This window comes from Centroberyx affinis, unplaced genomic scaffold (assembly GCF_046629955.1).
Source record: "Centroberyx affinis isolate AG114_WGS23_722 - 3 ecotype Tasmania unplaced genomic scaffold, CSIRO-AGI_Caff_v1 ptg001856l_1, whole genome shotgun sequence".
Lineage (NCBI taxonomy): Eukaryota > Metazoa > Chordata > Actinopteri > Beryciformes > Berycidae > Centroberyx > Centroberyx affinis.
In genome coordinates this window covers 2,501-109,405 of record NW_027280234.1, presented here as the reverse complement: position 1 = coordinate 109,405, position 106,905 = coordinate 2,501, and the positions used below count along the sequence as shown (strand labels likewise).

The window sequence follows — 106,905 nt, the reverse complement described above, 5'->3', positions numbered from 1 at the left end:
TTCTGAGTGGGGACAAGAGTTGTTTGCATCTGTAGTAGATTTTGAACTATGTTCAGGTTAAGAAAGTTCCAAAATCTTATCTTTCATCTGCAAATCAAACTCTTAAAGAATTATATGAATCTGCCCAAAATGTAGATGGTCAAATTTGGTATTGTATCGTTGTATGTATGGTTAGGGTTAGGGTTAGGGTTAAAGTAAAGTGAAATAAAGTAAAGTGAAATTCCCCCACTTCTGTTTTTTGTTTGGCTTTCTTTGACTAACTGTTTGACTATGGGGAAAATGGCACAAAGTTCATGTTATCCCATGAGGAATGCAGCTAGAAGGCTGCCAATGCTTTTGATTTGAATTTTACTATGAAATGGCGCAGACCTCTGTCAACAACACAAATATTTATTTCAGTTTCTTTTAAACTACTCTAAGGGCAAGGTGCTTTAACGGCCATGTCAGCCAGTTGTAAATCACAATTACATCCATTTCGTTTTTTAAACTGTCCAGCACTCTTTGTATTGTTCTATGTGGCAAAACCCATCCATCAGGAACTCAAAGCAGTGTGAAGCAACCATTAATGTTGCTGAAATACTATTTGACCGAAATGTGGAACGGATTGATGGTAAGAGGAATACAGTTATTTCAAATGTGGATAATTGAAGATTGGAATACCTGATGTGAAAGCAGTACTGAAAGTTGCACTTTGTTTTGAAGAAAGTAGTGTGAGCCAGAGAGAGAGAGAGAGAGAGAGGGAGGGAGAGAGAGAGAGAGAGAGAGAGGGAGAGAGAGGGAGGGAGAGAGAGAGAGAGAGAGAGAGAGAGAGAGAGAGAGGGACCCAGTGTATCTTGGTCAATTTCCATTTCGCTTTCCTTTTCTTGGTTTCGTGCTCCATGGGGCAACCCCGACCGAACAGCCTCTGTTCTCCTGGACAACATAAATGTCAGACACTTTCTCCCACATCGTCCCCCTCTCCCTCGCTTTTTCTCTCTTTCACACAGACACACACACACATTCACACGTACGCACACATAAACGAGTGAGGGGGACAGAGAGACTGTGGATGTGGGTGTTGTGGCTTGGGTGCTGTCCCCACTCAAAACAACAAGGGAACAAACAAGATCTTTCGCTGTTTTTCCCTCTGCAGCTTATCTACAATATGGGAGTATAAGCAAACTGTTTAGTGTAGGTTCGCCTTGTACCACAGTTCGTCACACAGTTTCCTACGAGGAGCAGCAGCTCGATCAATACTGATAGATAACAGAAATTGAACCAAGCTGTAATGGTATCAGCGGCAAGCAGCAGCTGAGAGGAATCTATATCTATGAATATTATATTACACTGAGATTGTGCATAGTAAGCACAGATGGAATACATAAGGTAGCATGCTTATTGTGGTCTGAAATAAACAAGTGTATGCCTTACTACTCCGCTACATGATGCCAGGAGATGCCTTAAGTTTGGAGTCATCAGATATCCTGTCAAAGTTTAACTTTGCCCAGTGAGAAAATGTGTACAAAATGTGGCCCCGAATATACTACAAATGGCATTTTTCAGTGTATTGGCCCACTTGCCCACTATGTCAAAACTAACGCTAGGAATCTTGGTGTTATATTTGACCCTAAATTGAAATTCGAACACCATGTCAACAAATTGGTTCAATCCTGTTTTTTTCAACTCAGAAACATTGCAAAAATCAGACCATTACTCTCGGCCTCTGACTTAGAACGTATCATTCATGCCTTCATTTTTTCCCGTCTCGACTACTGCAATGCCCTTTTCACCTGCCTTAGTCAAGCTGCCCTGGCACGTCTTCAGCTCGTAGAAAATGCAGCAGCTAGGCTATTAACTAGGACTGGCCCTAGATCTCGAATCACTCCGATTTTGGCCTCACTGCATTGGCTGCCAGTGAAGTTCAGGATCGATTTTAAGATTCTTTTAATCACTTATAAGGCACTGCACTAGCTCCTGCTTACATTTCTGAGCTACTAAGCCCTTACACTACTGAGCGGTCACTTAAGTCATCCAACCAAAACCTGTTGGCCAGACCGCATACCAAACTAAAAACCAAAGGCGACTGCGCTTTTGCTGCCCTGGCACCCAGACTTTGGAACACTCTCCCCCATCACATTAGATCAGCTGAGTCTGTTGACTGTTTTAAACAACATTTAAAAACCCACTTTTTTAGGATGGCCTTTCTATAACTTTCGATATCTTATGTGCGTTATGTCTGTATGTACTTTTGAATGTTTTTTCTTGTATGTGCTTTGTGTTTGTGTTCTCTTTTTCTCTCTTTTCTGTGCCGATGTTGATGTAAAGCACCTGTGTTAAAAAAGGTGCTATATAAATAAAGTTTTACTTACTCACTTACTTACTTACTTACAAATTAACAGTTTATTTGAACATGAGCTCAGCTTTCTGGTTCCAGTTGATCGGCTTGCTGGCTAACTTTTGCAACTGAACCGTTAGCAAACTTACCTTATATATAAGCACTGCTTATACAACAACGTGTTTGTTACAAAATTCTCCAGAATGTCATCTCATGATCATCAAAAGATCTTGTTTCTATATAAACAAGAAGATGATGATTTGCAGCTGAGGTGTGAAGATTTAGAGTTAAGGTGAACATTTTTACAGTAATTCAACTTGCACTTCATTTTAACTTGACATTGCTCAATAAAGAACAGACATGATTTGTGGAAAATTATTTTCTGTAAACCGTGAGAAAGTTTCAAGACACCCAGGTACAGATACTGACAGGTTTCACCACAGAATGATCTGAAATAGGCTCTTGATGGAACCATAGCAAATACAGTGGCAAGAAAAGGCTTGAGTTTCTACCAATCTATTTTTGTCTATTTTGAATCAAAATAATATTCATCCTCATGTTACTCCCACATCATTGCTTCAGTTGAGAGTTCTATATGCAGTCTTTATTTTGTATATTTGTTTTAATCAACAGTATCAAAGGCCTTGGAAAGATCTTAGGGAGGTAGGAATATATGATTAATACTACAAATGTTGCAACCTTTTCCTTATTTACGCTTTAAGAATAATTTACCAGTTAAACACCCCTTGCAGAAAAAACACCCTTTTCAGTATCAAGTCAGCTCTCTTTCAACAGCTGTAACTTGTGAAGCGACAGTTTCTACTGTGATCTACTGTATGTAAAGCTTATGTTAGATCAGTGATTCTCAACCTTTTTCATATCAAGGACCCTAATTTAGTCCACATTAGGGCCACGGACCCCCGTTTGATGAGATTTTGTCTCTCGGACCCAAATGTGAGAATATTTTTATTGTTAGATATGATTTTGTCCAGAATTCCGTGACTATCTGTATTGTAGGTAGAGAGATAACAGTGAAACTATGATCAAAATAGCCATTCTTCTACATTCTCTACTTGTGTTAGCTTCTTGTAAATGAAATAATGGTGAAGTTTAACAGTTGGGTAACCCTAACCCTACTGGGGACCCCCTGGAACCCACTCAAGGACCCCTGGTGGTCCTGGGACCCCACGTTGAGAACCACTGTGTTAGATCCTAGTAGGCTAATTTGCCTTGACTGTTTTTGGCTGTGGTCAGGTTCAGCAGTTCAGTTCATGCCTGGGATGATGTTGCCCGGAAAAGTGTAAAAGGCGTCACCTTGCTCTGATGATAATTGTGTTATTATTTGTGATGATTATTTACTCATATTACTTCCACCAAGGAGATAAAGTTTTCACCTGCGTCTGTGTGTTTCCATCCGACCGTCCATCCGTCCGTCCTTCAGTTAGAAAACTTTTACCCATTACTGAACTTATTTTCTGCAACATGTACTAAATTTTTGACCATTTTTAGGTAGGACAGTAGACATTTTTTTTATTTTATTTTTTTTATTTGCTATATCATTTTTCATACCACTCTTTATCTCAGATGACCCTGGCTATGTAAGAAGTTATATGATGTCGAAGTGTCATTTAACTCAAAACAAAAATAACAATTCAGATTTGTAAGGTTAGACACATTCCAATGCCACTGCAAATCAAAAGAGACATTTTGTAAATAGGAACAGGAGAAAAAGAAATGGCACGATAATGTCATTTAACCAAGTGAATGCCAAGAGAGGAAACTAGCCTGAGAGTTAAGCGGGGGAATTCAGCTTCTCTTTTCTGTACTTTTATTTATTTATTTTCATGTGTTACTGTTTATAGTTGTTCCTGTGTTTAATGTTTCAGTCTCTCTGAATATATTTTTCTTTACCCCGCCTCTTCCCCGTCAAGAATTACATTTTCTCTATCCTTGCCAATCTTGTAAACAAAGATGTGTTCCTAAGTGACCATGCTTTGTTTAATAAATAAAGGTCTAATAAAATGCCATCTACTGTAACGATATCCTATTTGCCTTTGTGTGTTAGGTTCAGATGTGTGTAAGTAGTGTTGATGAGACAAAGAGGAACATGGATTCCACAATCATGCTGAAATGCCGGTTCTGCTGGGTATTATTGTGTTTGGCCCAAGGCAAAGGTGAAGTACGAACAGGTTGACACATTGTCAGATAGGCCAATTTGATGTTGCATGTCTCCCATGTTGCCACGCTCATAACAACCATATAAACAAACCTATCACTGCTCACGCTAACTCCTGCAGTTCTTCTGTTTATTCCAAACAAACCCGTGTTGCTGCCTCTGGAAACGTAGAACGCATCACTTCTTGTGTGCCAGAGGATTTTTCTGAGAAAAACCTACCAGACGTGTTTAGAACAACAAATGTTAAAGCTTTCATGAATTGGGTATAGGCTGAATCACTATTGTGTTCCATTAATTGGCGATAGAGAGTAGCAAAACGGACATTTATTTATTGGAAAATGTCCTGGATTATGACTTTAATGGGATTTTGTTTGATCTGGATGTCTTATTTAACCAACATTGTTTTTGCCAGAATCCGCATCATCATGTTACTTCCTCTTAAATCCCTGCTGCCCTTTACAACCTTCAGCAAACCTTTAGCAAAGTCAAACAAACTGCTAGTAAATCTGAATATAATCAGTGCAAAGCAAGTAGAGAACTGTGCTGTCTTCATGTACGTTATATGAACAGGTGCTTCTCTGTCAGCAGTGGCATCATGGGAATTTCCCCTGGCTGACGCTGGGCTGATGTGGGTGGATGCTAACAGGTATTTTTTTCTACTAAAGGTATTGTACCTTGGTCCCTTGGAATGAAAGAGATAGGGATTTTGGGTTAGGATAATGATGTAATCAAAACAAAGTCGTTTTAACTCAGCTCTTATCAGAACAGCGTTAAACCTCATGACAGTACAAATCAACAATATTACTAGAAATTGAGGATGATTTTAATTTTGGCGATATTTGTAAAAACCCTGAAAATGAATCTCAGTGTATTGTTCCGTGTGTGAAATAATGCAAAATAATGACTTACAAGTGAAGGTACATAAAATAATACACATGGGAACAGCTTTGATAAATATTTTAGAATGCATTTGACTGAATATTTTCCCTTTATTTGTTTCACTATTACACAGGACGAACATGAAACAAACGTTTTTGAGGAACTGCACCAGATTTGGGGTAAACCCTTACAGACGGCCTCCTGCCAAGGAGTTTACTGACTCGATCAGGCTTCTGGTCATCCAGGACAGTTTCCATGGCCACAGCAACATCCTGTAATAAATTGTGGAGAAGAGTGAGACTATATTGTAATTTCATTCAACATGGACAGGCTAAGTTGAGGATGGAAATTGCATCAAAGTGACAATGGAAGTAACATTTAATAATTGTGCCTACCTCAGTGTTAATATCTAGGTGCAAAGCTCTGTAAATACAAATATAATTGTTAAATGGTGCATAAAGAAAAACATTTTGAGATTCAGAAGCACATGTCCATAGTTCATCTAATGCTCTGCGTTTTTCTTTATATAAAAGACAAACCTTTTTCTTGAGGTAGCTTGACAATTGCATCCATTCCATTACAAGTCGATGCTGCCTGAAACGCTTTCACCACTTCAGTGGCCACATCACTCTGACGAGCTATGGTGAAAAGCAATTGAGAGAAAAGTTGTTTTACGTGTATCATCAAGATACAGTATATATGATTGTCCTCAAAGAATTACAACAATCACTTCATTGGTTAAAATTAACTGCTTCAAATCTTGCTAGGAGAAGATATTTAAAGGATTAGTTCACCCCAAAATGAAAACTCAGTCATTATCTACTCACACCCTTGTCAGTCAAACTCCACTTAAGTTGATAGGACCACCAACCTATTAAAATCAAGGGGGGCATCTTTTTACAGCTCCAAAACATCCTATCTCCAAAAAAAAACTTTAAACATAATCTAAGTGTTTTGTAGCCAAACAATTGCACTATGGGTACAAAAGTCCAATATTTATCTCATTATCTCCTATATCCTCGTGCACACCCTACAGCGCTGTGGTGAAAGGCTTGCCACTGTAGAGCAGCTAACAAGCTGGAGGAGATAATGAGGTAAATCTTGGACTTTTGGACCCACAGTGCAATCGTTTGGCTACAAAACACTTGGATTATGCTGCAAGAGCTGGTTGGAGAAATTTGATGGACATTTTATGCTGTTTTGGAGCTGCAAAAAGATGGACCAGTCAACTTTAATAGTTTGGGTTAAAGCTAAGATGGAACTACAGGGCTAACTCGCTGTGTGTTTGGTGGTTCTAGTAGATAATGACTGAATTTTCATTTTGGGCTGAACTATTCCTTTCAGACGGCTGACCATAGAGCATGTGTCTGCTGAGGGCGTCCTCTTCCTCTGTCTCATTTAGCGGAGGCTCTATTTCCTGGAGGATGATGCACTGGGGGCAGTTGATCGACGTGCCGCTCCAGGCCAGCGTCCGTCGCACCGGCCGTCCTGCGTCCAAACAACAAGACACCAGGGGAGCAGCAACATTGATCAGTGAGTGATAACTGAGTAGGTGTACATGGTATATTCCAGGGTTGGGGACAGTCTTTAATTGAATTGAGAATGCATGGTAAATTCCAATTGAATTCCTGGACTTGGAATTGGATTTGGAATGTCAGCCAGCTCCATGAAATTCCACTTCTAAGAGAGTTTGTCTTGATTTGCTAAACATTATGAATCAAACATTATGAATCAAATAAAAGACAGTTCAACAAGTCAAATACATTTAATCATAATACATGTGTTCAGATTACATTATCCATCAAATACCGCCGGAAAGGTTCCTTTAAAATGGATACAGACAACTTTTCAACTTTCCCCCCGTTGTCCCCCCTAGTGTTTCCAAGTGGTATTGTTGTTTGCGCCGCTGTCGCAAAGACAACTGGATTGCTTTCCATTAGAGCCTAGCTCCGTGCAACAGAACAAACCATCTGTCTGCTTATCAACTCCTTGATCATAACACAATATAGTAACTTTCACCACTGCTCATTTTAGAAAGGTTACTGCAAGAAAACATGTTCTTTGTTTAGATTATTAAACGGACAATGGATCATTTGTTTGTTTCTGGCTGCTAGCGTTAGCGTTAGCTAGCGTAGCTAGCGTTAGCAACATGGCTAACGTTGCTTGTGCTAGCTACGCTAGCTAACGCTAGCAGCCAGAAACAAACATAGTTAGATGTTTGTTTCTTTTGTTGACCAGCCAGAAACAAACATCTATGTTTGTTTCTGGCTGGTCCTGGCTTCCTTGTAGCTCCTGGTTCGTTTTCTGGCTGCTAGCAGTAGCGTTAGCAACATGGCTAATGCTACATGGCTAGCGTTAGCAACATGGCTAACGCTACCGCTACCAATAGCTACCGGGGAAAACTATCCTATTCCTCTTTTGGTTGCGCAATGGATGACGCACTTCCTTTGTGCCGTAAATCGAGCCTTCATTCTCCCGGGAGATCGTACCCGGTGGCAGACAGAATTGCATAGTGAAAGCGAGGCTTATAGGGGACCAATCTAAACACCGATGGTGTCATTATTCTGTAGCCATTACACTGTGCAATCAACTTTTACTTCATAATGATAAGTTAATGCAAAAAAGTTGTCTATAGGGTCTTTAATATTTTATGATATTCAATATTGATAATGTATAACAATTTCACAGAATTGAATTAAAATACATTTCTTGAAATTCCAATTCAATTCCAATTCTGTTTCCTTTGGCTTTTTTCAAATTCCAATTCCAACTCCTCAGGTGAACTGGAATTCTCCCAAAAGCTATAAGACTGATCATTATAGTGTGATGATCATTATAGATCATTATGTGTGATGACTGTTTGTCTTTGTGTGTGTGTGTGCCAGTGTCGTCCACGTCCGATATGATGGAGGCTCCTTCCTGACCACAGCTATATAAAAACAACATGTAAAACCTCCAATGAAATTATTTTATTGATTAATTCATGGTTTAATGATGTTTGTAAATCAATTTTTCATTAAAAGGCAGCCGTGTATCCCAGAGTTTCCCCTACCATTGAATTGCTGCGGTCTGTCTCCATGTTTTAAAGGAGAGTTTTAGTGTCACATGATGGTCTGAATGTTGTTTCAGAGGTTTTTCCACCCTGCTATGAATACAGTTTTGGGGGAAACACTGAATACTTGTAATTTTTCTGCATTAAAATCAGTGACTTCAGTCTAACAGTATCGGTATTTGCCTTCAAAAGCCCATATCGGTTTAACCCTGTGTGTCTGTGTGTGTGTGTGTGTGTGTGTGTGTGTGTGTGTGTGTGTGTGTTGTCTGTTAATGTACAGTAGAAATGCTATGATATTTACCTTCCTGTTCCATATAATCGCTGTCAGGACGTATATAATAGATCCATGTCTGTTTTAAGCACTTATCTCCACTAAAAAACAAACAAAACAAACAAAAAACATTGAACATCAAACAGTTTTATTTTTTAAATGAATAACTTTTTTTGTAGCCATACACTTATATATACAGTATATAAATTTATACATGTTGATTTTCTTGTTTCTGTTACTGGCTTTCTTTTTCATGACCCTGAACTATTTTCAACCATGTTTGTAAAGCACTTAAAGGTTACACTATTGTATGAAATGCGCTATATAAATACAATTCAATTTGATTTGATTGGTATCGAGTCAATACTGGCCTAAAATACTGGCTCTGATATTGTAAAAAGTGAAGTTATTACGCAGTCAGATCCATTAGAGTAAGTTGATCAAGGCTAAAACATGCCATTAATGTGATTTCAAATATTTATATGGAGCTAAAACGTAATTGATAGTTAAGTTTAACTTAAGTTTAATAACAGTTATTAATTAAAGCAAACTACTTCTGAAAAGAGAGTGCATTAGAGTTTCTAAGCATTTGCACTTTAGTGGTTTTAGGTAGAGAGCCATACAAATGACTTACTATAAACAGCTATAGTTATTAACCAGAAAAGTGAGTCTGTGTCAGATCAGTACTCAGCATCACCAGGTCCTCAAGCTCATGTGGTCAGAATATGTATCAGCAATGAGAAACTCAGACCCCTTGCCGGAAATAATGTGATGGTATACTGTAATGTTTTTGCTATACATACTGGTGTTTGTGAGAAAGGAGAAAGGTCCTGTGACTAAAACATCACCCACATAATGAAAGATGCAGAGGTAATTTGTGTGTCAGGTTTTTTGTTTTTGTTTTTCCCTTTTCTCTCATTTCTTTTTATACAGATTCATAAATGTTGTTTTTTCCTCCTGTGTGTCTGTGTGTGTGTGTGTGTGTGTGTGTGTGTGTGGGTGTGTGCTTGTGTGGGTATATTTGCTGTCTCACATGCGTGCGGCTCCAGTCATCAGCAGTGTGCCGTTGACTGAGGTTTTGTCCACGGTAAACGTAGAGCTGTCCATCGCTCTGAACATTTGGATGTCAGCCTCTCTGTGACTGACAGCTGCTATAAAGTACCATTTCCCCAGATACTGAAAACACAGAGACACACAGATAGAGGCAGAGATGGAATAACAGAGAGGGGGTGACAGAGTTACAGGAAGGGAAACTAATTTATTTTAAGATGTAAAAAGCCCACAACCTGCGGCATCGACCACTAATACGGAAAGAACAGAAGGAGGGGAAAGTGTGTGGTATTGCAGCGTGTAATAATTAGCTGTGATAGCGCGGTAGCTGCAGCAAGCCTGAATGCCATATGATTTGGAAAATAGGTGGTCTTACAACAACAAGTGTCTTACAGCAAGTTCAACAGCCTTAAATAGCCTTAACTTCATGTATGACCATGTTACAATCATGCAATAATAAGGATTGCACAGTTCAAAACAACAACACCCACACAGTAGAATTGGTTAAAACAATTATGTGTCCCTGGAATAATCATTAATAAAAAGGTATTAGTTATAGAAAGAAGAAAATGTTTTCAGTCAGTCAAAATAAAGTGCAAAAGCTATAGTGGCAAACTGAAAGCTTGGCTCCATTTTCATTCACAGCTCTGATTTGAGTGAGATACATAAGATTAAATTGACAGCCATTGAGCAACAGATTTGTCCCAGCATTCTCGTATTTGGGTTAGGGTTAGTAGTCTTATTTGTACCTTTTTGCACATTCAAGATACCAATACAAAAGCTAAATGTCATCTTGAATCTCACCTGTTCAGTGTTGAGACTGTTGGCAGGCAACAGGTCAGGAACGGGGCAAGGAATGAAGACCTCGTACAACAAGCCATACAAATAGAGAAGGAACGACCACAGTCTGTTCAACATGACTGCAGCCTGAGCGCCGATACTCGGAAATGAACCCGACTGAAACGTCTGTCAATCCTCCGGAAGACTTTCTGGATTTGTGTGATGATCTAGCATGTCACTTTTAAACAGTATGTAAATCAGGTAAATCATTAGGTAAGGTAAATAGGTAATGTGGGTAAATCATCAACCGGCATGGCAGACACAAGGCCCTTGATCTGTGTGGGTATGTGACAATAATAAGGGGTCCCTCTGTCCTTTACTGTAAGGACACAGTTATTAGATAAACAGGTTTCAAAATGACTGAATCAGCCTGTTTGTTCTGTGCAGGAACTGAGCAAAACTCATGAGTATGCTTCATAAGGTTAGAATCGCTTATATATAAGGCGGTTATAAGGTGTTTTATAATCACTGTGCTCTGCTCCCCATGTATTTACCTACTAGATTCACACTGTAACCCATACAGAATATTGCAGATCACATTTACAAGATACAAACTCAAAACTAAACTTTTGACTTTTCTAACACTACATTGACTGATTGTGAAATATCTATCTGTTGTATCTGGATGTGTTTACCAGAAGGGCAGACACTATCTAGAGTTTGTGGTTCAAATGAACAAGACGACAACTTCAATGATAATTATTTCTAAAGGTGGGAATAGGCTAGTGCTGTAATATTTTACTCAGGGAGAAGTACTCAAATTCAGTTTTACTCAAGCCATGTTAGTACTTGTCTAGAAAACTGTTCTCAAGTAAAAGAGAACCTCACTAAAAAAAACACAAATTTATTTTCAGCACCGTACAGAGTCATCATCAGCTCAAAGTTTGGGGATCGTATTTTTATTTCACATCAGCAAAGCTAAATTTAATTTTGGGAAGTCTCATTGTACTCACTATTCTTACATTTAAAAACTGAAACTACACCAAGTAAAAGTAGCCTAATAGTGAAAGTACCCTTTTATAGGTACTAAAAATGAGTATTACTAACTTATTACATCTGTTCACTTTAAAAAATAATAATGTTTTATTGATTGAGGTGGTCCCATATGGTCTGTGTCAACATATGCCAACTAGGAATCATTAACTATTTGTTTGAACTTATTTTTCAGCATCCCACGCTGGTGTTTGTTCTTCAAGTTTGGGGAACTGATGAACACACAAAACTCAATTACTGGACTCAAGATTTTGTTACAATATGTAGGTTATCTTAGGGGTAATTATACAACATACACAGTATTTAGATCAGATATTTTTGCCCTGGATGTGTTTTCTTACAACCACAAGGTGGTGTCAAACAACCAGCTTGTCTACACACCTCACATTAAGATAGACTTCACCAGAAGTTCCCAAAATGTTTTATTTCAAGGACCCCCTATAAAACCATTGGACCACAGAACCCAATCGTTAAGGATTTATCCCAATAAATCCCATCTGTGAAGATGTTTGTTGCTGATTTGGTGCAAATTTATATAACAGACACAGATAATTCCTTTGTGGTAAATAATGCAGAGTCATATGAAGATGTCAGCTGCATAGCAATAGGTTTCTCCATGTAGGAATACCTTCATATCCTGCACACTGGAGTATGATGATGTAATATACTCGAAAGAGGCGATGAGGAAGAAGAGGAGGGGGAAGAGGGGGTATCTAACCTCCATCTAACTGGATGGAGGAAAAGGAAATTAGATTTTACAGAGCCATGACATTTAACATCTTGCATTAGGCCATTTAAATTGAATACCATTAGGTGAAGACTTGCAGAGCGCATCTGAAGCACATCTCACACGCCACATTCGCCGTGCCAAAACTTAAAAGGCCTCTACTTTGATTAGAAAAAGCAAAAAGATCATTCAATTCCCCCAACAGAGATGAGAGCATCCCTTCACCTCCAGTGCTGATTTATAAAGTGCAGACTGACGTGCAATATTAATCACGTTTCTGGAGGTTTGTATGCATATGACTAATAGAGTTGTTTTTTTTTTATAATTTGGGACACTTATTTGGGACACACACACCCCAACATATCTTTAACATTGTCACTGCTGTGAGTCCTACCTTTCTTATATCAACTTTTCATATCTCTCAAGTGTCCGCATTGGATGTGTTTGAGGAAAGTTACATGGCAGCAATAAATATGACAGTAGAAAGAATTGATGTTGCTTGTAGCCTTGTCTCTATGAGAAGGGCTCAAATCACATCTTCAGTCAATAACCAGAGTACAAGAGGACTACCGAGTGTATGTACGTAGTACATAGTACATACATACATGTACATATTGTCACCTAAACAAGGTTGAAGGCTCATGGTAAACTTTATTGAATCCAAAGGTCAATTTGTCTTGCAGTCGCGTAATTCAGACAACTACTTTGTAAAAAAAAATATATATCTGTATCTGCATATAATGCATAATAACATTCTGTGTGTCTATAATGTCCACACTCCACCAGAAACTATCTTGAAAAGAAAGTAGAAAAAATGCAAGTCCTTTCTTTTCTTTTATAGACAAAAATATTTGGTAGTTGCAGCAGTTATACGCCTCAAAATGACAAAAACTGCTACTCAAGCACTACCCAAGTTCAAATTTAGTTGAACTACCACCAAGCTACTGCAAAATGTAGTGAAACTTCTTCCCCACACTGCCAACAACTAACAAACTGTATCAACTGAGCTCTGTGAATTCAAAGGGAAAAACTTTTTGAAGTTAACACACACCTCAGTTGTACTGGACTTTAATCAGTATATTGGAAAACTGCTGCTCAGAAGACTGTTTCAAAATACCAGATTGAAAGTGATTTAAAAGTGAAAACAAGATCATTGTGCTAGTCACATCAGTGTGGGTTGAATGTAGTGAAATTACCGTGCAGCAGTTTATTTTTCACGCTGTATGCAGCACGATTAGCAGGTGCAGTACTAAGGAGAACTGTCTATGTACGACACTACAAATGACTCTTTTCGGTATTAAGCAAAGTCAAAGCAATTTTGACAACTTTTCTTCTTTCCACCATAGATTAAGGGACTTGTATTTTTATATTGGATGTGGAATTTTTAGCTGCCCATGGAATCTACAAACTAATATTTCACTCTTATTAGCTAGTTAATTCAATTAAAAGTAACACCAAAGACAACACACCCAAATCTGAAGATACTTTTTATTGTTTAATCTCTTATGGATGAGCAAAGTATATCAATAAGTGCCGCACAGCGTTAGTTCCAAGTACTTAACCCAGATAAATTATTGAATATGGAAAGAGACACCGCTGTTTTATCTTCTAGATGAGGGAAGTGTGGACAGGAGCAGGACAGGGTGAAGATGAAGAGTCAGCTGACGGATCAGTTGGCACTAGAACAAAACCCGCTGGTCGGTGGATGGTTCTGAACACTTTGTGTGAAGCAGAGATGACGAGAGACGATATTAACCACAGTCAGCTATTCTTGAATGTTTTCCCAGAGACAGACAGCAAGGAGGAAGTGATGTCACCGATGTGAAGAGTGTTTGGACAGGTGAGGCTTCACCGTTTGTAGGAATCTGGACAGTTCATGGACAGTTTAATGGACACGGTTTAAACATTTCTGAATGTATTTTCAAGAATTAAAAAGAAAAAAAAAAAGTGCCAAAATACCTCTACTATTCAGTACTTTAACTGAAAATAAATGTCCATTTCCATTGCTCAATTGCAGTTTCATTTTAGTTGTTTGAGTTTACATTGAAAGTGAATCTATCCAAATGCGTGAGTGGATGGGCATTAAGTGAACAGTTTGCTCATTACATATTCTTTGTTTTCATAACTGATTCTTCCACTTCCTGGTCCTTGCACAGTGTTACATCAGTGAAGGAAGGCCGGTCTGGGCCTTTTGATCCCTGTCTGGTTGGCATGGTGAGTGCATCTAAGATTCCCCCCTCAGCACCGACGCCAGGTCTCCACTCTCCTTCAGCTCCTTGACTATGTCCAAACCTCCAATCAGTTCCCCCTTCACGTACAGCTGAGGGTAGGTTGGCCAGTTTGAGTAAGTCTTCAGACCCTGTCGCACCTCTTCGTCCTGCAGAATATCAAACGTGTCATACTCCACCCCTGTGCCGTTCAAAACCTCCAGTATCTGCCTGCTGAAGCCACATTTCGCTGCCTCCTTGTTGCCCTTCATGAACAGCATGACTGGACTCTGGTTGATGATGCTCTTCAGCCGGTGCTCCAAGGTGACAGTCTTGGGACAGGTGTTCTCCAGCTCTCCCGACTCAGCCAGCTCCTTCACTATGTCCAGCCCCCCAGCAGCTCCCCATTAGCGTACAGCTGAGGGTAGGTGGGCCAGTTGGAGTAGGTCTTCAGCCCCTGCCGGACCCCATCGTCGGACAGGATGTCGAAACTACTGAACTGGATGCTGTGCTCCTTCAGCAGCGCCACGATCTGCCGGCTGAACCCGCATCGCGGCTCCTGCGGGGATCCCTTCATGAAGAGCATGCAGGGCGCCGCGTTGATCAGCTTCTTCAGCCGCTGGTTCAGGTCCTGCGTGGGGCTGCTCTCCCCGCCGACCGGACCCCCCGCTACCGCCAGGCGCTGCACCTTCTTGGTCAGCTCCGGAGCGTGGGCCCCGTCCAGCCGGTCCACCTTCTGCCCGCCCTTAAAGAAGAGGAAAGTGGGGACCGAGGCGATTTCATACTTCTCTGAGACCTCCGGTACCGCCTCTGCCTCCAACTTGACGAAGGTGGTGTGCGTGTGCTCCTTGGCCAACTCCGCCATCACGTCGTTCATCTGGCCGCACTGAGGAGCCCACGCTGCCTGGAAGTGAACCACAGTCAGGCATTTTCCAGCTTTGGCTAAAAAGTCTTCAAACTGCTGCTGAGATGTCGCTTCCACGAGATTCGCCATTTTGCTCTGCGCAGCTACGAGATCACGCAACAGATCATCGAATGCTTCCTGTTTTCGTCCAGACGTCACATCCGCTCTGTCACATCCCCACAGAGCCTGGTAGCTTCTGGCAAGTACCAGAGCTTGTTAGTACTAGGAAGTCATTTGCATGTCATTTGATAAGAAACAGCTGCATACACTGGATAAGTTGAAAGGATCGTTTGACTTTTAAGGTAACTCTTAACCAACACAGTACGATTTTAGTGCCAAAAAAAATGCATCAACCGTGTCTGTCTGGTTGACTCTGATAATACGAGCTGGTTGTAACGTTTAGCTTAGCTTCCTAGCTATCTAAGTTAGCGTCGTTACAAAGGTTTCCAAGTACTTGGAGGTCCTGCTAGCCAGACACTGGTGGCTAACGGTAACGTAGCTGACCATTCATCTCTCAAGTATCATTGTTCAAAACATGAAATTAAATTGTCGTTTTCAATGGCGTTGTCTTTCCCAGTAGGCCAAAACTAGTTTACTTTAATTAATGTTGCTAGCTAACTTAACGTTAACCGGCTAACGTTAGTTTACATCAGCTAACCGATCAGCCTCTGTCACCTTAATTCTTTCTTATCCGATTTTTATACAAGCAGCGTGACGCAACTATTTTTCACAATTTTCAGCACCTACTATTACCAGTTTACTGACATGTATTTACTTTGCTTTTTTTTTTATGATACAGGCACACGATGGAGGAACAAACTGCAGACATAGAGGTGACAGTCAAAACATTAGACTCCCAGAGCAGAAGTTACACTGTTCGGGGTCAGGTAATTTCTCCAATTCCTATTGCAGCTAGTTGAGTGAATTATCAGTCAGTCTTTGTCAGAGGCTAGCTCGTCACGCCTTGTCTTGTCTTGTCTGCTTTTCCCCTAGTTGACAGTGAAAGAGTTCAAGGACCACATCGCCCCTTCAGTGGGGATCCCTGTGGACAAACAGAGGCTTATCTACCAGGGTAGAGTCCTGCAGGATGAAAGGACTCTGGCAGACTACAGTAAGTAATGAAGTGGCAATTAAAGCGATGCAGAACTGTTTTCTTCCCTGTTTTGTTTCCAGGTATGATACTAGTGCAGGTTGTGTTTCTAAAACGTGTTTTCTTTGATATTCTATCATTATGTACACACACCGATTCTTAACTTAATTTAAAACTTAATTAGGACTACACTTGTTGGTGAGTTTTAGGGAATTGTTTTTGAGTTATGCTGTTATTTTAATTTAACATTTCCTATAGCAGTGGTGTTAATTTTCTTGCTGTGCTTTTTGATATAGTACTGCCCACACTAGTAATTGGACATTATTTGACTCATATAGAACATGTAGCATGGCATCCATTGGTAGAGCTATTTCACAATAATGCAGTAACTGCAGATCTACTGATGGAAACACAGATTTATGTATTTCTCTATTGTTGTCCTAGATGTGGATGGTAAGGTGATCCACCTTGTGGAGCGGGCACCCCCTCCGCCCTCCCAGCCTGGCTCAGGGTCAGGAGGCGCCTCAGCCGACAGCGGGGCCTCCTCCTCCACCTCCCAGGGAACCTCCCAAGTGCCTCCACACGACCGCAATGCCAACAGCTACGTCATGCTGGGCACCTTCAACCTGCCCGTCAACATCATGGACCCCCAGCAGATACAGGTAGAGCTATTGTGTGTCGTGTTTCATTTCATGTTCACATGGATGACCTACAGAAGGTTTGTTTTTGTGTGATGACCACTGTTGGCAAAGGCACATTAAAGATGTTTTTTTTTTAAAATTCCCATTCAGATGTCAGTTCAGCAGATGATGTCAGGCTTGGGAGAGAATGCCAGGAATGCCAGAGTCACAACCAGCACTGGGGTAAGACACCGTGCCTGCTGACTGCATACAACCACACATAACATTAGCCTGCGCCTTGCTAATCCTCACTGTCTTCTTACTTTTTCAGAGCAATGGGTCCATGAATGTACACATCGATATGGACCAATCAGTGCAGAGCGAGCCCAGACTGAGGCTGCTGCTGGCTGAGAACCTGCTGAGGGACACCAATGATCTCATCCAGAGAATGGAGGTGAGAGCTCAAACTTGAACAGCACGACTTCACCAGCAAAGCGCCCGAGGAATCGCTGCCTCATCATTCACACAGTTTTAGAGTAACAAACTTGTCTGCTACCTTGTCTCTTGTGTCTGCCTCCAGGGCCAACCAAGTGACGCATCTGCCCAGCCAGAGTCGACTCCAGCTGCTGCTCCCCCTCCTCCCTCCTCTTCTTCCACCAGCTCCACTCCCTCCCCCTCTGCCCAGCCCATGGACACCTCCCCACCGCCATCCACTCCCCCACCTCCCCCCACCTCTTCTGCCCAATCTGAGGGACCAACAACCCAAGCTGGACCCAAGTAAGACAACATTTGCATCTCACTGGATGCAGCATATAGCTGAGGATTTGCACAAGCAACTTTGATTTTTTTTCTATTCCAAATTATATCAAGAAATTTTAATTATGTAACATTTTCCGTAAATGTATTATTGTCCCATAGATTGTGTTCACTGCTTTAGCCCTGTGAGTCATTGTTATATTAACATCTTTAATTATTTCCTGTCCCCGATATTTTTTTTTTGATGGTTAACTTGCCACTCTAGCTTAAGGATTTTTGTAGTTTTTGTAGAGAATCGAGCAAGATCATTCCAAGACTGGGCAAAATTAAAACATAAAGCAGATCATTGGGGCTGCTGTTTGTATCGACAGCAGTCAGTTCCTTTTTGTTTTTATCAGAACGAATGTGTAAAGTGATATGCGTAGTCTGCTGCCCACAGCACATCTTGCTCTGTATAGGATGTCTCGCTGTCCTTGTACAATGTGTTTCAGTATACTGTGAACTGTGGGCATTATTTTTGGCAATATGTTTCTGCACCACTGTCATCTAGGCAAATTGTTGAACATTTGTTGTATTTGATTCTGATCAACTTTTTTCTTTTTTCCCCTCTTCCAGTCATCCCAGCCCAGCTGAGCTGGTGGAGATGTTGTCTGAGCTGAGGAGGGTGGAGGAGAGGCTGCAGCCCTTCATCCAGAGAGCTCACACCATCCTGGAGACTGCCACCACTGCAGAATACAATAATACTGTAAGTTTTATCCTGAATAATACACATGTACTGTTGACCTTTAGTATATCTCAAAAATGGAGGCTTTCAGTCAGGTAGCCATATATCCATTGTGGGGGAAAAAAAGTTCATTGTTCAATATTTTGAAAATTCAGATGATTACATCGTCAATTATTTTAGTAGTGCTCAAGACAGCAATAACTTCAATATTAATCAGTCGTAAGTTTTACTATCATAGCAAAAATTTTGTCAGAATAGGACTTCCATCTTTTTTTTCTTTTTTTGTTCAAAGTAAAACTGGGTGTTAAAGTAGATAATACAGTTATTACTCAGAAAGTTGCTGAAGCAGGTTTCCATTTCCACAATAGGAGAGAGAAGAGGACCAGCGCATTCTCAACCTGGTGGGGGAGTCCCTCCGTCTCCTAGGTAACGCCCTGGTGGCACTCAGTGACCTGCGATGCAACCTGCTGAGCCCCGCCCCCCGCCACCTGCATGTAGTCCGGCCCATGTCCCACTATACCTCCCCAGTGACTCTGCCTGGAGCTGTGCACCACCACATCCCACTGCATGTAAGTGAATACAAGCCCATTCTAGTTGATAATTAATATTTTCCTATCATTATTATTACGAACATGACAGTAGTAGCTCCTGACTGTAGAAAATATATTGATGGGTTTAGACATTTCATGGGCAATAATGCAAATAGTAAAAATTACAGCATTGTTATCCTCTAATAGCCTATAATAGTGAAGAATCAGTTTTGTATTTTTATGTATTAATTTGTAATTGTTCTTTCTGTGAAATTTGATTTAACTGAACCAAACTGACTGACTGTACTTGCATCTTCACCCACAGATGAACCTGGGTGCCACTGTGAATATGGCGGCTAACAGCAGCGAGGGACAAGCCCCGCCCACCCAGGCGGCCAGCCAGCCGGAGCAGGCAGGTCAGGGACAGACCTCCCCCCCACAGACTCCCCCGTCCAATCAGCAGGCTGGACAGGGACAGACTGGCCCCCGGGTCATCAGGATCAGCCACCAGGCAGTTCCGGTGGTCATGATGCAGATGAACACGGACGGTGTGTTGTCCCCTACCCGCCACTGATTGAATGCTCCACTACACCAAAGCTGTTTGTGCGTCAGATTGCCGCGCGGCAGCACATCAGAGTTAAATGATTGCTCTTACTACAACGCTACATCCGTTATGCACTGCTGCCAAAAGCTTTTTTGCAGTGATTCGAAGAGTGAAACAGGCTTGGAACTTGTCTGATTTATAATCCGATAACCCGATTTTGTTTTCATGCTCGTTGAATTATGACTCTGTTATTGCACATGGAATTCTATGGAGAGTAATACACCGCCAAATGCTGTTTAGGATTGTTTAGGGGAGTTCAAATTGTTTTTGTGTGTTTGTTTTGTTTGCAGGCCCTGGTGCTAACCCTCAAACAGCCGGACAGCAGGTTCCTGGACAGCCAGGTCAGTTGTTTTGTTACAGTCTACCACTACACCACTGTCTACCACTCACAGTTAATATTGCATTGCACTTGTCATACTACATTTTACATGGCACTCTCATAACTCCAAATTTGCAAATTTGTTTTATTATTTAATTTAGAAAATATGTGGGCATGGATGAGAAACCAACTATCCTTTTCTTAACTCCTGAAAAACTTAAAACTGAAAAAACTTGTTTTCCACTGACAACAGCAGTAGATTAAGTAAATCATGCTGTTGTAAGTCACTGCTATCTGTTTCCCCTTCAGGCACCCTCCCCCCAGACTTTATGCGGAATCTCATGCAGCAGATCAGCCAATACGCTGCTGCCGTGGCCACAAGCGCCGCCACCGCTGCTGCCACCGGCCAACCAGTCCCACCCCAGCCCACCCCCCCTGGCTACACCTCCACAGCCACCTCCTCTACTGCCACCACAGGTCCTAACACACCCACTACCACCCCTACTGCCCCACCTCCACCTCCCCATACTGGCCCCCAGCCCCAGGCCCGGGTGGTGTTCACCCGCCCGGCCTTTGCACCCGGCATGCCCCCTCCAGCCTTCGGCACCCGGGGAGCCACCATCAACGTGAGGGCAGCCATGCCAGGCCAGCAGCCAGGACAGGTGCGAATAGCGTCTGTGGGGATGGAAATTATGTTTTTTGATTTGGTGCCTTGTTGGTTAAGCTTTTTTCAGGCTGATGATCTGTATAATCAACATTTAAGACTAATCTTCTGAATCTTTACTCCACAGCCTTTCAACCCTGCCGCCCTCAACCAGATGATTAGTGGACTGGTTGGACAGCTTCTGCTGCCAGGACAGATGGGTAAGCTGGTCCGTCCTTGGACTTGGTTTTGGGCTCCATTAGCAACAGTTCACTGTAATTATAGTAGCTTTTTAAAGCTTGCATTGGAAACAAAGTCATGTCTTGTGAGACAGTAGAGGTTTGAATCCAAAAAATTTAATCATAAGAAAAAACTTAGCCAAATTAGCTTAAATTAGCCAAGGATGAAACTCTTGAGTTTTTCACCTCTATTATGTCAAGCCCTTTTCTTTATTTTCACAGCTGGTCAAACAGCCACCTCCTCCTCTTCTCACACCACCTCCACCTCCACCTCCACCTCCTCCTCCTCCTCATCCTCCTCTTCTTCCTCCTCCTTTTCCTTCTCCACCTCGGGCCCATCACCCCCGCCTGCTGCAGACACTGCTGCTCCACCAGGCCAACCTGAGTCTGCCCCCAGCCAGCCCCAAGCCCAGGGGATGCCCCCCGACCTCAGCCAGCTCCTGGGCTCTCTCCTGGGGGGGGCCGGGGTGGGGGGCATGGCCGGTGTGGGGCCTATTGGGGCTCCGTCCATCACTGTCACCACATCTGGTGTCCCAGCCTTCATCCAGGGAGTGACCGACTTCATGCAGCAGGTCAGTTGCTCAACGTCAAACTTAACTTCTGAATGAGCAAACTTGCTTGAGTTTGCATACAAGTTGTATATGAGTTTGCATACAGTTTGTGCATTTTTTGCATATGATTTCTTTATTTACTAAGAAGGTAGACCTGTACTCAGACCATGTGTGATGATTTTGTCAGTGGAAAGATGTCAATTTTTGTTTGCAAAATGTAGATGGTAACTTTGATTCTTTTGAAACAATCAAACAACAAGTAAAGTGTTAACACATTTTTTTGTAGAAAACAGTACTTGGTGCAACCCTCAAACACTTAATAGAAACTCTCGCAAGACAGCCAATGGGCTCCCATAGCGACTCTCTATGATCAGAGTAACACCAACTTTTCTACTCTTTCTGTTTTCATTCTGGTTGTTGTTTTTGTTGTCATTAACTGTCAGCTGCTTACGTACTTTGAAACCCTACCTCTTCCTTGTGGCTTTCCAAAGCGTCTGCTGTCTGGCCGCCTTGTAAATTCTCCCCATTGCCTTTTAATGTTTAGAAAAATGCTGCTGACATTTTGAAAAAAGCAGAATATTATGAACACATCCTGATTGTTTGTACCCATTTCATTTCTAGGCCTCCCAGCCCGTCTTCCCCCCGCCCCCTCCTCCCTCTGGCACCACTCCTGCTCCCCCCGCAGGGACCACCCCCACTCCCAACGCCCCCACGGCAGCCGAGGCCCTCAACCCAGAGCTGTTCACAGGCATCGTTCGGGGCGTCCTAACCACCATGATGGGCTCACTTGGCCAGGCCCAGAACGACACGGAGAGCATCGCCCAGTTCATGCAGAGGCTCTCCCAGACCACCAACATCTTCATCAGCCCCGAGGATCCTACTGGTAAATAACATACATCCGTTAATTTCAGCACAGCAGCCACGGGTAGCAGTCTATTTTGTATGTCAGTCGAGGAGCGTATCATAAAACTATTGTTCTTTATTTTGTCCCATTTCCCTCTTCTGTTTTTAGTTATCGATAGTTGCTACTTTTTATTTCATTTTCATATTCTCCTCTTTCTTTGCTTTTCAATCTCGATTGAGCTTTCAGATATCTGTTGTTCTCCTGGTATCTGAAAGCTACCAGTTCAGTTCCTCATTCTTTCTCCTATCTCTCTGAAACTGTCGGTCCCTGTCTGAAACTCTGTCATGATACCACTTGGTTTTGGTAAAGAAAAAAACTGTACCTATTGTACTATAAAAGCTTTAAAAGACAAACAATATTTACAAATAATTTGCATTTGTAATGCTTAGAAACTAGATAGTTGGTGTTTACTGGAAAACCCACCCATCTGCTATTCCAAGCAGATTAAAACAACGGCAAAGAAGGATTTGCAAATGATACTTGGCTCGGGTTTAAATTCTGGACATTATTTTGACCATTTTGTTTCCTCTCTTTTGCTGTCTTGATTACCCATCTATCAATGTAGTGTAGTAGTCCATTGTATTGTAGTTATACTGTACTGTCCCCTCCTTCCCAGGGTTTTTTGGAGAGTTACTGACACTGGTGTGTCAGACATTCACCATGTCAGACCTGGTGTTGCTCCTCCACGGCCAGCACCAGCCCCTGGGCCGCATCCAGCCCCAGCTGGCCCAGTTCTTCACCCAGAACTACCTCAACGGCAGAGAGCCCACTGACCAGAACATCACTGTCAGTACCACTCAGCTTCTGGAGTAGAAATGGCTGCTCCTTTACATGTTGTTGGTTACTGTGAATGAAAAATTAACCCTAAGACACTAACATTGTTTAAAAGCAGCTCTTGATGTGATGTACCTTGCAGTTTTGAGCCCATGTTGTTGTTTGGTGGTGTATTTTTCTTATTCTCATGGATAACTGGCCAAACATAGTTGACATGATGTCACACTGATGTTTCCAGCGCAGCTACAATAGAGTTTGGTAGGTATGATTAATCTAAAACATCAACTGTAAACACCAGGTTTTGTTGCAAGTCCCTCAGAATCAATTTCTTTCTAGACTCACCATTTTGCACCGATGGTCAACCATCATACACAGAGAAATCCATTGTAGAAGAAGCAGAGATACAAATTTCTCCACCGACAGCAGCCTCAATAGACCAGAATGCAATGCAGCCATAAGATGTGTTGCATTTTGAGTAAGGGGTGTGACTCACTTTTTTTTTTCCAACCGGAAAACCCCACAAGTGAATGTAACAAGTTCACGCCGATTCTCTGAGGTTTGTAGAAAGTCATTCTGGGAAATGTAGGAAATAGCTAACTGAAGTAGAAGTAGATGAGGCAGGTTGAGGGAAAATTGGTACACCAAAAAATAAATAACATTTAAACTCAAAATAATAATAAATAATACAAAAATATCCTGGAATGCATCGAACATCATCACAACAGTGTGAGAGTATCCATGGGTGGATTTGTCCTTTTAATATCAGGTCTGACTAACTGTTGCATTTTCTTCTTTCCTCTTCCTGTATCTGTTTCTTTCTTTCTGTTTTCTCTCTCCATCATGTCTGCTGTTTTCTGGCCCCAGGCTGCTGCTGAGAGTCTCGTCAACGAACTGGAGGTGTACATCACTGAGAGCTTTGTGAGTCCTTAAAGTCTGCCCATCCTCCTTTGATAATGCAACAGTGTGAACAGTGTGATTACATGCCACCACAACATGTTCAGTTCAAAAATATTTGACATAGATAAGAAGATCATTCTTAGTTAGCTTTTATGCAAAACACATAACCAATGCATCTCAGCTTAGATTAAACACAAGCAAACACATATACACACATTCCCTCAGCGTGTGGCGGGCAGCTACTGTACATATTTTGCAGCAAGTTTAGATATTGCCCGATAATTCACCTATTAGATATTGTAATTCAGCGCTACCTGTGAAACTTTTAAATCACTCCCTACTTCATCTCCCACAGAGAGAGTCCTCAGTCACGGTGTTGGAGGGGGTTGACGTCACCCAGACAAACATGTCCTTCTTCAGACAGCAGCTGACATGCATCGCCACACACATTCTGCGCTGCACTGGTAAACAAAAGAAACACAGTTTGAATCAATTGCATCATGTGGTCTTGGTCTAAAAGTATAACCATTCGTAGCTGTGGGGATTGGCGTTATGTTTTAGTTCCACGTCTGCCCTCGTTTGTGTTCAAGTGCAGGTTGCAGCACTAGAAGTAATCCTATTTGAATTATTTATTAGAATAAAAAGTACTATTCCTGAACACTGCCACTGCTGCATATGTGCTTTGTGAGGTGAATTGGCTACATTTAAATTTGTTAGGAGTTGTGTAGCAATTGTGATACTTTTCTTTAATGTAAAGGAATGAATGAATGTAGTTATTTATTTTGTATCGATGTTTGTCCTACCCAGATGAATCATTCGGGCCCCGGTTGCTACAGATGTGCAACCAAGCGCTGTTTGAGTGTCTGGCCCTCAACCTGCACTGCCTGAGAGGAGACCAAGGCGCCCTCACCGCAGTCATCAACCACCGCATAGTCAGTACACACAGTCTCTCAGTGATTCACTCAGTTTCATTCTGCTTGTATTCCCCTCTCTCTCTTAGTCACTCTCTTCTGTCACTGTTCATTCTTTCTATGCCCGCTCTTCATTCACCTGCTTACTCTGTAGCCCTCTTTTTCATGCAGTATCAATTTAAAATCACATTATATTCAAATTTAACATTGCATAGCTGAAGTGACAAGTTGGGGCAGAAACAAATCGCTAATCTGTTTGGTTTACAGCCAGTTAGTCAGAGGTGGGTTTCTCTGGATTAGACATCAGCTAAGTGTCTAAAGTACAAATGGCTTGGAGATGAGATCTACACCCATGCCACTGAACTTGATTTACAACATTTGTTGACAAACATTTCACCACATTACAAGCCATGGTCAGAAACATTGTGTCATGACAATGTTTTTTGTGATCCTAGAATGATCATGTAAGAGAGACGAAAAGAAATGAGAGCTACATAGAAGGGTATATTTTGAGAATTAAGAGAGGGATGTTGCCGCTAAAATGACAAAGCTATAAAGGAATAAAAATGTAAAAACAAAATTTTCCCTCTCTTTTGTGGTTTCAGCGGAGGATGTCGAGCGACATGAGCCCCAGCCTGGTCAACTGGATGACCAGCATGATGACGATGAGGCTGCAGGTCATTCTGGAGCACATCCCCGTCACACAGGAGCAGATCCAGACCTACATAGTCCACACACAGGTAATGGACACACACTAGCATATACATTTACACAGGGTTCCCATGGGCCTCGAACATCCTTGAAAGTTTGTGGATTGGAAAAAAATAAAATGAGGCCTTGAAAGTTTTAAAAAAAGGAATGGATGTACTTGATTTTTGTCAAATTAAAATATAGCATCAATCATCATCAATATGCTTCAGCTCTCTGGATTGCTCTCTGTCCTAGCATCAACATTTCACATCCTGAGGAAAACCCTGTGATGGGGATTTTTGGATTTGGATTTCACCAGGATTTCTTGACTTGACTAAATCATGAGTAAAAAATGTCATGCCAATTTTGAGTCCTTAAATTTCACCAAACAAGATCTTGAAAGTAATTGAAAAGTCCTTGAATTTGATGTCCAAGTGAGTGTGGGAGCCCTGTTTACATTTTAGGCATTTAGCTATGAGCAGTCACACTCATAGTTTTTCAAATCCTTTGTTTTTCCCCAATTTTTTTCCTCCAATATTCATATTTTGGTTTTATTTCCTGAATTTGATTTGAGTTTTTGCATTTTATCGGTTTTCTGTAGAACCGAACACACGCACTCATCACAGGTTACAAACAGAGAAAGCAGGCCCTCTTATCATAAGTGTCTGATGGCTGTTGCATATCTTGTTACATTGGACAACTCGTCTGAAATGGCTAATAAATATTGGATGACATTCTTTCACAGAGAGAGCAGTCTTCTGCAAGTGGCACACAAGAGCCTGAACGGGCACAAAGTGTAACGGTAAGTATGGTGCATCTTTAATGTCCTTTTAAGATGAACTTAGTTTGATATATTTGCCCTAGGTGCTACTTTTTGTTTTTAGTTCCCTCATTTCGCTCTCCTCCACTTCCAAGATTGAGGACACCCACTCACCAGCTGCCGCCACCACAGCCGAGGAGGCCATGTCGGCGTCACGGGAGACGAGGGCGTCGTCACGGGAAACAAGGGTGTTGCCGGGAGAAATGGGAGCTTCAGGAGGAGCCGCACCATTAGGTGGCGCCATGGCAGCGGCGGGAGCTGAGGGAGGAAGTGAGGAGTCTGCTGGAGAATCAGAGGCCTGGGCAGCTGCTGTTCCTCCTGTAAGAGCCCCCGCAGCTTCTTTACTGTCTTAATTTAAACCTTTATCTTTTATTTATGTATCCAGGGAAGGGTATTGTTCACCACACATGCTTTTTTTTATTTTTTAGCACAACCCTGCTTCACATTTCATACATTTACACACATTCACACCTGGGAGCTGCCCAGTCTTTCACCGGAGTCTTCTGTTGTTGGTGACTAAGCAGCTACACTAAAATAATTTGGGTTAAATGCCTTGCTCATGAATGCCTCATCAGTAGTTGTTGAAGGGGGCGAGTTTCTCATTTCTCACCCACCCATTTTCCCCACCCACATGAGTTAATTTCATGTGGGTGGGGAAAGTGGGTGGGTTCTTATTCATTGTTCACCCTATATGCTCTTTGTCTTCCTCCTGCAAAGTAAAGTAATAACGCGTGATATTCTATTCTCTATCACTGATACAACACAGTAGCAATTGAACACAGTTCACAAAACCTTTTATATTTTCTATTCTAAACACCTGTTGTCAGGAAGCCATTTCCCAGTGTTGTGTCAAAACTAATTCTCCATAAAAATGAGTGTGAAAAAAAATTTAAGTAATTGATTTCACGCCAGGGAAGAAAATAAAGTTTCAATTTTTGTGGGCTATTAGACATTGCTGGCTTTTCAAACACTAAAACAATGTTTGACAAACATTTCATGGGATTACAAAGAATGAAAGTAGCCCACCGAAAGTAACCTACTTTGTTGCTTCACAATACCTGGAAATCACACTTGTTTTCTCATCTTATCTCAAACCACAAGCGTCCATTGATTCTACAAGGAAGCATCACTCTACACATGATTTCTATACTGGTAATTTTTTCAAGCACCTGCCACATCAATGGGAAAAATCCTCCAGCGCACACAGGAAGTGCTGCATATTACATTACCGGAAGCAGCAACAGCAATTTGTTTGGAATAAACAGAAGAACTGGGTAGTTGGCATTGGCAGTGATAGCCGCCATGGCTGAACAGACAAAGAAATAGCGCCACCTACAGAAACTCATACTTCATCAACAGAAAATCCAAGGGAAGAGACGTCACAGTACTGGACACACTGTTTGATTGACAGGTGATCTGTGAGAAGTGCAGTGCAGAAACACCACAGCAATGAGCGCTGAGCACCAAAGATGTCACCAGAATAAAAAACAGCTTGCAAATTATCACCTTAAACAGAAGGGACTAGGAACTTCAACTTCGAGATCTTTATAAGCCTGACTATTTCCACCTCACTAGCACTGTGTAATGGTACTAAAAATGAATGTAAAGCCTTACCCAAGGTGACCCATGATCCTTATCTTCCCTGTTTGTCTCTATGTGGTAGGAATGGGTGCCCATCATCAGGTGTGATCTGATCACCCAGAGGAAGATGAAGGCTCAGCCTCCAATGTCTGACGCCTATTTGCATGGGATGCCTGCCAAACGCAGGAAGGTAATTGGATCTGGTGGAAACTTCCTTACTCATTGGCTTTGAGTGTCATCTGTCCTTATCCGTCTTACTTGCTTCAAAATGTGTGTGTGTGTGTGTGTGTTTCAGACAGGACAGGGGGGTGGAACCCTCCTCTCACTCTCTGATGCAGTGAGCCAGGCAGCCAGGACGGCAGGAGTGAAGCCCATCACCACTGCAGACCGGTTGCAGGAGGAGCTGGAGAACCAGGAGCTCCAGGAGGCCTACGCAGAACAGGTAGCTGGATCTGAAATGTGCTTCAGCCCAAGACTGGGGACGCACTATACAACAATCAGGCCAATTGTTGCCATGATTTGGCCATCACAACTGATTTTCAAGATCGGGCCGAGTTTGAGGCAGTCGCAATAGATGGTCTTGTAGTGTATGAGGGTGCAGGATTTAAATGTCTTGCCTTCCAATCCAGTCAAGACCATCTGACTTGGATCTGGGCAAGTCTTGACATATTCCTGTAGTGTGAGCTAATCAATGACTCAAACTGAAAGGGAGACCGCCAATAAGAGTTGAATGCAAGAGAAGGGAAAAATGAATACATAAGTGTGGAAAGAAAAATGCTCCACTTCCATGATTGTTTTGGTTCTGTGCTGTGTTTGTTTGGAATAAGTAGAAGAAGAACTGGGTAGTTAGCATGAGCAGCGATTGCCACCATGGCTGGACAGACAGCGCCACCTACAGAAACTCAAACTTCATCAACAACTTTGTTACAGCAGTGTGAGCGCTCTTGTTTTCAAGAATGCAGCATTTCTTGTGGTGCTCTATGCATCTTCAAATTCAAATTCATCTTTTCACCTGCCTCCACTCTATAGTAGGGGTCCAAAGGGACCTGGTAAGGATTCAGTGTCTTGATCAAGGACATTTAAGCAGAATGGACATTTGTGGTCATGGTAATCAAACTTGGGATCACAAGATGGTCCCTCGAACCACTAGGCTGCCCTCTGACATAGCAGCTGTATAATCCTGTGATAATGATCCCGCGTTTTTCCTCCTTCAGGTTAAAGCAGACATCAAGAAACGAGTGAGGGAAGACCCAGACTTCAGCTCCCAGCAGTTCCCCAACGCACACAGAGCCTTCTCGTCAGACTCGTAACCTGATCAAGTACAACTCATAACTAACCTGCAAGCACTCGAGCCCTTGTCACCCTCATATTCATTTCTTTGGATCTTGTTTGACTACCACTCAATGCAGCTTCACCCCCAAAACTGTCTCTACACCGTTTTGAACAATTAGCACCTCTCTTGACTAATTGCCTCTGGCTACTATGTGACTACTTTTCCTAGTGCCTATTTATTGCTTTGTGTTTATTTTGGTCCAACCTTTGCTGAGAGAATGTTCCTTAATAAAAGGTATTAAATCAGATTTAAGTTTCACTAAATCTGGTCACCTTATTTCTTTATGGATACATTCGTACAACGTCCATTTACAGTCCTTGTTTCTTTCGCCTTCTTATCCTTGTGTTGCCATGTTAATATTGAACCTGGATTATCATCATTTAGTGGATTTTTGCCTTCCTCTCTTGATACTTTCAAGTTCAAGAGTATACTTTCATGTGATGAAAATGCTGTTTGGTACATGAATGTACAGTAAGCTTAATAAAAATCTTGATACACAAGAGAGTACTCCTTTATCATGTACATGTGGGGTAAATGTTGCTCTCTGGGTGAATTTGGAAGGGTTGGTTTGGAAACCCATGAAAAATGTATCTGGTCATTTCTTTCCCAGCTTTCTTGAAGTTTAAGAATTGCACATAATGTCAGTAAAAATATGGAAAAACATGACTATATTTTATGTAATTGTGAAGCCTCTGCCATTTCACATATTGCAGGATTTGGGAAGAATCATCTTCAGCTATAAAGTGATATGTGTCATATTGCATGTGAGCATAAATCATACTGAACACCAACCAAATCTCTTCAAATTTAACCTTAGTAACTTCAGGCATTTACAGCACTGCCATGTATTTTAAGGAGAAAAATTGTAAACACTGAAATGGAGTAAATGGTTCATGTTATAGATTTAGTATTGAATAAATCTGGTCCCAAGAGTACAATTATCTTCCAGGAATGCTGTTTGAAGCTAGACATTAGTCATTTTGCCAACCCTAACCCTTGCTAATAAAATTTGTTATTAATTCTAAGCATTTGTCAATTTATGTTCTGGGTAATTCTGAGTAATTTTTCAGTGCAGTGAAAATGTATTTTTAAAACTGATCAAGCTCTCAAAACGCCCTCCTGTATAACACCCAATTGTAATAACAGAGATTCAAGTAAATCTGTTTCTTTGCCACTATCTTCTCATTTTCTCTCATTTAATTTGTTCTTAGATTGTCTATCATGTCCCAGTGGGACTAGCCTGATTAAATACGTTAAATATAATATTTACTCAACTTAAACTTAGTTAAAATCCCACTCTGGAATCAGTACAGTATCCCTGTAGAAAGTACAGTCCAGTACAGTATCCCTGTTTTTTAACACAATTGAATTGATTCAATTGTGTTGTTTTAATTTCAAGAAAAAGTTTTACACATTTCATAGTATTTGACATTGATATTTCACTTCTAGAGCTAGAAGCTAACCTCCCAAAGTCAGCCTTTGTCTGGTACACACAGTCTGTTTAGTACAAACATGTAGGGCATGCAGGCGTATAGGAGAGGCTTGACTGGTAAAGACATTTAACAGATAGATTCAGAGATTCAAGAACTTTATTGTCATTGTGCAAGCACAACAAAATTGCAATTGCGTCAACCTGAAATGGTGCATTGAATTAAACATTCGCATATATACAAAGACTTCCCATTTACAAACAATAAATAAGAAATATAAAATATCAGCATAAAAAGTACAGAATCTAAGTTATATACAAGCTATAAGCAATAAAATACAATTAGCAATAAAATACAACTACAACTAACAAGGGTGCAAAAACAGCAGCAGCAATGATCAGTGGCTTAAAGTGACATGTGAGTAAATATTGCACGTGCTCCAATGATGGCAGCACATCAGTCTTGTCCGACTGAGGAGATGTCTGAGTTCAGTAGTGCCACAGCTTTTGGGAAGAAGCTGTTTTTCAGTCTGTTTGTGCGTGTGTGGATTAATCTGAAGCGCTTGCCTGATGGGAGGAGCTTAAACAGATGGTGTCCCGGGTGTGTAATGTCTTTTATGATTTTCTTAGCCCTCCTCACACAGCAAGTGCTGTGAAGACGTTCTAGTGCTTGTGTCCTTTATTTGGGCAGGGTGATATGGTCAAAAAAACTTTTGTGGTAAGGCAAGTCAGCTTTTTTATATAGTGCATTTCATACACAGAAAATTCAGTAGGTTTTACCCATGCTTGGCATGGTTTTTAGGCCGCAGAGAGGAGTAAAGGTGGCCCTAACTTTTAGTCTCTCATTTTTATTGGTTTTGTCCTTGTCCTTTTATTGGTTTTAGTTTTGGAACATCCAAAACCATTAAGACAAACAAAATGATTTTGTGTATATATATCTATATCTATTAGGGCTGTCAAATTTAATGCATTAATTTAGATTAATTTTAAAAAATAACATGTTAAAAAACATAAATTAATGCATATAAATTAATGATCTGTTATGGCCACATTTTAGTCTGATAGGCGTTATGTTAAATTATTTAAAAAAGAACTGTTCTGGCCACATTTTAGGCTAAGTGATGGGCTTATGTTCAATGAAAAAAGACATGTATTAGGAAAAATGTCTGAAGATTTGGAAATAAAACTATTTATTTATTTCTAATGCCACTTTTAGATATTTCTATTCAATGCTTTACTCATGTGCCACAATAATGTAATGTTTTTGAGTTAAAATATCTTCATTTGGAGGCTTTTCCAAGAAAATATTGATGATTGTTTGCGATTAAATCAGCATATATATATTTCTGCCACCCCTTAAAATCTCCATGCCACCCTCTTGCCACCCCATGAATATTTCTCTAGATCCGCCCCTGCAGCCTGGTACAGCAGCTGCACCAAAGCTGACAAAAAAGCCCTCCAGCCTGCTGTGAAAACAGCACAGGACATTGTTGGCACTGAGCTGCCATCATTAATTCAGCCCAAACTGAGCGGAGCGGAGCGGAGGGCTTGAGCGAGCGCAGTGACGAGTGACGCACGTCAGGCAGGGTCGTCTGCGCTCGCTCACCTCTGCCTCTGGGCTGGGTTGCCAGGTACCACGACACATATCCCCCACAGAAACTGAGAAACACCCATTTGATTTGTATCACTATGAAATCGGGAGATTAACGGGAGAAATTACCAATCGGGAGCACAGCGGGAGAAAAGGTTAAATATAGGGAGACTCCCGCGAAAATCGGGAGTGTTGGCAGGTATGAGCGTCTGGTTACCATGGAGACGAGTAAAACCTTTCGCCGAAGCATAAATTACAAACGTTGCGCGGCTCTTTATTTTCTGTCGAGCGACACTTATCAAAGGTGTCGAGCGCCGTACCATAAATCAGCCCTATATACCACCACTGCTGAGGTGTTGTCAGCCCAGGAGAGGTCCTCTGTGATGGTGACTCCCAGGAACCTGAGGCTGGGGACTCTCTCCACATCCTCTGTGTTGATGTGGACAGGACTGTGTGAGATCTTCTTGGTAGCCCTAAAATCCACAATAATCTCCTTGGTCTTTTTGGTGTTTAAGACCAGGTTGTTGTTGGCACACCACATTGTCAGGTTTTGAACCGCCTCCCTGTATGCGGCTTCGTTGTCGTCTGATATGAGCCCAATGACTTGTATCGTATCATCTGCAAACTTGACAATAGTGTTTGAGTTGTGGATGGGTTGGCAGTCGTGCGTGAAGAGTGCATAAAAGAAGGAGCTCAGCACACAGCCCTGGGGGACGCCGGTGCTCAGGGTGAGGGTGGAGGGTGTGTGCTTGCCCAGTCTGACAGACTGGGGGCAGTTGATGAGGAAATCCAGTATCCAGTTGCATATGGAGGGAGTTAGTCCTAATGCGTGGAGTTTGTGGACGAGCTTGTTCGGTATGATGGTATTAAACACCAAGCTGTATAGTCAACAAAGAGCATCCTGACGTAGGTGTTGGGTCTTTCCAGGTGAGAGAGGGCTGTATTAAGAGCCACGCAGATGGCGTCCACAGTTGATGTGTTTGCCCGATAGGCAAACTGGTGTTGATCTATAGATAAGATAAGGATATCCATCAGTTGTGCTCTGATAACAATGAGACATTTAAGTGATCTCCCCAAGTCAAACCCTTGTTTTGCACGCGATATGAAAAGTCTAGGGCATTCATGCAAATTAGCTGAAAACGATACAACTATATAACAAGAATGAACTGCCTTGGATAGCATCGCATGACACCAGCCTCAACTCTACAGGTAAGGTACCTTATTTGTGAACTACTGCCTTGTAAGACTGGTAATATAACCAGAGTATTAAGATTTGGTAAACAGAATTGAAGAGTCCTATTCCAAAATGCTACATATCATTACCTGAACTTTATCATAAAATATTTCTAAAATATTAATTCTGTAAAAATGGTAATTTTGTCAACAACATAAGATACAATCCTATATAAAATACCTGTCATAAAAACATTTTTTGCTATCATTTTGTAAGAGTAAGTGTCAATTTTTTCAAGTGGTATTTCTTATTTTAGAACAAAATTCTTCAACTGATTTAAAATTAATCTCTGCCCTGCTTTTTCTGCTGCATCTTATACTTGGGAAGCAGCATCTTGTCTAGTCAGAAGACTCTGTCCTTCTCATCACTTGTTGCCAATGACCAACAGTGAAAAGCAGAAACTCTGGATCTGTCCACTGTGTATGAAATGGGAAGTGAAGGAAGAACTGTGATCATATTATCATGGAATGTAAATGGCTTTCGAAGGAAAAAGACTGCAGTGTTGAATCACCTCAACGTCCTGCAAGCTGATATCGTGTTTCTTCAGGAGACCCATGTCGGTCCGAGCAAAGACAATCCCACGGCTACTTTGACCAATGACCACGAGCTGAGTAAAGACTACAGCTGGGCTATCTTCACTGTGTACAGAGCCAACTGCCGTGGGGTTGCAGTGCTGATCAGAAGGGATCTGGGTGTGGAGGGGATCACGATTTCTGGGGACACCAAAGGACGATACATGGTCCTATCTTGCACAATCTCAGGGGAGGAGTTTGTTTTTGTTAATGTCTACTGCTCAAAAGATGAGAAGATCGACTTCGCTGCGGATGCTGATTTCTCTCTCAGGCTCCCAAAGTCTGGCAACTTGATCATAGCAGGAGACTTCAACACTGTTCTTGCCCAGTTTGACAAGACGTCAAGTATTAAAAACCGCTCTCACAATCACATGCTAAAAGCACTGAGAGGCTTTTTAGAAGTCTTTGACCTAGTTGATGTGTGGCGATGTCTCTACCCAGAGGAAAAATGCTTTACTTTCTTTGATGACTCAAGAAAGGGAAAATCAAGACTGGACTATTTCTTTGTCCCACGAGAAGTCTTGAATAGGGTGAGAGGGTGCAAGATTCACGCAAGACCTCAACATGCTGACAAACAAAGCTATATTTCTGACCATGCCCCCATTTCGATAAAGATCCGGACGGACAATACCAGGTGGCAGTTTGATAAGAGCTTGCTAGATCACAACCACATAGTTGGACATCTTTCAGACACAATCCAAAACTTCTCAGGAGGGGGAATCAAGAGAAAAGCAGATCTATGGCCTTGCCTAAAGATAAGATTGGGCTTTGAAGCTATCAGCTGTAAACGGAGAAGAGAGGAGCAAGAAGAATTTGAGGCATCCAGACAAGATACTGCATTCTTAGCAACCATGACAAAACACAAGTTAGATGGAACAGAAAAAAGTTTCATCTTGCAGAAGAAGCAGACTGAAGACACAGGTAGCCAAACTACTGTTCTTGAGACTTTGTGTTACAGCAAATTAGTGCATAAAAGTTCTGAAGCTGGCAGTGTGTATACAGTGAAATACAATAGTAGGATGAGTTCAATCCTTTTTCTTCTTTCATGGTATACGTCAAAGAGCAACTCTGTTGAAATTCTGACCATGCTTTTCTTTGTTAAGGTTCGACCTCAGTGAAGAATGCGGTGTCTCTTCCTGCACTATGGCCGAGTAAAGAGTCAGACATCATGGACTACTTGGACCAACTGCACAACACAATGAAATTTGAGGAACTGCAATCCACTCTAAGAGCAGTTCTAGTTGAGAAAATCACAAAGAAAGAAATCCTTTCGGCCATCTTGTCCCTCAGCGATTCAGGCGGACCACACCCAGATGGCTTGCCTGTCAGATTCTACCAACATTTCACATGCCTACTCCTTGACTGCCTTCAAACGTTTTTTAACCATCTCCTCAGTATCAAGGCGATCAGTGCTAATTTCAATGAATCCTTAGCTGTTGATCCCACTGCATCAAGTGACCACATCTACTGCAAGAGTCAGCCACAGCAGGTGCAAGTGCAAAACTACAGCCCCCAATGCGTGTTTAACACTGACTACAAGATTTTGACCACGATTCTTGCAGAGAGATTGTGCAATGTCATGGAACATGTTCTCAATCCAGGCCAACACAGACCAGGGAATCATGTTCAAGTGTGCATTGACGCTTTTAAGAATGCTAGAGACAACAAAACACCAACTCTAGTAGTTGGACTGAAAGTAGATCCAGGGGCGCTGAAGTGGACGTATTTGTTCCAGAGGCTGAGGTGTTACAAGTTGCCAAAAGAGTTTCAAGCACTTATCAAGCGTCTGCTGAAAAAAGGGAAGAGTTTGAACGGGCTTAGCTCTGAATTAAACACACAGGATCGAGGTTTAATTGTGGGATGCCCACTCACTCCACTGTTAGTTAGGCTCTGTCTGCACCCTCTCATTCAGACCGTTAACAAGGAGACGCTTCAGAGGCCGAACGTTAAGGAGAGTGAGAGGACGAGGGCATTGATGGACTCAGACAAAGCTGTGTTTTTCATTCCAAATCAGGGCGAAACTGTTCAGGTTTTTGAGGAAGCGCTCACAGGTTTTATGTCCAATTCTGGTCTCATGGTTGATTACAGATATTCGGAAATTCTCACCGTTGGGTTTCCTGGACCCTTGTGCTCAGAGAGGCTGAAGCAGTTTAAAAGGGTCACTGGTGGACTGTGGTGCTACGGTCACTATATTGGCTGAATGGAACTTTTATTTTGTTATTGCCGTTGTCAACTGAAAACTCCACTCTTGGTGATTTTCATGTTTTAACTTCAGTTGAAGGATGTCATGCTCCTCTATGGGTTGAGAACATTCTATTACTGTTGGCAATGGCGCCGCCAAGGGGAGGCCAGGGGAGGCCACGGCCACCCTGATACAATCGCTGGCCCCCCCACTGGCCCCCCCTCGCTAGTCGCATATGCATAATATGCTTCTGAGTATGCATAATATGCTTCTATCTGATATTTTACATTAGGTACTATTCATTTAAATTAATAATGTATATTTTTCATAATAGTTCATGTGAAAGAAAATAACAAATGCATAGCCAGCCAGCCGCTTCTGACCGTCCGTCACTGCATCACAATTTTCCCCGTAAATCTCCCGTATTTTCCCTTTTTTTATTTTTACAGTTATACAGAGGGAGAGAGAGAGCGAGAGAGAGGTGGGGGAGCGAGAGAGAGCGGTGAGTGAGCGAGAGAGAGAGTGAGAGAGAGAGACAGGTGAGTGAGCGAGAGAGAGGAGAGAGAGAGAGAGAGCAGTGAGTGAGCAAGAGCGAGTGGAACGGCATCAAGAGGCTCAGTTCCTCTCTCCCCTTTACTCCACCTTTTAATTGTTTATAGTTTGTTATTAGACAACGTTATAGTTTATTAGAATTTATTGTTATCTGGTGTTGGTTAATTTAAATATTTATTGTTGAAAGTTACCAAATTAAAGTGCTAAAAATGGCAATGGCAGTCCCTGACTGATTTAATCTGTATTGATATAGATTATATCGCCTTTTCAAATATAACCCTTTATCATGATGCACTAAATGCTCAATGTTGTGGTCTCCTCACAGTGGTGGTCTGCTGGCGACAAACCGTATGTAGTACTAATTATTATACTAATACTAATACTATGCACTGATGTGCATAGTATTAGTCTATGCACATCAGATAATTAGTAACATTAACTGTAAAATAAGAAACCAAAGTATATCAGTATGCGATTCCTTAACTGTCATATTGACATAGTTTTCAACTAGCCTATACACTACAACAGCATAATTGAACTCCTGAAATTCAGTAATGGCTTTTGGTTTTGTTGTGCCACCCCTAGATTTTCAGTGGCCCCATTTGGCCACCCCTATGAAAAATTTCTGGGGGCGCCACTGACTGTTGGTCTTAATAAAAACCTTTCAAAACTCATTGGATAAACTCAAAAATGCATGACAGTCAAGCTGAAAACTTGAAATCTGTTTTTCTTAATTCCTGAAAACAGGCAAAACAAGTAATTTTGGACATTTAAGGTTTCACTGGACAGCAGCAAAGACGCCAAAAGATGTGGTGTTTTATGTATTTATCTATTGATTTATTCAATTGTTAATTGATTTATATTGTATCTAAAACCTTATTGTATGATGTTTCTAAATTTCCAGGATGCATTTTTGTAAACTTCCAGGATGCATTTTTGGAAACAAAGTCACAGTGTCTCAAACCACTTCTTTTTCAATTCAAAATAAATAATTTTAGCTACATAATTTATCTTCATTAATATCACATTTCCTTAGCCACAGTGACATGTTAGGATATTCCATGTCTTTATGGCAAATAAACTATTGCATTTGTGAAATATGAAGAGGGTTTACTCACCATGTGCTTCCTATCTGCCTCTCCTCAAATGACCTTTGACCCTGGAGGTACTTCATGGGATCACTGTGGCTTTTTTTTTTCTGAATTATGGCTTTTGAGAGCATTGAGTAATATTTAAAATGAATTGAATACGTGTACTTGTGAGTGCTAATTGAGGTTGAAAATGGGTAAATAACTTTTTACGTTAATGTCACAAATATGGCTTGTCATAAAAAACTGTGGCATCTACTGTATATATAACATTTTTCCCCATAAGTTTAAAATGTGAGGACTAGAATTTCACTTTGTTTGTTAGTCTTGTGTCTGTCTTTCAACCAGAAACTTTAAAACAAATTTTTGTATATCTTATATCAGTATCTAAATGTAGATGGACTGTTGTCTGTTATCAACCATACAGGGAGAACACAAGGAAATTAAAATAAGTTGGCAGTGTCGAGGCTAAACTATTTGAGTTAATCTGATGCCTTGGTGAACAGGTCGGACCGTCTGTGGAGTCATCAGCTAGTCAGAGGAATCTAAACACTGTGTAGTTCCTGCTTGGCATCCTGTTTGGGTTAGAGGAATGTGAGTGACTCAAGAGTGTGCCAACAAATGACCTATTCCTGAGTGAAACACTGCTCACTGTCAATATTGGATCTGAGAGGCAAGGAATAGCTGGTTTACCAGTCAAGCACGAGTCCACACCACGTTCTGCAACTCTCCATGTTTATTCAGGACAAGGAAAATGATCAGAAACATGCTGCATTAATATGACTTCAATGTGTTCAGGTGTTTTGCATTTTAAAATATCAAAGTAATCAATGCAAATGGTTTGTACAAATAAAAAAATAAACCTGGTTTTATACGATGCTTGTTTTAACTTTAAATCAGCTGCAACAGGTGTGAGTGACCTTAAGTGGAGTTTAACCTGCCTGAAATCCTTGTGACATCCAATACCCAAATCCACCGTCTGCAACAAAGAGGCCAATGTGTGATCACCCATGAATAGTCTGGGAATGGGCACAGTCCTACTCTGCACTTTCTTTGCATAAGGTGTGTATGTTTAGCACACAGAGTTGCTCTTAACTTTTATCACTGTGAGACAGATTACAATTTAAAAGGGACAGTTCTCAGATTCTACTTAGAGAGGCAGTTCATGGTCACAGCCAAGCCAAAAGCTTTCATCGATACAAATAGCAAAAAAAAAAAAATGCATTATTTCTATGAAGATAATTCAGTAACAATCTTACAAATGTGCAGATAAGTGTGATTTACAAAGTAAAACAAAAAAAGGAAAGATTCTTCAGCAGTGCAATGTTTGATTTATTAAAATCTCAGCGGTTATAGAAAGGCTCCAGGATTTGAACGAGGATCCTTGAGATTTCTGTATCTGTGGGCTAGCCAAACCCCCAGGATCTGAAACAAACAGAATAATAACATAAGTAAACAGCAGATGTGGGTTCTGTAGAGGGTGCTCTTTGGTCTATGGGCAAAAAACTGATAAAAAAACTTGAACTAAAAGACCAAGGCAACTCTTCTTTAAAGTATCAAATCTTACATATTTAAGATGATTGATTGGCAGCTGTGGCTTTGACACCCTAGAAGGCCCTATGGCTGAAACATGTTGGTGTTTTTTAATGCTTCCGTGATGCATTAAAGTATTTAGCCTCGTGATACTCAAAAGAAAAGACCAAAGCAACTCCTCTTTGAAGTTTTTTGTATCATAGAAGAATAGCAACTGAGCAAGTGTCAGTATAGATCCCCATGTTCAGAAAGTAGTAAAACTGAAATATCTCCGCCACCAACACTGTTTCACACCAAATTCCACATTTTCAAAACATGTTAGCTTTGTTGCCATGCTACTTTACTGACCTCTGTAAAGCTGAAGAAGAGTCCGATGCCACCCACAAACTGCAGCACCTCCCCAGCATACTGCTGGATGGTTGCTGAGCAAGTCTTACACGGCTGTGAAGACTGATGCTGAAAGCAGCTCTAGAGGACAAGGAAATACAGGAGAAAATTCGATAACTGTAAGTATCCAGAGTGCTACTTCAGGTCAAGTTGCTGCTGAGGGGAAAAAAAAGAAAAGTAAGATTTACTTACAGCAGCACATGTGCCATTGTTGTTGACATGAGAGAAGCCGCAACAGTTCAGCGTCTTCTCGACATCCTTCTGAGTCGCTTCTGATTTGTTCCATCCGATCTCCAGCAGGTGGTCCTACAGATGAAAATCAAATAGGGAAATTATTTTAAAAACACCTTGTCTCTTTTTTTGTATCGCTTGAAGTGTAACAACATTGCATGTACTCATTTCAGTAGGATGAGACAGCCAACCTAGTATATAATCACACATGTAACCATGAATAACCCTGGTTGCAAATTAAGAATTGAGTAAGATTTGCTTTGCTTAAGTAAGATTTGTTATTACTGAAATCATATGTAATTATGATTATGTAGAAGTCAAGAATACATACCTGTTGGTCTTTATTCAGAGTCAGACAAGCGCAGGACACAGAGAATTGCACGACGAACACCAGGAACAGGATTATCATGTACTGGACCCAGTTAAGGAAGTTGATTTTGGATTAATCATCCTGAAAACATCCTGGAGCCCGACGCTGTCCCTGCTACGCTACAAGAGCTACAAGCTACATGTCGACTAGGGATGGGACAGTAACCGGTATTACTATATATATTGCGGTGAAAAACAATAACAGTTATTACAACGCTCCTAAGTCACTATTGTACATAAATATTTTACATGTTCTACAGTCTTGCATTAAAACAATATTTAACTCGAAATAACCGCCTCGTGGTTGTATGCCTCCACCAATAAACTTTGTTTTATCATTGCAAGGACAGTCTTTATTTATTGAACATATATAATTAATGTGATTATTAGGTCAACTTCAAGGATTTTAGTGTCTGCAAAAGTAAGTGACAGCACTTCCACCATTTTTGTAGAATGACCCAAGATCGTTTTCTCAGCTACAGTGGTAAGCAAAACATTATGATGTCACAGTGAAGTTGACCTTTGAACTTTTGGATATAAAATGTCATCACTTCATCATTTTATCCTATTAGACATTTGTGTGAAATTCTGTCATAATTAGCGTATGAATTCTTGAGCTATGGCCAAAAACGTTTTTTGTGAGGTCACAGTGACCTTGACCGGACGGACAAGGTCACTGTGACGGACGGCCGGACAACCCGAAAACATAATGCCTCCGGCCACGGCTGTCACTGGTGAGGAGGCATAAAAAAAGAGAAATGTCTTGCAATTGATATGATAGATTAGTTTTTAAGTAACTGAAGCATATTACAGTATTGTTTTTAAAGACCCCATGAAACGGCATCTTTACTTCCTTGATGCGATGTATTTCCTGTTGAAACAGGATGTTGGGGCAGGATATAAGACAGTGAGGGATCATTCAAAAGTGTAAACCAATGGGATGTCTGTTAGGGAAAGAAAGAAGGGCAGTTTTATTTGATGGAAGGGCGGAGGGGCAGGATTGCTCATAAATCTATGATGCTTTTATTGGATGGAATTTTTATTTACTCCTACTGGTGCAGCATGAGGTCACCATTAAAGATGCTCCCTCTTCCAGGAAGTAAACGTAATCTGAGTTAAATTCCTAATGTTGACAAGAAGAATAAGTGGTCCGAGTACTGCAAGTTATTAGAGTCTGAACAGTGGCTTTCCTCTTGATCCTGCTTTAGCCAACAAACGAAACTCACAAAAATGACAGACTGTTCCCTGTGTTCCCGCAAACAAACCACAGAAGCACACAGAAGGATACGAAGAAGAGCAGGACCTGGTGGTGCCTCAGGGCGCCGCAGAGCCCCACGAAGGCGACCAGGAACAGGAAGATGCCAACGCCGATGACCCCGGCCACCACCCTGATGCTGGACACCATGCCAAACCATTTACCCCAGGCCGCCACTCCAATCAGCAGCAGACTCACCATCTGAGGGGCAACAACAAACGTCAGCCTGATGAGAGAGAAGTGTACCCAGGAAGGAAGCACTCTCAATGGGCCCTTTCATGCCAAGAAAGTCTCTGTTCCAGGAAAACACAACCATGTGTCATGGCGGACCAAGAGCCTGAAGGTTTTATTTCCAACCTGAACACTACGGCGGTTGATTTCTGGTTGAACGTGTGCTAAGAGAAATCAGAAATCAGCTGGTGTTTGGTTGGAATTAAAACCTGCAGACTCTTGGCCCTCCATGGCATATGTTGCCTCCCTGAAAGTCATTTAGCATGCCTGGTTTATGGGGAAACTACAGAATAATACATAAACAAATGAGTCATTGTGGATTCATGCACAGCAAAATCCCCAGTGTTAAAAAAAAAAAGAGTCAGAGTTAGAAACTTTATTGTCCATGGATTTACAAACAAAACAAAGACATAGAAACATAAAGACATGCACAAAAACACAAAAGAACATATAATTCTAAAATGCCATGCTGGGTTACAAAAAAGTGATTTTTCAGTGACAAAAATACTGGGAGTTGACAAACTTGATTTCAGAGCTGATATCGAAACTACAAAGTGTAAAATCAACTCTGACTCTGCTGCGTATTAATCAAGATAGAGGGAAACTATAGGAAACCAGGAAACATTTGTCACCTTTACACCTGCGTGTTGCATTTCCGCAGCAACTAAACTGCTCAGAAAACATCCCAGATAGCAGAGTGAAACCGGCATTATAACGCTTTTCCTTTATTAATAATTTGTATAGCGCTGTTCAATAATGAAGGAGTAACAGCTGTTGCCATTTTACAGCAGGTGTTAGACAAATGCCCTCTGAGTTACATAGGGAAGCAGCAGGTACTTACAACATAAAGTACATTGAGAGCGGAGAGGGAGTTCTTGGTGCAAACGAACCCGCCGCAAACCATTGCTGCTCGCCGAATATATTCCTCAGTAACACACGGTATATTTCTGTAGTGGGAAATGTCTGTTTCCCACTGTTTCTAATGGGAGGTTAAACTTATTTTGTCGGTTGCCTGGTAGCTGCTGCTGCGCAACAGGTAGAAACCAATCCAGGAGGCGTTTCCTCGGGAGAGTTGGCACGCTGATTGGTCAATTGCTTCAAAGTCCTACCACAAAATTAGGAATAATTTTCTTCTCCGTGCAAATGATTCCTTTTGTATTTTGAACTAAGCTAACCATTCAGTCGGGCAGCTAATTCTGAAATAATTCCTTAAATTGAATCACACACACTTAAGTTTCTATGTGAGGATATCGTAAGTTCCAATTGGATCTACATACTGTATGCTTTCAGTCATATAGGCATTATTGCATTATCCTGCAAATCATGCAATCCACTCACAATATATATGTATGCGCTACAATGTATCCAAAAAACGATCAACATTTCCGTGGAACATTGTTGAAAGACTGGGGGGAGACTGTGGTTCATTTTTTTTTTTTTTTTATTGTGAAAGGGTGTTTTAAATAGTTGTTTTTATCATCATATCTTCAGTGCGTACTTGTGATAATATGTTATAAAGTTGAAGATAAAGATCAATTCGAGCAGATTTCTTAAGTTTTGAAGTCATTGGGATACAACTCAGCTGTTCATGGTGGTATCGTCTGAGTGACAGCTTGGACTGTGAGATATTTAGCAGATTTTCCCAGAAAGGCTGAGGCAGCTTCGGGTTCAATCTCAGTGAAGTGACTCAGGTTTGGGTCAAAATATCTCTTGGAAAAACGTGTTGTCAACACTTCAGGAATTTGTTGGTTTTGATTTTATCATTGGGGGAAATGTTCTGGCAGTACTTTCTGGCTGTTTGTGTTTTGTGTCTCTCCATAACTATCAGAAACTTGACAGCTGTAAAGTAAGTAATCTGGCTCTTTACTGTAATTCCCATTTTTTCCAATCAAAAGAATTTAGTTTGAACTCTGTCCTCATCCTTTTGGAATTGCATGAGAAAGATCACAGCTAACACTTCTACTTAAGTAAAATATTAGTACAGTAACAATGCTTCTACTTGAGTAGGACATTCTAGCACTTAATGCCAAAAAGCAATATACCTTGGGCTTTTTGGGTCCAAAAAACTGGGCCCAGGAGATTCCCTGCCTCCTCAACTGGTTGTGGTCGCAGTTTTTCAAAACTTTAAACCTGGATCAGAATTACAGATTTTCCAATCCACTTTTTCTCCAGGATTAGAGTAATATCAGATCTGGATCATTTTGATGTAGATACCAGAAAAATTGAGACTGAATCCATATTTGAGCTGTAAATAGACCTCTGTCTCGCCCTCTGTTGGACAAATGATGTTACAGCATGTTGTTAGTGAGAAAGACACAAGTGAACTAGATGAAAATGTGTAAAAGACAGTTTTTATGTTACTTTTATTCAACTGCCTGCACAAGTATACAGTGCATTGGACCTTAAGGGCTAAAACCAAAGTTTAAAGGCAAAAATTATTCAAAACAAATTTTCCCATTTCTCTGCAACTGTTTTGATTCATTACTTCAAGGACACTTTTAAAAAATAAAGGCTCACAAGAGCATCTCTCCCTGACTGTCCAGCTGGTCCTGCAGCTGTAATGAGACTTTGTTTTGTTCATTAATGTAAACATTAAATACTATTTTTAATCTATATTCATGATGTATAAACTGACTCACCCCATCTTTACCAGTTACATCACAATGTTGGGAAAGTTGGGATTGGATTATCAAATCCAAAACCCAGTCTGAATGATCAGAATCTCATTCATCTGTTAACCATATCCGATCACTGTAATGTGAAAAACTGGGCCCAGGAAGCATCAGAAGCTGTTTTATCACATCATGTGTCAGCAGGGGGCAGAAGAGAACAACTGACTGGTGTAAAAGTGAAGGCTGCAGAAGAGGGTTTTTACTCTCTGGCCAAGTTGCAAAGTCAAAAATCATCAGTGGTCACAAATTTTCAGTTTTTTTTCCCACTATTTAAGGGTGGGGATAGTCACAAGGTCTCTAGATAGGTCAAGGTTGGGATTAAGTTAAGGGTTTGGGTTTATGATTAACTTTTTAGGTTAAAAATGAGACAAATTCCAGCTTTGCAGATTGGCAGGCAAGTTACAACCCTGTAGCAGCTGTCAGGAGGAGGGGAGCGAGGGAAGACTCACCAGATCTCTCACACTTATTCTTTTTTGTTTGTTCATTCTCTCATTCACTCATTCTCTCTCTCCTTCTCTTTTGCCCTTTACACTCACTTTCTGTTTCCATTTTCTATTTCCCTTTACACTTGTGCAAGTTTAATGAATGAAGATTTCGTAGGCTAATGTATAGTTAGTGCGTATACACACACACATAAAATATTCTTTTGTTACTCAAACTGATGCATTTTCTCTCAGATTAGATGCAATGATCAGATACGACACAACAGGATAATCTGTGTTGAGTCTTTTTAAAGTCACTGACGCTTTATTGAAGTGACAGCACAGCTACGAGAGAGAGAGATTGTGACAAAGGCCAATAGTTCATGGTACTCCCGTTTAGCTTGGTGAGTCACACCATACTACTTTAAAGAGTACTGTACTATTCCTATAAAACACACAGGATGATAGACAGGTTGTCCATCGAGTCATATCAATACAGAGGATACAGATGATTTTAATATTCTTATTTCATATCAATGATAATAATAAGACCTGTGATGAACTGGTGACCTGTGCAGAGTATAATAATAATAAACTTTATAGTATATGTTGGGTAAAGGCTCCAATTAATGAATAATAACACAAACACCCTTATACCAATTCAATAGGCTTTATTGGCATGAAAGTTAAAAACAATATTGCCAAAGCATTAAGATGCAGATCTGTGTCAGTGTGTGTGTGTGTGTGTGTGTGTGTGTGTGTGTGGGTATGACTTAAGTCACTTTCAGGGATACACATAAGACAGACTTAAGACCAGTTGATTGGGGACGGCTTGTGCAATTGGGGACAAAAGCCGTGTCCCCAATTGGTAAAAAGCTGATTTTTGGGTCAGTGGTTAAGGTTAGGGTTAGGGTTAGGTTTAGACAAGTAGTGGTTATGGTTAGGGTTAGCGTAAGTCTCCAGGAAATGAATGTAAGTCTATGTAAATACCCCAAAAGTGATTTAAGTATAACTGTGTGTGTGTGTGTGTGTGTGTGTGTGTGTGTGTGTGTGTGTGTGCTGGGTTGACACTCCACCATATAATAACTATCAATAGTCACAACAGTTCAACAATAAATAATACATTTCAAACACCATCTGTCTGTGTTGCAATGCATTCGGTCAAAAAGCAGAAGCACAAGTCACACAGGAACAGGACGCTCTTAAAAATTTCCCTCTGTCTCTTGCATGTGGTTTTAGCCACTGAAACCGAATCCCGACCGAAGCAGGTGATCCTGAACTGAAAATAGCTTTACAGCCGCTGTTGTATAAGTTAATGTCCCTGTGTCTGCTGAGAGAAAGTGAATATTGTCAGTGATAAACGTGAAGAATGGATGAAGAACTACATTACGCAACAGTGATGTTCAAGTCGAATGGTGTTTCTACTCAGGGTGAGTACTCGGCAGTGGTGGAAGAAGTACTGAGATCTTTTACTTAAGTAAAAGTAACAATACAGCAATGTAAAAATACTCCATTACAAGTAAAAGTCCTGCATTCAAAATCTTATTTAAGTAAAAGTACATAAGTATTGGCAGCAAAATGTACTTAGAGTATCAAAGTAAATATACTCATTATGCAAACTGTCCCCATTTAGAGAGTTGTATTTTTCATAAATTATTGGAATATTAATACTGATTTATTGACATACATGTACATGTAAGCAGCATTTTAAAGTTGTCAACGTGAAGCTAATCTTAGCAATTTAGCTATACTTTAATTTAGCTATGCTAAACCAATTCCACAAACCACACCTAGTCGAATGGAGCTGCTCAGTGGCCCACAGCAGCTCACTGTGGTTGTACTGGGCAGCTGACAGATGTAGATGTTTGTAAGTATGAATGTGTACCATTCAAGGGAGAAAGTAACTAATTACATTTACTCACATTGTTGTAATTGAGCAGCTTTTTTGTGTACTTGTACTTTTTTTTTGAAAGTCGGCAATTTTACTTTTACTTAAGTACATTTTCACTGAAGAATTTTACTTTGCTACTTTTTAAATCACATTACAGATTTTGTGGCTCTCCATAAGCAACAGAAACTGGACAATCATAAATTGGCCAAGTGTGGAGCCATCCACAGTGAATGGTCAGTCAGCAAAGAGAAGAGTCATCTGGCTTTACTTTGTGCACTTATGTAATTTGCAAATGTCCCTTTTTTTTTTTTAAATAATCTAGTTTGAACTCTATACCCTAATGCTTTTAGAGTTGCATGAGAAAGATCACATCTAAGATGGCTCTAAAAAGACACATTAAAACACACTAAAACACATTTTAAATGAGCTACTTCTACTTCTACTTGAGTAGGACATTTTAGTACTCATTTTAGTACTCTTTCCATCACTGGTAGGCTACTCTTACACATTGTAGCAGCACATTGATAAAAGGAGCATGAGTTCAGCAAAACCCCTAATTAAGTAATTAAGCTTTTAAAAAAAATAATTACATATGAGCTTAAAGGAAAAGTCCACCCTAAAACACTTTTTAAAAAACAGCTGTTGGTGATGCACCTTGCATTTCTGGGCCCATTTTGTTGTTTGATGGTGTATTTTTCTATCCTGTGGATAACCGGCCAAATGTAGACGATGTGACGTCACAGTGAAATATTTCCAGTGAGGTTACAATGCAGTTTGATGGTGTTTTTCAACGATTCAAAACATCAACAGCAATCGTCAGGTTTTGGTGTCAGTCCCTCAGAATCAAAGAGCGAGGGCTTCTTTCTAGACTCAGTCTAGAAAGACACAGTCATACAGGGAGAAAACCAATGTAGAGTTTGAAAGTACTCGGTCAAGTAATCGTTGAGTCACTGGTATTGATCAACAACCGTATCAACCCCCTGCAGATATATTATGATCATTTTGTGCTATGTGCTTTATTTCTGATCACCTCCTTTCCTTTTTTCCAGAGATATATGTAAATAATGTGGAAAACGCAATCTATGATGAGGTGAAGACTGAGGAACAGACATGTGATGAAAGTCATCCTGTCATATCAGGTTATCTGAAGTTTCATAATGATGACTAAGACGAATTATGATTTCTATGTGCCAAAAGCTAGTGTAATAGGAATTTAATTGGTTGCTATTTTTGGTAGAAAATGGAAAGACGGCTCCATCTTCTACTGCTCTTCGGGTGGTGGCAGCAGGTTTGGGGATCCTGTGTGTCATCTTGGTGTCAGTCATCATCGTACTCAGGATCTACTGTAAGTCTGCCTGTATGTCTTTCTATCTATGTTATGATATGCAGTTTGACAATAATAAGTTAGTGCAAAATTGATGGTTTCTTCCCCGGACCATAGTAAATGCCGTCATCTCTGAGTACCACACAAATTACAACAACTTGACAACACAAAACCTGCAGCTGCGGACAGAGAAGACCCACTTAGAGAGACAGACAGACGAGCTGAGCAGAGAGAGAGACGCTCTCAACTGGACTGTTGGGGTCATCCTTGAATTTGACAACTTTCCAGTAAATGCCCACTGCTCACAAAAAGGTGAAAACATGAAAAAAGATTGACTTTTGAGCTCTCAAATTGTGAATTTTGTCTTTGCAGTTACCTTTTATGTCATTTCGAGTGTATTTTTTATGATGTACATTGTTGTATGTTGTTTGTCATGATTCAGCTTTGCTGACTAGGTCTATATACAGTATGTATACATGTCTATATACGTATGTGACCCATAGTAGTATGACTGGTTGTTATTTTACACACAGTGTGTAAACCTTGTCTGGCGGGCTGGCTGCTGTTTCGGTCCAGCTGTTACCTGTTTATGGGGAATCAGTATTATTCTTCTTGGAGAACCTGGGATGCAAGTCGAGAGCACTGCAGAGAAATGAAGGCAGATTTGGTGATGGTTGGAAGTCAAGAGGAACAGGCAAGACAGATAAGAACATTTCCATATTCAAATGAAGCTAAATATTTTAAACAAAAAGTCTTCATGCTGTAGGAGATGCATGGTCTGCGATGTTTTTATGATGATTCAGCACTGCTGAAGAAAATGTGAAATTAAAACAACAGTTAGAGTTAATGCTTTTATAATGATCTAAATACAATTTTAGCAACCTGTACTGAAACCATAACATAGGGACACATGTGAAACCAAAACTAAAATGACCACCAAGCACCACTGCTACTTAAAATCACAGAGGAAATGCTGCGATTAAACATTGTCAAGTATTTTAAACATGTATCAGGCCTTTTTACAACAGAAAAAGATTTGTTTTTCTTGATCACTAACAGCTATGTTTTACATTTAGGAATTCATCAGTAACCATACTGAACGCTATAATGACGATGCCCATGGTTATTGGATTGGGTTGACTGAAAAGGCTAAAGCTGGACAGTGGCTGTGGGCTGATGGAAGCATCCCCACTGTGAAGTAAGCACCGCATCCTACAGTAACACACACATGCACACGCACACGCACACACACCACACACACACACACACACACACACACACCATTTAATGGGAAATCTGCTGGATTGCTTTACAGCACAAAGCAGGAAGAGGGTGCTGCTCTTCCAGTACAAACAAATCTAAAGCTTTCATTTTCTCCCAATGGCAGATGGTGAAACAAGTGAAAGGCAGATGGGAAAATCACTTTCAACATGTTTAGCAAAAGCAGGCAAAGAGGGAGATTGATACATTTCCCACAGGAAGCAACAGAGTTTAGGGAAAATGTTTTAATTTTGAGAAACACTATAGCAGCAGGAGCAAAACCACTGATGTGAGATAGAGGCTACCAATGGTCTCCACCATGGTCTCATTTGTTTACGGTAATTTTACCAAGGTATTCTAATTAATTTGACAATGGCAATGTTACATGCAACACCTCAAATCGGCAAGTACAACAAATGTACAGGATTTTGTCTAGGTGACAGAGATATTGACACCTTATAGTGTTACACAGTAGACTATAGTAGATACAGATCACACCACACACACAAAGTTAGAATAGATGGACTTCCATGTCAGTTGTTATTTTTCCTCACCAGGTATTGGATGGCTCAGCAGGTTTTGTACTGGAATTACTGTACTCTGATTCTGCCACTGAAAGATCCTCTGGCCAACTGGAGCAAAGCCAGCTGTGACATGAGGAACCACTGGATCTGTGAAACTAAAGCCTTGATAAAGTCTGATTAGGAAGCAGTTACATTACCAAATTAAGTTATTTAAAGTTTAAAAGATGTGACGCCCACAAAATGCTGAAGGTAAAACTCATTATTGAGTAGTAGTTATGTTGTTAGCTATCTTGAGCTCTCTAAATGGTCAATCTCTTTAGTATCATTTGAGAGGACATTATGTGTTTTGATGAAGAAATGGATTTCATGTCATTACATTTTTAATTTTTAATTTTATCAAAATGGACAGTATTTTGGGATGAACCCCCTTCACCTGTGTGTTGTTCATATTCAGCTGGTTTTATTACACTTTTGTAAACAATCTGTAAACATTGAATATTTTTTATATAGTGTCTTTTTTAAAGTCTTGTTTTCATTTATTGTAAGTATCCTTGTCTTAAGCTAAATTCTACAGATGTAGCAAAGTATACAGTTACCTAAGTCACACAAGCCCAAATCATCTAATTTGGCTGGGTAATGTTTGAATGTGATATGTTAAAGGAAACAAAAAGCAAATTAAACTATTTACAAAAGCATACATTATCTCTTCTTCTTTTTCTTATCATTATTATTACTATTATAATTAGTAGTGGTCGTAGTTGTAGCAGCATTAGTAGTAGTAGTAGTAGAAGTGGTGGTGGTGGTTGAAATAGTACAATTAGTATTAGTAGTATTAGTAGCAGTAGTAGCAGTACTAGCAGTTGTAGTTCTAGTGCTGAGTAAACGTTATAATCTACTCTCTAAATCTCTCTAAAAATCTCTAAAATTAGAGATTTTTGGATTGGGAGATGTTGTGAGAGTTGCGCTGGATGAAGTTCATAGCATAGAACTGATAACAACTCAACCTTTTCTTTATAGATGTTCTCAATGATGCACTACACCGAAAATAGTATATTACAAGGAGATTGGTCGTCACTGTGAGATCCAAATGGGAGTTAACCTACCAGCTGAACATGGCAGGTTAAAGAGTTAGAGGGTAAGAGTTAGGTGCTGGGACATTTTGTATGTAATTCCTGACTAACACAAAGTCACGTTGGCCCTCTTGCATCACTGTCTGAGGTTGTGCAGTCAAAACGTTTCAACAGTGTCATATAACTGTGGTACAGAGTCAATAGCTGCACTTCACAGAGGAGCAGAGGAAGAGGAACCACTTGTTCTCCATAAGATAATTTTGTTTTGTTTAGTCTCACCTGTGGAACATACCAGTCTCTGTTAAAATCTGCTCTTGTTTGCTGCATTAAACTACATACTGTGATTTATACATTTTAAGGATGGAGGAAGAACTCCATTATTCTACAGTAGTTTTCAAAAACGGCGGTCCAGCTCCAAAAGGTAAGTGCCTGCATCTTTATTGAAATCAAGCGATTGTGGTGTCGCTGGAATTCAAAATGTCTGTGCAAGGTTGATTCTGTTAATCAATTTTTCATTTTTTTGATCAGATTCTTTTACAGTATTTAATCTTTTTAAGTAATCTGTTGGAATGGAAGCAAGTTGGCCCTTAAAGTCACAATGTAATGAAACATTACTTTTTTTTTTTTTTTTGTACTAATTTTACATGCCATAATGTGCACCTATGAATGCCAATATCAAATGCCAAAACAATTACAACATTTGTATTTTCTTGGATTTTTAATTGATTTTTAATTTTTATTGATCACAGATTTTTGTGGCAATCCCGCTCCTCCGCCCCTCCCATAAAAAAACAAATAAAATAAAATGAACTGATCTCCAACTGGTTTACAGTTTTGAATGATCCCTCCCTGCGTTATGTTCCGCCCCAACATCTTGTTTCAACGCGAAATGCATTATTATCAAAGCAAGATACTCTCAAAATCCTGTTTCATTGTGACTTTAAATCAATTTCATAATTAATTTCAGTTATCATATTTTAATTGTATCTCATCTAGCCATTCCCCATTCTGTGTTACCCAGAGATAAACAAGGAGGAGACAGTCTATGCTGACGTAAAACCTAAAGAGCATGCTGCTGATAAAAGCGCTACTGTACCAAGTAAGTCACCCTGCAGTTTGGTTGATGTACAACATTATAATACACATCACTTCTGCTATACTTCAGTCATGGAAACCCAGAGCAAAATCACACTTCAGAGGAGTGAATAAAACAAAACAAAGGCTGAAATCAAAATTAAAAAGCAGTTTAAGCAAACGAAGAAACATAAAAGTAACAGGTAAAAGGGGAGGTCAAGCATAATTAATAAAAAAGTTAATCTGTTGTAAAGTCGTTCGATGTGTTTCTGTGTTGCACCAAAGCTGCTGCCATACCATATCTTACTGACAATAAAAGTACTTTAAAGCAATAACAATATATATAAATATATGTCTGTATATATAAGCCCTTTACTGATAATAGCAGTCCGTATGTCAGAATGTAAATTGGTCAAGAGTGCATCACAATACAAAAAAAAAAAAAAAAATGTACATGCAACTGTAATAATGTTTATTAGGAATGAGTTGATCATGAGTCCTAATCATGATTTGAATATGAGATTTATCATCACTAGCAGATGGTGAAGCAGCTGCACACACTCAGCACTTCCATCTGTTGGCTGCATGTTTGGGGATAATTTGTGTCCTTCTGGTGGCAGCCATCATTTCCACCATCGTCTACTGTAAGTTTGACTTCAACACTGTACTATTGTGAACTATTGCAATTATTCAAAGCTGCAATAGTATTCAAAGCTGCACTATTTTTCTTATAGCCTTTCCAAGCAAAGGCTATAAGAAAAATAAAGATGTGAGTATTATTGTCAATAGAGTCTTACAGTGTGTTGTTGGATAATTTCTTTATACGGACTATCTATCTATCTATCTATCTATCTATGGTATGATATACTGTTTGACAATAGTGAGTGAGTACTAAAATGTTTGCCTCTCTGACCACAGCAAATGCATCTGCCAATTGACTCACTTATTGATTTATTGATATTAATGTGCTGTTTCTCCCTCTCACCATAGTCAATATGGAAATTTCTGAACAGAAGGCAAACCTCAACAACCTCACAACACAAAATCTGCAGCTGAGGATAGAGAGGACCAGTTTAGAGAGACAGACAGAAGAGCTGAGCAGAGAGAGAGACAGTCTCAACTGGACGCTGGGGGTCATCTTTGAGTTTGACAACTTTCCAGTGAACGAATACTGCTCACAGAAAGGTGAATGGTTAACACTCGGATGCATGATGCTGTGTTTGGGTTTCAGACGGATAATCTGTGGTGTGTCAGCAGCAAATAAGAAATTGAATGAAACTAAACTGGACCCAATGTGACGTCTCACTCACTGCACTTCCCTCTACAGCTGTAATCAAGCTGTATGTCTCACTGCTGCAACACACACAGCCATAGATTGTTTAAAGATGCTATTTGTAGCAATTTCAAACATCATTATAACATTATCAAATTAATTGTGATACCTTGGTATAACTAATGTAAACAAATGGTTTACATTAGACCATGGTTGAGACAATTTGTAGCCTCTATGTCACTCCAGTTGTTTGTTAGAGCTAGTGTTTCGCAAAATTAAGACCACATTTCCCATAAAGCCTGTTGTTTCTTGTTGCAAAGAGGATGCTGCTACTTGTCCCGCCCTGTCTCTTTCAGGTGCTGCTCCGCGAGTATTTGTTTTCTCTTTTGTTTTACTGAAGAGGATAAACATATCAGAAGTGATTTCACTCGGTCCACTATCTGTTATTCTCCGAAAGCTTTAGTTCCGTTGGTGCTGGAAGAACTCTACCACTCAGCTTTATCGCGTTATCTCTAACCTCAGTCCATTAACTCATCACTGTGTCCTGTATCAGAAATTACACTGGAACTCACTAGCCACCAGACGATTGATAAACTGGTACATTTTTATTTATAAGTCCATTATCGGTAAACTGCCCTCTTACTTGGCCACACTCTAATTTGCCAGCAATGCCTACAGTCTAAGATCACAGTCCTGCATTTTTCTTAAAATTCCCAGAATCAGAACTGTCTTTGCTGAAAAGGCATTTGATTATTTTGCCCCCTGGTCCTGGAACAATCTCCAGTCAAAGCTCCAGCTCAACCATTTTATTCCCCTAAATCAGTTCAAACAAATTATCCACAGTCTTATACAAGATGTGTGCTCGAATTTGTGACCTTTTTTTATTGTACATATTTTAGTATTTTTTAGTAGTTTTATTGTGTAACCCCTGCTGCCATTTCTTGGCCAGGTCTGCCTTGGAAAAGTGTATGTAGAGTGATATGTATAGCGATATGTACTGTACATACTGCTATCTATCGTGTTCCTTTGTGCTGTATGTGAGTCCCTGTTCAGTGTTCACCGTCAGTTTATGTTGAAAACTAAGTTTACTGTATGTCTCTATGCCACTTTCACCAAAATCAATTCCTGAACATACAGCAATTAAAGTAACTCTTATTCTAATCTGATCTTGTTCCATTTCTCTGCTCATTTTATGTCACAGCAGAGTGTAAACCTTGTAGGGATGGCTGGATTATGTTCCAGCAAAGCTGCTACTTCTTTTTCCAAGGTAATAGTAGAGAATGGAAGACGTGGGAAAGTAGCCAACAGTCCTGCCAAGAGATGGCAGCAGATTTGGTTGTTGTTAGAAGCCTGCAGGAACAGGTGAGTTCTTCAAAATCATCTGAAACCACCATAACTCCAAGATTTTCTTTGTGTGTTTGTTTATTTTAAATTCAGAGTTAATTAAGAATAAATTAAGGTTAAATTCAGAGATTAGGAAACATGGTGCTTCATGTGCCGAGTAAGTTCAGTTACTCAAGGAATCATAAAACCAATCACAACATTACAATCTTTATTTTCTAAAATGCATGGACATCAAATGGAAAACAAGTTTTTCTCAAGTCATGGAAATTAAACTTTTGCGAGGTATGATGTTTTCATGTTTGCTCGCTACCTACAACCGTAGAAGTGTTCATGTTCTTGATTGTCTGCCACGCTATTGTATGATTTCCAGGAATTCATCAGTAATCACACTGAGTTCTACTATGATAAATTTCATGGCTACTGGATCGGCTTGACAGAAACTGACAACAACTGGCTCTGGGTTGATGGAAGTAATCAAACTCTGGGGTAAGAAAGGCTCCATATTCTGCAACATTAAGCAAACAAGCAATGGCTCAATAAAAAAATAAACATACTCATCACAACAGTGTGATCCTGAGGGCCTTGCAATTTTGAGGTCAAGGTTTTTTAGGACCTTGGAATAGTCACACTATTCTGCAACCAATGTGCTCCCATCACAGTAACTACCGCCACTTCCTCCATTTTCATTTTCATGGTTGTTGTTGTAAACTGCCAGCTGCCTATGGAACCCCACTTCTTCACAAAAAAAGCAGTCCATGCCATGTGTGTGTGACTAAAAAGTAGGGATGGACGATTCCACATTTTTTTGTAGTCGATTCTGACTCCTTGTAATGGAATTGACTCTAAACAGATTGTGATTCCAGATGAAAATCAACACAAAAAAATTACTTTTACCCCCACAAATTACTTTTAGCACTTTTATAGAATTTGTTCTTAACTATTTTATTCTCATATTTTCCTGTTTTATTCTTCTGTACCATGTTTGTCATTTTTTTATTTATCATAATGGATTTGATACGTTTTGTTTTATTGTCTGTATAGCACTTTCTATCTTCCTTGACAAGGGCAGTTCCTGTTATTATTATCACTGGTAGTAGTAGGAGTTGTAGTAGTGTACATTACTGCTGTGACATTTCCCCTGGGGGATCAATAAAGTGCAATCTCAATCTTGATCATAATTTTAGGAAGACACTGATATTCATGCCTGCCATTGTTTTGTGTTTCAAGGTACTGGGTGACAGAGCCTCTGGGTCAGTCTGGTCATTGTACGCTAACTATCCCACAGAGGACTCCTATGGCCAGCTGGGATGACACAGGGTGTATCATGAGAAACAGATGGATCTGTGAGGCTAAAGTCCTGTTCAAGTCCGATTAGCTAGCACCATGTTTGTTCTCTGGATTTATTTTTGCCCTACGCTTGAAATATATGTTGAGCGTGAATGTATACATTTCATTTCCAAAACAATATCTACTCATGTTGGAAAAAAGTTTCTAAAATGTTTCTACAATACCCTATAGATGATCCAGTCTGTAAAAGTCATTCATCATTTTGTCAGCCTTTGTCAAATCATAATTGGTTTGCCATCAGCCATTTTGTTAGATGCCACTTTTTCAAATAGTGGGTACATCTATCTAGATCTCCACCACTAAATCTGTGTGGGAATAACACTTCTGATGTTTGACTCAAGAAGTGAAATGTATAATCTTAAAAAAAATGCAGGCAGTAAAGGCAATAAAATCTAAAGCTGTATGTATTCACATTCAGGAGAGTTACAGGTATATACACACTTCTTTCTCTGGGCATAATAGACTATACCCACCTATCACAGTAAATACCACTGACTGCTGTTGGAGGAAGGGTTTCACAATAGTAATTACCATCGACTTTTACAGCAATATAAGTAAATGTATGCGTGCGCAGCGGGTACATTTCCTCAAATTCAGTATCCTAAAAGCAAGTAACTGTTACATCAAAAGTCTGTAAAGTGATTTATCTCCACTGATGAAGCTAGATCTGTTAATGTATACATTTGTCTTATAGTGCAGAAATATCTGCTTTGGTACAGTGTTGGCTCACATGGGTTTCCAGTATTACATCACAGGAGAATGTGGCAAGGTGTTTTCTGAATAGAAAGATTTCATAAGATTTCCTTTTGTTTTTTTAAGCTCCTTCTTTTGTTAATTTCACCTGTCATTTATTATCTGCTGGTTTTTATCATTGTATATGTTGTTAGTGTTACTTCTATTTGCATTGTGTCAATAACTAAACTATGATCTGTGGAGTTTTTTTATTGGGTTTTTTGGGGGTTGAGCAGTCAGTCTGTCCTCATTAGGCAATGGAGGGAGGCAAGGAAGTCAATTACCTTACTTAAGGGTCTTCATCCATTGTTCTATCTCACTCTGGATATGAACATTATCTAAATTCCTAAAATGTAAATGTTTCAAGACGGGTGTGATAACATTAAGGATTTGCACCTCTGCTGTTATGTGTACATGGCACAAGCTATACCTGACCCACTAGTACCAGTCAAACGTTTGGACACACCTGATCGAATGTACTATGTTTTTCATTATCTTAAAGCCATTTTGATCGAAAGGCTTGTGCTTAAATGCTTGAAATTTGTTTTTTAGATAAATATAAATAGTGAAGTTGGTGCCTATGTATGAATTTCTTTCCAAAGCCTTTGCCTTTCCATCAAGGCAAAGGGCGGCTACTTTAAATAATCTAAAACACAAGATAGTTTTGATTTTTTTTTTTAAATGTGAAAAATAGTAAAAATAAAGAAAAATGTGTGTCCATACTTTTGACTGGTAGTGTATATACTTCAGCTCTTTCACTTAAGTTTGGAAGAAATGTAGTGTGTGCAGACTGTCAGCTAAAACCTAGAATGGAAAATGTAATAATAATAAAGGTCATTTCACATGCAACAGCAGCATCGAGTCAATTGCATTGCATTTACTGTCAATGAATGTGTACATTCTGTTGTAACCAAGAGGGGAAGGAGTGTTGAGAGAAACATGTCATTGTTGTCACACAGTTCATTAGTTCACCCGACTTAAAGCAAGTCCTCAAAGGTCACATTACCAAATCTTACAGAAACATAACGCCTTTTACCAAAGTTGCTAATGATTAACAACCATTAAAAACAGCAAAATATGAATCATAATAATCATGATGGTTTCACTCCCAACAACAAGCTAATAAACTGTAAAGTAGACTCAGCACACTCATTCAGAAACTCTCACTAACGTTTGAGACCAAGATGGTTATGTAAGATTGTTTACTCTGTTGGGACATATCTGAGATCATGTATACCATGCGGTATATTACCTGTATTTTGTGCCCCTTTAAGGATTTCCGTATTTCTTTCACCACCTCCAACTGGAACAAAACAGGTTGTCCAATAAGAAACCTGCAGATCTGTGAGAGTCACACTGTAAACGGAGACAGCTTGATGTGTCAAGTCATTTAATTTGCATGTAAAGTTTACAAATTCTTGTAATAGTCTGGCCATCCTATCTGTACTTCAAGGTCTCGTGCCCTTATAATAGAAACACGGTACAGTGGTCAACGATTAAGCATTCACCTTCCTTGCAATCACTATTGATTGAGCACAAATTAAAATGCCCTTGAAGAAAGGTTGTTCATGATGCAAAGGCTACACTGAATTCTTGGCATTTTATGTTGATTTTTAAGTTGCATTGTAAAATAAACATGAATTAAGCACTTCTTGAAATGTATTATAAAAAGAGAGCGATAAAGGCAACTTGCTATCAAGTGTGTTTCAATGCAGCTTTCATGGCTTGACGTCATTTCTCATCCTACAGTGCAAAGCATTAAGATGTCAACATTGACTGCTAGATCTTTAGAGTCAGTTCAGAAATACTCGGTGTGGGTTGCAGTGTGAGGAACCAGGGAGCCGCTGTATTGAACCACATGGTCTGACTGACTGACCCCGTCCAACACATTTCATGCTGTGTACAAACAACAATCTTTATAAACGATTACGTCGCTACCATAGCCTGTGCCTGCAACAAATCACCAAACTTTCCTGATTTCCTCAGTCACTTAGAAGTTTGCAACAGGCTATGATAAATACTCTAGCTTAGTATTCAATATTATTGAAAAAAAAAACTATTTGACTCCATACAGTAGGTTGTTCAATAAGTAAGACAGGAGAGCTGCTGTTCATTCTTGATCTGGCTGCTGATCCACACTGTCATTAAAGATATTCTACAACCAATGGGAAAGCAATGTCAACAATTCATCCAGAGGCCTGCTGTTAGAGCAGAGCCTCCAAATAGTTCATCTGTGTGGCACATGCTTGGCACAGCTGATTCAAGAGACTGCCAACTTCCTATCATGTCCACAGTGATATTTTCTGATGTACTACTCTTTGGACTTCTTCTTCTTTTTCTTCTTTGGAGGAACTGCCTCCTCGTTTACATTGCCATGTGCTGTCTGTTTGTCCTTTTTACACCTTTTCCTTATCTGCTTTACTGTAGATTCCTCCTCCACAACTTCTGCTTCCTCCATAATTACTGCATCTTTTTTCTTTTTTGGCACACAGTCCTGGACTGGTTCTGATTGGCTGGATTCTGTATCATTACTTTCTTCCACCTCTGCAGGAGCGGCACACTCTCTGTGCTGTTTGGATTTCTTCTTCTTCTTCTTCTTCTTTGTTTTAGTGTCCGTGTCAGTCTCTGAGGAAACCTCTGCAGTCCCTTGTGGTCTCTTGCTCTCGTCATTAGGTGTTGTGGTCTCACTCAGTTCTCCATTCTCCTCTGCGTTCTTTTTCCTCTTTTTATGTTTCCTCTTTGTTGTTTGAGAATGATCTGCCACGCCATTTTCTATGGGGATTAATTCTTCCTCGCTATCCTCATTTGAATTTTCCTTCTTTCTCTTTTTCTTCTTTTTGGGTCTAGTGTCCATTTCAGGGCTTTCAGAGACTGCTTCACCATTTAACTCTCCAGCAGATTTCTTCCTCTTCGTCTTTTTGCTCTGGGAAGCCTCGGTCATCTCCTCCTGCCTCTCGGGGCTCTGGGCAGCTGACTGGGTGGTTGGTGTAATACAAACTGGTGAAGAACTTGCTGATTGGCTCTTCTTGCCATATTTAGCCATGAACTCCGCCTCCTGCTGCTCCAGCCTGGCTAACTTGGCGCTCATGGTCAAGCCGTGCCTGGCTCCTCTGCAGAAACATAAAGCAGCATCCAAAGTGAAATTACATAGTAAAATGTATTTTCTTTAAACATATGATGTCATATGGTGTCTCATCATTATTTGTTTTGTGACTTTTACATATACAAATATATAAACTAAATAAAAGTGCAAATATTAAACTACAAGGAACAAATCCTTTCAAGTCAGCTTACTTGTGAGCAGTGCGTCCTCCACAAGCCTTCATTAGATCAGCATCGGAAAGCCTGATGAATAATGATTACATTTATTTGATTAGCACTCAAAGCAGAGTTAAAAAGTGCTTTAGAGACAATAAAACAATAAATATAAGCCAATGGGATGAATAAAAATGTCAGACATTAATTAAAAACAGGTATGAAAATAAATAAATGGACAAAGTTCAGAATGAGAGGAGAGGACGGTAAGAAAAGAAGCGCTCTGTAGTTGTCCTGATGTTGACAGTGATTCTGATAACACTTCTGAGTAAAAAGACATAGTTCTGAAAATAAGTTGCATGTGAGGAGGGTCTTACTTGGTGGTGCTGGAGAGGTCCAGTTGCTGGTCTTCATCATCATCTGAGCTACTACTACTGTCATCTGAGTCATCAGACTTTGGCTCTGGCTGCTCCTGACCAGACAGCAGCGTGGCTGACTGAAAGGGGAACATGGGAAAACTGTCAGTTCAGAATCACAGACATTTCCAAGTACAATAAATGTACAGGAATTTGTCTGGGTGACATTGGTTCAGAAACATTCTGATAACCTAATGTCAAAGAATACCTTCTGAACCTTCATCAAGTAACGGCATCAACACGCCTGAAAATGTTTGAAAAGCCTAGCTTCCAAAATGAACCGAGGAAGTCAAGCCACAACCTTGTGACTTTTGTTTACAAGCCAGTTCACTTGTAATTGGGCAGTAAGCCTAAACCAAGCAAATACAAAAATGCTAAGATGCTAAATACTAAAGAATACTAAATACTACTAAGATGCTAAATACCAAATACTAAAATGCTAAAAATGCTTTTCCACTACGGTTCAGACCAAAGAAAACAAACTGCAGGTGTGATCGCAACCTTGAAGTTTCACAGTACATTTCAACATACATGGTACAAGGACAACAAGATCTCACATACAGTGCACATACTATGGACAGTAGACTATGGACAGTAGACTATACTGTACTTATTGCTTGATTACAACTTTAAGTGCAAGGTTGGCATATATGTCCTTTAGGTCAGTTATGTAGTGGGTAAGGCAAGAACTTAATTTTTCACAACAAATAAGTTTACCTTGACGAAGCATCCATACAGCTTGGCTTTAGCCAGCGTGGCTTTAGTTGGTTTTTTGTTGGAGATCATCCCCTCGTCATCTTCCTCCACCGTCTTCTTCACCTGAACACCACTCTGAACCAGGCAGACGAAGAAGAAAGAGGCATTATAGCAAGGAGGTCCGGGGGCTTGCTTTCCCAGAGAGAAATTTGTGTTCAACTTGCTATTTCTAGTAATATTTTAATGATTTGACAGTGATGAATGATTTTTCACGTTAAGTTAATGGCACTACAAAAGGCAAAGGGCAATTTTGGTTCAAAAAATTTGCAGTTAAAGGGAATGAGCAGAGGAGTGTTAAAACATGTATTACAGTAAGTGCATCACTTTCATGATCTTTGAGCCATCAAGTCGCTCCAACAAATATTCTCATGTGACCGCAGCACAAACTTCATAAAGGGAGGGGGCCTAATTCATAGTAGAGTGTGACATGAAGGGAGAAAGACAATTCAGTACTCTACATCTTGAACGTCGAACTGAGTTTCCCTGGTCATGAGACAGCCGACGCCATTTGTCACGTTTATGAGTAAACAAGTTAAATATAACAAGTGATTAATCCTCATTATGAAACAGACCCCCCCCCCCTTCAGAAAAACAAAACAAATGATCAGAGTTTGCGTCCCTAGCTTAAGATAAGTGCATCAAGTCCACTGATTGTGTTGTGTTGTGTACAGGTAATTGTGTGTGTGAGTGTGTGTGTGTGTTAGGGCTGCAACTAACGATTATTTTCACTGTCGATTAATCTGTCGATTATTTTCTCGATTAATCGATTAGTTGTTTGGTTTATAAAATGTCGATCAGTGTTTCCCAAAGCCCAAGATGACATCCTCAAACGTCTTGTTTTGTCCACAATCCAAAGATATTCAGTTTACTGTCATAGAGGAGTAAAGAAACCAGAAAATATTCACATTTAAAAAAAATACTCAAACCGATTAATCGATTATCAAAATAGTTGGCGATTAATTTAATAGTTGACAACTAATCGAATAATCGTTGCAGCTCTTGTGTGTGTGTGTGTGTGTGTGTGTGTGTGTGTGTGTTGTCGTGATAAGGTAGGACCTACCTGGTCAGATTCCACCTGCAGACTGGAAGAAGCCTTGTTGAAGACATGGTCCCACCAATGGAAGGTGAACTGCTCTCCTTGCTTATGGCCGACCTGATATGGGAGAGCAACGTCTGAGCAAAACAGTAAGGGATGTGGCACTAAATCTACAATTACCTCTACGCATCACTAACCTATTAAAGTTAGAAGAAACACTGACTAAAACCAAACCATAAAATCAGCGCTCTGATTTACAGACCAGCTGACAGCAGAGATACTCACCCCTCCCTTGTCACATTTCACTTTGACTTTGATAGCTTCTGAAATCCCATTCTCGTCTCGCCCCAGTCCTTTACCTGAGGGCAGAGTGGTTTGAGTAAGATACACACATGCTGTCACAGTCAGTCACAGTGCGGTGGCGAGATTGCTGCACTAACCAGGTCATGTGTCTTACCGTGTTCCCAACCGTGACGCAGGAGCTGCTGCTCTGCAAATTTCAAGCCACGACTCTTCTCTTGTACAGTTTCTGCCATCTGTACAAAAAGAGAGTTTGCAGACATTTAGGTTGGCCAGTTTTTTAAAACATAGAATCCTGACGACTGAAATATTCTCTTTTCTATTTACTTCTGGATAAAAAGGGAGCGTTCAAAGGTTCAAAAATGCATTGATTCTTTACAAAACAATACAACCATGGTGTTTTTAGGAAAAGGGTGAACTGGACACACAATAATGCACCGCTGTACCGTGCTGCCACTCATGTCAATTTGAAATTTGTGAAGTTGCAGGTTTTATATGATGGGGCGGAGGCAGGGGGGATTGTTCAAAAATATGTGATTGTATTATTAGTTGGAATTTTTATGTACGGCTATTGGTACACCATTAGGTAATGCTAAAGTTTGATGTGATGGTAAAGTTTTCCAGGATGTAAAAGTAATGGGACTTTGATACAAACTATGAGGGAAAAAAAAACCTAAACAAGGTGGAAAACATCATTTCATTGTGACTTTCAGGTGGGAAATGACCACCAGACACCAACTTCATCTTAGCGGTGGCTGCCTAGGAAATGTGTCTACTCTATCAGGCAGTTTGGCAGGTAACCCAACCGCTGTCCACAGATCCTTTGTTCGACAGTGTTGTTTACAGGTAAAATAGTGACAGTGGCTGGTGAAAAGTTAGCCTCCTTAGACCGAGACATGCGTTTTTAAAGGCAGCTATGGGCTAGGACAGTGATTCTCAACCTTTTTCATATCAAGGATACCCCCATTTGATGAGATTTTGTCTCTCTGACCCAAGTCTGTGAATATTTTTATTGTTAAATATGATTTTGTCCAGAATTCCATGACTGTCTGTATTGTAGTTAGAGAGATAAGAGTGAAGCTATGATCAAACCAGTCATTTGTCTACATTCTCTAATTGTGTTCACTTCTTGTACCTGAAATAATTAAGTTAAATAATTCATCAATTTGCTAGGGACCCCCTGGAACCCCCTCAAGGACCCCTGGTAGTCCCCGGACCCCACGTTGAGAACCACTGGGCTAGGACACACTGCTTTCCCTATTTCTGACTGTAGCAAGTTGAATCTCAAACACTTCTTGGTCTAAACACCATGTTTGTCTACAACATGTCGCCTCAACGTCAAGCCAAGCGTCTCTGGCAGGTAAACAGTGAAGTCAATGGTAGATTTGCAATCCTTACTTCTTTTTCAACCCAAGTTAAAGTAGTAAAATGTGCATTATCAGAAGAGAAATTATCCACAGGGTGTATATTGAGGTTGACAGGCCTGTACTGATGTTAGATTACGTAAAAGCAGACCGGTTCTTGCTAGTCTCCATAGCCTTCTATTGGCTGATGTTTTACGACACTACACGCTAAGACAATAGCGATAACAAACAGCTTTACCTCTTGACGTCTTGTTTCATTAGAAGTGCATCACTAAAACCGTCGGATTGGACAAACAAAGTTATTCGGCAACAGTCTCAAGCCATGCGGTTTCCACCGAGCGCTGACATGACACCGGACGTACGTCACTGCGGGTACTTCTTCGTTTTCTTACCGGCAGGCTTGGTGCTGTCAGCGCTTGCCAAGTACCTCCGGTTGGGCGGCGCTGTTAGACCAATGACTTTGCTCACTTTTCCCGACCACCGTTTTTAAAGAATAGTTGTTGGTTTTTTTTGCACCAATTCCTGTCAGCTCTACAGATCTTCCCTTTCTCTACCATATCTTTGGCAGTGTGGCATGTATTGCTCAGCCTCAGCCTCAGTCTTGTCAGCTTCACCTCATCCAAATCATTGAAACAAACACAAGACTTAAGAAATCTTTTCAAGTCATCAAAGCACAAGTCAAAGTCAAGTCCCAAGTCACCAGAACCCAAGTCAAGTCTCAAGTCTTCTCTTCATGCTTCGACTCCAAGTCTCTAGTAATTAAAAGTAGGCTACTCTTCTAGGCTACTTTCAGGATCTCATGTGTAAACCCCTGCAGATGCGACATGCTTCAAGTGTCTATTAACCACGCATACTGGATCCAATGATAGGGTTCTATTATCCAAGGCTGAAGGAATATCAAAGTCAGTTTATGTATCTTCATCACTTGACATGCCTCATAGAACATATCAGACACTTTTCAATTTCATATGGAAAGACAAACTTCATTACTTAAAAGATATTTTATGAAACACCAGATCAATTGGTGGTATGAGACATTACAGTTTTTCTTAGAATCGCTTAGATGCATTTTCCCAAACGTTAACCTCATCCTCAAAACTCTACTGCAATTCCTGAAACAGTAAAAGTGTTTCTCACAACACTATAGCCTACCGCCTGTGCAAAAGAACCTAAAACACTCAAAACATTAACCACATAGGCCTAATGCCATCTTTGATGATTGCGTAAACACATTGACACAAAAAATGTTATTTGTATTTGCATCAAAACTGGACCAACTGTGTGGCCTATATACAGTGCAAGTAACAGGACCATCCAGAAGCTATAGAATATACAATTTAGAGTTGTAAAGCAGCTGCAGGCTAAAAAATATCAAATATTGCATGTATTCTACATAGTAAACAAAGGAAAACCTAATGAACAAACATAGACTGTTTCTGCACAGGTGTAGTCTGTATATGTCCTTCCCCTCTCTGGAAGATAATGTATTTTTTGGATATTATTTAGTTATTTCCAGTCATTACTGCGTAATTAAACTGGCATCACAGAGTGACAGTAAAATGAGTCAGGAATACAAACGGCTTTAATCAAAATAAAGGTTTACAGTAACAGTTAGTTTACATGTTTTGAACCACTTTGAAGTGTAGAGGAGTGGCATGAAAAGCTTATCGTCCAAGTCTCAATGTTTAAGAATACAATATCCACAGATATCAGTTAGTGGTACAATAACCAGAGAAAAAATACTAGGAATAATAATGAGGTACTTACTAACCTAATCTATTTCTGTATCAAAATGAGCCAAAGTTAGCCTTTATCCTTTAACATTAGAATAATACTGTATACTGTAGGTCTGTTGGTAGGATATACCTACCAGTAATGTGCTAAAGCTGAAAAAAGTGGTTTTGATTCACTTTACATTTCATCTGCACCTCATGAATTTATTTAGAAAATGAGAATGAATGAAAACCAACTCAGCTATATTGAGAAACAATGTGATAACTATGTTTGCAAGTACTCTCTTCCAGTTGGCTGTATGAAGAAGAAGAAGAAGAAGAAGAACAATAAGAAGAAGAAGAAGAAGAAGAAGAAGAAGAAGAAGAAGAAGAAGAAGAAGAAGAAGAAGAACAACAACAACAACAACAACAACAACAACAACAACAACAACAACAACAGGAGGGGCAGATAAAGGTTACTTAACTTCACTCAGTGGTCATAAACAGCTGCTATACTGCATTAACTATTTGAGCTTCTGTTTTCTGTTTTCTATGTTTTAAATGGCATTGGAAAGACTAGTGCCAATATTGTAATTCCCATGTATTGCCTACTGCAGCCTATTGTGTGTACAGTAAGAGTTGCTTCAATACAGAGGGCCGGAAGGCTTGAAATACAAACTCCTGGAAGTCACTAGGTGGCGATATTTCACAATAGACAAGTAACAAAATGTATGGGACAATCAAGTGACTCTACAATCTAGGCCTAATGAAAGATGTCCCAGGTACAAGCAGATTATGTTACAGCATGAAATACATGAAAGGATCGTTTTCTTAAAATTGGCCACATCAAACATCATTGGCAGGGGAGTTGTAGGGGTTGTTATGGGTTAATTATGCTACTGAATAATTATTCTACAAATGGCATCAGCAGCTCTTAAGATTCCCCTTTATGAGATTCCTGATCAAAGGCCAGCTCACTTCTTGAAGACCTCTGACATTATCTCGCCTGACTGAAAACAGGTTCAGAGTCTCAGCGTCCCAACAGTGCTGTAGGAACACCAGACAACTATAGATCCAAAAGGAGGCAGTTTTTAAAGATTATATTTTGGGGCATTTTTGCCTTTATTTGATAGTTGGCAGCACAGATAGACCGGAAAGATCGGGAGAAAGAGAGGAGGATGACATATGATAAAGGTCCCAGCCAGGCTAGATTCAAACTCGAGGTGCACATTAGGACGCCCAAAAGCAGGCATTTTTGTATTTTTTTTAAAATTTATTTCATATTACTTCTTTCCTTCAAATGGCCCCAGAACACTCAATTTTTATCTCTGCCACGGAGGTTATGTTTTTGGCCCGTTTGTTTGTCTGTCAGCGGGATATCTCCAAAATATACAAATGGATTTCCATGAAATTTGGTGCACAGATACACCTTGAATCAAGGAACAATAGATTTTGTTGGTAATCTTAATCAGGGACTTTCACATTTAGACCACTAGCATTTTTTTTTTAGCCTTAGCTCTAAAACTAACAGAGATAGAGACTTGATTCCAAACTCTATGGGTATGTTTGCAGGGTCAAGAAATCAATTTAACTTAAAATGTGAGTGACAGGAATGATGTGTTTGGGTGTGACTGTTCAGCATTATTGGAGGTTTGCGCTCTCCAAGTGCCTTCTAGCAACTTCTTCTTGAACTTACCAGCTCAACTAAAAGCCATGCCAAAATGAATCCACCCCACTCAAAGTGTCGTGGACATGGGGCTGCTGGTTGGCCCACAGGAAACAATTTTATTTTCCCCTGCTCTCAGCTTCCGTTCAGGCCACCATCCTTGTGCTGTTTATCTGTGTCAACACTCGGCAGGGGGGAAAACACCCGTCCTGAAGCAGGCAGCTATCAGGCTGGCCTAGTGTTGGGCAGGAAGCTGGCTGCAAAGACTGACTGACAGTTATCTCAGTAAGGAGGTTATTTACACTGTGGTCAATAAAGTGTGTGTGTGAGAGTGTGTGTGTGTGTGTGTGTGTGTGTGTGTGTGTGTGTGTGTGTGTGTGTGTGTGTGTGTGCGTGTGTCCACAACCTGGTTGACAGAGAAAGGAGACAGACGAAAATGAGATAAATAAAAGAAAATAAAAGTATCAACATTCCAATTTTAAAAACCAGAGGTGGGGACTCAAGTCAAATGACTGGGACTCGAGTCAAATGACTGGGACTCGAGTCAGATGACTGGGACTCGAGTCAGACTCCAGTCACATTTTTAATTGCTTGAGACTTGACTTGGGTCTCTGACTTGTGCTTTAATGACTTGAAAAGGTTTCTAAAGTCTTGACGAAAGATCTTGTGTTTGTGTAAATGACTTAGATTGAAAGTGATGAGATTTGTTCCACCAGGCGACTGAATTCAAATTCTGTTTTCTGAATTTGTATGGAATGATTGAATTTATTGAAGTTGAAATTGACTTGAGACTTGACATTAATGACATGGACTTGACTTGGACCTGACTTGGTAATCTACATTTAGACTTAGGACTTGACTTGAGACTTGAGCCTCAAGACTTGAGACTGACTTGGGACCAAAGTTGACTTGGTCACACCTTTGTTAAAAAGTAACAAATAACGGATGGCAAGAGAAAAATGAACCTGTCAAGTTACCACAAAGTACACTAACATGATCATAGATCTATCTATCTATCTATCTATCTATCTATCTATTTATCTATCTATCTATCTATCTATCTATCTACACACAGAAAAATAAAGGTGCCAAAAATGGTTCTTGGGAGTGATGCCATAGAAGAACCATTTCTGGTTCCACAAAGAACCTTTCAGACCAAGGTTCTTTAAAGAACCATTTCTGCACTAGACTCCTGCATTGTGTTTTTATCTGTCCTTCTATAGCCTCATTTGCAATTGCACAATATAGAGGGGTTTGGTTATTTTCCACATTTACACCATCATCCACCATCCAATAGCCTAACTAAGAATTAAGAACTTTTTAATAGCCTATCCCAAAGAACCTGGTTCTTTGAAACCATATATTTCTTAAAAGGTTCTTGAAATTTTCTTTGTGGAACCAGAAATGGTTCTTCTGTGGCATCACTCCGAAGAACTTTTTCGGTTCCAGTTTGCACTTTTATTTTTCTGTGTGTATCTATCTATCTATCTATCTATCTATCTATCTATCTATCTATCTATGAACACAGAGTACTCAGATTACTTTTTTGTGGTAACTTGATGTGTCAGTTTTTCCAATTCTTGTTATTATCTGTTATTCGTTACTTTTAAAAATTAGAACGTTGGTACTGTTATTTTATTTTATTTCATATCATTTCATTTGTTAACGCAAAACAAAAATATTAAAAAGTAGAAAAAAGTGACATCTATATATCTATCATGGTTGCATAGAGATAAAATGAGCCACATCGTTCCACCTGCATGAATCAGACACAAGTTCCTCTGTTTTCCATCAAGTAGGCTGCTATCCCACTGGACCCTTCATATATATCCTCTGAAAATTCCTACACACACACACACACACACACACACACACACACACACCAAGGTCTACTGAAGACAAAAACAACTCTCTCTCTCTCTCTCTCTCTCGCTCTCTCTCTCTCTCTCTCTCTCTCTCTGTCTCCTCCTAACACCCCCCCTTCCTCCTCCTCCTCCCCCTCCTCCTCCTCCAGTCCCCTAGCTGTCACAGTTTTTCCAGTTTCTTTGGCTCCACTTCTGGACCCTCCCCCGTTGGATGCGACTGGTCTCTCTCTCTCTCTCTCTCTCTCTCTTTACTCTCTAAATGTTTACACCGCTTGAAGATCTTTTCCAAGTTTGTGAGCTTTTAAAGAAACGCCTTTTTCTCTTCGATTTTGTCCTTGGAAGTCGGTTACTACTGAAATATTGAAGCGACAAAATAATCTGGGGATTCTTGGCCGGCAAGGTGAGTGAAATGCTGTAATTGAAATAAAACTGCAGGACTGTAAACTTTAGCCTAAACGTTTTGGAAAGCCAATTTATTATGAATGAGAAGAGTTTTTGGCTAAACAGTCAGGCTACATCAGTCGGTTCATACATTTGTAATATTCTGTGTGCTTTCTAAGTTTAATGCGTTTGTTTGGGAATGGGCTGTTATGGAAAACTGTGTAGCATCGCACAGTCTCCAAAATGGAGAAACGTGCAACTTCAGTCCAGTACATCAACAGACCCTGACGAAAACTCACTGAAGTATCCCTATAATATTCCTATAGGGACTTATAGTGTGTATATTGGCTCTGAGTTTATAGTGACTTTATTATACTTTATGGGTTTTTTTTTAATCTCTTAGGACTTGCTATGGTTTATTTTGTGACATGGCTGCATGGTATTTCAAATATATATTCTATAGTATTCTTCAGAAATCTATAGAAGATACTATAGAAGACACTAGTCAGTCACTATAGCAGTGATTGACTGACTACTTGACTTGGTGTGTATAGCAGACATGTTTGGAAGTGTGTGGATGAAGCCAACATGAAAACTCCTTCAGTACTAGTCTTAATAGATTTTCTTTCCACAGTCTGCTGCTTTGCTTCTTTGTTCTCCTGTATATGCCCCTTGTTATGTGAATGGACACATCTTCTTATGTGAATGGACACACACACACAATGAAATCTGTCCATATCCTTTTGCATCAACAGTTTAACAGCTTATTATTGTCAGTTTACAAGGGATTGACACTTGGCACATATCAGCGAGTGAATATAAGCCACTTGTTCCAGTTAATTCCTGGCAGTCGTTTACCACATTATGCACTTGCTCTACTTTTCCTGATTGAGTTTTTGGCATCTTCGGCTCTCCTGTGTAAACTTATTCAGTCACTATCAGTGAGTGTGACTCAGAAAAGCTGTGGTCCTCTGGCAGGCCTCCACTGGAGACTCTGCAGAGGAAGTCAATGGGAGTAGGTCTGTTGTTTCCTCAGTCCTCCTCTTCCTCCTCCTCCTCCTCCGGTGTGTTTGTGTTTCATTAAGCAGTTGAGACTTAATCCAAGACCTGGATCGACCCTGCGGTCCGTGTCCTGGTCACGGAGGAGCTCTGATTCATGGCAGTGAAACGTGGCGGCGAGGTGGCTGCGGCTCGTCCAACTGTGTGACATATTGTGTGTGATGGTGTGAGTCAACTTCCAGGTCCAGCCTGTCAGATTTATCAAATGAAACAGAGGGAGGTGCAGTGTTGTTTCTCTCCAGCTCTGATGGGCTCTTGTGGATTGGCTGTATGCTTTTGTGCTTATGTTGTGGATGTATGGCTGAGCACAATGTGTGACCTTGATAACGTGGTTGTTTACAGTCCTGTGATAAGAAAGGGTCCATTGATTAAAGCAGCACATGAGCTTATCTGTCTCCTCTATACACTGGTTATCTTTTAATTTTGATTGGTTGACTGTCATTCGTGAGAAGAATTCTTTCATCCGGGCCTTTTTGCCCCCATTTTAAAACACAGGGTCCCAGATGATTTGAAGAGTTCTGTTACAAAAAGAGATACCCATCATTTCAATAAAAATCTACTCGTACAAAATTAGCACAAAATTAAAAACAAACTAAGACACTTTTTACTGTAACATAAAAGTTTGGTCAAGTCATTGGTTGACAAATAAATGTATAGTTAATGTATTTCCCCCCCCACAATGGATATATACCCTTTTGGAAACAAACTCCTCACTTCTTTCCCTCAGCGGAGATGTAGTAAAGCCAGTCTGTACGTTCAGCAGTTTTGTACTTTGGCTTATTGTCTATAATTTATGATTGAAGGCTTTTGGATTAAGGAGGCCCTGGCACCATATAACACATAAAAACAACTGCGAGGAAGGAGAGATACGATTAACTTCCACGGTAAATCTGCCACCTGGTCTGACCTCCATCTGCTCCAGCAACCCAAAAATCTCCAGGAAACCTCTCTGTCTGCAGACTGAACTTTTCCTTTGTCTTTCTCCACAGATTGAGCCATTTTCAAAACAACTGTCTAGATTGGGACAACACACTTTTGTTTTACCTTTCCTTTCATCAGAACATATGCCAATAAAAACAGAAGTTCTGTCAATATGTGTCATTATTGACATACTGTATATTGGGTTGACAAGTAACACACATGTCTGTCCTAAACTAGGCATGTCAGTTCGTTGAAAATGACACACAGAAGTTGAGACTCATCAGAGCTTTTTTTTCAGTCTATTCATATGAGATCTGCATTAGTGGAAAATAACATATCCCACTTGAAAATCTGTCTGCCCTCCTCCAGCCTGTTTCAGCTATCAGTGGTATAATGGTGACCCATTTCTTTGTCTGGTCTCGCACCAAACTCTTTCTGACAGCTGGAGATCTGGCCGACTTACCATCTGTTTGTCCAGGAGAGCACTCGGGCTCAGGCGAGCTATTGGATATGTTTTGGTTGGAGATGACACTGGCCAGAGGCACAAGAGCGGGGGTAGAAATAGAATGAGTAGAAGTGAGGTAAGAGTAGTTAAGAGTCGTTAACGCTAATTTGATCCCCCATGTGCCGGGACGTTTCTGTTGGATGAAATTTATCGTAACACCATACAGAGCACCAGGAGAGTCTGCACCTTGTCTTTCGAATGCCACAGCTATTCCTGACAAGTTTATACCCGAAGGCCACACACCATCCGTGTGTTATTGAAGTGAGATCACAGCTTTACGTCCTTGTTTGTGTTACCCGCTGGAGCATGTCACTTTGTGCACTCTGTAGTATCTAATGTCTTATTCCCAAAGGTGCTTGAATGTAGATATAAGACTATTGTGTTGTCAGTGAAAGAGTGTAGCAAAACAGATCTCTATTTCTATGAAAATGGTGCAGATTATTACTGTAGAGAAAATTCCATTAGTGTATTCAACCCACGCTCTCATTTGTATACATTAATGATAATGCATTCCTCATGAAAGTCAATTAGATTAAAAAAGTGACCTTTGACCCGTCTCCAGACTTCTATTTTTGATGCTAAAATAGTCTTGATGAAAACACAAAAGAGCACAGGGGCATTCAGAGGAAGGTGACACGGGTTGAATATTCCTACCACAGGCTTATATAAGCCTTTCAACCCCATGTGCTCTGCAGCCGTGCAAATAATTTGGAGCAGATTGGACTGCAGCCCTCCAACTCAGGGTTTTGGGTCTCTTTCTCCACTCTGGCTGTGGAACACGTACAGTTTCAATAGGCTCCGGCTCAAATAACCAATCATAAAAAAACAGAGGTTGGGGGGTTCGGGGCTGGAACAGTAGGAGGAGCCAGGACCCGGTTGATGGAGCGACCACAGACTACTTGTACTGTGGTGAGGGTCTTTCCTGGAGTTGCTTATGTTGGTGGTTGGTGGGTGGTGTTTGGGGTGGAGGGTGGAGCAGCAGTGGAGACATTGTTCATTAAGATTTCAGGGGCTTTCGCTGGTGTCTGTGTCTCACTGTGGTGTCTATGCAGGATGACTGGAACCAACTGAAACTTGAGATGTGGAATTATAGGAAATGTAGCACCAAATTCAAGGCCCAGAGGGCTTGTTGCTTTTTTACTTTTTTACGTAATGGTTATGTTGTTGTTTTTTTAATTGTTTTTTTTTAATCATTGCTCGAGTGAAATCGGTTGTACAGATGGAGTACAGGATGTTTATTTTGTCATTTATGAGACGAAATGTCATGAGTTTACCATGCATGATGTGAATTCTGCATGTGAAAAACAAATGGCCTTTATGTCATGCTTGGCACCATGCGGACATGAACTGCTAGAACTCTATTTGATGTTTTTCTTGAGCCCAAACCCAGATCCATTCCACCAGCTGTGTTAAGCTATGACTCTTTGAGTCGTCCCATCTTGCATTTTATGAGAGGGCCTCCTGTTTTTTTCAAAATCATCCATCTTCCAAGCCACTATTGAAAGACAAAGCTAGGTGCAGGAAAGACAGAATGACAGATTATCATTGTTTGCCAGCATCCCCATCATTCAAAACAACACAGGTTCTGTCTGGGGGAAAAAAAAATTCTTTGCAAAAGGTGCACTGAGAAGCCAAGTGGGTTTGCTGTAGGAAAAAGTAGGTGCAGCAGTGCCAGTATAGTTTTGACGGCATCGCTCAAGGACTTTTCCTTTTACCCGCCTAACTGTATCCCATCTCACTTGTGTTTACATGTCAGAGGAAGAGAGTGTTGGGATGCAGACCTGGGTCTACACGCAAGATGTTTCCTATCAGCTTCCTATTGTTTGTCCCAGTTCTCATTCCCCTGGCCCTCTGCAAAGATGAGCGAGGATAGAAGGGAATGTGGACCTGAAGGACAGGGGGGAGTTTGGGAGACGGGGTTGGTTTTCGCGCCATGAAAAGCTGCACTTTTGTTTTTTTGTTTTTGCCCTTTAGCAGAGAAACACCATACAGAAAGCAAAGTGTCAAAAGACTCAGTTCAGTTCTAGAGAGTCAATAATGAACTAAGTGGTTGTAAAAAATAATGATAAAAGGAAGGGTGATCTTATTTTCAAGGATATCCTTAGTGAAGTGTTGAAAAGATATTCTGTGGTAACTTTTATTTTAATGGTGTGCTAACAACAAAATTGCCTGCTAATTAACTGCTAAATAGTTGAACTAATTCATATTTGTAAGTTGCCACCTGAAATCAATGATTTTCCTCCTGCAGGAAAGCTGTGACATATAGCTCATATTCTTCCCATCCACACAGTAGACCTGCTGTGTTTCCTGCTGCCGCCGTTTCCCTCTGGGCATCCAGAAAAAGAAAAGTGTTAACAGTTTCCCCTTCACTTGGTTTCCTTGAGTCGTGGACATCATACCCAAACAAGCCGACATGCCCCCTGGCCCCCTCTCTCCCTCCTCCCATCTATGGCTTCCAGCGGTGTTGTTTGCCCAGGATGTCCTGTGTGGTGGCTTGTATCTGGCTCTTGTCTCCTCTTGCCCCCCGTCTTCCTGTTGTGTTGGACAGACATGCGGGTGTCATACCAAAATGTCCCTAGAGGCAAATGTGTTGCACAATGCAATGCAAATTAGAGCTGAACAATTAATTGAAAAAAATAAAAATGGCAATATTAACTACATTTTCCAAATTGCAGAGGCTGCAATCAATTGCAGAGGAGCGTCCAAAATGGATTTCTAAACAAGGTGTTTTGGAGCTCCGGGTAATCTTTGGTCCATGAATCAAATACAATATTGAGGAAAACCTTTCACCATACTCAAACTCAGTAAATTCTGCACAATGACATCTATTTTTTTTAACAAAAAACAAAAAAACAATATTTAAACAAATTTTTTTTTTTAACTTTTGTTTATTGGAATTTTGCATTTTACCAATCACAGAATCAACATATGAAATAATTCCAGTATAATCCCCCATCCCTCCCCCACTCCTCAATCTCCCCCAATATCACCCACCCCCCCAGCATCCTCCCAAGATGACCAAAACAGTGACATCAAGCACAAATAAATACATAACAGTTACACTCATCTTTATCTTTATAAAATAACTCTTAGTTAAATACTACAGTACTGCCCCAAACCAAGAAAGAATTAGGTTATGAACTCTCCCAGTCTGTTATTTGGGTTAGGTTGTCATAGTAGGTTAGAAAAGGCCTCCAGACTCTTTCAAATTTATTTGTGTTCCCCTTCAATGTAAATTTGATTTTTTCAATCTTCAAGTAAAACATAATCTCCCTAAGCCATCTTGTATGGGATGGTGGCACCGATCTCTTCCAATTAAGGAGGATGAGATGTCAAGCTAACAGAGTAGTAAATGCAACCACATTACACATTTCAGTCGGCCACACTGTGTCCTCGGGCCTCAACCCAAACAGGGCAATAATAGGAATTGGTTTGATTATATTTAAACAAATTTAAACATTTACGTTCTAAAAAATGTATGACAAGAAAAACTTGTGATGATATGAATCACAGTTTAAATCGTAACTGCAATATTCTGTCAAATAATCACAGATTTTTCGTCAATATCATTCAAATGTGTCCCCAATGCAGACGACCATGCTAGGGTTTTTTTTTTTAATTAACCAGAGCACATTCTGCAGAGCCTACATCGCCTTTCATCTTTCATTAGCCGTCAGGAGGTTCAAGCAAGTAAACTAATGGCACCACCTGTAGATTTTTAAGTAGGTCAGTCCAGTGACACTGCAGGAAAAAGCGCAGAGAGTCAGACAAAGTAAAGGAACATCACTGAGGGTTCACCTTCGGGGTAGCACACGTGGCCCAAGTTTTTGAGCGAAGAAAATAGGGCTTTAACATCCAGATGCTCGCAGGATGAGGCCCATCTGGAGAGAGAGAGAGAGAGAGAGAGAGAGAGGGGGAAAGAGAGAGAGAGATGGGGGGAGAGAAGGAACTTTTTGGGCTGTGTGTAGAAAAAGCTGCACTAAATGATCACTTTAATAAGTTGCAGGTTTCCACCTCGTCCTCCAGAAAGGCAGCACACCATGTGCCAGAGGTAGGCCTGTAAATCAACGGGGTTTAACTTTTAGGAATTTACTGGCCCAGACTGGACTTCCTGGAAATAGAGCGATAGAGAAAGAAAGAAAGAGATAGAGAGAATGACTGATAAGCTCTGCCTCTCTGTACCTGTGTCTTGGTAGGGCTCTCCTGCTGCTGCTGCTGCTGCTGCTGCTTGCGTTAATGTTCTGCTAAGCCTGTGTTGGTTATCCTGGTACCTCAATTACAGCAAGCCACTTGACCACATGGCACTAGTCGAGACGCACATCTGTCTCCTGTGCAGCTCTCCGTCTCTTAAAGCAGTTTGCATAATGACCAAACCACCCTGCAGGCAGCAACACAAAGTACCCAGGTGTCACATCATTATTTCTCCCTAAACAGGAAATAGTACCCAGGTCCATCCTGCAAAATAATAGGAAAAACAACAACAAAAACAGCAGAAAAAAAGACACCAACCCAAATGGATTCCAGCTAGCTGTATCTCAGCAGCTGCAAAAAAAAAAAAGAAGAAATTGCCATCCAGTCACATTAGAAGTGTTGTCTTAATCGAAACCAGATGTGGCGTGGTCTGTTACCGTAAATTGCTCTCTTTTTTCATACAACCATGACTTAAACACTCATGTTAAAGCTATTGCATGGGAGCTTTATCCACAGTATGAAATCTGTCATTCCCAACCCCTGTGTCACTGTGAAGACGCTGCTTCTCCTGATATTAGTCAGATACCACAGATATTCAGAGGAATTAGGATAATCTTGTTACAGCCTATAGACCTCCTAGGCATTCAGCATTTCCCCCAACACATTTTAGCAAAACACTGAATTGCTACAACTGCATTTATACAGTAGATCTCATCCCCATCCCATTTAGAAAACATAATTATTTTTGAGCAAAAGACCATTCTTCTTAAGTAAAGCATCTGCAGCATTGTAATAGGCCTATAATTGGTCTCTGCAGACACTGTGGCTCTGTCAGCTTCTGTGCTTGTGGTAGGTTTTGCCAAGGCAGATGGGATTTGATTTCACACCTCTCCAACTGAGTTTGGATAGCAGCTCCCCTACAGCTAGGGTCAAGACCACAGGAGTAAGCAATCTGCACAGTTCTCAGCCAAAACAAAGGTCATAATGGAAAGAAAAGAAACTAGTGTGCGTTTGTGTATGTGTGTGTGTATGTGTGTGTGTAGAAGTACATAGAACAGACGAGGTCCACATAAAGCCAGGTCTCTGTGTGCACATCTGTGTTTATGTAGATGTTCGATAGAGAGTTTAGTGATGACTTGGCAGTTTTGGCGGCCTGCAGTGGTTCAGCATTTCCCTTTAGTGGCTGCAGTCTGATCGTCTGTTTCCCCTAGTAAGAAAGTACAAGTCAAACAACTGATTGGATGACTGCACTCCAGTGATTGACTGGCTAATATGATAGACTGTAAAATTTTGCAAAGCTGTGAAATAGATTCAGATTGTTTTTGCATCTGTCACCACAGTTGTAGTAAATCCAGATGTGCACAATGCACATAAAGTGCAATGCACATGACACCCTACAGCCATTTTATCATAAATCTCTGAGCCCAGGATAGCCAATATACAACCATACATGACTAGTAAATTATTATTTTGTTGTAAGATTTATTTTCAGCTATAGATGTAGCTACTGTATTTGCAAATTTTGCAATGATTTTTTTAAACTAGCATTTCTAAGTCTGTTGTCAGACTGTTGTGATGGTTAAGTCGGGCACAATGCCACCAGCATATTCATTTGGAACAGTGAAACAGCTGGAACTAGGCCTACTTCATTAGGGGCCCTGCTGTCTTTTATATGAATATTACAGACACACTCCAGCCAATGAAAATCAAGTTTTCACCAAGGCCATGTTAGAAACACCTATGCAGGGCTGTAATCCAAGCCAATTCCAACACCAGGTCTAGTTGAGAGACCAAGTCCAAAGGGTGTTGAGAGCACGTCAAGGGCAAGATGAGAACAACTCAAGTCCTACTCAAGAACAAGACCGAAATAAGATATAAATCATGTATATTTCTTTACAAATGCAAAAATAATGATTATAGAGTTTCTTAAGTATGAACAAATCAGCTCTATACTTTAACATCCAGCTAATCATTCCATAGAAGTTTGAGGACCATTGCATGCACAGGTTTCTACAGGTGAGATCTCTTAAAATTATTATAGATATTGCTGGGGAGAAAATAAACTAAACATCAATAAAATTACCCATTTTACATATTTTTGGCAGAAATATATATATTCTGATGGCAGAAATACATCAAGACAACATCCAATGGAGACCGAGACAAGTCCAACTCAAAATAAGCATGAGAATGAGACAAATCCAAGACGTCAGAAAGGTGTTCTTGCACCTATTGAATAGTCCAAGTTTTTGCTTTTTAAATATAATTTATGACTTTTGTCTCTTATCAAAGGGGCTGCTCTGGTCAGAGACAGCGCTAACATCAACAGTTTATGGTTGTTGTAAGAGTTCAGCTGAGGCTGTTTCTGCTTTCTTAAGATCCTCTGAAGATTTCAAAGACTCTTGACCCTCTGGCCCTTTTTGTGTATGTTGGGGGAACTCTGTGCACTAATAAACATGGATGAATGAGTGTTGGTTTATCATGGGAAGATCAGCTGAAGACACAGCATCTAAAGCGCTTTGTGAATCTTTATTTAGCGTTGCGCTTCCCACAACTTTTTGACCCCAAAAGGAGGACAGAAATGATTTGTATTTTCAGCGATATTAAGTGAAGAGAAAGACATGCCAAGTTGCAAGTTATGATTAAGGAAATTAGCCTGTCATGGAAGGAAATTGAGATGGAGGATGACGCTCTGATGTGAGAGAGGAACTACAGCACACGTCAGAGGGGTCGATAGCATGATTATATGTTAGTAACATGATGAAAGACAGACTGCAGTGTCAGGAAAATGTCGCTGTGCAGCTGCAGCTCCATCCTGGGCTCTCCTCTGTGCCTAGGTGTTGTCCATGTGAGGCTCACCAGCTGCTAAAGATTTAATGTGTTTTATGACATTGAGTCCACCTTTCTCTTATGTTTGTGCTCATTGTTGTTCACCAAGGTGACTTGTGCTTTACACAGCATGAAATGCATCTGTTTGAATGTGACATTTATGAGAAATTGATATTTTTCCATGCATGGTGAAGGAAAAGACGCGTCAGGCTCACACATGTGAGTGTTAGCTTTTAAAGACTGGACTCTAGCTTCTTACAAAAGAGGATTTGGAATTAGAAAATCAATAAAATTAATCTTTTAAGAAATAAAAAAAAAAATGCAACTGACTGGGATCATGAGGAACATTGGTACAGGTGTTCCCTTTACGCCAAGCCCAGACTTGAACAAAAATAGCCATAAAATATCCTAAAATGTCCATGTTTCATTTACTGTAAATATTTTAAACTAAGAACATTCTGTATCATTTCAGATGAGACATCATTCATCTCCCTAATGATCCCTTTCTTGACAAAAAGCCTTAACTGTTTATATGAAAACATTCCTGGTTTAGATTTAGTTGGGTTTAATGGGGGCCTTTCCCCTATGTCTTGTGAAAAGACAGAACACTTAAGATATTATTACTATTTTTAATATTTCTAGTAAGGAAAAAATAGCAGAATACTATTTCAGGCAGTTACATCAAGCATCATGGCATTATCATAAAGTAATACAATGACATTGCAAATTCGAGAACATTGCATGAGTCACAGCGACATTCATAGTCAGACTATGTAGATTAGAGCTTCCTACATGCCAGCAGTACAGTGTCACTGGAGTAATTTGACAGCAAAGTACAGGAAGAGTTGAGGAGGAGGAACTGTACGTCTGAATCAACAATCCACTAATGATTCATCCTGAAACAATGGAACAATGAACATTCCGGCAAATCAATCAAGCATCACAGTCGTTAGAATATCCTGGTCATAGAACTAATTATGTTTTCAAATAGCTATAACATGATGTGTCACCGTTTTGAATTCTTTTGAAATTATGTGGTCAAATGTTTTTTTCACTAGGCGCGTCATAAAAGGAGCACTTCAATCAGATCAGGATATTACACACAGTTTTATTAGGAATCTATGTCTTTGTAGATTCATCTGAGCCACACATTGATGCATGCATCAGGGTCGGGGCCATTCATGAACTGAATTGAGAATGCATGGTATAAATTGGAATTGGAATGTCACCCAGCTCCAAGGAAACAGTGTTGGAATTGAATTGGAATGACAAGAAACAGAACTGAATTCCACTGAATTCCATGAAATTCCAGTTTGTCTTGACTCGCTAAACATTATAAATCAAAATCAAATAAAAGACAGTTCAACAAATCAAATACATTCAATCATAATGTATATATTCTGATTACATGTTATGCATCAAATACCAGGTGAAATGTTCCTTAAACATTTTATGATATTCAGTATTGATAATATATAACGCTATGTGGAATCTCAGATATGTGGTAAGAAAAAAACAAAAAAACATGGAATTTCACAGAATTTCATTTAGAATTTAACTTCAGCTTAAATCCCAATTCAATTCGAATACTGTTTACTGTAGGTTTTTTCAAATTCCAAATTCCAATTCCTCAGTGGAATTGATGAGCTCTTGAAGGAACATTTTGACAGTGATGGACCCACTGGCTTTTGCACCTGAAGCCCTCCAGTTATGGGATATTCTAGCTGGTGCCGAAACGTCCGTACGACATGCTGCTGCTGAACAAGTAGAACCTGAAGAGTGAATGAGCGAGCGCTGGTTTATCCTCGCTCTATTGTATCTTTCTGAATCTGGCTTGAGCGAGCCATTTTCACTTTCTATGGTCTGTCTCACCACCATGCCGTCAAGGAGGCACTGAATGCCTGTTTTCATTTTACATTTACTTCCCTGAATGGAGTTACAGTGTCAGTGTCCTTCACTTCTGTCTGTGGGCGATGAAGCCACATTGAGGAGGCAGATGTAAGTCACTGTAACATTATGTGTTGTAGCTTAAAACCTCTCAATTCCCTGCTAATTCCACACGCTGTGAATTTTGAATTGTTATTGGTGCTTATACAGCCTTGTACACCGAGTGGTTTGCCGCCTGCGTTCTTACTGTGAGGGTTTACAATGCAAGGCTATGTTTTTTGGTCATGGCTTGTGGAAAGGCTGTTTTTTTTTTTTTTACGAGGCTTCTATGTGTCTCTGCACACATTATGATCCACAGAGCATTACAGTACATATAATTACAGTGCTGTATGGTCATGTCCTTCTGAAACCTCAGCCAGGGCCTCCATTTTGGGTTTTCCACCATTTCACTCACTAAACGTTTGGATAAAACTCCAGGATGGTTTAAACAGACCGTCTGTGACTTCCATCCAAGGTGTGCATCATGTCTGTGTTTTTGTTTATTGTACTGTATACAGTAGATGTAATTTGTTTATTTGTCACAGTGGCTTAGTGTTTGAGCGTTTGACTTTGTTTGTGTGGACCCTTCCACTTTCTCTGACCAATGAAGCCACAGTCATCCTGCCTGTGGTTTTGGTCTGGAGTGTGGAGGACCAAGCGGTAGTTTGCACTGTGGGTCTGCGCACGAGAGCGCACGAGCCTCGAATGTGTCGGAGCAATGCAGCAGGGAGAGGAGCGGCCTCCCACTGGCCAGAAGCCCAGCGCAACAAAAAAATTTCACTGTTGTCAGATCAGATCACACACATCTGCAAAAAGTAGGCATTTCATGAATGAAGAAAACAATGCTTTGTTGCCTATTTTCTGAGCAACACCCCACCAAAATTGCAGTTACGTGATTTTTCCGTGACAGCAGCAATCAGCACTAAACACATTTATATTGGCCACGCAGTCACATATATCACATCATATGGATATATTTGGTCATAAAGATCAATGCATGACATGGCTTTGAGTATTAAAAGGGAAAAAAGTAAGATTTTTATGCCCCATAACAAAGAATGAGCATGATATATAAGGGCTGAATAGGGTTATTGATAAATACCAGTGACTCAACGATTACTTCACCAGCAGCTGAGATTTCTGGCTTTCAAAGCTCACTTACTCTGTTTTGGAACAAAAGCTCACATTGGGATTTCAAGACGTTCCCAATTAGCTCCCCCCCCCCACCTTGTTATATTTTCAACTGCTAAGCGATGGAAGGCGGTGCTACCAGCAAGTGAACGGCGTCACGAACACTAAAAAGCCTCGTTCTCAAGCCAGAAAAGCAAATGACAAGGCAGAAAGCACATCGATTTTGTTTTAGTTCCTTGGTTGCTGATAGACATCAGCAACCAAGGAACCATTAATTACCCCTTTAACTACCACGGTCAGGCACGTATTCCACAGCTAACTGCTCTGCACTGTGTTGAACTCCTGTTGACTTTCTCATGTGGTCCAAAACAACAGCGTTACCATGGTGACCTTATCACCCCGACCTCTGTTGTTCACGAGTTCTGTTCTCTGTCACCGTGGGGACAGAGGCTGTGACATCAGCACCGCTCTCCTCCTGTACCCCCTGACCTCACTCATGAAGACTCTCCAACACAAACACCCCCTCCGACTCTATAGCTTATCTGACTGCTAGCGGCTCTTTAGCGCTACAGGAAAAGGTGTGGCCACAACGCTTAGCATCCCCTCTGATCCCATCGTCTTAGACGCTCTTGTATTTATGCTTTTTTTTTTTTCATGTTCCCTCTGATGTTCAAGGAAGAAGTGACCTCGGGTTCTACAACTGGCCGGTGAATCTGTAGAGCTAGCAGTTGTTGGTTCCCGCTGGAACCCAATCTTGGATGGCTGTGTAGCAGGGGGAGCGGGAAGGGGGTACACGCATCCTGTTTTTCTTAGTAGAATAAAGGATCCCAGGCCACAGTGCCGGAGGTTGCCAAATGGAGACTGGCATGAGGTTGTCGACGGGATGACATAGAGTTGACATGAGGTGATTTCATTAGTTTTTCCATTGCAACTCCCCCCTAATTAAGAGAGCGCTAAAATGACTCGAACCCATGGATTGGCAAACTCCAGTGGGCATCTGTCATTGTATTTAAGAGCCTGTTGCTAAGAAGCGTTTTGCTGAAAAGCATCCAAAATATTCAGTCCTGTGCTTTTACTGGAAACTGCAGAGAAACTATGGGACAGATTTGCTGACATAATTATAAGATACAGTCACAGAGTAGGGATCAAATTATAATAATCTACTTATCATGTCTGAAAAAAGAGACAAAAGAAGCAGGCATTAAAAGTGCAAAGGTGTGCGGTGTTTCCCAAAGTTCAAAGGTCAAAAGTTCAAGAATTCCGTGTTCACTGGCATCAATCTTGCAGATAGCAAACCCTGCTGAGCTCACTCAGCGAAATTCAGACCTCCAAGAACCTCTGCAGGGCCTCCCCCTCCTCTTTCCCTCCTAGATCATCCTTTTGTCACGCAACTCCCACGAGAACCGTCAAGGGCGCATGAGCTGCCAAGAGCTTTCCACTCAAAAGCTTTTCCAGTGCGGGGGTTCGGCTTTTTGTGGCTCAGCACCACCTTTTACCGTATATGACGCCTTACTGTAAACACACTGAAATGTGTTATGATGTTGGGGTTGTAATTCTTCCCTGGATAAACTTGATAAATTGACAAAAATAATACGATATGCAAAGAAATATGTGTGTGTGTGTGTGTGTTTTTGGAGATTAATGTGTGTTCTCGCATTACATTTTGGGTGTGGCAGGTAATTGTTTCTCCAAGTCCTGCTTTTCCCCAGTGTGTTGTCAAGGGTCTCTGCCCCCCTCTGCCTCACACACACACACACACACACCCAACTCCCACCCTCCACCCACCCAACATGTGGCATGGCAGCGACTCGGGAGTGTGTGTGCCAGCCTCGCTGTGGTCGAGGAGCCCAACCTCTCCTGTACGCCAAGACGAGAACCCAGATGCAAAGGATTATGGGTTTTATATCCAGTTTACAGTAACTCCGGTTTAATGTGAGGGTGGGATGGGGAGAGGGGAAAGGAGGAGGAGGGGGGGGGGGGGGGGAGAGAGGACCGTGGCTGCGGTCGGTGTGTCACATGGAGGGTTCTGGGTAATTCATTCCAACTGGCAGTTTCTGTCAGTTTCAGCCCTGGGGCAGTTTTATAGATTTGTTATTCTAAGAGCTGAACTGTAAATTTGCGACACAAACCTTAGCTTAATGATGACTACATTCTCCTACGGAGGCTTTTTTGATATCAGTAACAATCACAATCAGAGGCTGATCATTTAAATCTACTCAAGGCAGCGATACACACCGCAGCTCTGAGGCCAACTCTGAAGTGTAATGGTGCACAGCGAAGCTTTAATCATGTGCAGTACGACCACCTTGTTGCCAGAAAACATTTGAATAGATTTTGTCCCTTGGTCTCCCTTTTTTGTCTGCTGCTGGGGATTTTGATCCTTTACAGTGCTCACAATATTGCCTAGTGCAGGGGTTCCCATTCTTTTTCATGTCAAGGACCCATAAATGGATATGCATCAAGCCACAGACTCCTATGTGGTAAGATTTTTTCCCAGGGAGCCCAATTTGAGGAGATTTTCCAGTACAGAATTGACTGTAGGTGGGCAGAACAGTGGGGAGTTAATCTGAGTTCTGATTCACTTTCTTTTCTCTCATTGGACTAATGAAATTATAATAAAATTTAACTATTCCTTATTCCCCACTTTGGGAACCACTGGTCCATTATATGACCATGCTTGAAGTTGAAATGATTGCTGGTGCGTAAAATGTTTTCCATTACAGTTACTAGTTACTTCATCAAATTTCCAAGGGATTACCCAAACTCAGTAATGTATTCTGATTACTTTGTTACTCTCATGTTACTTCGCTATATTTGAGGTATAAGGGTACAGATAAGAAAATGTGAAAATGACAAAATTCAGGAAATTTATTTCAGGTTTGCATATAAACACAATTTTTCTTCTGTGCCACATTTTATAAAGACGTGGAACAGCTGCTACTATTTAGTTTCTCGCTTTCCCTTCAAAAGTAGGTATTCGCAGAAGTAATCCTCTAATTTTTCACAGCTATCTGTAATCAGAATACATTATTTCTTCAGGTAAAGCGACAGAATACAGTTACTTTTTTTCTATTTAGAATACGTAACACCACTACAATTACTACTACAATATTTCCTTCCCACCCAGGCTGCATCATCACCAAGTTATTTAGATGTTAGTTACCCTATTATCAAGTTGTCATGTTTTGTTTATGTCAAACATTAAACTGTGCTGGTGATTTGGTGCTGACATTAGGATTACGTTTTACCAGGATCGCATGAAACCAAACATAAGTTGCCAGCAGTTTGATTCATACAGCTGTGCCAAACAAAAATGCGTTGCACCTGCAGGATCCTGTGCTTGGGTCATAAATCTAGAGCACTCTGCTACTCTAATGCACAAAGTCTGCAATTAAATTTATTTAATCGTATTATTTTTCTCCAGTGACCTTCAGTAACCGGGTTGGAGTTTTCAAATACTGCAAAGAATAAAGCCCGGTAAAGTGGCTATGCGTGCTATTGATCCTGGATGAATACGCTCGATTCTGCAAGGCCAAGAGAATCCAAGAAACGGCTTTGAGAAGTAGGGACTGGGAAATGGAGACGTCGTATTCTGTAGTTTCTTTGTCTGCCTCTGACATCAGAGCACCTCGACATGAAAAGTCAGTTGTATTTGGCATCTCTGTCTCTCTCTCTGCCTCTCTCTCTCTCTGCCTCTCTCTCTGTCTCTGTCTCTCCAGCACACAGCCAATATGTTATTCCCTCTATTTTATTTTCCTTTCCCCTGCGACTTTCCCTTCCAGAGAGCAGAGAGTGACTAATATTTTCTACCTCAATTAGCATTGCAACTCCACAGAAAGAGAATGGAAAAGCAGTAGAGTCAGAGAGAGAGAGAGAGAAAGTGAGAGAGAGAGAAAGAGAGAGAGAGAGAGAAAGGAATATGGGAGGTAAATGGGAGGGAAACAGGGAAGTTTAATCAGTGCCATGTGCTTTGTGTAGAATTTCACGAGAAGGAAAAAAATACTCTACTCGAAGAAGCCTGTTATGCAATTTCACCAATCCCTACTCAAGCCAAGAAGAGTATGAATGTTCAATAAATGTGAATTATTTGTTTTTTTTTCAACTTCTATTGGCTGAACAGGTAAACATTCAATTCAGTTAATGCTCCGTAACTTGTCAGCTCTGTCACAACTCTTTGATCACTGTTCTCAGTTAATGCTCTTGCAGAATTTGAACCTTGCATTTAAGCCATTACCTAGCACATAATCCACAGCTTGAATAAAATGGCTTTCATATTGTCTTTCAAAATGGGAATCGTGACTCATGAAAACTGTAGTTTACAATTATTGAATGATTTAATTTTGTAATTTCATGTGCTTCTACTGTCATAGCTAGCCTAATTGAAAGAGAGTTTAAAATATTGAAAGAGAGAGCTGCTCAAATTTTGTTGTCATTAGCGTTGTGCTGTCACTTCATGCTTGTGATGATCTTGTTAGAGAGGGAGGTGCCGCCTCTGCAGGGGCGGACCAACTGCCCCGACTGGTTAAGCAATCGAAACAGCCAGTGCAGTGGAATTGCTCATCTGTCAAGAAAATGGCTCTCATGCATGAAATCAAATCAAAATATTCTTTTAGTTGTCAGCGGTTATGTGTCCTGTAGGGACCATGATTGAAACTGAATATGGTAATAACATGGGTACGAGTGTCTAGCGAGATTAATATAAAACCAGTGCATCTGTTTTCATTCGGTCTTTGTTTTCACTGAAGCCCCTATGTGGTTCTGGAAAGACTGTTGCAGAGGCCTTTTAAACAGCTCACAGCATTCCTCAGTTGGTACGATCCATGTACGCGTGGGCCGCTGGTTTGGGCTCAGCGTTATGAGTCAAGAGGAGCCCAGCGAATTAGCAAAACGTCCTCAGATACTATAAATAGTTTCTCTCTGTACTCGTTTCAACGTATGGGACTCATTTTGTGTGTGTCAGTGTGTGTGTGTGTAACGTCTCAAGAACATGAAAACAAATGATCAGTCCAGTCAGTCCATGAAAGAATTAGAAATTGTGTGTGTGGGTGTGTGTGTGTGTGTGTGTGTGTGTGTGTGTGCGCGTGAGTGTGCATGTAAGTCTGTGTGTGTGGTATTCTTTCTATGTTTTATTGGTTTATGAGGCCACATGAAAGATTTCGCTGAGCTGGATGAGATTGTCTGCTTTTTTCATCCCAAACAAGCCGAAAATGTGTTGGAACAACCGCAACCATAGTGGTTTTTGCTGGACGCGGTCCAGACTTTACCTCTGTTCAGCTGTGGCTCTGAACTGTGGAGGTGTGCATACATTACTGCCAGTCAGCTGTTGTAAAGATATCAAAACTGATTGGAAAAACTGTTGCAATACACCATGATACTTGTGCTTTTTTCTTTTTTTTTTGCCACATAGCCAAAATCGTCTGAGTGAAAAAGTTCAGGACGGCAGCCTGGAAAAAACGATGTCTTAAAAAAGCTCATGGGAAATATAATGATAACTTAGGGCTGGATTTAATGAAGTTGAAGGATATTATGTGAAACAGAGGCAAGGGCAGGAATCAATAATCAAGTCCACAGTTGGGTGGATATAAAAGTCGTTCTCCGTCTTTAGAGCACCTGCCCTCCTTTACCCCACTTTAGAGGGAGGGCTTGCCTCCTAGATGAGCTCCCTTGCCAGGCGATGATACTACCACCTGGAGCGCCAGACGTCTACCTGCCCGCCCTCCATCTGAAGGTAACCCAAACATGTAATGCGAACTGCAGCCGAGCTCCACTTCAAAACAACCCCGTCTCTCCTCACGTCTGCGCTCGTTAAGTAGGCCTGCCTTCTCTCTCTTTCTCAGCATTTAAGAATTCCCATGCGGTCTGAAGCCTTTCTCTAATGAAGCACAATTAAAATGAAAAGAAGGTAATGAAAAATATTTACCCCCAGTCCAATGAAGTGGCTGGTGAAGTTGATTGCTCCTCTTAATAAAAGCCATACGCTTGTTCCTATAAAATTCTGTTTTTGTGGTACGGCTTTCTTTGCCGTTAGCATTCGTGCCAGCAAGTGAATTAACTCCTGACGGTGGGTAGGAGGGTGGTGAGAGGGAGTATATCAAAAGCAGCAGGTCAGTTCGCGGACACTGATTTATGTTGCAGACCTCACCAGGCCAAAGCTCTGGCAGTGAGAACTAGCCACTGGTCAGATACTGTAGATCTGTTAAATGAACTTGTGATTGATTTCGTAGATGTGGAGGGTGGTCAGCCTTTGCAAACCCTTGAAATATGCCGTTTTCCGGAGTGTATTCTTCTCCAAAGCACTTTACAGTACACAAACATTTTATATACTGACATTATGGGTGGCTCTGGTGGGAATCGAACCCCTAACCCTGGCAGTTTTAGAGGCGTGTGTCTCCACCTGAAAACCCCTTCAGTCTGGTCTGAAAGTTCGTGAAATGAGCATGATGTCTTAAAATGCGAATACGTTTCCCCACCGTGAAAACAGACACGACTAGAAAAATACGCCGTAGTTTGACATTGAAATAGCGCAGAGGAACCAAACTACTGCCAGCGACTCGTTCCAAGAAAAAGTATTCTACTGAAAACGTTTTCTACTGTTAGAGAAGCATTCATTTTTAGCAAAAGTTTAACCATGACCAAAACCTTAATCTAATCTTAACCAAAGTTTTAGTTGCCCAAACTTAACCATTAGCTAACCTCTTCACATGACGAACCCGTGAAAATGCCGTGTCCAATTTGTTCTATTGTCACATAATCCAATTTGTGGTGGCGAAACAACACATAATCTGCTTTTCAGTGTTTGTGTGAATTTCACAAACTTTTATGAGATTGTGTTGACAATGTCTGTCTTGACCTTACATAAGTGAAGGGCTAAGACTGTAAATTGTAAGAGAAAACCTACGGTGACACAGGAGAGGAAAGAAATTTAATTTTTTTTTTAATTTTTAATTTAATTACATTTTTTAATTTTGAGGGTAAGAGAGACATTCATTGTCACTCATGTCTGCGCTTTGTAATGTTAATATGTTCCATTGTGTTTATTGACATGAGTAACAAGGGAATTTTTTTCTGAGATGTTTCTCCATGACCCAAGAAAAAAAATCTTAATCTGCAGTGTCATTGTCCAAACATATCTGAATTCCCCCAAGGCTGTGTGGAGATGACATGAGAAGCTGTGGTGCAGTAATTCTGTCAGAGGGGGACTTGTTGAGAAAACAGACGGGAACGGGCCCGACCGATCCTGTGTCAACACAACGCCCCCCCCTTTCTCCAAATGTCGTCGTATTCCCACGATGGGGGCCACGGCCTTTTTCAGAGGGCTCAGGCCACTGGGCTGCTGAACTTGTGTCCATTTCCATGGGAGATTTTAAGGGGAAAAAGGGGGGAAAAAATGTGCCTCCCTGTTGCTCCCTGAGAGCCTAAACGGGTCCCCATGCCGAGGCGCTCTCTTGGGCCCGGCGCTCTGATCAGATCCAGATGCTGCTGGAGCGTGGAAGGGGACAGCAGAGGAGTGTGGAGGCTTCACTTCAGCGCTGATTGATAGTGGCCAGGATGAAGTTGGGAGTCACATTTCTTCACTCTGATCCCCCTCACTCTCTTTCCTCTCTCTCTCTATACCCCATCTATCCCTCTTACTGTCTGCTTGTCTCCCCTGCCTGTGTTTTATGTACCATGCTGAGACGGTGTGCAGCTCCATGGGGAGCAGACAGGGTTAACGGTTTAAGTTTGGCTCCTTGCCTCACCTCCGCTGAGTGTTTAATGAACTCTTTTACAGGGGCTAAATCTTTACCGCAATTTATAGGTAGCGAGAATATCATTACAACCAGCAGAAAATAAAAGTTTTGAATGGATCTTTCTGTACTTCACATGCAAAGATGGAGTGAGGATAAATAAGGTTCCAATTACAGCTAATAAGAAAGAATAACAATGCATATAAATCCAAAGCTGAGAGTTAGTGAGAGTTTGTCTTAGATTTTGCAGTTGTGTGTGTGTGCAACATTTTCCAATGCACTACAGCCTCATAGGCTACGGTATATTTTGTTTTATTTCAAGGCTGCTCAAATTGCTATTAAAATACAGGCATTTAGCAGACCCTCTTATCCAGGGCGACTTACAATTAGTGCAACAGTAAAATAAATGAACATTCCTCAAGTAAATTGCTCAATTCCTCAGCAAAAAAACAAACAAAATTGATGTTAGAAAGCGACTATTTCCACCCCAGTTTCCAATAGGATTACATTTTGGCCCCTTTACCCTCCTTGCCTAAACATTTGGGCACCTCTGTTGTATTTTTTATCCTACTAGAAATGTCTGTTCCTTTCCTCCTTCAGGACCATGCCGACTCTGCAGAGCTCTGCTGTCCTGCTGGTTTTTAGCGTCCTGATTGGTCTGTCCTGCTGTCTGAACCCAAGAGACCCCAACGTGTGCAGCCTATGGGAGAGGTGAGACCAGTTTATCTAAAATAAATGTCTCTGTTGTTGGATGAAAACCACACATCTGCAAAAAAAAATAGGCTTCTTGGACATGAAGTAAGAATACGCGTTTTCTCATACAGTAGACAACCACATATTGTTGAAAGCACCCAGTGGGGTTTTAACAGGTTTTAAGTGCCAATGGGTCAAGAAACTTTCAACACATGAATGAAGTGAGAAAAAAAAAAATAATAATAATACTGAAATTGTAGTTATGTGGTTTGTTGTCTGCAACAGCGATGATATACTGTATGTTCACTACTTTGAGGCAGGAAACTTTCTCATTCACCAAAGTGGCCGGTTGAGTCCGAAATTCAACAGCCACTTTTGCTCTTTTACCAGCCAAATTGCTTCTGAGGATAGAAATGGACCGGTCGGCTACCGGACAAAGGGCCAGTTAGAGCCAAAACCAAAAGTCACAACCAGTTGGCTGGTGGCTGGTGTTAATTTCCAACCCTGGGTCCTATATGTAGGGTTTTTACATTAATAGCTGTCACATCACTTCCAATGGTACACTTAAATCCTAGAATAACAAAGTGAAAAGACATGGCTTTTGCTGCCAGACACCGCAGCACCATTGCTGATTAGCTGTGTGCTTTTATCTGAGCTATTTTTAAGTTTTTTAATTTTGAAGGGCAAGAAAGAATTCCTAACAAATGACATTTTAAAATCAGAGAGAACATGATCAAATATTCAGATACAAAAAAAGCAGCACTAGAAAACACGGAGTGCCAAAGCCACCATGATAACTATTCATTTGACTGTGATATATTTTAAAAAAAATCCCACTTTAAAGGCAAGTGATGATATTATGGTATAGGGTTTTTCACTCATGTTTATCATTTCCACACCGCTTCTGACCCATGTAGCTTGTCACTGTGAAGTGTCTCCTGTTAAAAAGTGAAACGCATCAGTGTTTTGCTTCAAGTAAAGCAAGATAACTTTTCCATTTCTTCTGACTGGATATATTTGTGTGCATTGTTCTGCTCTTCAGCTTCACAACCTCGGTGAAGGAGTCCTACTCCCATCCCTACGACCACGTGACGGAGGAGCCGTGCTCTGATCCTCGGACCTCCTACAGATGCAGCCGCCACAGGTAGCGACAATCTGCTGACTCGCTTCCTTTTGGGCAGCCTTCCTGTTCCTGCCATTGGAGGGTCAAAGTGTCTGTTTGATTGTGTTTTTTCTTTTAGGATCACCTACAAGACGGCCTACAGGCAGGCAGTGAAGACGGACTACCGCAGGAGATACCAGTGCTGTCCGGGCTATTACGAGAGCCGAGACAAGTGTGTCCGTAAGTAAAGTCTCTTACTGTGGAAACTTCTGGGGCAGTTAGTACTTTTTCTGTATTGAGACAGACAGTCGGAAAGCTGAGGGAGGAAACAGTGAAGAGAAGGTTTGGCAGGATTCAGTCCTTGGCCAGCAGGGATCCACCATCACCAGAACAAACTTCAAACCAACTCCATCCACAGACACTCACCTGCTTTCATTTCAGTCTGTCATCTGTCATGGAAACTTCTAGTGCAACAGAACTTAAAAGTTTAGGCAAACTCACAACTCAGTGGGTATAAGCATTCATCTCATTACCAAGGTTAGGGGTTTGATTCCCACTAGAGCTTCCCATGCTGAAAATGTTTTTACTGGCTGGCATTTTGGTAGATAAAAGTATCTACCAAACAATATATCCCTGTTGTCATGTGAAAACATCAAAACTCCAATTTTGGTGATTTTCATATTTTCACTTCAACTAAAGGATTACATGGCCTTCTATGGGCTGAGAAAATCTACCATCTTTGGGTTTATAAAACCCTTTCAAACCCAGTTGGATAAACCCAAAAATGCCTGGTGGTAAAGCTAAAAACAAGGCTGCTTTTCTTAGCTTCTGACAAGCTGACACACTGAGAAGTTTTCACGCAACAATATGCATTTTTTTGTTTGTTTGTTTCTTATTGTTTAACCGTCTAGTGTTTCTCTAACCATATGACAGTGAGAACCATGCGTAGCCAAACACTGCAGCTGTTGATTTCTCGGATTAACACTAGAAAGGCCAAGTTGCAGTCAACTGATGGCTGTTTTGCTGTTTTGAATTTTTACAACTGAAATATCTCAGCTTTCAAAATGTCCTCTGTGACTTTTCCTGGACTGAATTTCTGCACAAGCCAGTGTTGTTAGTTTTTCTACATAATGCAAGGAAATAGTAGATATGTTTACATTTCGTTTAACGACTTGTTGGCCTTTTCTTGGACCCACAAAATCCACTTGCCTTTCTGCTGTCAACACACCTTCAACCAGAGAGGAGAAACTAATCAGCTGCTGCAGTGTTTGGTTGGAAAGAAAACCTGGATATACATGATACTGATCTAGTGAATCAGAACTGAAGAAGTCTGTGGCAGAATTACTCGCCTTCAGTCAAAAATGCATGTTTGAATTAGCCTGATCAATAGCAGGACCATTTATCAAGCTGGCGAGCACAGACTCGCTCTGAGAGGAAGCTCCTTGACAGGCATCTGACATTGGTGTCGTGCCTGAAATCGCATGGATGAGCCCAGCTGTCCAGCCGGCTTCACTGTCTGTGATGGGCGGAATAAATTTAGAGGGGTGAATGCAACTGAGTTCAATACATTTGTGATAGAATAAAATAGTAAATTCAACAGTGTGCTGTTGAATTAGCTTGATCAGGCACATGGGCTTTCATAATAATAATAATATTAATAAACTTTATTTCTGAAGGACTTTTTCTTACACAAAGTACAAAGTGCTCACAATTACAAGAATAAAAACAAACACACAAACACAAATAAGACATACTGTATATAGACATACAAAAGACAAGAAGCAGTAAACATCGACAAATGACATCCAAGTAATTTGAAAGGAAAACAATAAATACATATATAATCTTTAAAAAAACCCCACATAAAACAAGGTATTAATTGAAAGCAAGTTGATAAAAGTGAGTTTCCAGTTGGCTCTTTATCATACTGAAAAGTGCAGGACTAATCTCTAAATGACACCTGTAACACTAGTGCCTGTGGGATCCTTAGTCCCTACACTGTACATTGTGTCACCTTGTTGTACATTATCCCTTGCATATTGAATATTTACAGATGTTGACCAGTCTCCGAAAGAAATTGTGTCTCAATGTGTTTCTCGTCAACAGCTCGCTGCACCAAGGAGTGTGTCCACGGCCGCTGTGTCGCTCCTGACCGCTGCCAGTGTGAGGGAGGCTGGAGAGGCGACGACTGCTCCAGTGGTACCAAACAACTCTCATTTCTCGCTCCCTCTCTCTTTTCTCTTTTCTCTGATTTACTTTCTCTCTCTCCTTCTTCTTCTCATTCGTTCTGATCCTCTCTCTGTCCCCCATTTTGATTTGACTTTCTCTCCTGTCCAATTCAAATTCAAATTCAAATCTGCTTTATTGGCATGACACAGAAAGGATCTATGTTTCCAAAGCATTTGCAAAGGATAAAGTCAAATAACGGATAATAGACAAACAATTCTACAGATTCTGCACATATCAACGATAGCATATAAATACATTTTAGCATATTAAAGCAATTCAGTACATTCAATATAATCAAGTCAATGTATAACAAAATAAGACATTGGGAGGGATGGGGCTGCATTTCTTACAAGACAAAACTTACAAAATCATTCTCAATATTTACATTTTCACCCGTACTTTGTGACATTTAGACACAAACTTTGCAGCAAGTTTGTTTTTTTCCTTTTCTCCCAATAACACCTTGAGATTTTCTTTTTCAGTCAGTAAATTAAATGTTGGGGTGTCTTCTCTTTCACTCTCATTTTCCTCCCTCTCTTTTTCTCTCTCCCAGCACACACACACACACATAAACTTCACAACAGGAAATGACAAATGGCCATTAGTGAAGTGGCTGATCTTCTCATACACCACTCCATCACACAGGAGGCCTTTCCAGTGGAAACAGCCAGGCAGCGTTACCGAATGCACAGCCATGCGTCATTAATGTCAGCCTCAGTCCAGAAAGCAGTTTACTGGTCCAGGCGGACAGCTTGCCCCGCCTCCCCCCTCACTGACAGTTGTTATTCCACATTAATAATAATAATGACTACATTTTTATCGCACTTTTCTTAAAGTTACAAAAAAGTAAAGTGCTGTGAAATAAAATGAACAAATCAGCTATAATAAAGGTAAGAGTTGCACTGCTGGCTAAGGCACACTCTGTAAAAATTCAGAAACCATATTAAACCTCCAACAAACAAGTTAATTAAACTATTGTGGCATAAAGAAAACAATAACAAGTTATCAGTTATATAATAATATACACTACCAGTCAAAAGTTTGGACACACATGATTGAATGTACTATGTGTTTCATTATCTTAAAGCCATTTTGATCCAAAGGCTTATGCTTATATGCTTGAAATTTGTTCCTTAGACAAATATAAATAGTGAAGTTGATGCCTATGTATGAATTTCTTTCCAAAGCCTTTGCCTTTCCATCAAGGCAAAGGGCGGCTACTTTAAAGAATCTAAAATATAAGATAGCTTTGATTTGTTTAACACTTTTTTGGTCGCTGCATAGTTCCATTTGTGTTATTTCATAGTTTTGATGTCTTTACTATTATTCTAAAATGAGAAAAATAGTAAAAATTGAAGAAAAATGTGTGTGCCCAAACCTTTGACTGGTAGTGTATCATGAAAGTAGGTATAGCTTATAAAAATGGGTTTTGAATTGTGTCTTAAAAGAAGATAGAGACATTAAACCTGCTGTACTCCTCCTACTACCAACGCTGACTGGTTTTAAAGAACAAAAGTCAGCAGATACAGTCAGTTGTAACTCAAGACAGCAACTTGAACAGTGAGTGTAACCCTGTTTGTCTTGTGTAAAATCACTTTAAATACAATCGCCCAAACAATGTGGAGTGTGAAACTAGAACCAGATTTCATAGGCTTGCTTGTTCCGTCACTGAAATTAACTTTTCCACTACTTTCAGCCTGTTTCATCGCACTCAGCTGGGTCAATAGTACACACAGCCCTCCTCCATTTTCCCTGCTCCTCTAAAGAGAGAGGGATTTGGCTTAAACGGGTAGCGGTTGATGTCTTGACAGGGGGATGATGGGAAGGGGAAATGGAAAATGTTACCCCTCTCTCTCTTGCATGCCCCAATTCTCCCCCTCTCTCTCCTGTCCCTCCCTCTCTCCTACCTCTCTCTCTCCTCTCCTTTCCCCTCCTCCCCACCAAAGTTTTCACTCTTTCCTTTCCTACTCTATTCTCTCTGTTTCTCCCCCCCCCCCCCCCCCTCTTCTCTCTTAAGCCTTGGCTCCACCGTATCGGCCTATAATAGAGCCTTTCTGGCAGAATAAGACCCGACACTTCCTGGATGCCTGTGTGTTGAGCTATCTAGCTGTGGGAAAGAGGAGAGGGGCTGAGGTTTTTCAAACTGAACCCTCTTAGCACTGTTTGCAAAAGAAAGACAGAGGAAAATATAAAGAAAACAGGAGAGGGGAGAGAAGTATAATGCTCAATCCTCTGTGGCCCTGCACGAAAAAGAGGGAGGAGCAAAGAGGGGGAGAGCGGGGTAAAGAGATGGGAGAGAATGAGAAATCCAGCGAAGAAGGGGGGAGATGGTGGTAGTGGTGATGACTGAGGTAAGAGAAGAGTAGGAATGTGGCTCTTAGGGAGCTACAGATACAGATTTTGATAGAAAGGCCAACAGAGCTGGAATCAAAACCCAGAGCCCAGAGTCCGGTTAGATGACTGGGAGATTATGTGGAGTTTGGACGCAGGCAAGACCCAAACCACCACTTGGACAATACACTGGGGAAAGGGAGGAATTTTTCCCACCATATCTTTGTGCATTCCTCATAAAGCGCAGTGAAGAGCTGCCAATTCTGACGTGCGCATCAATCGGTGGGTTTACATGCACACAGTATTCCGGATACTGGTTTGTGTCCCTGTAAAGGTCATGCTCAGGATAAGCTGTTTAGATGCATCTTCATATCCCCATCACACGCATTAATAAACAGAATATTCTGAATGTCTGCATGGTAACAGAACTTACACGGACCACAAACGTAGCGGTAAATGGGAAAAGGTGTTTGTATGCCTCAGTATCCCGGCTATATTCAGGTTTCTCATTATCAATGTCGTTGTCAATGGTGCATGCTGTTCACATGTGCTGACTCAAAAAAAATGAATACCTGTCTGAAAAATTAAAAATGAATAGTGTCTTGGATAATAACGTCAGTGGCATCAATTCGTTAAAACCTAAGTTATGGCAAAGTCCCTGCATCTAATACTGTTTGCCACCAAAACCTGTTTATAAAGGCTAAATTCCTGGGGACAAGCGGCACAGTTACTGAAGACTGACAAGATATTATTACTGGGTCAATGTGATAAATAATTCACATTGACCCATTGGTCACCTAACTATCTTGCACAATTGCGCACAGTTGGCTCCCCTGATGTGATTTTCTTGTTAGATACGGCTTCCAAATAAATTTCTGGCACTTTTGGTTTGATCTCTGCTCTCCAGCGTAATGATAAAAGCTACAAAATCAAATTTTGATTCACTTAGGCTAAGGTATGACAAGTGCCTTAGCTTGCCATATCCAGTTGACGCCCATGAATTGATGCAGGTAAACAAACTCAGCAACGCTGTCAGAGAAAGCGTTGCACTTGGTGATTTATGCTCACATGCAAATAAACAAACAGATCTGGGAAGAGTCATCGTTAGGGTCAGTGGAGGGCTTGGGCTCTGCCAGCTGGTCTGAGTACAGTATCTCAATGATCACAAGTCCAATCTGCTCATTTTCACCCTTTCACTCATCCACGATGTCTGGCTCTATCAGCCCTCGGCTCTTATATTGACGACCCCTTGGACCCTTCAGTTAATTCCCCTGCTGTCCTGGAAAATGTCTGTGTAAACATTATCGCCGCTCCAGCTGAGTTTCTCATTATTCAACGTGACACACTCCAGCAGAAACCCTCTACAGTGCCCACACAGGGAACAAGTGAATTTATGATTCATTTAAACAAAAGAGGCAAAGGTCCTGCTCTGAGTTAGAGCAATAAACAGAGCGCTCCATGGCAGCACTTGCGCTCCAAGCCAAATTTGGCTGTACTTTACCCTCGGCGTAATTGTCAAAGCAGCCCTTGTACTTTTGAAAGCTGGGACAGAGCATATGTGTGGCAGAGGCAAAGGTGGGTGGGGCACCAGGGGCACGAACAAATGTGAGGTGTAGCTCAAGCCTTGGTGCAGAGTCGATTTTGTGCATGCATTTCTATTGTCCAGCAAAAATACTGTAAAAACGATGATTCAAGATGATTCAAACCTCAACATCTTGGACAAAAAAAAAAGAGTACAGCATGGATTTGTTTGCATTTGTCACGTCAGTCATATCGGATATCACTCTCCCAACATGTCCCATGTCCAAGACAGTCGGAGTTATTGATGAGAAATTTGAGGAATGCACCCATGACCAATCTGGGTTCTCATAAAGGGATCTATTGGACGGAGATCTCTTCATCATGGTTGAAATCCAAACCTTGTGCGAATCGCCGCTGCAGGCGAACCCCCTGAGCCGATCCTTAGGCTTCTGTAAAATTAACCATTTAAATGTCGTCCATCTTGTCGGCTCCGCGCGAATCTCCCTGCCAATTGTAAATCATGTGTTGGTAATATAACACTGCTGCGCTAAGGGGCAGACTTGGACGAGGAAGCAACGTTAGTGATGCCTCAGTAATGTGTGGAAGATATGTCGCCCCTGGAGAGCGATCGCTTGCACTCTTCTTCTCTTGTTCCTGCTCTGTTGTTGTTCCTGTTCTCTTGCTTGATATGGAAGTCCCCATGCTGTGAGACAAATTGAATTTAATAGGATTCGTTTCTGCTTATGTTTACAGTTAGATTTCTTAAAATGACATCATATTACCATAAGCCTGCCTCAGGGTTTATGAAAGGAAAATTGAATGAAGAAAAACAAAACTGACAAAAATGAAATTAGCATTCTTGCATAGTCTGCAAGTTTATCATATATAATCTGGCTTTGCTCAACACTGTGTTTTATTTTATTTCCAGCATTTCAGAGTAGGTTTTACCTACATGAAGTTTAGAGAAGCAGGCTTATGACTGGAAGGTTGTTGGAAAATCCCTGAAAAAAAGTAATGCTCTCCCCTCCCTCAATAACAACTGTCATTGTGCCCTTGAGCAAGGCAGTTAACCCCCAGCTGTTCCAGTGGAGCTGCTCAGTGACCAACAATAGAAAACTATGTTGGACTGGCCAGCTCTTTGGTGTGAATGCATGTAGCTGTTTAACTGTGAAGCAGTGTGGTGCTGAAAAAGAGTATCTGTGCTCAGCAAACCTTCTCTGGATAAATACAAGTTCAAAAAAAGGTGACAGTGATGTCCTGTGTAAGTTCAGCTGGTGTGTCTGTGATTGTCGCTGAAACTGTCCAACTGTGAAAACCTGTGTTATTTGATTTTTGCTTTTTTATTTTCATTTAATCTATTTATCCAGTCTCATTGAGATGTTATACTCTCTTTTTCAAGAGAAAGGAAGCAGCATAACGCCGACAACATACAACAATGCACTTAAACGATGGTTATGATTATGTGAAATTGCCAAAATACAATAAAAGTGACATAAATCAAAAGTATGAAGTCAAACCTCACTATAGGTGTGCTCAAAGACAGTAGTGCTCTACTTTACTTTATTGCCACATCAACTAGACAGTTGCTTGGAATTAGCTGCAGTGCGCTCATGAAAACATACATCCATAACACAAGATAACACAACAAAACAGACTAAACAAGCCAGCAAAGCAAACAATAACAAACATCAACAGAACAAGACACACTAAAGGATAATGGATAAAAAGATAGTAACAGACCAGAGGGATCAGAGGTTGAGTCTTAATAGAACTTGGCTAAACAACATAGACAGTCTGGAGAGGAAGATGCTTCTTCATAATCAAGGAATAACGGATTATGTTTTTATCTTTCAGCCTGTGACGACAAACACTGGGGTCCGAGCTGCAGTCAGCAGTGCAAGTGTGAGAACGGCGCTCTGTGCGATCCTGTCAAGGGAACCTGCCAGTGTCCACCGGGATACATCGGGCGCTACTGCGAGGACCCGTGTCCAGCAGGCAACTTCGGCAAGGGCTGCCTGCAGAGGTGCAAGTGTGGGACCGGAGGATCCTGCGATAAAGCAACCGGAGAGTGCTTATGTCGGGAGGGATTCACTGGGACGTTGTAAGTCCTCTACTGAAAAAATATCTCTGAAATCTAGACGATCCAGCCTTTAAAAGTGTTATCATTTTGTCAACCATAATACGTTATCTACTATCCATTAAAAAGTAAAACAATGTGATTTCATTTTTTGTCATGAAACATCTTGTAAGACTAGGTGTTTTTGAAATAGCAGATTATCTCATTTTACTTTACTTTTACTTTATTTATCCCACATAGCTGTCAAGCACCTGTACATAACTGAAATACACGGGCGTTTACAAATGTAAAAATCCAATCAAAATCTAAAACAATACACATAAATTATACATATTAAGATACAATAAAAGAGCACCTATTAAAAAGCAGAAACTCTTCATACATCAGTCCAAACCCCTCTCCCAAAAAAACAAAATCCGAAGAGTTGAAGACGCTCCATCAGTTCTACTTGGGGAAATTAAGTAGAACTGACTAAGCCTCTTGGATGAGGTGTGAAACATCTTCAACTCTTCTTTTTTTTTTTATTATTTTGTTGGACATCTTACTACCTGGATGACTGATCCGAATGAATCTACACAGTCATATCTTCATACCTCACTTTTCTAAGAAGGTAGCCGGCAAAACGCAGTCTGTCAGACGCAGCTCTGTCACGTCCCGCTGCGTTATTTGCTTCTACAACTACAATTTAAAGAGGAAAAATGACCCCAATGTACTACACTGTAGTGCGTGAGTCATCTGTTACGCCCTGTGTTTTAGACGCCCCTGAGGATGAGTAAAGAATGAAAATTCTTCACCACTAGATATTAGTGGAAACTCTTAAGCTGCCAATGTGAAAACGCAATACACCATTTTGAGCGTTATAAAAAGGGGGTTTGGCAAACGCAAATAAGGGATAAAGCTCCTTGGTGAATAGTATATATTTGAAGTCCATCCATGTTACTTTGCCTTGCTTTCCTCCAGGGTGCATCAGAAAATATAATATCCCACCAGATAATTATACAACAGGTAGTTTCAGCCAAGCAATCTGATTGGTCAAAGACACGCTCCAACCATGCTGATAATTCCCATAAAGCACACGTAGCTGTTGTAATGCCAAGTCTTGCAGTAATCAGGAATCTGCTGTAGTATTTTTTCTTGCTCTGGGCAAGTTTCCTCCTAAACTACTCAACTACTACTAAAGAAAAGTTTCAGGTGGTACATATGAAGCAGTGACTCTTGTCCAAAAGCCATAACACCCACGAAGCTGTTTTTTATTCAATATTCAATCTTGAAGAGTTTCCATATTGCGGGTTTTTGAGCAGCAGGAGGTGTGATTTTGTAAGAAAACTGTTATTTTGTGTAACTTGCAGAACAAAACATTTACTTCAGCCCTCAGGAATGTCACAGGACACATGTTTTGCTGTAGCGGAGTGTTTTCTGACTAAAGTGGGTCCATTAAGCCGTTATTAAGCATCGTCTCCATCCTGTTCCCCAGCTGTGAGAAGGCGTGTCCCAAGAGCCGGTGCCCTGTGCGATGCCCCTGCCAGAACGGCGGTATTTGTCAGGGCAAAGGGGTCTGCGCTTGCCCCCCTGGATGGACGGTACGTTTCCAAGTTTCACACAGCTTACACTGGTTCCGGCCTTCATGATATTCGTGCAGGTTGCCAGATTTTAAATTCAATCTTAGCTCCTAGTGCTATATTCCAGCTGGCCCCGATCTCTGGACGAGCGGTGTAACGATGTTTCCCAATCCGTGAATGAGTTGGCTCTTTTTCCTCACACGCAATGAAAGTCAGTGCGTCAGCCGCATATTTCTGACAACATTTTGGAGACACCCTGTCATCTCTGGAGACAGGCTGGGTGTTTTGTTATGCTGACATCATCACATTTTCATCTCCCATATCCCCTTGTTTGTGAAATACATATAGGAAAGGAGACATGATTATGATCGCATTAGAGAGCAAACAAACAGGTAATTTTGGCATCTTAATTGGCAGAGAAAGCTGCAAAGTTGGTAGAAGGATGATGAAGATGTCTCCAGCTGTTACGGGTTTTTGTTTTACATTTCACTAAGTGATGCATCCATTTTCATTGGGTATTCTCCTCCTCTCTCTCCAACTCTTCTCCTCTGTCTCTCTGCAGGGAGCTGTGTGTACAGAGCGCTGTCCAGAAGGAAGGTTCGGACCCAACTGTGCCCAGGAGTGTGTTTGCCACAACAGGGGCCACTGTGACCCCGAAACTGGACAGTGCCAGTGTGCTGAGGGTTTCACTGGGAACAGGTGTGTGTGTGTGTGAGTGCATATGTGCCTACCTGTGTGCATGGGCCCCTCCCAAACTGTAGCTCCACAAGAGCCATCTGGACACTTGCAGGGTCCAGCTAATTCATTCGTAATGGAAGCTACCTGTCTTTCTTAAAGCTGCAGTAGGAAGAATTTTTAATATATAAACATACACCCGTCTTCGTCAGCCTAATTCACAAAGTGGGGCTGCAATAGAAAGGAGTGTCTCATCGCCTCTAATTGAGATACTGAAATGACATTTTGGTGGCCGGTGTGGTCCCTGGCAGGAAAACTTCTCCGGTCACAGGAGGCAACGAACCAAACTGTCTCCTAATCAGCAGTGAGCAGCACTCAGTCTAGAGAAAGCTGGACTTACCAATGTTAGATCTTCTGCCTCTCTTGTCCCTTTGGTATTCTTTGGTATAAAACGATCACAAACCGGCTGGGTTGGTAAACATGAACATGCTGTGTACGGTTTACTGACATCACGTTACATGATTTCTGGATATTGATGTTCAAGCAGTTTTCAAACCAGTAGGAGCTGCCAAAGTACAAAGATGCCCAGTGCAGCTTAATGCCTGTTTCTATTACAAAGTTATTAATTCTTACTATTTTACAGTTTGCAGCAGAGGCAGACAAATATGTAATAGTTAACATGGCTAACATCATGACAGGCTAACAATAATGCAAAATAGATGTTCAGATTTGGTTTATCAACTAACTCCTAATTAACCTTCTGGTTGGGATGAGAATCTACAATAATAATAAAAATAATAATAATAATAAACTTTATTTGTATAGCACCTTTCATACAAGAAATGCAGCTCAAAGTGCTTTACAACAAAGAAATTACATGCATGAAAATAGACATAGAATGAGCATAAGATAAGATGGAAAATAAAACCCACTGAATAATAAGAAAAATAAAGTTAAGAAATAGAGTACATAGAATGCATAAAATCAAGTAAAATACAACATTTTAAAAGAAGTGCAGCAGTGCATAAGTGCGAAGCAAGTGCAAAAAAAAAAAAAAGAGTTTCAGGCCTGTATCAGGAAAGTCATAGCTAGTTAAAGGCTAAAGTGAAGAGATAAGTTTTTAGCTTTCTTTTAAAAATACTTAGTGAGCTGACTTCCTTGATATCTATAGGTAGTGTGTTCCATAGCTTTGAGGCATAATTGACAAAGGCTGCATCCCCGATTTTCTTTCGGCTGTTGCTGGGAACCTCCAATAAACCAGCAGCAGATGATCGCAGTGTTCTTGAAGGCAAGTAAACAAGGGAGTTAGCAATGTAGCTTGGTCCTAGCCAATTAAGGGCTTTGTATATAAGGAGGAGGACCTTAAAGTCAATTCTAAATGTTACAGGAAGCCAGTGTAGAGCAGCTAAAACTGGACTAATGTGCTCTCTCCTCTTAGTTCTGGTTAATAGACAATACCAGACTTGTGGATCTTCCCCTGTTTTTTTTCCTGCTTCTCTGTGTATCTGTGTAACTGTTTGCTAACTCCGCCCTCAGGTGCAGTGAGGAATGCGCTGTGGGAACGTACGGTCTGGACTGTAAAGGTGTGTGTGACTGCGCTAACGGAGCGCGCTGCTACAACATCGACGGAGGCTGTCTGTGCGAGCCGGGCTTCAGAGGGCCACACTGCAGAGACAGGATGTGTCCTCATGGCACCTACGGCCTGCACTGCGAACGCACCTGCCTCTGCCAAGACAAGCACACACTCAGGTGGGTGCTGGGAGATGATTGGAAGGCTCCGCCCATTAAGGTGTGACTCAGCCAATGAGATTATTTCTGCCTCGAGAGCTCTGCCTCTGAGAAATGTTTGTATAACTAAAACTCCAACCTGCGTGGAAAGAGCGAATCCATGTAATCATAATGAGGGTAAACACAAAGTACACACATGTATGCTGGCACACACACACACACACACACACACACACACACACACACAAAATCATTGGTGTGTGCATTAGTGACAGTTTAGCAAATTCAATTATAGATACAGTGTATCATAGTAGATAGGGGTTTATGGTTTTCCTTTTCCTTTTTTTTTTTGCAAACTCAGCATTTTCTCCCTCTCACTTTTTCCTCTATTGTGCTTGCTCGGCAATTTAATCATGTTTACGTTTGTTTTCGTTGGCTAGCTGCCATCCGATGAAAGGCGAGTGCACGTGCCAGCCGGGATGGGCGGGACTGTACTGCAACGAGACCTGCGCTCACGGTTTCTATGGTCACGGTTGCCTGGAGCCCTGTCTGTGTGTGAACGGAGGGGTGTGTGACGGCGCCACCGGCCGGTGCCAGTGTGCCCCCGGGTATACGGTGAGCGGTGAAGTTTGGCCTGGAAACACATTGACTCAGTGGACATGAATTTATTCGATTTCTTTCACTTTCTGTGTAGATATAGCTCTCAAATCTACTGACTTAACCTGTTCAATCTGTATCTTTGTATCAGAAGATAATAGTGTAAAATATACAGTTACATGCATTGTCCATTATAGACCATTGCCAATGCACTCAATGTTTTTTTTTATATTAAATATAACGAGTAATAATATGCAATAGTAATACCCTAAAACTCATCTCTTCAAGATACACTTCATGTCTTCCTCTCTTTACCTTCCTCTCCCTCTCACATGTTTTTCTCCTCTATTTGCACTGAAAATGAAAAAACAAAATTTCCTATATATGTCCTAAAATATCATTCTTATTTTACTTGATACTCCTATATCTTTACCTAGCACCTCTCTATCATCCATGATCATTCTGGGGACACAAAAAATTTTGTTTTATCTATTATCTGGGCGTTGTGGCCTTGACTCTTGCACTCCTTGCTGTTGGTTGCTTGTAATGTGATGTTCATCTAGGAGTTTAACAGCTAAAAGTTCCATGAATGTTCTACAACTCTATGAATGCATACGTTTTTAGCATGGGTGGCCCCAGTGGGAATCAAACCTCTGTTTTACCCATTGAGCTATACTGGGCCTGTACAATTCACCTACAGTGCATGCCTTAAATCTAATGTATCTGTACTGTAAGTGTAATGTAAATGTCTCACCTGTGTTTACCTCCAGGGGGTTCACTGTGAGAGTTCCTGTAAGAGTGGCACCTATGGTAAGAACTGCTCCCTGGAATGCTCCTGCAAAAACTTTGTCGACTGCTCACCCATCGATGGGACCTGCTTCTGTAAAGAGGGTGAGTTTAGATAACAAATAAAGAAGAAGTGATGGATTGCCTGAAAGTCATACACATCGACTTGTTGACAGACTGGCAATTACGTCACTTATACAGTATGTAGACCCTGTCATTAAAGAATAAGAAAGTACTTTCCAACAGCCAACCAACCAATTAATGTCCCTTGTGTGTGTGCAGGCTGGCGAGGGCGGGACTGCTCTGCCCCCTGCTCCGAGGGAACCTGGGGCCCGGGATGCAACGCCACCTGCCACTGCGCCAACGGGGCAAATTGTAACCCTGCAGATGGATCCTGCACCTGCACCGCCGGCTGGCAGGGGGCGCTGTGTGACCAACCATGTCCGGTGAGTGCCTGAAATGAATTTTTCACAGGCTGAAAAGAAGGCTTGGCAATAAGGTAACACTAGGTCAACATACAGTATAATATTGGAATAGTGCAGACCTTTTAGCTTTATGTATGTATTTGTCTCCAGGCATGTAGTAGTTAAAAAAACAAGTTGGGTAAACTCATTATGAGGCAAACAACCACCAATATAAACACACATCCATTATATTTTCATACAAATCTATACATATAGAGAGTTGATTATACAAATCACCAGCGATGTTTTGGTAAATTAAAAGGTCCAGTCAGTGATAATCATAAGGCAAACAACAACCAATTATAACATACTGCACATTTTCAATTCTATCATCAATCATATGTTTAGAAAAGTATTCATTTATGCTTTTTAAACTGGGTTTAAGTGGGTTAATCCTCCACTACTTTTCCAATTGTCTCCCAAAGCAAAAAAAAAATAAAAATCCTGGACTCAAGCCACCGCGTTGCGCAAAAACACATCACACTTCATAAAAAAATACATTAAACTGCATAGGATAAGAAAATTGCAAAGCATATTTATCCTATGTCAGGTGGAGCAGACGAATGAAGCATTATCACTGATAACACTAACACAAAGTCACAAGGGCTGTAACCACAGTTCCTGGCAGTTGTGATTTGATTGGATTGTGTATTAGCAGTGTTGTCCAGCTCTTCATCCCTTACCTCACCCTGTGTATGCTTTAATCTCTGTTTTTGGATGTGTACCCCCCCCCCCCCCCCTTGTCTTTGCCATGCCAACCAGCCACGCTGTCTATACAACAACACATTGCCAATGTAGTATTTTGTTTGACTCTGACTGAGTTGGCCAAATGCTGCAGAGATTCCCCTGACGATGCTTTGCCCGTTGGCATTTGTTCACATGTACAGATGGGCACGTTTGGGCCAGGCTGCCTGAAGAGGTGTGATTGTGTTGAGGCCGACGGCTGCCAGGCTGCCAGCGGGGAGTGCCGCTGTCTGCCAGGCTGGTGGGGTAAGTGACGACGCCGTCCTGGTGCCTCTTCCAGCTTGGCTCTGGTGCCGCAGATAAGTCTGGTCCAATAGTGCTGAGTGAGCCACAGGTTTCTGACTGTTCTCCCGCTCTAACTTTCATTCCGGTT

The 106,905-nt window shown here is 40.8% G+C and overlaps 9 protein-coding genes across 10 annotated transcripts in view; 5 read left to right on the top strand and 4 right to left on the bottom strand.

The window, feature by feature from the left end:
- Window positions 1-5,891: 5,891 nt before the first annotated feature.
- Window positions 5,892-10,660, bottom strand: LOC139653034 (apolipoprotein M-like). Its single transcript, XM_071529984.1, has 5 exons — window positions 10,547-10,660; window positions 9,726-9,868; window positions 8,723-8,793; window positions 6,723-6,857; window positions 5,892-6,007 (listed from the first exon to the last, which is right to left on the bottom strand). The coding sequence occupies exons 1-5, from the start codon at window positions 10,658-10,660 to the stop codon at window positions 5,892-5,894; spliced, it is 579 nt and encodes a 192-aa protein (XP_071386085.1).
- A 3,107-nt stretch (window positions 10,661-13,767) lies between these two features.
- Window positions 13,768-15,521, bottom strand: glrx3 (glutaredoxin 3). Its single transcript, XM_071529977.1, is given in 2 exon segments — window positions 13,768-14,906; window positions 14,909-15,521. Coding segments are annotated over 2 exon segments (975 nt in total). The 5' UTR covers window positions 15,504-15,521; the 3' UTR covers window positions 13,768-14,526.
- Window positions 15,522-15,615: 94 nt separating this feature from the next.
- Window positions 15,616-30,496, top strand: bag6 (BCL2 associated athanogene 6). Of its 2 annotated transcripts, XM_071529958.1 has the most exons (25): window positions 15,616-15,715; window positions 16,213-16,300; window positions 16,407-16,524; window positions 16,948-17,165; window positions 17,295-17,366; window positions 17,455-17,577; window positions 17,704-17,900; window positions 18,495-18,624; window positions 18,972-19,172; window positions 19,459-19,681; window positions 20,028-20,078; window positions 20,366-20,718; window positions 20,848-20,920; window positions 21,161-21,510; window positions 22,111-22,372; window positions 23,010-23,179; window positions 24,032-24,085; window positions 24,420-24,528; window positions 24,872-24,996; window positions 25,581-25,715; window positions 26,411-26,467; window positions 26,581-26,805; window positions 28,149-28,256; window positions 28,362-28,508; window positions 29,281-30,495. In XM_071529958.1, the coding sequence occupies exons 2-25, from the start codon at window positions 16,220-16,222 to the stop codon at window positions 29,374-29,376; spliced, it is 3,678 nt and encodes a 1,225-aa protein (XP_071386059.1). In that variant the 5' UTR covers window positions 15,616-15,715; window positions 16,213-16,219; the 3' UTR covers window positions 29,377-30,495. The 2 variants fall into 2 exon arrangements, with proteins under 2 accessions (XP_071386059.1, XP_071386060.1); XM_071529959.1 differs by lacking the exon at window positions 15,616-15,715 and having other exon boundaries at window positions 16,217-16,300; window positions 29,281-30,496.
- Window positions 30,497-34,080: 3,584 nt separating this feature from the next.
- Window positions 34,081-38,629, top strand: LOC139653033 (LINE-1 retrotransposable element ORF2 protein). Its single transcript, XM_071529983.1, has 2 exons — window positions 34,081-35,146; window positions 35,329-38,629. Exons 1-2 carry the CDS (start codon window positions 34,081-34,083, stop codon window positions 36,423-36,425), a joined length of 2,163 nt encoding a protein of 720 aa, XP_071386084.1. The 3' UTR covers window positions 36,426-38,629.
- A 136-nt stretch (window positions 38,630-38,765) lies between these two features.
- On the bottom strand, window positions 38,766-43,088 carry tspan13a (tetraspanin 13a). Its single transcript, XM_071529976.1, has 6 exons — window positions 42,895-43,088; window positions 41,856-42,023; window positions 40,530-40,610; window positions 40,160-40,273; window positions 39,929-40,048; window positions 38,766-39,472 (listed from the first exon to the last, which is right to left on the bottom strand). Exons 1-6 carry the CDS (start codon window positions 42,955-42,957, stop codon window positions 39,398-39,400), a joined length of 621 nt encoding a protein of 206 aa, XP_071386077.1. The 5' UTR covers window positions 42,958-43,088; the 3' UTR covers window positions 38,766-39,397.
- A 3,359-nt stretch (window positions 43,089-46,447) lies between these two features.
- Window positions 46,448-50,774, top strand: LOC139653030 (C-type lectin domain family 7 member A-like). Its single transcript, XM_071529979.1, has 7 exons — window positions 46,448-46,577; window positions 48,088-48,177; window positions 48,276-48,383; window positions 48,480-48,674; window positions 48,896-49,056; window positions 49,439-49,560; window positions 50,180-50,774. The coding sequence occupies exons 1-7, from the start codon at window positions 46,517-46,519 to the stop codon at window positions 50,325-50,327; spliced, it is 885 nt and encodes a 294-aa protein (XP_071386080.1). The 5' UTR covers window positions 46,448-46,516; the 3' UTR covers window positions 50,328-50,774.
- Window positions 50,775-51,576: 802 nt separating this feature from the next.
- Window positions 51,577-57,777, top strand: LOC139653032 (asialoglycoprotein receptor 2-like). Its single transcript, XM_071529982.1, has 7 exons — window positions 51,577-51,637; window positions 52,238-52,315; window positions 52,827-52,934; window positions 53,281-53,475; window positions 54,765-54,925; window positions 55,278-55,393; window positions 56,135-57,777. Exons 1-7 carry the CDS (start codon window positions 51,577-51,579, stop codon window positions 56,280-56,282), a joined length of 867 nt encoding a protein of 288 aa, XP_071386083.1. The 3' UTR covers window positions 56,283-57,777.
- A 582-nt stretch (window positions 57,778-58,359) lies between these two features.
- gpatch4 (G patch domain containing 4) lies at window positions 58,360-64,475 on the bottom strand. Its single transcript, XM_071529975.1, has 8 exons — window positions 64,352-64,475; window positions 62,907-62,985; window positions 62,735-62,808; window positions 62,474-62,566; window positions 61,375-61,488; window positions 60,619-60,737; window positions 60,281-60,331; window positions 58,360-60,096 (listed from the first exon to the last, which is right to left on the bottom strand). Exons 2-8 carry the CDS (start codon window positions 62,983-62,985, stop codon window positions 59,298-59,300), a joined length of 1,329 nt encoding a protein of 442 aa, XP_071386076.1. The 5' UTR covers window positions 64,352-64,475; the 3' UTR covers window positions 58,360-59,297.
- A 26,155-nt stretch (window positions 64,476-90,630) lies between these two features.
- The window catches only part of pear1 (platelet endothelial aggregation receptor 1), a gene marked incomplete at its 3' end in the record, with an annotated part of 18,598 nt that continues 2,323 nt past the window's right edge, over window positions 90,631-106,905 (top strand). Inside the window, exons 1-12 of the mRNA XM_071529962.1 lie at window positions 90,631-90,737; window positions 91,762-91,863; window positions 91,961-92,061; window positions 93,928-94,020; window positions 99,757-100,003; window positions 101,454-101,559; window positions 102,101-102,237; window positions 103,750-103,962; window positions 104,382-104,556; window positions 105,309-105,429; window positions 105,607-105,770; window positions 106,676-106,778. Coding sequence (XP_071386063.1) covers window positions 90,631-90,737; window positions 91,762-91,863; window positions 91,961-92,061; window positions 93,928-94,020; window positions 99,757-100,003; window positions 101,454-101,559; window positions 102,101-102,237; window positions 103,750-103,962; window positions 104,382-104,556; window positions 105,309-105,429; window positions 105,607-105,770; window positions 106,676-106,778 — 1,669 coding nt within the window. The remainder of the gene's footprint in view (window positions 90,738-91,761; window positions 91,864-91,960; window positions 92,062-93,927; window positions 94,021-99,756; window positions 100,004-101,453; window positions 101,560-102,100; window positions 102,238-103,749; window positions 103,963-104,381; window positions 104,557-105,308; window positions 105,430-105,606; window positions 105,771-106,675; window positions 106,779-106,905) is intronic.

Coding starts and splice junctions, on each gene's coding strand:
- LOC139653030 (XM_071529979.1), top strand. CDS start 46,517: ATGGATGAAGAACTACATTACGCAACAGTGATGTTCAAGTCGAATGGT. Junction 48,178..48,275: donor AAGTCATCCTGTCATATCAG/GTTATCTGAAGT, acceptor TATTTTTGGTAG/AAAATGGAAAGACGGCTCCA. Junction 48,675..48,895: donor TGCCCACTGCTCACAAAAAG/GTGAAAACATGA, acceptor TTTTACACACAG/TGTGTAAACCTTGTCTGGCG.
- gpatch4 (XM_071529975.1), bottom strand. CDS start 62,985: ATGGCAGAAACTGTACAAGAGAAGAGTCGTGGCTTGAAATTTGCAGAG. Junction 62,809..62,906: donor GCGTCACGGTTGGGAACACG/GTAAGACACATG, acceptor CTCTGCCCTCAG/GTAAAGGACTGGGGCGAGAC. Junction 62,567..62,734: donor TGAAATGTGACAAGGGAGGG/GTGAGTATCTCT, acceptor CTCCCATATCAG/GTCGGCCATAAGCAAGGAGA.
- tspan13a (XM_071529976.1), bottom strand. CDS start 42,957: ATGGTTTGCGGCGGGTTCGTTTGCACCAAGAACTCCCTCTCCGCTCTC. Junction 40,611..41,855: donor ACCAGGTCCTGCTCTTCTTC/GTATCCTTCTGT, acceptor AACTGGGTCCAG/TACATGATAATCCTGTTCCT. Junction 39,473..39,928: donor TCTTCTTCAGCTTTACAGAG/GTCAGTAAAGTA, acceptor TGTTTGTTTCAG/ATCCTGGGGGTTTGGCTAGC.
- bag6 (XM_071529959.1), top strand. CDS start 16,220: ATGGAGGAACAAACTGCAGACATAGAGGTGACAGTCAAAACATTAGAC. Junction 26,806..28,148: donor GGGCAGCTGCTGTTCCTCCT/GTAAGAGCCCCC, acceptor TCTATGTGGTAG/GAATGGGTGCCCATCATCAG. Junction 28,509..29,280: donor AGGAGGCCTACGCAGAACAG/GTAGCTGGATCT, acceptor TTCCTCCTTCAG/GTTAAAGCAGACATCAAGAA.
- LOC139653032 (XM_071529982.1), top strand. CDS start 51,577: ATGGAGGAAGAACTCCATTATTCTACAGTAGTTTTCAAAAACGGCGGT. Junction 51,638..52,237: donor CGGCGGTCCAGCTCCAAAAG/GTAAGTGCCTGC, acceptor TGTGTTACCCAG/AGATAAACAAGGAGGAGACA. Junction 52,935..53,280: donor CATTTCCACCATCGTCTACT/GTAAGTTTGACT, acceptor CTCTCACCATAG/TCAATATGGAAATTTCTGAA.
- LOC139653033 (XM_071529983.1), top strand. CDS start 34,081: ATGGGAAGTGAAGGAAGAACTGTGATCATATTATCATGGAATGTAAAT. Junction 35,147..35,328: donor GAAGCAGACTGAAGACACAG/GTAGCCAAACTA, acceptor TTCTTTGTTAAG/GTTCGACCTCAGTGAAGAAT.
- LOC139653034 (XM_071529984.1), bottom strand. CDS start 10,660: ATGTTGAACAGACTGTGGTCGTTCCTTCTCTATTTGTATGGCTTGTTG. Junction 9,869..10,546: donor ACAGTCTCAACACTGAACAG/GTGAGATTCAAG, acceptor CTGTGTTTTCAG/TATCTGGGGAAATGGTACTT. Junction 6,858..8,722: donor CGATTATATGGAACAGGAAG/GTAAATATCATA, acceptor GTTTGGACGCAG/GACGGCCGGTGCGACGGACG.